Below are 144179 nucleotides of genomic sequence, written 5' to 3'. Positions count from 1 at the left end.
GTGCTGCTCTGAGCCCTTAGTACAGTCTGTGTCTTTTAAACCAGGTGTGATCTGTTCAAAACAAAGTGCACCATTCCAAAGCCACATACCAGTCATGAGTCCCATTCTGATAAATATCAGTGATCACAATGAGGTCAAATTTCTGTCCTTGTTTTGGGCTATGTAGATCACCTATACTCTGTGTATTTATGTTCAAATATACGTGGGATTAATCACTGGCTCTTTTCTTGGATATTCCCAACTTTGAATCCATGGACTTCTCTACTGCTAGCCTTTTCTCTATGTTGTAGCTATTTTCTATGGTATCTAGCATGATTGATTTGGAAAAAAACCAACTCAGTTATCTCCCTCCCTTTTCCTTTTGGTTTTAAGCCCCTTTGATAAGATATATAAGACTCCAGGCAAAAACATTTGTAGTGCCTTTTAGTCTGGTCAAGAGCCTTATTATTCCTGTAGATTCAGCCTTGCTCCAGAAACTCAAGTTCCATTCTCAAATACCATCATCTTAGCCAGTTGTTTGTTCCTCAGTTCAATCCAATTTATATTGAGTGCCTGCCAAATGCAGGCCTCTGCACTGGGCTAAGCTGTGGGAGACAGGTAGTTCAATGGATAGAGCATTGGACTTGGAATCGGGAAGATTCATCTTCATGAGTTCAAATTACTAGCTGTGTGATCCTGGGCAAGTCACTTAATTCTCTTCATCTGTAAAAGGACCTAGAGAAAGAAATGGCAAACCACTCCAATATATTTCCAAGAAAACCTCAAAATGGGATCATGGGAAGGCAGGGTGTGATGAGGGCCACAAGACCCACATGAACAAAAGCTATGGGGCATGGAGGAAAGAGATATTTCTTGGTTGGGGAGAACACAAAAATGAAAATTAATGTGAAAGCACTTTACCAGATACAAAGGGCTACTTGTTCTTATTTGTCAGATGAAGAAACTGAGGTTCAGACAAGTTAGTGGCTCCCCAAGTTTAACAAGCCATGAGGCAGAGAATCAGCTATAGAAGCTAGGAGTTGGGGGAGGGGTGGTACCTTGGGAGCAGGAGAAGAGCTAGGAGGCAGAGAAGGTAGATTCAGATCATTGGTGCTCCCTTCCTGCACCCAAATTGAGTCAGAGGCTGCTATGCCACTGGGGTTGGGAGCCTGGACTGGGAGGCAGGTCCCTGACAACCCAACATCCAGTGGCTGGAGGAAAACTTTTGTGGATCAAGGCCCCTCTAAGGCCACAGGTGGTTCCCATTCTGAGCATTTTTGGGATCTCTTCCAGGAAGTGTCAGGTCATTACCTCCAGCCTTCCTCAGCTGGAAAGGTCTGGAGATAATAACCCACAATATCCGGGGGTGGGGGTGGGGGTGAATAAGAAGTAGAGAAGGAGGAGGGGGAATTCTTCAAAGTATCAAAGACAAGAAAATTAAAACCCAACCTAAGAAAGAGCTCCTTGGCCATCAGAGTTGTCCAAGAGGGGGCTGCCTCAAGAAATAGTGAGAACCCCATCACTGGAGATGTTATAAAACTGTATAGGGAGGAGATAAAGGGTATTCTTGCACCAAGAGAAAGGTTGAATGAGAGGATATCTCAGGTGTCTTCTAACCTTGAGATTCTATTTTTAAAAATTATTTTATTTATTTATTTTTTTAGTGTTCTACAATCACTGCTATAAAAGTTAGATTTTTTTTTACCCCCCCACATCTACCCCCTACCACCTCCCTGCCTCCCCAAGACAGCATACAATTTTATATAGGATCTACATATATTTTCCCATTGAATACGTTTTCACTGTAGTCATGCTGTGTAGAAGAGCTAAAATAAATGGAAGAAATCATATAACAAATCAAAACATAACACACACACACACACACTAACATGATCTGCTACATTCTGCAAATGAATTCCATAGTTCTTTCTCTGAGTGTGGAAGGCATGTTGCCTTAGAAAACCATTGGGAATTTTCTTTTTTTTTAAGTTCTTGCGTTATTACGAAGTTCCAAGTCTACCAGAAAAACTCTCGCACACTGTGGTTGCTGCTGTGCACAAAGTTCTCCTGGTTCTGCTCCTTTCACTCAGCATCAGATCATATAAGTCCTTCCAGGCCCCCCTGAAGTCTTCTTGTTCATCATTTCTTATGGCACAATAGTACTCCATTACATTCATGTACCATAATTTATTCAGCCATTCCCCAGTTGATGGGCATCCCCTTGATTTCCAGTTTTTGGCAGCTACAAAGAGAGCTGCTATAAATATTTTTGTACATGTGGGACCCTTTCCCATTTTTATGACCTCTTGGGGATACAGTCCTAGAAGCGATATTGCTGGGTCAAAGGGTATGCACATTTTTGTAGCCCTTTGGGTGTAATTCCAAACCGCTCTCCAGAATGGTTGGATGAGCTCACAGCTCCACCAACAGTGAATTAGTGTTCCAACTCTCCCACATCCTCTCCAACATTTATCATTTTCTTGTTCTGTCATGTTTGCCAATCTAATAGGTGTGATGTGGTACCTCAGAGTTGTTTTGATTTGCATCTCTCTAATCAAAAGTGATTTAGAGCATGAGATTCTACATGTAGCACCTGAGGGCACCCCCTAATTCACAGAGTGGGTCCTCTGCCAAGGCTGCTTCAGGTTCAAGGTGGTCCATATTCACCCCAGATCTCATAGATCATGAGCCTCTGTTCATGTGGCTAACTTTTACTAGTCAACCAGAGGACACAATTAGTTCACTGCAAAGACCTTTGATGAAATAACACAATAAGAAAAGTATCAATAAAATATTTTGTCCATAAGCCTGGCACATACTCTTCCATAAATACAACATCACTGGAAAAAGTGGACACACAGAGGGAGAGAACAGAGGGTAATATACAAGGAGCACGTGTGACTAGAACATTGCATGGAGCTGCAATGCATTGCCTTGACACAGCATAGCTACTCATGTCTGTAGGCCATGTCATTGGGCTGTTCCCACTGGCCTTGGTCTCTACTAGTCTCATCATATGTGGCAGTTACTGCTCCACTGGACATGTCATCTCTTCCTGATGCTCCTGTGATGGGTGCTTAGTCTCTGCTGACCATTTCTAGGCCCAGTCCCTGAGACTTCTGGCTTCAGCTAAAGTCTGACTATAGCACTACCTCTTTCTTATGAGAAGAATGGACACTGCCATTTGGTTTAAATCCTTGAGGCTTTTCAGAGTAGCAGCATTCAGCCATGGATCAATAAAAAGTCTTCCCTGGGAGGGAAAAATCTTCCCACTATTTTTCTCCCTCAAAGAAGGACATATCTTTCTCTGAGTCTTAGATAGAAGAAACTTTTTATTTCCATCAGAATATTCTTTGTCCTTCGAGCAGTCTACTCCATCTGAAGCTCTACCTGGCTTTAATTCTATGAAACAGGATGCCCCTGTGCCTCCCATTACTTCTCCCCCCCAACTTCTAGCTCCTTTTGCATATTGTCTTTCCTCATTAGTTTGTAAGTTCCTTGAGGGCAGAAGCAGTCTTTCTTTTCCTTATTTTTTCCTCTGAGTTTAGCACTTTGTTGTTCAGCCATTTCTGACTCTTTGTGACCCCTGGACCAAAGCATGCCAAAGATATGCATGGTTTTGTTTTTGACAAAGATACGGGAGTGATTTGCAATTTCCTTTTTCAATTGATTAGGGCAAACAGTGTCATACAACTGGTGTCTGGAGCTAGTTTTGAACTTAGGTCTTCCTGATTCGAGGCTTAGCACTGAGCTACCTAGCTGGCTTCACCTGGCACATAGTAGGCACTTAACAAGTATTTATTGAATCTGAGAAAATTGAGCATTATCTGATTTAATCTTCACTGTGGGCTAAAGTTTCTGATCACCAATCTTGGGGTATCTCTCTGACACTTCACACTAGCTTCAGATGGGTATTATCTATGCCTCCCAATTTTAATCTTAAATGGTTAAAACTATACCAAGACCTCATACCTATAGAGTCTACCCCCCCCAACAAAATTGCCAAGGGCTTTGGAGTTTAGTGTCTTTTGGTATTAAAATTCCAAAATCCTTTCTGCTCTCCAGTACATATTAACAGACATATAGGGAGATAGAGGAAGTCATGGAGGTGAAACTAAACCTAGGAGCTGGGTCCTTATCTTCTACCTACCTGGGATCATCCCTTCCTTTTTGATGTATCTATGGTCAACAAAAGTCTGAATCCCTTTGATCTTTCAGCTGCCTGACACTCCCTAAAACACTCCCCAACAATCCCTAAAACTAAAATTCAATGAGATAGAGATTCCATTCTTCATATCTAACACTGAGGGACCTTCCCTGTCCTGCACCCAGTCATGCAACATGAGATCCTGGAGAGCCTGGCCTCTGCTGACAGGAGACTCTCTTTTCTCATACTCATGGGCTCATTGAGTGCCCTATCCCAGAAACGTGGGGGTGGTTTTAGTTATGGCAAATTAGATTCTTGCTCGCAAATCTAAAAGGCTCCTCAAAAGGAGGGAGTAAAAATGTACTCAATATACAATACGAAGTGGGCATGGGATATGTAATTTACTCCTACACGCAAAAAGAAATGGTAAACATAAAGAATCACAGCGTATACTTACAGGATTCAGTAACATCACTGCTATTACAACTTTCTGGGAGACTATTTCAGGATAGGAATAGAAATTAGACCTGTGATTTAACTTGTATCAGGAACTCCCTGGTGAGGAAAACCCTTCTACCAATACATACTGGTAGCCTTTTTGCAACTTATGGTCTTGGAGAGCTGTCTAGAGCCCTGAGAGGCTAAGTAATTTACTTAATAGATTGCATAGTCAACACGTTTCAGAGGCAGGACTTGAACTCAGGTCTTCCTGATTCTGAGGCTGGCTCTCTATCCATTACAAAATGCAAAAAAAATATTGTTTTACAAGACAACTTAGTAGCCATTTTATATTTCACCTTGTCTTGGCACCATCCTTACAACTATTGGCAAGATGGCTAGGCTTATCCTGGTACTCTTGTTGGTACCCAACTTCATTTAGAAGCCTTTCCTCCACAAGCCATATCCAATCAGATGAGATACCAAGCCTTAATACTTCTCTAAGTCACTGGCTTGCTTCCACTCCTGGATATGTCCACCATGGAATATTTGTTCACCTAAGATCATGAAAGAAGAAACACACTAGTAGCAAATGCATCCAGAGGCCCAAAGGAAAGCTCACTTAGTTAGGACCTCATTAGGACAGGTGTTTACAACTCTATGGAGGTCATATGGGAGACTTTGCAACTGGAAAGGAAGAAAAGATGGAGCCCTGTTGGCTTGCTTTTGCAAATCCAGAGTCATCTGTTGCACTGACATCCTATGGTTCTAACGTGTTGTGATTCTAAAGGTTCTGTGTACTATAAATCAATCAATGAGAATGTATTAAGAGCCTACTATATGCTAGCATTGTTAGGCACTAGACATACAAAGACTTTACATCAAAATAGCCCATCTTCTAAAGGCATCTTGGTGCCCAGTGCTGAACTTGAGAGTCAGGGAGATTTGAGTTCAAATCCAGCCTCAACAACGATGTGAGGATCCAATGAGATAATACACGTAAATGTGCTGATCAAACCTTTAGGTGCTATGGAATAATAGCTAGCCTTTAGATAGATTTTAAAGTTTGCAAAGCTCTTTGTACATGTTAATTCATTTGATCTTTTTAAAAATATATAATTTATTTATTTTTCGGTTCTTAACATTCACTTCCATAAGAATTTGAATTCAAAATTTTCTCCCCACCCCCTACTTCAGGATAGCATGCACCCCACCCACCCCTTCCTCCAGTCTGTCCACCCTTCTTCCATCCCCCTTCCCCTTTATTTTCCTGTAGGGCAAAATAGATTTCTATACTTCATTGCCTGTATATCTTAATTTCCAGATGCATGCTAAAACAATTTGATATTCATTCTTAAAGCTTTGAGTACCTCCCCACCCACCCTCATTGAGAAAACAAGCAATTCAACATATGTCACACATGTGTAATAATGCAAAGCGCTTTCATAATAGTTATGTTGTAAAAGACTAACCACATTTCCCTCTGTCTTATTCTACCCTTCATTTATTCCATTCTTTCCCTTGACCTGTCCTCCCACAATAGTGTTTGCTTCTGATTATCCCTTTACTCAGTTTGCTGTTCCTTCTATTATCTTCCCCCTCCTATCCCTTTCCCCCTTGCCTTCCTGCAGGGTAAAATAGATTTCCATATCCAATGGAGTGTATGTTATTCCCTCCTTAAGCCAAATCTCATAAGAGTAAGGCTCAATTATTTCCTTTCATCTCCCCTCTCTTCCCCTCCATTGTAAAACCTCTTCCCTTTTTTATGTGAGATGATTTGCTACATTCTACCTCTCTTTTTCTCTTACTCCTAGTACATTCCATTCAACAGTAAATTTTATTTTTTTCAGGTATTCTCCCTTCATATTCAGGTTACCCTGTGCCCTCTGTATATATACATATATATGTATGTACACATATACACATACACATACACCCATGTACATATACATACCTACACATGTATAATATATACATACATACATACTCATACACATCTACATATATATATGTATGTGTATATGTATATATATATATTTTCTCTAACTACCCTAATACTGAAAAAGGTCTTATGAGTTACAAATAACATCTTTCCATGTAGGAATGTAAACAATTCAACTTTAGTGAGTTCCTTAAGGCTTCTCTTTACTGTTTACTTTTTCATGTTTCTCTTGATTCTTGTATTTGAAAGTCAAATTTTCTATTCAGCTCTGGTGTTTTCAATAAGAATTCTTGGAAGTCCTCTATTTCATTGAAATTCCATTTCCTCCCCCCTGGATTATTATACTCAGTTTTGTGGGGTAGGTGATTCTTGGTTTTAATCCTATTTCCTTTGACCTCTGGAATATCATATTCCAAGCCTTTCGATCTGTTAGAGTAGAAGGTGCTAAATCCTGTGTTTACCTGATTGTATTTCCACAATACTTGAATTGTTTCTTTCTGGCTGCTTATAATATTTTCTCCTTTATCTGGGAACTCTGGAATTTGGCTACAATATTCCTAGGAGTTTTCCTTTTGGGACCTCTTTCAGGAGGCTATCAGTGAATTCTTTCCATTTTTATTTTATCTTCTGATTCTAGAATATCAGGGCAGTTTTCCTTGATAATTTCTTGGAAGATGATGTCTAGGCTCTTTTTTGATCATGGTTTTCAGGTAGACCAATAATTTTTAAATTGTCTCTCCTGGATCTATTTTCCAGGTCAGTTTTTTTTCCAATGAGATATTTCACATTGTCTTCTATTTTTTTCATTCTTTTGATTTTATTTTATAATTTCTTGATTTCTCATAGAGTCATTAGCTTCCATTTGCTCCATTCTAATTTTTAAAGAACTATTTTCTTTGGTGAGCTTTTGAATCTCCTTTTCCATTTGACCAGTTCTGCTTTTTAAAACATTCTTCTCCTCATTGGATTTTTGGACCTCTTTTGCCATTTGGGTTATTCTACTTTAAAGGTATTATTTGATTCAGCATTTTTGGGGTCTCTTTTACCAAGCTGTTGACTTACTTTTCATGATTTTCTTGCATTGCTCTCATTTCTCTTTCCAATTTTTCCTCCACCTCTCTTACTTGACTTTCCAAGTCCTTTTTGAGCTCTTCCATGGCCTGAGATTATTGCATATTTTTTGGAGGTTTTGGATGTAAAAGCCTTGACTTTTATGTTTCCTCTGATGGTATGCTTTCTTCTTCCTCATGTGAAAGGATGGAGGAAAATACCTTTTCACCAAGAAAGCAACCTTCTATAGTCTTATTTTTTTCCCTTTTTTGAGTATTTTCCCAGCCAGTTACTTGACTTTTGAGTCCTTTGTCAAGTGGAAGGTATACTCTACAGATCTGTAAATTCTCAGTTCCTCCAAGGTGGCACAATCAAGGGAGAGGAGTTTACTCCTCTCCTGACCTGTGCTCTGGTCTGTGAGCAACCACAAGCACTCTTTTCTGCCCAGGATTTTCAAGTCGATTCCCTCTCCATAACCTCCACCAGTTCTACCACACCAGCACTCCTCCTTACCCCAGGACCACCACTCAGAACAGAGACCCAGATCAGCAGCGGGATTCCTCCAGGGTCTTTAGGCCGAGGGCTCCAAAAGTGGATACTGCTGCAGTAGCTGCCGCTGCCCTGGGGCCAGGCGGGGGCCAGGCAGCGCTCCCCTCTCACCCAGGCAAAGAGCTTTCTTACTGACCTTTGAAGCTGTCTTTGGCGTTTGTGAGTTGAGAAATTTAGGAACTGCAGCTGCTACCTGTGATTTGTAGCCCTGAAGCCTGCTCCTGTCCTGTAGGTCAGCCAAGGCTAGGCTGCGTTTCACTCTGAGCCTGGTGTGATAGACCTTTCCTGTTGGCCTCCCAGGCTGTCTTGGGCTGGAAATCTCTTTCACTCTGTCGTTTTGTGGCTTCTGCTGCTCTAGAATTTGTTTAGAGTCATTTTTTACAGGTATTTTAATGGACTATGAGAGGAGAGCTAGAGCAAGTCCCTCCTTCTACTCTTGGCTCCGCCCCTAATTCATTTGATCTTAACAACAGCCCTGGGGCAAGGAAGGTAGTGCTGTTATTATCTCCATTTTATGGATGAAGAAACTAAGGCAGACAGAAAGTTAAATGATTGGCCTGGGGTTCCACCACCAGAAAGTGTTATTATATATTAGTATGATTATGTATTATTTTATGGATGAAGAAGTTGAGGCAAACAAAAGTTAAGTGCCTTCCCAGGGTCACCCAGCTAGGAAGTGTCTGATGCAGGACTCAAACTCCAAGTTCTGCCCTCTATCCCCTGTGCCACTTAGTGGCCAAATGTGTTTTGTGAAGTCATTGTGAGACATAGGAAGGAAAGAAGCACTTCTAAAGGGGCTACCATGTGCCAGGCACTGTACTAAGCTCTTTTCAAATATCTCATTTGATCCTCACAACCACTCTGGGGAGATAAGCCCTATTTTTATCCCCATTTTATAGATGAGAAAACTGAGGCAGACAAAAAGTTAAGCAACTTTCTCTGGGTTCCATAGTTAGGAAACATCTGAGGCTGGATTTGAATTCAGGTCTTCCTGATTCCAGGTCCAATGCTCCATCTGCAGTGCCACCTATGTGTCTACATAAAAATGCTAGCTATTCTTCTAAAGGAATTCACATTCTCCAGGGGAGACATCCTGTGTATAGAATGGTCGTGCATAGACTGTAGAAACTACAGAAATTCAAGGTATTGGGCGAGGACACTTTCAGTGTGGGTCATCTGTGCAGGCCTCAGGTAGAAGATGACCCTTGAGCTGAGTTTTAAAGAATAAAAGAGGGAGAGGGAAGGAAACAGTGGGTTCCCAGCTTGGGAGATGTCCATTACAAAGGCACATTTCACTTTTGGACATCTCTCTTGCCAGCAAGTTTCCTGACATCAAGCCTAAACCCATCTGTCTCCCATTTCCACAGGGTGCTTCTAACTCTGCCCAGTGAGGCCAAGCAGGACACAGTTGGACCCTCTCTGCAGCACTTTGAGATTTACCAAGAGCTCTTCTCACAACCCTAGATAATTAGCTCAACAAACATTTATAAGATGCTATGATGTGTGAAACACTATGCTCAGAACTGGGGATACAAAGGTATAGACCTTTGACAAGGACAAAAAACTGTCTTTGATGCCAAGAAATTAAAGAGTTAAAGACCTGCCTCTGACATCTTGGTTATATGGCCTTTGGAAAGTCATTTAATCCCTTAGTGCCCTAGGTTCCTCTCTAAGACTATGTCTCTCAGAGAAAGTGGTAACCTGCACAAGTGTTTCTTCACCTGGGAGTTCCCTATATAATAAAATCAGAGTTGTGGTCACTATTGTCCCATGAGACATTCACAGAAAACTAATATCACATTATTGGAGGAAGGGGAAATCAATTAGAACTTAGAGGGTTGTCAAAGTTTTTGCTTACCAAGTATAGTAATATGGTCTAAGACAGAAAGGTAGTTTGAATCCAGATTGTGAAAGGCTTTCAGTTGAGGGGTTTATCCTTGAGACACTGAAAATTTTTGAGCAGAGCAGAGACAGACCTCTGCTTTAGTAAGATTATTTTGGCAGTCACTTGGAGGATAGATTGGAAGGAATAAAGACTAGAAGTGGAACTTCCTAATAGGAGATTGTTGCACTAAGGTGTGGACAAGAGATGATGAGAGACTGACCTAGAGTGGTAGCAATGTGAGTCAGGAGAAGGGCATGGATGAGAGAGATGTGGAAGTAAACTCAACAGGACTTGACAAATGATTAGATGTTGAGAATTAGAGAGAAGGAGGAATCAAGTATGACTCTAAGGCTGCAAACGTGAGGCCCTAGAAGGATGGTGGTGTCCTACACAGAAATAAGGAAGTCTTGGAAAGATTTAGGTTTGGGGAGTTGAGGAGAGATCATAAGTTTTATTTTGGACATATTGAGTGTGAGATGATAATGGGATAGAGCTGTCCAACGATCAATTGGTGATGACAGACTAGCCTTCAGATAAGAGTAGGATATATAGATTTGGGAGTCATCAACATAGAGATGATTCTTGAATCTGCACGAGGTGATGAGATCACCATGGGCATACAGAGAGAGAAAAGAAAAGGACTCAGGCAGATCCTTGGGGGATATGCACACTAAAGGGGTGGCAAGTTATACTGATCTAGCTAAAGAAACTGAGCAGTAGTTTTAATTTGCATTTCTCTAATGAAAAGTGATTTAGAGCAATTCTTCATATGCCTATGGATAGCTTTGATTTCATCTGAAAATTGCCTGTCCATGTCTTTTGATCTTTTATCAACTGGGAAATGGCTTGTATTCTTATAAATTTGACGCAGTTTTCTATATATTTGAGAAATGAGACCTTTATCAGAGACACTTGCTGTAAAGTTTGTTTCCAAGCCTCCTGCTTTCCTTCTATTCTTGGTTGCATTGGTTTTGTTTGTGCATTTTGTAATGGAGAATGAAGAGTAGTTACAGAAGTAGAAAGAGAACCAGAAAACAAAAGATAGCAATTTTAGGCAGGAAAGAGAGGATGGAATACCTTTGACAAGGGGATAGATGGTCAGTGCCCAAAATTGCAGAGAAGTCAAGTGAAATGAGAACTGAGAAAAATCCCTGGATTTAGTGACTAAAAGATGATGGATAATCTTAGAAAGAGTCATTTCAGTCAAGTGGTAGAACTGGAAGTCAGATTGAATGTGGGCATGAAGTAAGAAGGAAGTGAAAACACAAAGCCAGACGACCAAAAAAGAAGCATCTCTAACCAAAGAGTGGCAAGATTGAGTAGTCTACCGGTCTTCCAAATAGCCCTGGAGAATTATGGGCTCTTGCAAAAGCCATGCACTATGATCATATATTGCCCATGGGGGAGTTAATTGGAGTCCCTGGCATCCAAGAGGTCAGAAGTGATGGAAAGTCAAGAGCTTGGACCCCATGAAGAACCTGTCTGACAGATACAGATGGGTAGTTGGTGCCAGAAAATGGTTCATATGTGAAGATTTAGATTCTTTTGGAAAATGAATGAAAAGGATGCTAAAGTAGAAAAAAGTACTAAGATGATATCAGCCTGAGGTGGAAAGGGTAGAGGTTGACTTCAGAGACCACTTCTTTTATGCCCATCATTCCAATTTTGACTGTCTACCAAAGGGATAGAAGCTATCTGTAGAGCTTGACCCCTTAAAGGCTTTGGTCAGTCCCATTTGGCCTGGGCTGTCCATGGGAAAACTGAAAGGTTGGGAATGAGACTGGACCACAACAGAAGCACCTGTATTATCTACTTGACAACCAGACTGGAGTCTGATGCCCCCAGAGAAGGGTAAAGGACAATCCTTGTTTTAGCTAACTGTGCCTGCTGGAACATCACCTCATGGTGTGGTGTTGTGGAAAGAAGGATGGATTTGGTAGTCAGAGCCCCAGGATCTGAGTTCCTACTCTGCCCCCTCACCATGCTGGGTGACCTTGGGTAAGTCACAGCTCCTATGGGCTTCAGTGTTCTCCTTTCTAAAATCAGGGGGTTCCAACTCTAAATCTATGACTTATGCCCAATCTCTGTCTTTGGGGAATTGGGGGCAACTGAGAATGGAGTGTATATTGTGATAATAATAGCTAACATTTATATAACACTTTGAGCAGTGAGATGGCCCCAGTGCTAGGCCTGGAATCACAAAGACCTGAGTTCAAATCCAGTCTCAGACACTGACTAGCTGACTGACACTGGCAAAGTCATTTCACCCTGCTTACCTCAGTTTCCTCATATGTAAATTGAACTGGAGAAGGAAATGGTAAACCACTCTGGTATCTTTGCCAAAAAAAATCCTAGATGAGTTCATAAAGAGTCAGGCCTGACTGAGCAATAAGAACCAAAAATGTACAACGCTTCAAGGTTAGTAAAGTGCTTTACACGTATTATCTCATTTGCATATATCCTCAACATGCGACCTCTACATACAAAGTTTCCTATAGACGGAAGTATGTGGGTAAATGTTGACCAACTAACTCTTCAGGAAAAAATAATGTATTCAGGACACACTTTTAAGCTTACTCTCCATTATTAACGTTTTCTCCACCTGTTTCTTAAGACTAGACATTCAACAGAACAATAAAACAACCCTTGCTTTGCAGCATTTGCCATTTCTGAAGCATTTTTAGCCTCATTGCTCATGCTCAGACAATCGTCCGGAGAGCCAGTCTGGGCTTCTTCTGCCATACCCCTGTCTGTAGGGAATGTGGTATCCTTTGTAGTGACTGAACACTTTTTATCTGTCCTCTCCTTTGTGCCCTTGAGAAAACTGAATAGGGAGAGAATTTTTTCCCTTTAAGGAGGGGTAGAGTAGCCTGCTGAAGCTGACTGTGCTACTGGAATTTGGAGGCGATAAGCAGAGTCAGCTGAGCACGAAGCAAGTGGGGTCATTGTGTCATTCAGCAGGGCAGGGGCCAGTCAGTTAACCTGACCAGGGCAGGGGCACATCCTGCACTGACTGGGCTTCAGAGACGCCTGGCCAGAGAGTCAGGACAGCTGCAACAACAACTCACCTCCCATGGCTGCAGCAGAAGAAGCTGGGAGTACAAATGAGTCTCGCCCCAGAGAACAGCAGTGATGTAGGAAGATGCTCCTATTAGCAAGACCACTGACCTGACTGGGCCTTTGGAAAAAGTCCCCTGGGGGAGGGGAGCACAAGGGAAAACAATTAATTTCTATCACTTCACCTGCGCTATTCCTGCCTCTTAATAAACCTGTTCTTTATTAAATCTTTGTGAACCTTACTGCTTGCAGAGGAGAGCAGAAGCCTTACAGAGACATGAGCCAAATTTTAGTTTTCTCAGGGTCTGGAACAGTGGATTGCGTATTGTTATTGAGGGGCCCTCAAAGGCTGAATCATATGATTGGACTATATGAGCTCAAAGCTGAAATCATGAGCCACGGGTTACAGAGGGAAATTAAAAAGATTGCTTTGCAGTAGAGATGACCCAGGGTTATCTAGCATGAGCTGGAGAACAGAAATCAGTAGGGGAAGGAAGCCATTTGTACAGTTGTGTGACTTTTTCTAGCAGTATTCAACAGCATGTGAGTAATGAATGAATGAATAATTAAAAAAAAACCATTTATTAAGAGCTTACTCTATGCTAAGCTCTATACTAAGTAAGAATGGAGAAGGTGGATGGTGAGAATAAAACCAGGGAAGGAGTTTGGCAAAGAGTGACTGATGATAGGACCAGGGGGAGAGTAAGTGATTCAAGCCTAAATTTGACTTCATCAACTCTAGGTTCTGAGATGGGAGGGAAGGGAGAGCAGAGCAGAAGTAATCACCTGGAAGGACCAGGAGGGATTGAGAGACTGGAGGTCACAGTGATGATTCAGAATAGATGTGAGAGGAGTGAGACCAGAGGAGAAATAGAAAGACAGGATGTGAAAGTCAGAAAGATGAACTGTGAAATTTGAAATCCAACTCTAGACATGAGCTCAACCAAAGCTTTGTTTTTGAGATTTCCCTGGAGTTTTTCTCCGGGATGAGAGCATGAATCAGAGACTGAAAGAAGCCAGGGGTGCCCCCAGGATGAAGCCAGATCTATGTGAGTCTCCAGAGCCTGTTCCTTTATTCCCCCCCTGGGACACCAGGGACATTTGAATTCCTCATATCTTATAATGCACTGATACTCATATCCACATGCTAGAATTTGTTGAATCATTACTTCGATCAATGGGGACCTTTTTTGTTTCCAGTTTTTTGATTACATAAAAGTGTGATTATGAATATTTTTTAGGTATAGAGTCTCTGCTTATGATTTTAAAAAAATTGATACTTGTCTGGTATATAGCCAAGAAGAGGGTCTCCGGATCAAAGAGCTTAGTCATCTTCCTCAGATGATTTGTTGAAGCAGGGAAAGGTAGGCAGAATCTCCATATGGTACATTGTGCCCTGGGTTGAGGGCTCTGAAACCAGTCTAGTGATGGCAAAGGTGGGGAGGAAGGAACTGGGCCAGGGAATCTGGGTGTCAGAGGTAGCTCCCAACTACGTTAGTGTTCTATGGTTATGGAGGACTGAATTGGTGTTTTGTCAGATCTAGTCCATGATGCAGACAACATGGCATAGTGGAAAGTGCATTAGATTTAGAGTCAGGAGACCTCAGCTTAAATGCCAGCCCTGATGCTAAATGACCTTGGGGAAGTCATTTAACTTCTCTGGGGCTGAGTTTCCTTACCCATAGAGCAAGGATAAGAATACTTCCAATTTCCACTTGCTCACTGGGTTATTGGGAAGAAAGTGCTTTGTAAACCTGAATGTATCCCAGAAATAAGAGTTAGGCTATTACTAAGTAGTAGTATGGGAGGAAGTGTGTTACAATGTGAAGAATTCTAGATTTGAATTCTACCTTCATGACCTTCCCCTATGACTTTTGGAAAGTCACTTGAATTTTCTGGACCTCAGTTTTCTCATATATAAAACAAGAGGGCTGGACTAGATGACCATTGAGGCTCTTTCCAATTCTAAACCCATGATTCTAATATCAGCCCCATTTTACAGATGAGTCCTAAAATCATTTTGTTAGTGAATGTAGGATCCAAGATTTGTAGCTAGGTCTTCTGACTGAATCCAGAACTCATCTAGGAAAGGTGGATGGTGGGAAGCTCAACCATCACTGGGAATGCCCTCCCTCCTTGTTGCCCAGACTGCTTAGCTGCCGACAAGGACTGGATAAGACAGTAGTCAACAACTCCATCCTTCCAATTTGATGGAGGACTACCAGCCCTTGCCATGGGCCCTGCCACTACCTTCTCATTTCCTTCAGGCCTCACTGTATGCCCTAGCTCTGTACCCTGAAGTCCCTCAGTACTTTCATCTGACTTGCTTATGTAACCTAAGTACCTGTGGGACTAGCCATCCACCCACTGCTGAAACTTTAGGACTTTCAGTTCTCTCAAACATCTCTTACAGTTTAACTGTCTTGTACGGGTTGTCTCCCTAAATTAGAATGTGAGTTGTCTGTGAGTAGAAATTGTCTCATTTTTCCAATTTATACTCCCCAGCACTTGGCACATAGTAAGCCCTTAATAAATGCCTTTTCTCTCATTTGTTTATTATTCCACTGTACTCTTGAGTTGTTGTAATTACTATTAACTACTAATTGTATTAGATTTAAAGTAAAAAAAAAGTGACTTTTAAGCTGAGCTCTGTCATTTAATAGCAGTGTGTATAGATAAGTAACTTCCTCTCCTGAGGTCTCAGTTTCCCCACCTGTAACCATTTCTTCTGGAGGCTAAATGGCAGTCTAGGCCTTGTGTTCCAAAGACCTCTGAAAGCAAAAGTCAGGCCACGAAGCTCAGGCCTGTGATGAGTAACAGGCACTTACGCGTGTCTGGCTGCCCCAAGGGGCTCATTTCCTGAGCTCAATAAACCGAGTCCGGCGAAAGAAAAATAGCCAATCATGCAGCTGGGGTGTCCGGGAAAGAACCTTGCTGATGTGACCCAACATCTCCTCTCTGGGGCTAAGAGAGACATGGAACTGGGCAGGCGGTGATGGGAAGGGAGTCTCTCATCCCTGCCTCAGAGCAGAGCACAAAGACTGGCCTATGCTTCCCACCCGACCAGCCTGGAAATGGGGCAGAACCCCAGCCCCCGGTCATACCACAAAAGGCCCACTTGGGGATCCTCTTGGCGAGAGTATGTGCGTGTGAGGGGGGAGGTTTTTCGCACCAATGGAGCAAGGAGGCCCTTCCTCAGAGGCTCTCCACAAAGCTCTAAGTGTTTCCAGGCAGTGAGGCCTGAAGTAAGTCTGAAGGAAGGGAACATGGACCTTAGATACCCTTTGGATCTCCCTGTAACGATCCAGAGGGCTCCCTGGCTTCCATGACACCACCCAAGAACCTGGAACTACTTTCTGGGTCCCTGATGATCAATTACAGGTGTACAGAACAGATAAGGAATCCAGCTTGGTCCAAGTTCAGGAATAACTGTGATGAAATGGGAAGTCCTCTGGTCCATAGAAGATCTGGACTCTAGTGCCAGCTCAGTCATCTACTAACTGGTTGATGAGAGGGCAACTTGATTCTTCTCTCTGGGTCTCAATTTTCCTCATCTGAAAACTAGAGATATTACCTATTTCTTCTGTCAGCAAGTTCAGCTGATTTAGAGCCAGTAGGGACCTTAGCTATCCAGTGAATTATAATGCCTTCTTATATTATGGAGGAAGAACCTGATATCCAGAGAAGGGAGATGACTTTCCTAAAGTCACACTGGTAAGTAAATTAGTAGATCCAGAATTTAAACTCTGTTCCAGACTCAGAGGTTTTTTTTACCCCTACCACATCTCATAGGGTTATTGGGAAAATGTTTTTAAACTGTAAGGCATTACAGAAATGTGACTTTCTGAGTACTTCCTTCAAAATAGTGAGGGATACGGGAAAGTATCAGAGGCAGTTTTTGCCCCTGCTAAATTGTTCATCATTGTATCCCCCAAACTACCTTTGCCATTTGACTCACAATTGAGATTCTACCATTACGGTTTTATTCCTTCTGGAGTACTGCATAGTCTACAAGGAATGGAACGGGCATTAAGATGGGAAGAAGGAAACCTTTATTTTAGGCCTGATTCTGCTGCTAACTCGCTGCTGTGTCTTTGGGCAAATCACTCTCCCCTCTCTGGGCCTTCATCTTCTCCTTTGTAAAATAAAGAGGTCAGACTCAATCATCTTTATGGCTTCTTCTAGTGCTAACGTTCTCTGTTCATGCACAGGGCTGACCACCTCACTCCTCTACTCAAACAATCATAATGGTTCCACACTGCGTATGGGATAACTTACAGGCTACTCGGCCCAGCATCCGAGGTCCTTCTTAGTTCAGTTCCAGACTTTCTTTATAGTCTTACCCTTCCAGTAAAAGGAACTCCTTATCATTCTCAGATCTCATCTTGCCCTCTTGCCTCTCTCCATCCATTCATACAAGCCTCCATCCTAGAGCAGGAATGGACTCCTTTCTCAAGGCTGCTTCTTGGAATCTTTCTCTTCTATGAAGTCTTCTCTGCCTTCTTTCCCCCTCTCCCAGAGCTGAGAGTCTTCTCTCTCTCCTCCAAATGGCTTGAATCCCTCCTCCCCTGTCCCCATTGCACCCTCTCTTGCATCATACTGATCTGTCTACATGTATTCCCCATTAATCAATCAGTCAGTCAACAAGCCATTTATTAAGTGCCTGCTATGTGCCAGACACTGTGCTAAATGCTAGGAATACAAAGGAAAGGGTTAAAACAGTTCCTACCCTCAAAGAGCTCACTTTCTGATTGGAGAGATGACAGGTTAATAACTGAATACATACAACATAGATGAAGGGTAACATGAAAAGGGAAGGTAGTAGCAACTGGGGGGGGGGGGGGGCCCAGAAGAGCCTCCTGCAGAAGATAAGGTTTGACCTAAGTTCCAAAGGAAGCCAGGGAAATTCCTTGAGAGCAAGAACTCTGTTATTTTTCATCTTTGCACCCTACGCCACCCCCCCCGATGCCTAGCACAGGGCTCTGCATATAGTAGGTAAATATATATTTATAGAACTGAATTAATAAAGGAGGTAACAATCCTGGTCATCATATTCTCAACACATCTGGTTTCCAAGGGGCATTGTGTGAGTGATCTTGAAATGGTGTACTTCCATAACCCCATAAGATGATTTAGGGCATGTATTTTATCCCAGTTTTATAGAGGAAAAAACTAAAGCCCAGAAAGGCTACTTGAATTGCCTGAGGCCATGGAGCCAATACTTGCTGGATCTGATGTTAGAAACCTAGGTTTTCCAACTCACAATAAACTTTCTAGTCTTAAGAAATTGACTTTCCCTTTTGGGAAATGGAATTTCATCATCTGCAGAAGTCTATGCTTCTGAGATTCTAGGATTCTAAAATTCCATGATTCTAGAATGCAGGATTCTAAGATTTTATTATTCTAAGACTGTGGGTTTCTAAGTTGGTAGTACTTTAGGATTATAAGGTTCTGCTCTTCTGGTGTTTACATTGCTAAAAATCATAGGATTGTGAAATTCAGTAATTCTAAAAATGTAGGATTATAGAATTCCAAGATTCTGTGATTTTAACATTGTAGGATTCTCAGCTGGCACTACTGTAGGAGTCTAAGATTTTGTGATTCTGAGATTTAGGTTTCTAAAATCACAGGATTGTGTTTCTATAATTCTAAGAATGTGGGATTATAGAATTCTATGTCTTTAGGCTTTTCTTTTCTTTTCTTTTTTTCAGACTTCAGGTTTCTAAGTTTATAGGAATGTACGTTTAAAGATTTTAAGCTACTGAAATTCTAAGACTGGGCAGTGGACTGGAACAGTAGATAGAGGCCTGGTCCTGGAGTCAGGAGGACTTGAGTTCAATTCTGGCCTCAGACACTTACCAGCTGTGTGACTGTAGACAAGTCACTTAACCCTATTTGCCTCACTTTCTCAACTATAAAATGAGATGGACAAGGACATGACAAACCACTCCAGTATCTTTGCCAAGAAAACCCCAAATGGGGTCACAAAGAGTTGGAAACCACTGAAATGACTGAACAACAACGTCAAATTCTAGGACTGATATATTTCTAAGTTAGAAGCTCTATAGTATTCTAAGATTCTGTAATTCTGAGATTTAGGTTTCTAAGATAAAACTGTGAGATTCCCTAATTCTAAGAATGTTGGATTCCAGAACTCTAAGATTCTGTAATTCTAAGACAGTAAGTTTCTAAATTTGTAGGATTCTAGGATTCTAAGTTACTATAATTCTAAGACTATATGTTTCTATACTGGTAGGACTGTAGGATTCTAAGATCATAGGATTGTAAGATGATGAAATTCTAAGACCGCAGGTTTCTGTGTTTGTAGGACTACTGGATTCTAAGATACTGTAATTCTAAGATATTATAGTACAGAATGGAGAACTGTATGATTGTATGTATCATTCCAAGGTCCTAGAATTGCATGTTATGTGTTGTAAGCCTCTTAGAGTTGTGGGTTCTTTGCTTGTTTGGGTAAATCAGGCTCTTTCTGGTTTGAGGGCCCAGAGTCCCCTGGAGCCATTAGAGTCTAATTGTTCTCAGTAACTGATGGTGCTAGAGGAAGACCTGCCCAGGGTTGGCTGCTGGAAACTCCAGGCCTGGCGGGATCTGAGATCTGCTAATTGGACGTGTCTTTCTGACAGACTAAATATTTGCAGATTCCCTTTCGCTGGCATTGGAGGCTGGGCCCTGGAATCTGTAGTGCTGACATCCCTCTGGCGCTGACTCCCTTGCAGTCCCCAGGGAGAAAGCTGGATCGAGGTGGAAGATTATTTGGGATTGATTACCATCAAGCCTGCTGGCTGTGGGCCCAGTAGGCCTTGAGCCATAGAGTCAATACATCCTAATCAAATCAGGCTCCACCTCCCAACAGAGAGGGGCTGTGAAGGCTAGTCCCCACTACTTTGGGGCATTTGGGGACATTTCTTCATGATATTTTAGAATGAAAGATAATTTGCCCAAGAACCAAAGAATGTCCAAGTTGGAAGGGGTCTTACACGCTGAACAGAAAGTATCAGAGCTGGAGAGTATCTTGGAACAGAGCACACAGATTGTTAGATCTGGAAAGAACTATAGAAAATATAATTGAAACACAGAATATAGAATATAAAAAATACAATTGAAATGGAGAATATAGAATGTCAGGGATGAATGTGACCTTGGAACACAGAATGTAGAATGTCAGAGGCAGAAGATGCATCAAAACACAAAATATAGAATATTAGAGTTAGAAAGGATCGCAGAACTCAGAAGAAATATGTGAGCTCTTAGGATATAGAACATAGAATGTTAGAGTTCAGAATCCGATCATAGAAACCTAGCCAGACTGTCCTTGCTGCCCACCCATCTTCCATGTCTATAAGTCTCCACTTTCTGTCCCTTATGTCTAGAACGCATCCCCTCCTCACCTACTTCCTCACCTCAAAGGATCTTTGTTTCCTTCCAGACTCAGCTTTTTCCAGGAGGACTAGCACCTCTTATGTGAGGGCTGCTCATCCATCTTTGGTATCCACCTTTCACCCTGCTCTCACCTGTGACTCCAAGGAGCTATAGCATGTAGAGTGGCCAGGTTGAGGGTAAGAGATGGATCTCAAACTCATCTGTGAGTCAGGGAACTGTTTATCCCAAGCATGTGAAGACTTCCCCCAGTAGAATGGACAGATGAGAATAATTTGTTCCAGCAGCCATGAAGGTGGCTGAAGCAGGTGCTCTGGAGCCCTTAGGGCTTAGTCAGACATCAAAGATGCCAAGTCCATCCACTGCATCCTGAGTCATCACCAGTCGTCCCAACTTTTGTCCTGCTGCTGGACTTTGATGACTCTGGAAAAAAGAGAGAAGCTGATGACTCTGTGCAACGCTGCCTCACTGAAATCCAATTCATGTGCAAGTCAAGACATCACCCTGTAATGTGCTGGATCCTTTTTGAAAAGGAAGGACAGACCTTCTACATGAAACTTTTCCTGACCCCTCCCCCCATTGTTAGTGTCCTCTCTCCTCAAAATACCTTGTATTTATTTTGCATTTACTCTGTATATAGTTAGATATGGACATATTGATCCCCCTCCCTACCTCCCTGTAGGATGTAAGATCTATGAAAGCATGTATACCTTGCACCTAGGGCCACATCTGAGGCATAGTAGATATTTAATAAATTCTTGTCCATTCACGTCACCACTTTGTTAACTCCAATGCTGAACATAGGACCTTATGAAGAAGTACATCAGGCACTAGGGGAGATTCAAAGCTCATATAAGACCTAGTTCCTGCCCAAAATTTATAGTAGGGAGATCTGATACCATATAGATGATTATAACATAACTATAATGTTACGTGATCAGTGCATTTGTGAACTAATACATAGGATGTTGTTTGAGGACTAGGAGGGAATCAATGAAGTCTTCCCATAGGAGGTAACATTTGAGCTGGACTTTATGAAAACACATCCAACATGAAGATGGGGACATTCAGAGTATAGGAGACAGCTGGGGAAAATGTGAGGACATTGGAAGGAACTGGGCATAGACAGAGAGCAGAGAGCCATCCAGTCTGGCTGGAGAGTAGTGTGTTTAGAGGGGAGCATATGAGATAAGGCTGGAAAAATAGGGTGACACCTGATTGTGGGGAGCCTTGAATGCCAAGCAGAAGAGTCTAAACTTTACATGAGAAACAATAGGGAGCTGTTGAAGAGTTTTCAATGAAGAAATGATATTAGGCAGATATGAAGGTGGGAAAGTGATGGATCTGTATGGGGATTCTTGTTCAGTTTGAGGGCAGGAGGGCTTCAACACTCCAATGGATCAGTTATCTCATTGGTCTGTGCATCTCCTCTAGGCTATTGCTCATCAATGCCTGCTTCTCTGTGTAATTCTTGACCACATCTTCCCTTAAAGGGGCCACTTGATGGAGCAAAGTCCTTTCTTGTGTTCTTTTCACATTGTGGATGGTCCAATGGCTCAATGGTTTTTTGTCCCCTACTTTGTGGCTCTGGGGCATCTACTTACTGTAAAGAGAACATAGAGAAAGTCCCTTGCCTGTGGGGTGGAATGCTATGATCTCAGAAGAAATGGAGTAGATAATCACCCAAAGGGCAATGGAGAGGCCCATAGGGAGAGATGGGTGGGGGAGCAGGTTGTAACTCTCTACAAACAAGGAATTGTGATGTAAGGTAAAGGATATCAGTGCACAGGAATGAAGAAGGCATTCCTGGGACAGAAGCACGAATTCCCTGGGACAGTCATCCTCTCAAGTCCCACATCCCAGGCACCTTCTCGTTACCCACCCTGCCACCACAAGCTGCCTCTCCCACTTCCTTCCTCTTGCTCTGTGAACTTTAATCAAATTAAGGCAACAATCACTTCTGCAAATGGCTTATCAGTCATTCCCCGGTGGTTCTACTGCCCCTCCCTAGGACTTCCCTGATCAAAATGCCTCCTAGCCATCACTCCCTTCTACACATTTTTCTCTATTACAGTCTTTTTTTCTGTTATAGGCAGTTAGATGGCTCATTGGGATAGTGTCAGACTTGGAGTCTTCTTAAGTTCATCTTCCTGAGCTCAGATCTGACCTTGGACACTAACTAGCTGTGTGACCCTGGGCAAGTCACTTAACCCTGCTTGCCTCAGTTTCCTTGTCTGTAACATGAACTGGAGAAGGAAATGGCAAATCACTTCAGTATCCATGCCAAGAAAACCCCAGATGGGGTCAGAAAGAATCAGAAATGACTGAACAAAAAACAGCTGCCTGGTGTAAACCCCTTGAGTGCAGGAACTGTCTTGCTTTGTCTGTTTCCTCAGCAGAGCTGGGCACACTTAAGAAATGTTCCTTGATCATTTATTCAATCCCCAGAAAGAAATGAAATTTCATTGCCATCTTGGACTCTACTCCTGGGACACTGAGGTGAGCTTTTGCCTTCTCTTGCCAAAAATTTGGTTTCTGCACCATGATCTGGTCATCTCCGCATCACATTGCCACTATTGCCTTCATTGGAATCTTGAACTCTGACCTTTTGACTTTGACTTATCTTACCCAGAACTAGTCCTCTCCACCACTTCCTGGCCGTTTCCACACAGTACTGACACTCTTTTTGCAGCCTCTATGGGTCCTCTTCGCCCATTGGAATGTAAGATCACTGAGAGCGGGGATTGCCTTGTTTGCTTGTATTTGTAACCCCAGTGCTTAGCACAGTGAGTGTGCGCTCTCTGTCTCTCTCTCTCTCTCTCTCTCTCTTTCTCCTCCTCCCTCCCTCTCCCCACCCCCTGTATTTTCTGTCTGTCTCAATCTATCTATTTATGTCTGTCTATCTATCTATCTATCTATCTATCTATCTATCTATCTATCTATCTATCTATCTATCTATCTATCTACCTAACTATCCATCCATCCATCCTTTTGTCTCAATCTTTGTTATCTATCTACCTATTTTCTGTCTAGATCTATGTTTCCTTCTTTCTATCTGTGGTTTTCTGTCTCTATCTTTGTATCTGTCTCTCTATTTTCTGTCTGTATCTATGTTTCTGTTTTCTGTCTACCTTTATCTTTGTGTCTCTCTGTCTACATCTATGTTTCTTTCTGTCTTTCTGTTTCTATCTATTTTTTGTCTGTCTGTATCTATGTTTCTGTTTTCTGTCTATCTGTCTATCCATCTAATCACATTAAAACTGACAAGCAAGGGAAAAGAAATTAAAGAGCGAGAAGAAAGGAAGAAGAAAGAAGAGAGTTGGAGGCTTGAAAACCAACTTTGCTGACTTGACATTTGAACTGTAAGCCAGACCAGACCTCTTGAATGGCTCCTAAACTTAGTATCTTAGGATCAGAGCATTGCCCACCTAGAGTCTTGGAGCTCTGGCATTTTGAGATCATCATAACAGAGAGGTAAGATCACAACAGCCCTGTGCAAGGGTAAGAACAAGTATTATTGTGCCCATTTTATGGATGAGGAAACTGAGGCCAAGAAAAGGGTACATTACTTGCTCAAGATTCATTTAGCGAGTAAGTGTGGGAGCTGGCAGATGAGCCCAGATGTTCATGGCCCAAGTTCAGGGCTCTTTTCTATTTGCCACATTGCATCCTGAGTTCCTTTTTAGACCTTGAGATTCAGAATCATAGAACCTCAGGGCTACACGAGACTACACAAGAAAAAATCACTTACATCTCTATGTTTTATGCTCAATAGTGCTTTACAGCTCTGATGTTTTATAGTTTGGCATTCTGTAACAAGACCTGCCCCCCTCACTCAGATGGTCTGCGTTCCCTCCAAACCCTGACATTTTGGGGTTCCAAGGCCTCTTCTAGCTCTGACCTTCTATATTCTAAGGTTCTAGAGCTCCATTAAATCAAAGTGCTTTGCAAACCTTAAATTGCCCTATAAATAACAAACATTGTTATTATTATATGTTCTAGGGTTCCTCTGCAGGTAGGTGACTGCAAGTAAATAGAGCTCTGGGGTTGGAGTCAGGAAGATCTGAGTTGAAATCTAACTTCAGACATATATTAGCTTTGTAACCCTGGGCAAGTTGCTTAATGGCTATCTGCCTCAGTTTCCTCATCTGTAAAGTGGGAACAAGATCATCTACTTCCCAGGGTTGTTGTCAGAATCGAATGAGTTAACATAGGTAAAAAGCTTTGCAAACCTTAAAGCGCTACGTACATGTCAGCTATGATTACTACTTAGAAGACCAGCCCTGCGGTTCAGGGGAATCAGCAACCGAAGGAGACATGGCCCCGCTCTCGTGGGGCCTTCATTTCTTCTGGGAGAAGAAGATATTTGTCCAAAGCAGTTAGGGACCATCGCAATGTCTTGAATAAAACAGATGAGTCTTGGGCGTTTGACGATTTTTATTTGATTTGACTTCAAGATGCAGCAAGCATTGTGTGGTATGGAACCTAAGAGAAAGGTAAAATCACGCGAGCCAGAGTACCTGGGACAGCTTCCTGGGATGGGGGGACATGAGCTAGGTCCTGAAGGATGTGGGAGATTTCAGTAAGAGGAGGAGGAGGAGGAGGATAGATTAAGCTATGTGGCACTTCAAGGCCTACAAGGTCACAGGTATACATGTACAAAAAACATATACATACGTGTGTATCTATATACATATGTGTGTGTATATTTTTGTGGTTGTTTAAGTCCTATCTGACTCCGTGACCCTGTTTGGGGTTTTCTTGGCCAACTGGAGGGGTCTGTCATTTCCTTCTCCCCCTCATTTTACAAATGAGGAAACTGAGGCAGGCAGGGCTAAGTGACTTACCCAGGGTCACACAGTTAGTAAATGTTTGAGGCTGGATTTGAACTTAGGTCTTCCTGACTCCAGGCCCAGAACTCTATCCACTGCACCACCTAACTGCATATGTGTGTGTGTGTGTGTCCATGTGTGTGTAATATATATTACATATGTGTGTATACATATATATGGCACATGTATATGTGGGCATGTGTACATATATCTATTTGTATATCTCATATATATATTGTATATTCTATATGGATATATAACTATATATGAATATATACATATATATATAAAATTTGATATACTTCATTTGATCCTCACAATGACTCTGAGAGATCAGAGCCATTATTATGCCCATTTTACAGATGAGAAAGCTGAGGCTCAGAAAAGTTAGGTGACTTGCCCAAGGTCACCTATATGATAGATATCTGAGGCAAGGTTTGAACTACAATCTCTTGACTCCAAGGCCAGCACTCCATCTGAAATCAGAGATGTGGCCCTGTCCTTATTGGTTTATTTATTACATAACCTTCTTGGGCTTGGGGTGGGGGGAAGCTTTGTTTCCCCAGATGGAATGACAGAGTTGGGGGTATTCCAGCAATCTAATAGGGACGGGCGCAGGGAGAGGTGCCTATAACATCATCACACACACACACACACACACACACACACACACACACATACACACACACAGAAAGGTAGATGGACAGATTGACTCCTGGACAGAAAGACAGGCAGCAGGCAGACAGAAGGAGACAGACCAGGGTTGGGGGAGATGGAGGGGAAAATGTTTGGGGATTTTGCAGATGTGGAAACCGAGTGGGAGGGGAGGGCTGATGTTTGGGCTGATGGATGGGGTGGGAGAAGATGTGCTGGGTGAATGGTTGCAGGCTGTGGGGTGAGAGAATGTCCGGTGGGAAGCCTGAGACAGTGGGAAAGATTCTGACACTCCCTCCTTTATGTATCCCTGGCCCCCCACGGCCTACCCCGCAGCCTTGGTAGGTGGGGCCAGAGTAGGACAGGCAGACCATGTGTGAGCATCAGTGGGGGGTGGGAACGGAAGAAAGCAGGGTTGGGGAGGTGGGGTGGTTTTCCTGCTGCTGCTGCTTCTCCATCAGCCTCCTTTCTCTCTCTTCACAGCCGTTTCCAATTCTCCTCTTCAGGTTCACAGACTCTCCCAGATCTGCTCCAGAGTCAGATCAGCCCACATTCAGGCCTCCCCAACCCCCCAAAACCTGGTGGTTCCACCCCATTTAATTCAGTTCATCAAGTGAGTCATGTGCCTACTGTGTGCAAGGTCACATGCTGGGGATGCCAAGGTGAGAAAGGACCCAATCCCTTGCTCACAACAAGCTTACAAACTAATGAAGGTTGAGATATTCACATATAACTATAGCACAGTGTTTAATGGCATCAGAGCATGGGAGGGACCCAAGAGAGAGGGATGTGGGAGATTTGAAGGGAGAAGGAGCACTTTTAGAGGAGGGGAGCTGGGCATCCTTTGTGAGGGGCCTGGATGGGGCACATCACCGAGGGAAAGATGTTAAGAGACAGACGGAGATGGAACGTATCCCGGGTATGGAAATGCATAAGGGGCAGAACTGGGGAATAGTTAGTAGGGGCCCCCCTAACCCGGCTCTAGCCCATCTTTTCAGCCTCATCTCATGCTTCTCCCCAAGCTGGACCCAATTCTTATCTTGTCCTCTCTTGGATTAGGCTGCTTCCTTGCCCCCAGTTACCACCCAAAGAAGTCTCTCCCTTGCTTTCAGGCCCAGCTCAGGTACCACAGAGGTCCTTCCAAGCTATTCCTCTCTCCTAACTTGCCCTGTTCCTCTGTCCATCCACAGCTTGTCCATCAAAGTCCTCCACACCTGGAACACATTCCCTCCACATCTCAGCATCTCCCCCTTCGTTTAAGGCCCACGTTAAGTGCTACCTCCTCCAAAAAGCCTTCCTTAATCCCTGCTCCCACATCCCCAGCTAAAAGTGATCCCCCTCTCCTTGGATCTCCCTCTTTCAGTTGAGGATACCTACATCTTTCCAACCACCCAGATTCATAACTTCATTTTTTTTTTTTGGCTTAGTCATTTTTCAATCATGTCTGACTCTTCACAACTCCATTTGGAATTTTCTTAGCAAAAACACTGGTTTGCCATTTCCTTCTCCAGGTCATTTCATAGATGAGGAAACTTGAGGCAAGCAAGGTGAAGTGACTTGCCCAGAGCCACACAGTTAGTAAGTATCTGAGGCTGGATTTGAACTCAGGTCTTTCTGATTCCAGGCCCAAACCTCTATCCACTGTACTACCCAGCTGCCATCACGGTCATCCTGAAATCCTTCCTCTCCCTCGCTCCATATGTCCAATCAGCTGCTGAGTCCTGCCCATTCTCCCTCCACAGTGTCTCCTGCCTCTGACCCCCACTGTCCACTCACAGGACCACTACCCTCATTCAGGCCTTGCCACCTCTCACTTGATCTCCTCCTGGATCTCAGGGATCTCCTCACTGTTCTCCCCATCCCTCTCCTCTCCCATCTGTTCTCCACACACTTGCCAAGACTGTCTTCCTAAGCCCCAGATCTGACCATGACTCTCTCCGTCTAACAAATCTTCAGTGGGAGGAGAGAGAAGGAGGGAATACAAGCATTTACGTCTCACCTCCAAGGTTCAGGCACTGTGCTAAGTGCTTTTTACAATGATCTCCCTGGTCCTCACCTCAGCCCTGGGAGGTGGGCGCTATTATATCCTCTCCATTTTACAGTGGAGGAAAACTGAGGCAAAAAGAGATGATGGGGCTTGGTCAAAGGTATACAGCAAGAAAGTTGGATTTGAAGCCAGGTCTTCTTTACACCAAGCCCAGTGCTCTCTCCCCTGTACCCCTTCACTGCCTCTGGTGGTTCTTCTTGGGATCCAATGGCCTCAAGGATCAAATATAAATTTCATTTCCTCTGGCATTTCAAGTTCATCCCAATTAAGCCTACCTTTCCAGCAGTCTTCTGGCACATTACTTTCTTTCACCCATTCTATGGTGCAGTCTAACCACCCAGCTAAAGCAACTTACTTCCATGACATTTAATCTCTCATCTCCTTGCCTTTGCACAGGCAGTGCCCCCTGCCATGCTTAGAAAGCCATTCCTATGCCTCTTAGACTCTCTTCTTCCCTTCACATCTCAGTCTGCCTCCTATCTAAGTCCCATTTGATCCCCACCTCCCCATCCCCCAGGCCTCACCTGCTGAAATGATTTCATATTCCCTTCACATACATCTCTTTACTTATCTGCATATGTGTTATTTTCCACCTAATAAATTGCAAAGTCTCTAAGGGCACGGTCTGTGTAGCATCTTTGCAAACCTAGTGCTGAGCACATGGCAGGCTTTGATATAGTTTCTGAACCGGAGTGGCTCACATCATGCTCAAAGCTGGAAAGGTGAGTTAGAGCTGGATTGAACTGGACTTTCAAAGTCAACCAACAGGTCTGGATTTGCTCCTTTAGTCAATGAGAGCCCGTGAAGGAGTCTTGGACAGGTGTGTGGGTGTGGGGCAGGGATGTTATCCAGACTGGGAATGATGGAGAGGTTCCATAGAAAAAACCCCTCCCCCCCACCCCCCCAAGGGCTGTGTTCCATGTGTTCGTAGCAGGTGGGGGAGGGTCTCCTCTCTTTCTCAGACCCCAGGCTTTTGACTAGGTCCAATATAGTACTTCAGGATCTCCAGCTGGAATGAGATTCAGAGGGTATCTAGCCCAACCTAGCTGTCTCGGACAAGTATCCTCAATGCAACCTCCTTTCATGGGGTCAGTGAATTTGTTCAAAGACCTCCCACCCCCAAACATAGGGTTCTAGACTGTCAGGGATGGAAGGGAACTTAGAACTTTTACTGATGAGGAAACCGAGGACCACAGAGTGGAAAGGACTTGCCCAAAGTCACCAGCACTGGCCTGAAACTTCAGGCCTCCAAAAAGAAGGCTTGGACCCCCAGAGGTGGATAATTACTTCCAGATCTATCACTATGGTATTGTCCTGGATCTTATCACAGCCACCTCCCAGGCTCAGGCCCCAGCTAAACTCACTTCATCACCTGGAGTTGGGGGTGGGGCTAGCAGGGACAAGAGTGGGGTAGGCCCATGGGAGGCCTGAGTCAGGCACATCTGGATGGATATGGTTTTGGCCCATAGAACTGAGGACTGACCAAAGCTATGGTAGAGAACAAAACAGTTATGATTCAACCTGGACTGTGTGTCCCACTCGGACTAGCTTCTGAGGGCAGGGCTCCTCCCTGAAAGTGGGGGCCCCCATGTCTCTCCCTTCTGGGCTCTAGAACTAAATGTCTGGTATGTTTGGTATAACCTTTGCTCTGCACAGGGAGCCTTAGGATTTGCAAAAGCAGACAAATTGGGACAGACTCTTAGAAAATGGCCTCCACCTGCTGTGCAGAGAAGCCAGGACCATCGGTGGTTGGAGCGGTCGGGCCATGTGGAGGGTAGAGCAGGCCTAGCCCTCTCAGTCAGAACCAACAGCTGTGGGAAGGGTTTCACTATGACTGGGCCAGGGACAGTTTACAGGTCTCCTGGTAAGCCTTCAGGGACTGAAGGTCTGATGTGTAGGCTGGGACTGTGCTTGGTAATTGTCAGTGCAAAAAAAGAATTTCCTTTTTCTTCTTAGTTAATGGGGTTTTTAAGAGGAGCACATCTATTGAGTTCTGGAAGGCTTGATGGGGTCACCTTGATGGGGTTTTTTTTTGCACACACCCACTGTGTGACCTTGGACAGTTCTATTCCCTGCTCAGGTTCTAAGCTTCCTTCTCTTTAAATGAGGGAGTTAGTTGTACTAGAATACAGGACTGAACATTTTTTATGTCCTGGACCCCTTTGGCAGCATAGGGAAACCATAGATCCCTTCTTGGGATTATATTTTAGATGCATATAATAGAATGTACAGGATTACAAAGGAAATTATATTTATTTGCTATATTTAAATATTATATTCATATACGATATCACATATATATTTAAATATATGCAATTGCATGTAAATATAGTTTACTAAAATATTTTTTTACAAAACAAAGTTCACTAATGCCAGGTTAAATATCCCTGCGCTAGCTCTTACCAAGGCATTTTTCATCTTTAAGATTCGATGTTCTAAGGCCATAACCAACTATAGTATTCTGTGTTCTAAGGCCCTTTCCAGCTCTGACATTCTGTGTTCTTAGGCCCCCTCCCAAATCTGACATTCTGTGTTCTAAGGGTCCTCTCAGTCCTGACATTCTGGGTTCTAAGGACCCTCTCAGCCCTGACATTCTGTATTCTAAGGGCCCTCTCAGTCCTGATTCTGTGTTCTTAGGCCCCCTCCCAAATCTGACATTCTAAGGTTCCCTTCAGTTCTGTCATTTTACATTCTAACTGTTCTGTGAAGCTCTGCCATTTTGGTATTCCTTGTCTGAGTGAACATGGAATGCTGACGTCATTGATTTTCTTTTGTTTGGAGTAAAGCAATATCCATCGTGGGCATTGGGGGCAGGGTGTATGAGGGGACAGAAGATCTGAGCAGTGGGAGGAGGCCACTTGGAATTTATTCTGGCTCTGCATCCTTAGCTGTGACCTGGGGTGGGGCTGTTGGAGGCTGTGAATCAAGGTCCTGGAGCCCCCTGAGGTCTCATTCTGAGGGGGGAGGAGAAGGAATGTGGGCAAGGGAAAAGAAGCAAAGACCTAGGCTTCAGGAATGAATGAGATGGGGGAGGGAGGGAGGGGAGGTGTGGAGGGGGCTGCTGAGAATATCCCCTGTCCTGTTGAGGGGGTCCTCACCAAATAAACAACCCATCAGATCACACACCATAAAATCATTGATTCTAGGAGCTGGAAAGGACTTCAGAGAGCATCTATCTGGCCTAATCCCCAAGCAGTGGAATGCCCTCTCCATAGTATCCCTCTCTGACAGTGAGTCATTTAGCGTTTGATTGAATATCTCCAGTGACATGCATCTCATTCCCTCTGTAGGCATCCTGTTCCATTGCAGGAAAGCTCTGAGTGTTAAATAGTTCTTCATTGTCACTGAACCTAAGTGACTCCCTTGGATTCCTTTTCCATCCCACCTCTCACCCCATTGGTTCTAACTCTAGGACCAGCCAGACTAAATTAAATCACTTTTTAAACGCAGATCCTTAAAGAAAGCTATCCTTCTCCAGCTAAATATGCCATTTCCTTCAACTGTGGTATAGTATCTAATCCCCTCTCCACCCTGCTCACCCCTCCTCGGGACATATGTCACCCTCTTAGTGTCCTTTCAAAAACTTGACCGCAATACTACATGCCTCTGCGCAGGCACACAAAGCCCCTTGAATCAGCCACCTCACCAAATGCTAATGGTGCTGGGGAAGGAACTTGGGCCTGGGAACCAGAAGGCCCAAACTTAATCCTCCAATACTCTCCCCTCTTCTCCCTGCTATGGTACCAAAAATATGCTTTCACACTCGGATAATTGGAGCCTCAAAGAAATATCTAGGATCATGATAATGGCAGCTAGATAGCCAAGTAGATAGAGTATGGGATCTGGAATCAGAAGACCGGAAGTTAAATCTGGCCTCAGATGCTTCCTAGATGGGTGACCTTGAGCAACTCTCTTAAACTCTTCCTGCCTCAATTGCCTCATTTGTAAAATGGGCTAATAACAGCACCTACCTCCCAGGGTTATTGTGTGGATCAAATGAGATAAGAATTGTGAAATGCTTAGCACAGCCCTTGATAAACATAAGCTGTGATAATGATGATGACAATGATACCAAATGGAAGGAACAGTGGTCTTGGAGTCAGGAAGACCTGAGTTCAAATCCCATTTTAGACACTCACTAGCTGTATAACCCTAGACAAGACTTAGCCTCTGTTTGCCTCAGTTTCCTTATCTATAAAATAGGGTTAATAACAGCACCTACCTCGTAGAGCTGTTGTGAGGATCAAATGAGATAATTATAAAGTTCTTGGCAAACCTCAAAGCACTGTGATTTTAATTATAATATATAATTATAACTGTGATTTAATTATAATCCACCTCTCTGTAGCTCTTTAAAGTACATAAATAGAGCTCTATGTGAATAGTAATGTGGGTAGGGTGTGGGGGGAGGAGCAGGGCTAAGATCATCCCATTTTACAGATGGGAACACTCAGAGGAGGGCAAGAGCATTGCCCAAGGTCTCACAGCTCCTTAAGGACCTCGCTGGCTGACAGGCTTGGTTTAACCCTTGCTCAGGGACACAGGTAGTAAGCGGCCTCAAGATGTCAGCTGCAGATGTCCAGGAAACTGCTGGGAGTCCCCAAACAGCAGGGAAACCAAAGCCAAGTCTTGTTTTAAATCCATTTCTCTTTCCTGATGCCATCTCTGCCTTCGAGCACGAGGGAGACGAGAGTTTCTCCTCCCTGTGCTCTCCTTTTCCAATAGCATCTAAATCACTGGAGGATGATAACTCAGTGAGGCTAATGGCCATAAAATGGATTTATTAGGTCTGGGTTATCTGCCCCAAGGAGAAGAGAACATGGCCCTGGGCCCCTGCCGTGGTGCCGCTGCTGACAGGCTGTGGCAGAGCTCAAATATGGCATTACACTGAGCAGGCCTGGCCTGGTCAGAAGTCAGGGACGAGCACTTACTTTATTCTGTCAGGGCAGAGCCTAATGGGTGACGAGGCTTGGGCCGCCATTGCTCAAGCTTGCGAGCTGCGATCACAGAGTGTGAGAATCACAAAACCTGAGAATCATAGAACGCTAGAGAACCACAGGATTTTAGAACAACAGACTCATCAGATCATAGAAACAGAATCTGATTTAGCATGGAGAACATTGGAACTGGAAGGAACCTTAGAATGTAGACTGGTAGAATAGACTATCAGGGCTGGAAGGAACCTTAGAACATAGACTGCTAGAATAGACTATGAGGGCTGGAAGGAACCTTAGAACATAGACTGCTAGAATAGACTATGAGGGCTGGAAGGAACCTTAGAACATAGACTATTAGTGCAGACTATGAGGGCTGGAAGGAACCTTAGAACATAGACAGCTAGAATAGACTATGAGGGCTGGAAGGAACCTTAGAATATAGGCTGTTAGAATAGACTTTCAGGGCTGGAAGGAACCTTAGAACATGAAATGTTCAAGCAGGCAGGAGCCTTAGAACAAAGAATGTTAGGACATGAGCTTTTAGAGCTTCAGGGAGAAGACAGAAGGTTAGAACTGAAGGAGCCTTAGAAGGTAAGATGTTAGAATATAGAGTGTCATAGAACCTAAGATGTTGGAATTCATTGGGATCTTAGAAGACTAAAAGTCTGAGTTGGAAAGGACCTTAGAGCATATAATATTAGAATTGGGAGGGAACCATAACATATAGAATGTCAGAGCTGGAAAGGTCCTTAGAACACAGGAAGGAAACAAACATTTATTAAGCACCTACTACATACCAGGCACTGTGCTAAACACATTATAGACACTATCTCATTTAATCCTCACAACAACCCTGGGTGATAGGTGCTATGATGATCCCCATTTTACAGATGAGGCAACTGAGGCAGACGGAAATGGTTAAATGACTTGCCCAGGGGTTGCACAGCTAGTATCAGAAGCTAGATTTGATACGAGGTCTTCCTGACTCCAGGCCCAGCCCTCTGTCCACTTCACCCATCCAGCTGTCACAGAATGCCAGAAGTCAGAAGTCCTTAGAGATTATTAGCTTAGCCCCACTCATTTGACAGACGGAGAAAAGGCGGTCCAGAGTGGGAAAGGGTCACACAGTGAGTCAACGACAGAGCTGCAGGTCGGGCTCCTCCAAGAAAGTGCTTTAGACATCAGAGCTGCAGAAATGGGATCGCCTGCTTGCTTCCCTTCTAACACTCTTTCTGCAGACCCACTCCCTGTCGGTGTCCTCTCAGCTGCAACGTCTGGGTCATGGCAGGCCTGGGCTTTGTAACATGACAGCTTGTCCCTGGGAGAATTGGGGAATAACAAACCTAGGTCTGATTCTTCTTCCTCTTCTCCCCCTCTATTTATTCTTCCGGGTGTTGCTCAGTTTTTCCCTCGGGTCTTATCTGTCAGATCCCAGCCTTTCCCACCAAACTAATCTCTGGGTCCCTTTCTTTTCTCCCTGACTACAGATGCTTGGGGACTGTGTCTGAATGGGTCATATTTGTAGTTTGTGCAAGAAAAAAATGGCCGCTTCCAAAGCAAATATACACATATATTTATTTTTTTCAGGAATAAAATATTTAAATTCATTCCTTGGCCACCTTTAAAAAATATATACACACACATATTTATTATTTTTAGGAATAAAATATTTAAATGCATTCCTTAGAACAGCAAGGTGCAGTGGTAAGAGTATAAACTGAGAGTGGTAAGGAACTGGGAGTGCAGGACTTGTGTTTGAATTCTACCTCTGACGCTTAGCTGTGGACCCTCAAAAAAGGTTTTTTCTTAACTTTTTAAAGTTACAGTTTCCTCATCTATACCATGAGGAGTAACACTTTCATTGATTCCCTCACAGAGTTGTTATTGGGATCCATTGAGATGATGCATGTAACCAAACACAAACAGGCTTCGTAACTGTGCTGCGCATGTAGGAGTCATGCATACGCAGGGTGTCCCAAAAGCGTTAGTGCGCTTTTAATCTTTTAAAGCTTGGAGCTAGCTTAATGACTTTAACCAGAAAACTTTAAAAAAGCAAAAAGTTTAAAGTAGCTCTGAGACTTTTTGGGACACCTTATTCATATTCGTGCATACACACACATATGTGTGCGTGTGTATATACATGTGTGTATTTAAGTATGCATAAGTATATATGAATATATATTACATATGGATATATGTGGATATACATGGAGATATATTATATATGGAGATATATATGTATGTATGTATATATATATGTATATACATATATATATATAGTTAGGGGATGCACTACTTACTTAGATCCGCGTAGTGAGAACCTAGAAGAGATGAGCAGTTTGGCACAATGAAAAGAGCACAGGATTTGGGTCAGAAGCTGTAGTGTGCTGGAGGCAACTCCTCCAAGCACATGAAAGATGATTGTTAAATGTTCAACATGAACATTTACCCTTTGGAAACTGGCAAAGGCTTCAAACCAGGACTTGGTTTATCATTCTTGCTGATCATCTGTCTAGACTTAAGAAGATGGTGAACAAAAGACCTTCAACTTAAAAGTGTGTTGTGTGTAAATTCCCCCTCCCACTCACCATCAGAGAGCTGGTTGTTAAACCTTTCCCAGCACTCCCTCAGAGAAGATATGGTAGTCCTTATTAGCTGTTCTGAGCAGCAATCATAGTCTATGTTCAAAGTTTTCTTCCACCTCTGAAATTCAGATTCTAGCATTCTCTAAATCTGGGAAAGTCTATCTTTCTAAAAGCATGGCATGAAAGATGAAATATGAGACTAGTTCCCTGCCACCCCCCAGCTTTGTAGGAATGGGAGGTCCACAAGTGCTGCACATTGCATATGCTGCCAGATTTTCTCAATGATTTGATCAGTTCTGATGAATTTTCCCCTCTTCTTTTCTTTATTTTGTCTTAACAAAATGTGATTTGTTATATGAGACGACTTTCTGGGAGGTGAAGTGGGAAGGATATGGGGAAATTGTGATGTTAAAAAAAAGCCATCAATAAAAACTTATTTTAAAAAGAATTGTTTTAGCATTCTGTAACTGTATAGGATATTATGACTCTCAAAATCTATAATTCTGAGACTCTGGGATTCCAACTTCAGAGCTTTACCAAGGCCAGCTCATAGCCCATTATTCCCACATTAAGCTCTCCTTGACTGAATAAAGCAAATGCTCAGCCCTGGATTGTCACAAGAGGGGCTGGAATAACCGACCTCTAGTGTCCCCTCCATTCTAACATACTGCTATTCTGTTTTAAGGACTATCTTTTCAGTTCTAAATCCTGTAAAATTTATGAAAATATCTCTACCCCCTTGCCCTTTCTCTCTCACTCTCCCTTCCTCTCTCTCTACTCCCTCCTCTCTTCTCTCTTTCTTTTTCCTTCCATCCCTCTCTCTTTTTCCTTCTCTCCTGCCTTCCTTCTTGTCTCTTCTCTTTCTCCCTTTTCCTCTCCCCCTCCCCCTTTCCTCCTTTCTCTCACTCTCTTGAGCTGAATGGAAAGAAGAGCAGGGTGGCCCCTTGGCTGTGGATGCTACATTTGTTTTGGCTGATGTTCAGGGTCCTGTCAAAAAGACCCTAGGGAAGACCAGAAACCCTTTGGATTGAAGGAACAAGTTTAGCCATAAAAGGGAGAGCTAGCTGGAGGGCTTATATGGATCAAGTGAAGTTTTCTTGAGGATGGGGGAGAAATGGGCACATTAGTAGGTAGGAGGGAAGCAGCCAGCAAACATAGAGTGATTGAATATTAGGGATTGGCGGTCTCAGTAAGAATGATGAATAGGGTTTGGCGTTGAAAGGTAGAAGGAAAAGAGGAATGATAACAGATTGTGACCAGATAAGGGAATTTAAGAATTCATTTATACAAAAGTGGGACATTTATGGGTGATAGAAAGATCAGGAGTATAGTTCTGTGTGTAGCTATGTTACAGAACTGGGAAAGTGAAGGAATATCAGTGTGTTTGTTGAGGTTTCCTTACATGGGGATAGAATTTGGGAAGAAGAGAAAGACTGTGAGCCAGCTACTAAATTCACTGAGGAAGGAAGGGCAGCATTCTGGAGATCAGTGGATAACAGCTAGCAGAATTTTGATTGGATAGTAGATATGGATTGAGTGAATTTCAAAGGAGGAAAGGTTACTAAGTGAAGGGGGTAGAGGGAAAGACTGGAGGTGACCTTGAGGAGCAAAGAATATCCCAACTCCCCCTTCTCAACTGGTGAGTTAGGGATGGGGAATGAGTGAAAGTGTGATCAGTACTAGAAAGGGATGCCAAGATGGTTGTATACCATCAGGATGGAGGTCCCAATGAGGACAAGAAAACAACAAGAAAAAGAGGATAAAATTTAAAATGAAAACAAGTTTATTTAGGGAGCTTCCAGAGACCAAAGTTCAATGGAAAGGGTAGATTTAGATGGAGACATTGCGGGGTTGGGTTGAGGGAAATGGAAATAAGGGAACAGGTAGAGGGAGGATGAAGAAAAGGATTTGTATAGTGATAGCAAGGTTTCAGGATCACAGGGATGAGGAGAATATGACCAGATAGGAATTTGTTAATTATTGAAGAATGCATTCAGGAGGGTTATTCACATTGCTAGGGGTTTGGCCTTGGGTGATATCCTCTTGGTGTTTGGCAGTTCAGGGGAGAGAGCCACTTGGGGAAACCGAGGACAGTATTTCTGTCCTATCCCTACAGAACATTCTATCTTATCCGTGGCAGACCAAACCAGGAGATAGGCAAACGAAGCAGAAAGGAATAGGGTCTCTTTGCCCCTGCAGGTAGAAAAGGTCCCCTGCAAATAGGAGACCTGGCACATGATGAAAGGGCATCTGTCTGATTCCCTGCCAATGGGAAGAAGCCATGCCAGGAGACTGGTGAGGATGGAAGGGTATCTCCTTGGTCCCATATTACTTTCAAGGACACTACTCTCCTCTTACTTATCCTTCCCAACTGCCAACTGAGTTGGTTTGGGACAGGTAGAGTTGGAGGGTATGGTAGGCAGGACAACCAGGTAGAGACATGCAACAGACAGTTAGAGATGCCGGACGCGTGGGCAGAGGTCAGCAGCAAAGTTCTGGATCTGGAAATCGCTATCAAGGGGGTAAAGGGAGATGTGGGGATGGATGAAGCCATGAAAGGAGAGAGTACCGAGAAAGCAGATAGAACTTTGAGCAAATGCTTACTGCTGAGAGCCCGAGAGAGGAGCCCAAAATGGAGACCGAGGAAGTGGTGGAAAAGAATGACTGGGGATGCATTCCACAGCTCCTACCCAGGAGGCCACCTTCTTTGTTAGGGCTGGTTCAGGAATGACAATCATGATAGAGGTGTTTATACATTCTGAGCAAGCCCTCACCAGAAAGCTCGTGGGGGCTCAATATTGAGATGAACATAAAAAAAAAATTTAAACATATAAAGACTTTAAAATTTATAGAACTCTTTATATGTAAATTATTTCATTTGAATCTCACGACAACCCTGTCAGGTGGGCATTACTCATATTTTTGGCTCCATTTTACTAAGAAGGTGCAGAGAATTGATTGGCATACCTATAGTCACACACTGAGTGTCAAAGACAGGATTTAAATACAGCTTTCCCTGACTCCCCATCTAGCACTATGTACTATGCCATATGGCCGACATGTTACCTGCCCACTGTAGGCTTGTTCCAGCCTTGGATCAGAGAAATTAGAACTGAAAGGAACCTTGGACCCCTTCTGGTCCACCCCCTCCTCATCCCATTGTACAGACAGGAAAACTGAGGCCCAGAAGAGGGAAGGGATTTGCCCAAGATAATAGAGATAGGAAGTAGCAGAGCCCAGATTCTCAGACTGCTAATTGGATGCTCTTCCATTATCCCAAAGCTGGATAGGACTGCGTCCAAGCTACTTATTAAAAGCTCACCCATCTTTCAAGGCCCACCTCCAGTAGCTAGTTTAATTGGAATGCAGGGTATGTGAAGGGGAGTAGTATGAGATAAGGACAGGAAGGTTGGAGCCAGACTGGGAACTGCCAAGGCTGCTGAAGGGAGTGCAGGGGTTTTCACAGGGATGCCCCAGCCCCATGCACTTCCTTGGCCCTATTGTGAACCCTCTCTCTCTGGAGGAGAGGAGCCCCAGTCTTAGCCACAGCCTCTCTGGAGCTGAGATTGGAGAAGTCCTCACCCCTTGACCCTCATGGTTGCCATTGGAGCAGGCGGCACTTTCTCTGTTCTCTCTCATCACATGCCAACTGCCTTTTTTTTTTTTTTTGTAGTCTGGATCTGTGATTGATGTGAGAACCTTGTGGGCAGGGACAGTGTTTTTACCTTCCTTCGTAACCCCACTACTTAGCACAGCTTAATAATGCCCATTGCCTGACTGTGTGATTTCTGTTCCTGTGTAGACAACTCCCAGTGAGGAAAATCCATCTGCCAGTGTAGGTGAGCATCAGTGTCCAGTTTATAGTCTCAGACAGTTCCCCAGGGCACTGAAAAGGTCACTCAGCCAGTATGATGAAAGGCAAGACTTGAACCCAGGTCACTTTGCCCCTGACACCAAAAAGAAAGTCTTTAACCCCAAAGTTCTTGGAATTGTCAAGTCATTTGATGTCCGGAATAGATAGAGTTTTATTGGTGGAAATGATACTGAAGAAATGCATTACCATCCACTTTGCCATGATACTCTTAGGTGCAGCAGATCTTTCCATCTAACTTGCAGATGAAGTTTCTTACATTTGTTGCCTCTGAAATGAAAATGTGAGCTCTCTGAGGTCAGAGGCTGTCTTATTTTTTTATTTGTATCCCTAGGGCTTAGTACTATGCTTTACACATAGTGTGCACTTAAGAAATGCTTCATACATACATCAAGATCCTTTGCAATGCCCACCATTGCCAAGTATGATTAGGGCCGTGGCTGCAGAAGAGGGAGGAGGCACCATCATAATGCTCACCAACTCTACTGACCCAGCCTCAGTCATAAGCCTGGCCTCTCCCTGGGATTGTGATAATGTGAGCTATTGGAAGGAAGTGGCCAACTGATGCCTGGGACCAGAGGTCTCTTTCTTCACACAGCCTTGCTGACCCTCATTCCCATCTATACTGCAATCTCTTGCATTATGATCAACTGGTACTGCTCCCATCTTATGGAAACCAAAATCCCACTTCCTGATCCCCTAATTCCTGTGATTCAGAGTCACCTTCTGCCTCTCCTCACTTCTCCTTCTTGTACTCTGAACCTATCCAGTTCAGCCCTCACCTCCCCCAGGAGGCAGTGAGGTACCACAATTAGAGGACATGAGTTAAAATCCTGCTTTTGAGACTTTCTGGTTGTGTGTTTTTGGTCAAATCATTTCCTTCTTTGGGCCTCATTTTCTTCATCTGTAAAATGAGGGGACTGGACTACATGACTGCCAAGTCCCTTCAACTCTAGATTTATGATCCCATAATCCCAGCTTCAGGCATCTTCTGTCCATCTCATCTACTACAGAGGATGTCTTAGCTGAAAGCCCCCTTCCCCTCTTGTCATGCTCTTTAGGGCTGGCTAACACACCAGGTGAACTGGAGGAGTTATCACACTCATTGCTGCCACTTCCAAACCCTCTGTTGGCCGCCACCAATGGCCTCTCCTCCTTTGAGGTTCATCCTATCCATTTATATCACTGGGTAGATCCTAACTGCTGTCTTCTACCCCTCTTTCTCCTGGTGTTCAGTACTTGGTTCATTCTCCTTCTCCATCTTAACCCCTGACTTTTGATTAGTGAATGCCCCCTTGAACACTCTGGCCTCCCAGTTCGTTGATGTCCTCAGTTCTCATAGCCTCTGTCTCCACTCTACCTGAGCCACCCACAGTATATTTAAATACCACAGACCTCAATATCGTACAAAACTGTTCTATCTCCAAAACTCAAGACTGAAATTTCCGTCTGATCAGAATGTTCTCTCCTTCCATCTATCCCTCTGTCTCTCCCCTAAACCTATTTTTGACCTCACCTCAAAAGAGTCCCTTAAACCTGTTTACCTCGGTTTCCTCATCTGTAAAAAATGAGTTGGAGAAGGAGATAGCAAACCACTCCCACATCTCTGCCAAGAAAACCCCCAATAGGGTCAGGGAGAGTCAGATATGACTGAAACAACTGAACGACAAGGTCCAGCCTCTACCCTTCCCTCTTCTCCCAGTCCGTTACCCTTGCTCACATCTTAATTTCTTCCCTTCAGTTTTGACTCTGTGGTTGAAAAATTATGCATTATCTTTCATCCTTGATCCCTTTCTCTCTTATTCCACCTTATTCTGCCTCCATTCATACTCTTGTCAATCTTCAACCCTTCCCTTCACTCATACAGTCACCATCCTAGCTTGGGCCCTCATCATGTCTCACCTGGATTGTTACAGCAATGTCTTAATTAGACTTCCAATGTCTAGTTTCCTCCTCTTCAATCCATCCTCTATACAGTTGCCAAAATCATATTTCTAAAGCACAGGTCTAAGTCATTATACAAGAAACTTAAATGGTTCCCTATTACCTTTAGGATAAAATAACAACTTTGATTGGCATTTAAAATTCTTTGCAGTCTGACTCTAGCCTGTCTTTCCAGGATTATTGAATCTTAATATTCTTTTACACACTTTATGTTTCACCCAAACTACTCTATTTTTTGCTCTCTAAACTCCATGTTCCATAACCTGCCTTTATAACTTTGTATGAGTGGCTTCTGTACCTGGAAGATTCCTTCTCACCTCTGCCTCTTTTAATCCCTACCTTCCACTGTGGCTCAGCTCAAGTGCCATTGCTTACAATAAATCCCTCCTGGTTCCCTCCCCAAATGATGGAGTTAATTGGGTACATTTTGTATCTCCCAGCCAATTGTAAGTTCTTTAATGGCAGAGACTGACTTTCAGTTTGTTTTTGTGTCTCCAGGACCAAGGATAGTGTCTTGCACATGGCTAGTGATAAATCCTTGTTGACAGATTGAACTGGAGACCTGGGCTAACCCTCCAACATCTGCTTTATTTCCTCCTACTTTCCAACTTCTGGACACTACTATAGTCAGTCAGCAAGCATTAATCAGGAAGTGCTGGGAGAATGTTCCACAACTGAGCCATCTGGGTCCACTACAAATTCATGCTATCCAGCCTCACTGGGGACTTCAAGAATTCACAATTCTCAGCATCTTCCTTCATTGACTCTATCGTATTTCTTTCAACTGCTCTTTCAAATCTTCACCTCCAGCCCCCCCAAGTACTGTTGACCACTCCCTCTGTCAAGGTGTTCTCACCTTCCTTGGTTTCTTTGATATTTTTCTCTTTCCTAGTTGTTCTTCTGACCTATCTGACCACTCCTTCTCTGTCTTCTCTGCTGGTTCATCATCTGCTCCTTGACCCCTAAGAATGGGGTTACTTAGAGTGCTGAGAAAGAAGAATGAGTGGGTGGAGAAGTAGTGGTGACCAGGAGTATCTATCTTTCTAGGAATTCAGGGTAAGTTTAAGACAGTGTTTATTCTCACCCCCCCACCCCTCAGCCCATACGGGCAGACCTAAGCATATTTGTAAGACCAAAGTGAAGGAACAGAGAGGAGATTGAAGATCTGTAAGAGATAGCCAATTTATTTTCACAGGAAGGGAATGAATCTTCAGCTGCCATACTTAGTAGCTTCGAGAGTCCAAGCAATTTTCTTGACCTTTATGATCCTCAGTTTCCTCAATTGTAAAATGAGAATAAAAATTCCTTGTGCTATTTACCTCCCAGTTATAAGGGAAACATTTTATGAATCCTAAACCTTTATGAGAGGATGCATAAAAGGGGAAAGGATAGAAAGGAGAGCCAGAAAGAGCCAAAGTGTCATCTTTGATACATATTGTGTGACAGAGAACAAATCATTTAGCCCCTCAATGCCTCAGGCTGAAGCATTCTAAGATTATTGGTTGCAGAAAAGGTTTGTGGGAGTTTGCCTACACTAATGAAATTACAGGTATAGACCAAAGTGGGAGGCTGCAGCAAGAGCTCTTTATACATGCTGAGCATCATTATGGGACTAAGGAGATGATAACTAGAATGAGGTTATGGAGGAACCAAGAGATGAGCGAGTGGGTGCAGGTTATGGGTTAATGCAATAAAGAAAGAAGGCCATCTTTTCTTCTGAGATTGAAGAGCAAAAGAGGAATTCTATCCCTTTGGTGTAGAGAACAGTACTCTGCATACAATAAACACCTAATCAACAGAGAGAGAGAGATAAAGCTAGAGATGGATAGATAGATGACATATATGTAGATATAGATAGATGAATAGGTGGATAGATGGATGGATATAGATAGATGGATGACTAGGTAAATGGATAGACAGCTGGATGCATAAGGCTAGGAATGGACAGATAGATGATATAGATATAGATAAATGAATGGTATGCATAGATGGATGGATAGATGGATGCTGATTAAATTGAATTGACATAACATGAGGTTTTGGGGGCAGGGAAAGTACTCTTATTGCCCCCATCACCTCCCCAGGAGGGAAGTGTCTCATCCACAGTCCTGGTGGTCACTCGGATTTGGAATAGGAAGACCTGAGTTCAAATCCCATCTCTGATGCTTTCAAGCTGTATGACCTTGGGCAAGTCAAGTTCTTTCAACCTCAGTTTCCTCATATGTAAAAGGGGAAATATCACCTGTGGTACTTACCTCTGAGAGTGGTGGTGAAGAGTCAATGAAATAATATTGTGAAGAACATGCTAAAACAAGTTGTGTCAGTTGTCATCTTAATTTCCATAATATAGTCATGATGCAGTAAAAAGAGCCTGGAATTTGGAGTCAAAACTTGGTTCAAGATCCAATGGTGAAACTACATATCTGTGTGACCTTGGGAAAGTCAATTCTCTTCCCTGACTCAGTTTCCTCATGTGTAAAATATGGGATCACAGAAAACTAGATGAAGAGCTGTAAGTCCAAACTCCTTTGACAGCTGAGAAGACAGAGGTCCAGAGAAGTGACTCACCCAGAGCCATGTAGCTAGCAAGTGCTGAAGCAGTATTTGAACCCACCTTCCTGACATCAGGTCTATCCACTTTTATCCACTGCAGTCACCTTTCTGCCTTAAGGGTTTAGTCTAGAATCTAGACTCCAGATGGCCTCTAAGGTCTCCCGTTCCATGCAAAGCTAGCAGGAATCGGAAGAATAACTTGGCTTTGCTAGTTGTGACTTGTCACAGCTTGCCTTTCTCTAAGCCTCAGTTTCCTCTTCTATTAAATGGGAATAATCTCTCCCTAAAAAATGGGAATAAGTGGGAAAAAATACCTTGTGCTATCTAGAATTATGAAGAAACTATTTCGTAAATTTTAAACTCTCCAGGAGAGGCTGCATGGGGTAACAGAGAGGCAGCCTGAAAGTCAGAAAGACCTGGGATTAAAGTTTAATCCCTGAAGGTTGTGGAGGCTCTAATTAGGTTATGGAAAGTACTTTTCAGTATGCCATATAAAAAACACCAGATTTTTGGCCAGTGGTCCAAATCTCGCTCTATTCGTTATTAGCTGTGTGACTTTGGTCAGATTGCTTTTCTCCAGGTCTCAATTTCTTCTTCTGCCCAATAAGTTTGACTCAGAGATGTGCTGAAACCAGCTCTCACTGGCTTGTGGGAGACAGAAACCAGCAACAGCTATAAATAAGGGCTTGATTTATTGTTTCACTGATCATTAGGACTGAAGAGAGTGATGGAGAAAAAGCTAATAATGCAGATTCAATTTAAAAGCATGTGTGCATACATGCCTCCTCCCCTCCCTCCCCTCATGGTCTGGTTGTTAAACATTTACTAGCACACCTGTATATTGCTCTATAGATGCTGCTTAGGCTCAGCAGGAGTGTAGCAGAAGGCTCAGGGAAGGAGTTCCTCACCAGATTGGAGGATAATTAATAATTAATAATGATAACTGGCATTTGTATAACACTTTTAAAGTCTGCAAAGTGCTTTATATATCTCATCTCAGTTGAGCTTTATAACACTCATGGATTAGAGGATCTCTAATGTCCCTTCTGACTCTAAATCCCAGTCACTTCATAAGAATATTCAGGCTAGAAGGACTTATAGAGAGGTCCTGGTTCAATTTTCTTTTTTATAGAGGGGGAAACTGAGGCCCAGAAGGGACAGTGACTTCTATAAGGTCACACAGGGAGTCAGTGGCAGGGCCTGCCTTCCCAGCCTCCTGGGATTCCATGAGCTCTGTGGGAAGAAAGATGGGTATATGTCTTTGAGAAAAGAGGGCTGGATCAGCCAAATCGAGCTTTCCAGACATTGGTTCAGAAAAGCAGAAGGAGATCTGGACTTGGGTACAAGTCTCAGCTTTACAACTTCCTATTGATATACCTAGGGCAAGTCCCAGAATCCCACTGGAGAGGACAGTAATAATAGTTCATATTTGTTCTCTCTTCCTGTGATTCAAGGAGCATAAATATTATATTAGTTCTGTTTTACAGATAAGGAAACCAAGGCTCTGAAATTTTAGGTTCGAGGTAGATTATAGGGAGAATTCTTGTTCAGGGAAGCACTGGAAGTGATGACCCTGGAGGTTCCTTTCAACCTGGAGATTCTACGATTTGCCCATGGACACACAACTGCTAAAGTGTTTGGAGCAGGATCTGAACCTATGGCAGCTAGGTGTGGTGGATAGAGCGCTGGCCGTACAATCAGGAAGTCTCATCTTCCTGAGTGCATATCTGACGTCAGACACTAGCTGTGGGACCCTGAGCAAAATGTTTAACCTCCAACTGCTTCAGTTTCCTCTCCCAGTTCTACTTCCTAGACCCAGCGCCAAGACTCCAATCCAGACTTTTTGCCCAACAGTCTATCCCAGTGTCAGGATGTCAGCCTTTGAGGCTACCAGAGAGTCCCCCCAAAAACCTCTCAGAGGTCTGATGTATTACCTTGAGGGCCCTGGAAAGAGGCAAGAAACAGGAGTATGATGGGGACTGGAAGGCTTAAGAATACCACCACAGCATTTATTTCATAAGGCTGCTTAAAATATATAGATCATATATTCCTATATTTATATATTTATATGTAAAGAGGAATAGAGGGAAAACAATCCACAACATGAGCTATACTTTTATAAATATTCCTGTATGTTCCACATGCCAAAGGAGGGGAAAAACGTGTATTCCCCAAGAGTGGGTCCATTTGCTCAGTGGCCTGGTCAAAATTGACTTTCTTGGCTCTGGATGGAGTCTCCCTTTTGGGTAGAAGAAAGGGATTCTGGTATCAGGGAGCAACTCCCGTGTCCTGCCTTCCTCTACTCGCTCCATGCACACAGCTGAGTCCTTTACACCAGCCGTGGAGGGGGAGGAAGGTTCTTGTTCGGATAACCTTAGGCTTCATCTTCTACAAACACAGCTGTGAGAAAAGGACGGGCCTCCCTGTGGAAGGCTGGATTTCTGTATGTCTCTACATTGCCATGCCCTTGTTTTTGTCCATGACCAGACCCTGGATGTCCTTGCCTCCTTCCCTTCCTCTCTCCTTCCCAAGGATGGTGCAAGAGGGAAGACACACCAATTGTAGGCTTATTTAGAGTCTCTGCTTTCTCCTCCTCCTCTCCCTGCTTCCCCTATTAGCACACTTTGCTGCCACCAATGACATAGAAATTCCACCAACCCCTTACCCTAGGAGGTGACTGCATGACCAGAGTGGACCCGAGGGTTTTTGAGACTCTATTTCCTCCCCATCCCTGCTTCCTACCATGTAGGCAAATGCCCCTTAGAAGGCTCTGAGGACTGGTGCCCAGCCCAATGCTCCTCTCCAGTCACAGGCGTCTTCCTCGACACAAAAGGAAAAAGAAAAGATGGAAGGCACCACTGATGACAATTTACAAAAAAGGTGTTTGGCTTGCCTTCCCCTGCCGTCCTGGTCTGCCTCCTTTGCATATTATCCCTTCCTACCCCACCTGTCACAGCCTTTGCTTTATTTCTTGGAAGTCTGGAATCTTGGCAGGATGTATGCAGGACGAGGGGATGAGGAATGTAGGAAGGCCAGGGCTTGGCTCCGTGGGACCTCTCCCCGCCAGGAGAACACCAAGGCCAAGGCTAAGGCCAAGCCCCGGGCCTGGGCAGGCAGGTGGGCAGCCGCCAGCTTCATTTGCAGACGTACCGCTCCACGGTCCTCTCACATTTCTTGCAGGTTACGTAGCAGCACCAGTGGTATTTACAGTGACATCTTTCCACCACTTTGTCCATGTAAGGGTTATAGCCTCGGCCGCAGCACATGAGGTCACAGCTGTCACTGCCGTTGGACGTCTTGTTGCACTGTCTGAGGAGAGGAGGGGGAAGAGAGAGAAGCAGAGGGGGTCAGGAGAGGACCTGGCTAATTCACAAGCCTTTGGGAATCTTTGGTCTGAGAGGGAGACACGATGCCTGCCCTCCAGGATGCCCAGTCTGAAGCAGAGACCCCCTCTCTCCATGGCCTCCCCCATGACAGTCCACCCTAAGAACCAGCTAAAATCTCACCTTCTACAGGAAGCCTTCCCCTAACCCTCTGAATTCCAGCATCTTCCCACTGTGGATTATTTTCTATTTGTCCTGTATATGACTTCTTTGTATAGAATTGTTTACGTGTTGTGACCTCCCTCCCCCTTAGATTATGAGCTCCTCAAGGGTAGGGACTGTCTTTCATCTTTTCTTTTTATCCCTAGTCTTTAGCACAATGCCTGGCATGCAGTTAGCACTAAATTAATGTTAATCATTGGACTCCCTCAAATTGCCTATTTATTTACTCTATATGTTGTATATACTTATATGTATATGTGATGTCTCTCCTTGTATAATGGAAGCTCTTTAAGGACAAAAACTTTCATTTTTGTCGTTGGATCCCCAGAGCCAGGCACACAGTAGGCACTTAACAAATAGTTATCAACAGATTGATTTAAGAGAAGTGGTCTGTGACCTCAGTCCCGATTAGGGGTAGGGGACAGGACAAAGCCCCTCTTCTCAGGGACACTGTAGTCTAGAGGAAGAGACAGCCAAGGAGTTGTCCAAGGTCACCAGAAAAGTTATATCATTTACTCTCTGTGCAATCTTACACAGTTGATCTTGGATGTTCTGGTAGGAAAAGGACTGAGAGGAAGAAGGATGACACCTCCCCCAGCTCAGTAGACTAAACATTTGGGCAGCAGCCGGGTCCAGTAGGGAGAGCAGATTTTGGCATGTGGCCACAATTTTTCCTACACTTGCCAACATTCATGCCCCCAGGGAGAGAAATGACAGAAAGGGGAGTGGGTGGTGGTGGGCTTTTGTCGTAGTGCATTGGAAATCTAATAGGACAGTTTGCAGGGATACAAGTTCCAATGGGGACTCTGTCTAACTCAGGGTGTGACTATAGGTAAGTCATGGTACCTCACTGGGCTTCATCGTTGTGAAATGGGAAGGACAATACCTGTCCCGGTTACCCTCCCCAGTTTGCTGAAAGTATCAAGAAATGTCAGTTCTGGAAAGGACTCTGGAGCATAGAATGTCAGAGCTAAGAGAGGACTCTGGAGCATGTAATACTGGAACACAGAATGTCAGATCTGGAAGAGACCTAAGAACATGGAGCATCAGAACTAGAAAGGATTCTAAGAGCACACAACACCAGAACACAGAACATTAGAGCTGTAAGGACCCTTGAGAACACAGAATACCTGAGCTGGAAGGGAATTTCAGAGCCTAGCCATGGAAGGGACATAAGAACATAGAATGTCAGAGTTGAGAAGGATTCTAGAGCATGCAATACTGAAACACAGAATGTTAGAACTGGGAGGACCTTTGAGAACAAAATACCTGATCTGGAAAAGAACTTCAGAGTCTAAAATGTCAGATCTGTAAGAGACCTACAAACATGGAATATCAGAACTGGAAAATATTCTGAGAGCATGTGACACCAGAACACAGAATGTTAGAGCTGCGAGGACCCTTGAGAACAGAAAGAATACCTGAGCTGCAAGGGAACTTCAGAGCCTAGAATTTGAACAGTGAATTGTGCCTTAGAATGTCAGAGTTAGAAAGGATGTGGCATTAATACATAGAATGTTACAGGTAGAAGGAACTTTGGAATGAATTGTGTCTGTCCTGGAAGGAACCTTAGGAGCCTAGGACATTGGAGACAGAAGGAACCTTACAACACAGAATGTCACAGCTTAGAACTCTGAATGTCACATAGAAAGTTTGAGTTGACCAGGAGGATCTCAGGACGCAAAACAATGGAAAATAGAAGGTATCCTAGAAATGACTTGGTTCAGCCTTTGCAATTCTCATCACCAACCAGGCTTTCCTCTTCCTCTCACATCCTTCCCACCCTCCCCCATCCATACTCCCATAACCCAGGCCAAGCCTAGCACCCCACAGATAGGCGGGAAGGCAGGGCCTCAAAGACGAGCCCTAGTCCAAGGACAAAGAGAGATGGAAAAGAGCCAGATTCAAAGAGGGCAGCTGCACTGAAGCCCAGTTTATGAGAAGAGGAGGAGGAGTGTGGGGTGGGAACATGGGGTGAAGAGACACCTTTTCTGTCCTAGGTTCTAAGGTCCCATGCAGATCTGATGATCTAAGATTTCCATGATTGTTTTTCCAATCAGCCATCCACCATCCCCCACCTATGTATGGTATTTTACAGTTTCCTCAGTGATTCCCCATGAATTATCTCATAAATCCTGATGCCTGGTCTACACGGCCAAGAACCGTCCTGCTGCACCCATTACACAAAGTCAGGGCAACGCAGAATTCACCAACAGACGGTGTCTAAGACTGGATATGGGAAAATCCATTTTCTCTGTTTGTCAGGGCTGATGGAGGGCAATTATCTAAGATGAGGTAGCCATAGTGAGTGGAAAGACCCTTGGGTTGAGGGCCAGAAGGGACCTTCAGGGTCACTTTTCCAGTCCCCTCATTTTGCAGGAAAGACCACCACACCAAGATCCAGAAAGAGGAAGTGATTTGCTGTAAGGTCACACAGGTAATAAATAGCTGAACCTGTGCTTTCTGACTTCAAGTCAGACACCCTTCCCTATTGCCTCAGTGTTCTGACATTGAATTGTGAACCAGTCCTTTTCCTCTCAGTATCTCAGTTTCTCCACTTGTAAACGGAGGGGTTTGGACTCAAAAGTCTTTTAAGGCATTTCCCACCCTCATATTGTCTGATTCTGTCCATATTCCCAGCACCTGATTGAGGGGGGAGGGATATGGCAGGGGAGGGCCCAGAAACCTGATCTCTCTCCTTCATTGACCCCTTACCTCGAGCCTGGTAATGGGATCCAGGAGAGCCTTTATTTCCCCAGGGGACCCTAACCCATTTCCCTTCTGGCTTCTCCTCTATCCAGACACACTCCTCCTCTTCTCATTTCCCTCTCTGCCTGTGCAGCACCAGGGGTTGCCTGAAACCAGCATTTCCTGGACTGACATTCTTTCAGTCTCCTGGCGGCCCGTCCCTCTCTCCTATCTGATCCTTGCAATCTGGTGTCCATATGGGAATACTGGCCATCCCAGAGGCCTGCTACCCTTTGGGGAGGCTGCAGAGGCTACAGTCACAGAATGTCAGAGAGTCCTTAGAGCCTAGAATGTCAGAGCTGAGAGGTCCTTAGAATGTCGGAACTAAGAAGGTCCTTAGAACACAGAATATCAGAGATGGGAGGGCTCTTTAGAACACAGAATGTCAGATCTAGGAGGGTCCTTACAATCAAAATGTCAGAGCTGGGAGGGGTCTTAGAACATAGAATATCAGATTTGGGAGGGGCCTTAGAACACAGAATATCAGAGATGGGAGGGCTCTTTAGAACACAGAATGTCAGAGATGGGAGGGGTCTTAGAATACAGAATGTCAGCTCTGGGAGAGCCCTTAGAACACAGGATGTCAGAGGTAGAAAGGACTCTAGAATATGAAATGTCAGAGCTGAGATGGGGATCAGAACACAGAATGTCAGAATATATACTGTCAGAGCTGGTTGGGACATTAAGACATGGAATGGGATAGAGGAACCCAAGCAAATCTCGTCCAATCTTCATTTCACAGACAAGGAAACTGAGGCTCAGAGTGGGGTGAGTGAAGTACTCAGAATTCACATCATGGCAGAGCTGGGACTAAGGCACCCCCTGGGTAAGGTGTTTCTCCCTGCGTCATGCCACATTTGGAGTTTCACAGATGGAAGCCTTTTCCCTTTTCTTGACCGAACCTCTGACAGGCTCCCACCGAAAGACTTCTGGCAACAAAGACTTGGTACCTCAGATGGCTCATTCTTACGCATAGCTACTCTCACAATCTCAAACAATCCAGGACACCAATCTAGGAGACTGAATGGACCAGGGTTAGGGCTGGGGGACTCACTTGTTTGTCAGATGGCAGCCCTGAGACATCAGTCAAGCCTCTTCCTCTCTCGGGGCCTTAGTTTCCTTCTCTGTAAAACAGGGATTGAACTATGTGATCTCTAATGCTCCCTCCAGCTCTAACATTATGTTTTATTGTTCCTTTCTAATGAGAGCCAGTGGGGTGTCGCAGCCATGCGGCTGACTTTGGAGCCAAGAAGACCTTTCTTAGAGTCCTGTCTCTGACAAACTAGTTAGGTGACTCCAGAAAAGCCACATCACTCACTAGTCAGTGCCCCAAGCAACTCCTTAAGACTATAAGTTGGAGAAGAGGTGCTGACCAGCATTGGAGACCCAGGTTGGTACATTGAATAGAGCGCCAGGCCTGAGTCAGGAAGACTCATCTTCCTGAGTTTAAATGTGGCCTCAGACACTTACTAGCCATGTAACCCTGGGCAAGTCCCTTAACCCTGTTTGCCTCAGTGTCCTCATCTGTAAAGTGAGCTGGAGAAGGAAATGGCAAACCACTCTAGGATCTTTGCCAAGAAAAACCCAAATGGGGTCACAAAGAGTCAGTCAAGACCGAACAACAACTAACGAAATCACAGACCCTGTCCCTAATGTTTTTTCTCCCATCTGACATTCTGGGATTCCATGAAACATGGCTTCTTCAGATACAGACTGAGGAGAAGAGGAATGTTCCAGAACTGGAGGGCAGTATTTTGGATATGTACCCCTGAGAGCTGCACTTAATTCCTTTCATGGGACTTCATTTAAAGAGAAAACGTGTTCTACGGTTAATAAAAAAAAAGAACATCTTGGGCTGGGAGTCGGAACACCTGGGTTCTTGCCCTGGTTCTGCCTCTGACTGATTCTGTGACCTTGGGAAGTCCTTTCCCTTCGTTTGGCCTTGGTTTCTTCTGATAGTGGACCAGATGTTCTCCAAGATTTCCTCCAGCTCCCAAAGCCTGTGTTCAATGAGTCTGCAGGAAGTTATTTTGGGTCTTAACTAAAAATTACCAATCATACTTTAGCCTGTGGGGAGTGAACATACAAACTTCAGTCCCCGGATGTTGGTACAGACTATAAATATGTACAGGTTCAAGAAGAGTTTAGATAAATTAATGGATGACAGATTTCTGACAGCTCATTAAGGGAAGCTAGGAATGTTTGGAGTCTGGAAGGACTACCCAGGCCTCCCCCATCTGCCTCTTGGCATCCCCAGGGGTTGGGGCATCTCTAAGTCCTGAGGGCCCCTGATGATGGGGATCAGGCTGGAAAACTGGTGGTTTGGGAGCGAGAGAGAAGACTGGGAAACTTTTAAATTCTAAAGTGGTTTCTTGGTCATGCTTAGACTCAACACCCTTAGTGCCAAATGTAAAATTCAGCATTTAGATTCAAAAAATCAATTGGCTAAGAACAGGATGGGGGAAGGGGCTAGGCAGAAATTCCTGTGAAAAAGATCAGGCTGTATGAGCCTGGTGATAGACTTTGTAACTGTCCAGCTAAATGTGGAGAGGCTAAGCACTAGAGGTAGGCCACAGGGGAATGAATTTTTCAGCCACAGAAACTCAGGAAGACAGTCTGCTAAGGTATAGCATAGGCAGTTGGATGGTTCAGTGGCTTTAGGGAGACCTGAGTTCCAATTCTGCCTCCAGCTGTATGACCCTGGACAAGTCACTTAAGCTGCCTGACTCAGTTTCCTTATCTTCAAAAGAAGGATAACAATAGTGCCTACATACCAGTGCTATTGTTGTGAGGAGAAAGAAGGTGAGGCGATATTTGTGAAGTGTTTTGCAAACCTTAAAGTGATATATAAATACAAATGATTATTACTGAGATCTCTGTAAGTGGAGAAGTCCCCAGTGGATCTAATTATGGATTCTTGCAGCAGTGAAATATATAATTCACTTCTTCCAGGAGGATAGAGTTGTGTGACACAGAGGGAATACAGCTTTAGAGACTGCTGAACATAGTCTCTTCATTCTGAAAACAGGAAAAATGGGACGCCCCCTCAAGAAGGTAAAAGATTTGTCCACGTCCTCCCAGGGGGTTCAACAACAGAACCCCAGAATGTCAGATCTGGAAGAGCAGATAGCATAGTACAGAGCTGAAAGCCTGCTGGACTTGCACTCAGAGGACTTTTGTGGCTTACTCCCTGTATGAGCCTGGAAAAGTCATTTAACTTCTCTGAGACTCAGTTTCCCCACTTGCAAAATAAAGGGGACTATATGATTCATAAGATCCCATCTAAGTCTAAATCTCTGATCCCTTGCCTGTCACTTGACAGAGAAATTGAAGCCCAAAGAATTGGAGACTTGTTTAAGATCTCAGGCGGTAAAAAGTGAAGCCCAGGTCTGCTGCCTCTTTCTCACCAAATAACCCTTCTCTGTGCCTCAAGCTTTCCACCTGTAAAATGGGGGCAATCAGACTAGATGGTCTCTATATCGGCACTTCTAGCTCGGATAATATATTGCTAAGGTCTCCTGCAGCTCTGACTTTGTGTGTATTTTAAAAATCACTTTCTATTTCTCCTGTTGCTCGCGAAATCCTGGCCTCTATACCCAGAGGAAATCAGACTATCCAGCCTTGCAAGAATCTATGAAAGAGAAATGGGGAGGGAGGGCACCCTAACTTTCCTCCCGCTTGACTGAGGTCAGTGGGAGTGCTCGGACTCTTCACCCAGAGTCCACAGAATGGCAGAAGTGGAAGGGGCCTTAAAGACCACCTAGTCAGACCCTCATTTTATGGAGGGGGAAGCAGGATTAGGAAGGACAATAGACCAGGTGTCCAAACTTCCAGCCCAGGATTCTTTCTACCATGGAGCCATAGGGACAATGCATTCCCTTGGGGCCTTTCAGTAGTTTCACAGAGCACTGACTTAATACTGTGAGTAGATAGTACATGAATTATTTTCCCATATTTCATAAATGGGGAAATGGAGGCTCAGGTGAAGAACTAATCTACCCAAGTTCATCCAGCTGGTAAAAGTCATAGGTGGGATCTGAACCCAAGCCTCTTCACTCTAAGGCTGGAACTGTTCCCACCATACTGCCTCTCATGAGACAGCAAAGGGAATTATGTGGCATTTGGCTAGGCCTGTCACTGCATAGAAACCTCCCCCCTCCAACCCCTTGGGAACAGTTCCCTCAGAAAGAGAAACAAAGCCAAGAATGGTGACGGGAAAAGCCAAGAGACGTGAGAAAATGCAGTGAGTGGGATCCAAGCCACAGGAGTGCACTGGGCCAGCTCTCTGGGAGGCAGATGTTTCAGCAGACTCCCAAGGATTCAGATGTATTCTGGTGAGAGGGTGGTGGTGAGAAAAGGGGGCCCAGACAGGGTCCTAGGAAATGATGGGTCCTCTAAGACCTGGCCCAAAGATGACAAGGAGCTGACCCCTTCACCATCCCTACCATTACACTCCTAGCTTCTGGAGGACCTTGAACCTGGTGCTTGGAGAAACCACAAGGTATGTGTGTGTTCATCCTTCATCAGAGAAATGATGACATGACTTGCACTGGACTTTGTTTTGAGTGAGGGAGGGCTGTGCAGGTCACCAGCCTCACTTCTCCAGAGCCATCTGAATCCAGTGAGCAGATATTCATCAGGATGACTGGAGATGACCCAGGATGAGGCAATTAGGTTTAAGTGACTTGCCCAAGGTCACAGAGCTAGTGAGTGTCAGGTGTCTGAGGTGAGATTTGAATTCAGGTCCTCCTGACTCCTGCACTAGCGATCTATCCACTGCACCACCTAGCTGCCCCAACCACATGGTATAAGAAGTAATGGGAGATACCAGAAAAATCCCCTGGACCAGGGAGTCAGGACATGAGGGTCCTCCCACTGCCACTGATGCATTGTGTGATCCTGGGGCAGTAAGTACCTTCTCTCCTAGGCCTCAGTTTCCTCAGCTATAAATGAGGGTATATTGGACTAAATGGTGTCTCTATTCTGTGTTCTGAGGGCACTTTCAGCTCCCCCATTCTGATTTCTAAGGCTCCTTCCAGCACTAACAGTCTATATTTTAAAGAAAATGAATAGCTTTGGTATTGTGGAAACAGCCCTGGTTTTGGAGTCAGAGGAGACAGATGCAAATTCTGACTGCCATTTATAAGCTGTGCCCTTAGGTAAGTCATGTAACTTCCGTTTCTCTACTTTCACATGTGTAAAATGGGGGTAATAATGACCTGTTGTGAGGATCGAACCAAGCAGCATGGGATAGAGGCCTCTAAGAGTTTATCCTACTCCTCTAGGCCCCCATCTCCTAATCTATAAAATGAAATTAGATAAAGTGATAATTAAAGCTCTAAGATTTTGTATTTTGAAATCTTTTCAAATTTTGATATTTTATGTTTGAGCCATAATAATCTGTGCTCTCAGGATCTTCTTAGCTCTGACAACCCACATTCTAAGGTTCCTTCCAATTCTGATGATCTTCATTCAATGTCTTAGGGTCTCCTTCAGCTCTGAAATGTTATTATTTATTGTAAATATTATTACTATCACAAATCTCTTTCTCCTCCTCCTCCTCCTCCTTTTCCTCCTCCTCCTCCTCCTTCTTCTTCCTCTTATTTCAATATCAGAAGTACCTACCTATTCTCCCATATTCTGTTCTATGTTCTGAGGTCTCTTTGGGTGTGACCTCTTATCTACGACATTCCAACGCTCTTTCGGCCTCTAGTGATCCATACAAACCAGGTTTATCTAGGGTCTCACCTATTTAATTTGTAACCTTAGCATTTACCATCTGTTCAGACTTCCAGTACTTCTAGAGGTGACAGTAGCCAGGACAATCCAAATACAGCAGAAACATCGAACCATTCTTTTTGATTTGGGAAACTATTGGGAATTTCTTATCTGAATCACCTTTCACGACCGGGAGCGAAGGGGCACAGCAGGTAGAGTGCTATATGCTGTGGGATGATCTGAGTGCACATTCTGCCTCAAGCACGCTTGCTAGCTGTATACAATAATAAGAGCTAATATTTGTGTAACATCCTAAGGGTTGCCAAGTCCTTGAAGTGTAATATTTCTTTTGATCCTCACAATAACTTTCCGAGGTAAGTTTATTGAAAGTATTATTAACATTCCTATTTTATAAATGAGGAAAATAGAGGTCAGAAAAGTTAAAATACCTGCTTGTGGTCCCACAGCTAGTAGGTTTCTGAGAAGGAATTTGAACTCGGGTCTCATCCCCCACCCCTTTTCTTCCTTCCTTCCCTCCTTTCTTTCTTATTTACTTCCTTCCTCCCTCCCTTCCTTCCTTCCTCCCTCCCTTCCTTCCTTCCTTCCTTCCTTCCTTCCTTCCTTCCTTCCTTTCTTCTTTCCTTCCTTCCTTCCTTCCTTCCCTCCTTCCTTCCTTCCCTCCTTCCTTCCTTCCCTCCTTCCTTCCTTCCTTCTTTCCTTCCTTCCTTCCTTCCTTCTTCCCTTCCTCCCTCCCTTCTTTCCTTCCTTCCTTTTTTCTTCCTTTTTTTTTAGTCTGTATCTGAGATCTCTTTCCACCTGTCAGGTTCTGAGACTCAACAAGAGGACTACATTAGCTCCAAAGTCCTTGCAGCTCTAACGTTCTGGGACAACATTGGACAACACTATTACATGTGGATGGGTAGGTAGCTGGCCCCACCACCTCCACAACTAGAGATGCTCACAGTTTACCTCCCAAGTACAGCTGGAGTGGGTTTGCCTCTCAGAACAATCTGTGTATCTCTACTGTCCTCTCCAGAGCAATCCCCATCTATCCCCCATACACCTCCAAACTGCCTTCAAATCTTCCTGTCCTGCCCCCTTCCAATCGCACCCAATTAGAGACTTGCAGACCTTTTTTTTTTGGTCCCTAGCACTTAGTATAGTGTCTGGTATAGAGTAAGTGCTTAATGAATGTTTACTGTTTGCCTGACTGATATAGTCAGAGCTTCAAGAATGAATGAATGAATTTAAGATACATAGTACAAATATTACTGCTTTTTTCGTAAATGAAGAAACTAAGATACAAAGAAAGAGGGGATGGGCCGCAGGGTTGCATAGGCAGGAAGGGTCCAAGCCGGGATCTGACATAACACATCTGGAAGAGTAACCAAAAGTCATTGGGTCCAACCTGTCCCTGAACAGGTGTTCCTCCCCTCATTGTTCCCTCTGACAAGTAGTTATTCTGGTTCCAGTGAAGACCCTGTAGCAAAGCAAAGTTCCCTTCCTCTTTAGGAGGCTCCTTCGACTCTCTGACAGTTCTTTCCATTACGCTAGGCTGAAGACCCTACTGTGCACAGAGCATGGCACTAGGCACTGAGGGGAAATATCGTTTCGATAAGACAGATCATTTGCCCCTAGAGAGCTCACAAGTTAGCAGTGGGTCAAGACCCTCCAAGACAAAGAACTATACTCTACAGGAACTCCTAATCCCCAATGCCTGCCTTACCTGTCCTGTGTCCCGTGTGAGCCCACCTTCTCATTCTTCATGCAGAAGTCGGGGGAGCTCTGCAGGTAGATCAGCTCTGTGTCCTGTACGGGCCGAATGTCCAGGTCCTTGGGCACCAGGTGTTTTCGGTTGCCCATGGGTCGATGCACCACCTTGGTGGCTGACAGGTATTTGGTCTTGAGGTCCTGGGCCACATCTCGTAGCTCCTGTAGCCCCTTCCAGCAAGTCTTGATAGAGCAAGAGCCAGAGACCCCATGACACTTACACTTCATCTCTAGGGATGCTCTCAGGGCCTGTGGGAGGTAAGGAGGAAGAAGCCGTGACTTAGATAGGGAGATGGTGGCAGAGCATCCCCTTACAGGGTCAGTCTGCCTCTCCTCCGTCAAATGAGGTCATGTTGGTGAAGCACTTAGCACAGTGCCTGGCACACAGCAGGTGTTTAATAACGCTTGTTTCCTTCCTCCTCCTTCCTCCCCCACACTCATCAAAGAAAAGCATTACTATGGTCATCATGTGTACTTTCACTCCTAGCTGGTGTTTCTTTTTCCCTCCCCTCCCATACCCCAATAATATCAACAACTCCCATTTCTATACTGCCTTAGGTTTACAGAAAGGCCTGGGTTCAAGTCCTGTCCCTGACACACACTGACTGAATGGCCCTGGGCAAATCATTTAGGCCCTCAGTGTAACTTTCCAAGACTATTTGTAGCAGAGCAGGTAACAAATTGCATTAGTAGAAGAATTTCCTCACTCAGGAGTTCCCTCTATTAATGAAATCCCAAGTCCAGTCTCTAGACCCCACCCCTTTAACTTTTATAACACTCTTTTCTCACAGCAAACTTGCTTTGGGAGGAGAAAAGGATTATCATGTCCATTTTAATGAATGGGGAAACTGAGGCCTGGGGAGAGGCGTGATCTGCCCAAGGCTACACAGCGGTCAGCAGAAAGCTCTCTGCTTTACATCACCCTGACTCTCGATGTTGGAAAAACAGCCCAGCTCCAACTCGGATCCACCTCTCAGCCCATAAAGGTGAACTTGCCTCAGCCCCTTCCAGGCATGCAGAGCTGCTCCAGGAGAGAAGGGAGAATGAATCAGACTCACAGGCCCGGAGGGACCGTCTAGCCCGACGACCTCAAATTACTGAGGAAATTGAGGCCAGGAGAAGGGAAATGTTTTTTCCCCAGGTCACAGAATTTATTAGTGCAAGAATTAGGTCTAAAAATAAAGTTTTCTGATTTCTGGTGCTCTTTCTATGACATGATGATAACGTACACAAATGCATTTAGAACAAGGTTTTCTTTGAAAAATTCCAAATTTTGACTATTTATTTTACAAAAATTATAAATTGAAATGATAAATCATAAATTTTGATTATAAATGTAATTAATAAAATAAAAAGTTATAAATAAAAATGATAAACTTTGGTTATAAATTTTATTAAAAATTATCTATTTTAATTATCAATTTAAAAAAATTTTAATTGTGAGGTATTGGGAAAGGCGTCAGATTAGGTGTTCTAAAGACCCCACTTCAGCTCTGCCACCCACTCTCTGAGCCGAATCCAACTTTACTATTTACTAGTGGTATGACTTCATCACCTCTGCTCTCTGAGCCTCAGTTTCTTTTTCTGTATTAATAATAATACAGCTTTAGGGTTTGCAAAGGTTTCGGCACATATTATATCATTTAACTCTCTTAACAACCTGGGGAGGTAAATGGTGTTATTATCCTCATTTTAGAGATGTGGAAATTGAGATGCAAAGGGGTCAGGTGACTTGCCCTGGGTGTCATTCAAGACACTTAAGTCAGCATCTGAAACCAGATGAAACTCCAACTCTAACTTTCTAACCACTGCACCCCCTGGCTGAATATAAAATAAGGGTGTTAAACTGATGATCTCAAGGTTTCTCCCAGCTCTGACATTCTGTGTCCTAAGGTCTTGCCCTAGTTCTGTGACCTTCTATGTTCTAAGGTCCCTTTCAGCTTTGACATTCTTCATTTTAAGGGCTCTTTGAGCTTTGATGATAATCTGTGTTTTAAGATCCCTTCCAGTTTTAACATTCTGTGTTCTAATGTCTCTCAAAGCTCTAACATTCTCTGTTCTAAAGACCCTCCCAGTTCTGACATTTTGTGTTCTAAGGTCCCTCTCAGCTCTGACATTCTCTGTTCTAAGGTTCCTCCCAGTTCTGACATTTTGTGTTCTAAGGTCCCTCCCAGCTCTGACATTCTCTGTTCTAAGGTCCCTCCCAGCTCTGACATTCTCTGTTCTAAGGTCCCTCCCAGCTCTGACATTCTCTGTTCTAAGGTACCTCCCAGCTCTTATGTTTTATGCCCCAGGACTCCACTTGGCTCTGATGATAGTCTATGTTCTAAGGTACTTTCTAACTTGGACATTTTCACATTCTATGGATTTTACAATTAAAAGAAAGGGAAAAGTTCTTCTGAAGTCAATGTGATTCTCCCACCTTCATGAAGTACAACTCCCAACCCTCAGAGGAGCAAATGGGAAAAGCACAACTGCTCTGGCACCTCCTTCAGACCAAGACATGATGGCACATACCTAGGGTGATCTTTAAGCCTGATGGTGTCAGACTCAAGTAGAAATGGGGGCGGGGGGCACTGAGCTGTATTTAAGGATCCCTGAGGATAGTATGTTGCCTTAGAAAACCACATCCTGTGATTCATTATCTATGTTCTACTGTACTTTCATTTATTTGGTTAAATACTTCCCAATTGCATTTTTATCTGTTTCAGCATTCCAGAGTGTTGTGGGGGCCACGCCTTTGGGTCTCACACTCTCAGATTCATGTTGGACACCTCTGCTCCACCTCACCAGGGAGTGGAAAACATGGTTTCACAGAACCCCAAAGTCCGATGGGAGTTCAGAGCTAATCTATTCAGGGGATCTAGAGCTGAGTTTGGCTCTGGAACTAGAACCTCAGAATATCTAATTCAACTTCCTTATTTCAAAGTAAGGAGAGTAAGGCCCAGGGCAGTGGAAGAGGGCCACACAGCAGATCTAGGATTCATACCTTCTAATTTCAAATCCAATGAGCATTGTACTATTAGGTCTCATGTCTATGGCCCTTTAAGGTTTGCAGAACATTTTTTTTACAGCAGCCCTGTCAAGAAGGCAGGGCAAGCATTATTAGTCCAATTTTACAGGTGAGGTAATTGACTGGAGAAGTTAAGCTTATTCTCGCTCACTCCACAAGCATTCATTAAATGCTAAAAAAGCACTGGGGGTGGGGCTGGAGGTAAGGGAGGGCGTGTGTGTGTACAGAGGTAATGATGAATCTTTCCTTGCCCTCAAGAAGCTGACACGCCATTGGAACCACCCAAATTGTCCATCAACGGCCATTATTGCAGATGCCTGGGTCCCGCTGCATGGGTAAGTTTCCCAGAGCCTCCAAATCAGAACATTTGGGAGGTCCAAACACTCTTCCTTTATCTGGCTAAAGAGTCAGGGACCCTGGGGGTGGTTGCTGGGGAGGGGAAGGGACTGAGCTCAGGCTTTTGCTGCTTTCTCTTCCTTCAGTCTCTTTGGGCGCAAGGGACCAAGGTCCTGGTGAGGGAAACCCACAGCTCTGGCCTCAGGGAGAATCAAACTTTAAGGATTACAAGGTACTAACTCTCATCCCAGGGCTGGCTCCCTGGACCCCATTCAGGACCCCATTTTACAGATGAGGACATTGAGACCACAACATAACTTGGATGGGGAAAAAAGAAGTTACATCTTTACTTTTTCTCACCTCTAGCAGAATTTTAGCATTCTTTACATTTAATAAAATGATTCTAAAAGGGGTCCATTGATGTGACCAGACTACCAAAGGGATCCATGAAACAAAAAAAGGTCAAGACACCTTGCTGTAGTCTGTCCTATCCCTCTTACTGAGGAAGAAGCCAAAGAATGGAAGTGACTTCCTTGCAGTCACCAAGCTGGTCAGCGGTATAGTCTGGCCTAGAACTCAGGTTTCCTAAGGTCAGTGCTCTCCCAACGCCACAATGTCCAACATCGATATTCCAGTGAATGTTTCCTCACTGGCTTTCTGAGGTCACCATGGCTTAATCACAGGCATGCCTAGACTATCTCCTCAGTTTAGGAAGTCCCCAGAGTGGCAGACAAAAAGGCCAGCTCTCAGGTACCTGAGTTCACTGCAGACAACAACAAGGGACTGAACCATGCCTTTATGGACCAGGTGAAACCCAGCCTCATTTGAGGTGCTCAGAGAATCATAAAATGTTACAGGTTGAAGGAAGCTTAGTACAGAACCCAGAATGTCAGAGATGGGAAGGAGCTTAGAACATAGAATGTCAGAGATAAAAAGAGACTTTAGAACATAGAATATCAGCTGGAAATTACTTAGAACATAAAATATTCGCACTGAGAGAGGCCTTAAAACATAGAATATAAAAGCCTGAAGGCATCTTAGAACACAGAATGTCAGAGCTGGGAGGGACCTTAGAACACAGAATGTCAGAACTGGGAGGACCCTTAGAACACAGAATATTAGTCCTGGGAGGGATGTTAGAACAAGGACTATCAGAGTTGGAAAGGAGGTTAGATCGTAAAATGTTGGAACCAGAAGGCACCTGAATACACAAAATGTCAAGACTGGGAGGAACCTGAGAACGTGTAACGTTAAATGTGGAAAGGGCTTTAGAACAAAAACTTTTTTTTGTTCAGTCATATCTGCCTCTTCATGACGTCAACTGGGATTTTCTTGGCAAAGATACAAGAGTGAATCCAGCTCATGCTATACATGAGGAAACTGAAGCAAGCAGAGGTTAAGTGACTTGCCCAGCACCATACAACTAGAAGTATCTGAGGTCACATTGGAACTCATCTTCCTGACTCCAGGCCTGGCTCTCTATCCACTGCCCCACCTAGCTGGCCACACAAAGAACACAGAATATCAACCCTTGCAGAACCCTTAGAACATAGCATGTTGAGATTGTAAAGTCTTAAAATCATCAGATCATATATTTAGAGGAAGGGACCTCAGAGGTCAAATACTCTGTCCCTTGGGGCCTCTTATTTGACAGGTGGAGAAACTGAGGTCCAGGTAGTTAAAGTATTTTACCAGAGGTCAAACAAGTGGTGAGTGGCAGGGCTGAGATTTGAACACACTTTCTGAGTTCAGATCCAGGACACAGAATATTGGAGATGGAAGGGACCACAGCTAATGTAGCAGTGGTTCCCACCCTGTGGACCACAGACCCCTGGGGGTCCTTGGAGGTGCTGCAAGGCAGCCAGCACTGTCTATTCGCAGCTGATAGATTCTGATAGTGTTACCAGAATGTGGGCAGAATGTCTGTGAAGCTTATTGGCACTTAAAAGGGGTCCTCACACTGAAGAAGGTTGAGAAACACTGACCTACAATCAGGAATATTAGTTGGAAGCACCTGAGAGGTAAATCTAATCCCAACTGCCTCATGTTTCAGGAGATGAGACTGTGGCCCTAGAATAGGACTACACTGACCTTGGCCCAGATCCAGCAAGGCAGAGACAGGCCTTCAACTCTAGTCTCCTGACCAGCACATGGCTCTCGCCTCCTCCTCTCTCCCTGGGCCTCCCTCACCCAGTCCCTGCCCCAGAGGCTGACTGCTGGCCCATTGTCTGGAACCAGTCCCTAGCAGCAGATGAGCAGCAGCAGTACCCAAGCATGACACCCGCCCTGGGGGGGAGAGGGAAGGAGGGGGGAGGTGATGGGCAGGGGGGAGGGGCTGGTTACCTGTCTCCCTACTTCGCTGTTGTGAAGGTGCATCAGCTTATTGGCCTGGGATCCTGTTTTTTTCACCTTCATGGGAGCGTCTGAAAATTTGGCCCCCATGAGGAGACCGTAGTTGAGGTTGTCAGCACATCCTCCCCATCGGTACCCGGGCCCAGGTGTCTCACCTGGGACGGGGCCGCAGGAACAGCCAGGAAGGTCCCCAGTGGTACAGGCCCTGGCGATGGTGTGGCTGATGGCAGCAGCAGAGAGGGCATACACGAAGGCAGACTCTCTCGTCCCTGTGAGAGAGAAGGGGGATGAGTGAGGGTTGATGCAGGGGCTGTGTGGGAAGTCCCAAGATAATGGAGTTTTACACCTCCTCCCACCCACCCCAGGGCCTGACTTTGGCATAGCATGGCATGGAGGGAGGAAAAGGCATGAAGACTCAGACACTGATGGGGCCAAAAAAGCTGAGGCACCAAGACCTGAGTTCCAATTCTGTCTCTGCTACTTATACCCATGCATGACCCAGGGCAAGGCTGAAAAACCTGGAGATGTTCAGCCTGGAATAGAGCAGACCCTATAGGGGATATGGGATGGTTATATTCAAGTATTCCAGATATTGGTATAAGGAAGAGGCAGGACTCCAGGATGCCAGGGAAGGCTCACTACCTTCCAAGGTTAATTCGATTCAATACAATATTTTTTGAGCCTACGATGGTGGGAGAGGCAGCAGGGCTTAGTAGATCAAGAGGCTGCCTTGGTGTCAGGAAGCCTCGCTTCAAATCCTGCCTCTCACAATTACTGTCTGCCCTTCCCTCCGTTACAGGCTCTGTTCATGACTGATCTGGACCTTCTCTACCGTGCCACAGAAACCTCCCCACCTTGGACGTTCACTCTGCCCCTGCAGCCCCTTCCTCTGATTGGCTGGTTTCTGCCAGAATCTCCATTTAGAGAAAAACACTCAGTCCTTCTGTGTCATCCTAGCTCTCCAGGATCCACTCATGACTCTCCAGAGCAGGGATGGGGAACCCGTTCTAGACTTTCTCTACCATCCCCCAATACAAGTCACTCCCACCTCCTACTTTTTCAGCTCCTTTTATGTGTCTTCTCCAATTAGAATGTGACTTCCTTGAGGGGAGGGACTATCTTTCTTTCTGCCTAGATTTATATTCCCAAGTTTTAGCATGGTTTCTGGCCCATTAAACCGCTCCTTGACTTGACTTGACTTGACTCTGTGACCCCAGAGAAGTCAATTAACTAACCTAGGTAACCTACAAAGACTTAAGTTTCAGAACAGTCGCTGGTCAGCATTGGTGGAGAGGGGTAGGAGTGTTCTCAATGGGAACTTCCTACAACAATGGAACCATAGGCCTGGACTCCACCCCGTCCCCTACAGATGGGTAAGACTTCAGTCTCTGCTCTCACAAAGCTTATGATTTCTACTGACGCGACACAACTCAGACAGAGAAGAGTCTAATGCAGGGCAGGGGCAAAACAAGGGGAAAGAGAAATCAGACCTAGAAATATGTGAAATACAGGAAAATGACCTAGAAACGTAGGGAAAAGGAAAGAGCTCTAACTCTGGATTGTGGGGGATGATAGGGAGGCAGAGGTCCAGGGTTGGGGGAGGGGGAGAATCAGGGAGAGCTTCGTGGAGGAGGTGCCACCTCAGCTGAGCCTGGATGGAAAGTAAAGATTCAGAAAGGAGGAGATGAGGGAGTATATTCTAGACTTGCGTAAATGCTTGGGAGATTGGAATACTGAGTTCCAAGAACACCCAGCAGTAATCCAATTTGGCTGGAACATGGATGAGAATAATGTGAAATGAGGTTGGAAAAGTGGATTGAAGTCAATCTGTGAAAGGCTAAAAGTGCCAAGCTAGAAAGTTTGTATTTTGTTCAAAAGGAAAAGGGAACCACTGAAGTAGTTTGAATGTTGTTATTCAGAACCCATTTGGGGTTTTCTTGGCCAAGATACTGGAGTGGTTTGCCATTTCCTTTTCTAGTTCATTTTACAGATGAGGAAACTGAGGCAAAGAGGGTTAAGTGACTCGCCCAGTATCACACAGCTGGTAAGCGTCTGAGGCTGGATTTGAATTTGGGTCTTTGTGACTCCAGGCAGGGTGCTCTATCCACTTTGTCACCTAGCTGCTCCAGTTTGAGTAGGGAAGTAATACAATTAAACCTGTGTCTTGGAAAGATTACCTTCCTTGTTGTGAAGATGGATTATAAGGGAAGACACTGGGGATACATGGAACAGATGCCTATTAAAAAGCTGTTACATGAAGTATAATTTTTTTCACTTCTTTTTCTTGCTTTTTTATAACATAGTTAATATGGAAATATGTTTCACATGATTTCACATGTATAATTGATATCGCATTGCTTTCCTTCTTAGTGGGCAGGGGAGGGACTGGAGGGAGAGGATTTGGAACTCAAAAAAATTTTTTTAAGAATGTTAAAAACAAATAATTATATATAGATATATGAATGCATACATACATACATACATACACATGCATACATATATATGTATATACACACATATGCACATAAATATATTTAAAGGTTATTATAATAGTCCTAGCCAGTGATGGGAGGACTGAACTCACATTGACTGTGTGTGTAAAAAGAAGACAGTGTCAAGAGACATCTTGGAGGTATAATCACCAGGATTTAACAGGACAGGCTATGGAGATGGAGGATTCTCCCCTATCTAGAGATCAGAACCAAGGGAAGAGTCAAAGATGATTCTGAGGTTACAATCTAAGTGCCTGGGAGGATACCTGGGCCTCAGTTTCTTTATCTGTAAAATGGAGGATTGGCCCAAATGCTCTCTAAGATCTCTTCCGACTCTACTACTCTGGTCCAGTGATCCTCTGATGCCTTCCTTCCACAGAGGAAGTAGAAAGTTTTCAGGAGTTAAGGATTTGGGGAGAAAGAATGATTTCTGTTCTAGACACGTTGAATTTCAGATGTCTGTGGGACATCCAGGTGGAGAGGCTGAGCAGACAACTGGAGATGCAGAACTGGAGTTTAGGGGAGGGGTTAGAACTGGCCAGCCTGATCTGGTAGTCATCTGCATAGGGCTGATAATGGAAGTCATGAAAGCCGATGAGATCACCAAAGGTGAAAGAGAGTGAAAAGAGAAGAGGCTGCCGGATGGACAATTGAAACCCACACTTAGGGGGCAGGAAAGATGATCATCCAGCAAAGGACATGAACAAGAAGGGAACAGTCAGACCAGTAGGAAAAGAAGTCAAGATCACAGGAATCAAAGGCAGAAATGTTCTCTAGTTCCTTCTAGGTCCTCCCTGTGAAACATCTCTGGAATCTGCCTATCCTTTCTATTCCTATGGACACTATTCATCACCCCTACCTGGGATGTTGGGATATGGTAATAGCCTCCACTCCTTTCTTTCTACAATCCATCCATCCATCATAGCATTACCTGGTTTTCTTAAGCGTAGAAATGCTCGTGTCACACTCCTCTGCTCAAAAATCTGCAATGGCTCCCTCTTACCTACTCAGTAATGCTTAAACTCTCTTTTCTTTCCTATTTAAAGCCTTCTACAACTCTCCTACCTCATTTCATTTTATTCTCCCCTAATTAAGCCTCTGCTCTATCCAAGAAAGGGGGTGGTCAACAGTGTCAAAAGCTGTTGAAAGTTCAAAGAGGTGCGCTGTGTTAGCTGTTGAGAGGTCGTTGGCAACCTGGGCGAGACAAGTTTCAGTCAAGTGCAAGGGTCAGAAGCCAGATTATAAAGGACTGAGTGAAAAGCAAGGGGGATGATGAGAATGTGGAGATGTTGAATACAGATGATTCTTTCTAGGAGTTTTATCAATGAAAGGAAAGAGAGATATGGGATGAGACGGGGAGTGAACGGCACCAGAGGGTTAAGTAAAGACTTTTTTTTAAGGATAGCAAAGACTTAAAGATATTTAAAAGTAATGGAGAAAGAGCTCATAGATAGAGAGACAGACAGAGAGAGTAGGAGGGAAAAGGTAGATAAGGAGGGAGAGATACAGAGACAGATACAGAAAGAAAAGGAGGGAGGGAAGAGACAAGGGAGGGAAGGAGAGAAAGGGAAAGAGAGAGACAGATGGAGACAGAGAGGGAGCGAGGAAGGGAGGAAGTGATTATGAGATAGCAAGAGAAAATAGGAGTGAACCAGCTGACGAGTATTTATGAAGCATCTCCTGAGCACCAAGCTCTATGCCAAGTGCTGGTGATACAAAGACAACACAAAATAATATTCTCTGCCTTCGGGAAACTTATAATCTAACGAGTCTTATAAAGTACAAATTTGGGGAGAAAGTTAACAAGCTCAAAGTGGGCCATAGGATCATAGATTTAGAGTGGGAAGAGACATCAGTATCTACCTCCCTCCTTATAGAGATGAAGAAACTGAGACCCAGAGAGGATAAGGGACTTGCCCAGGACCACACAGCTAATCAGTATCTAAGGCCAGACTTTAACTCCCAGGGATGAGTCTCCCTGACTCCAGACCTGGCGCCCTATTCACTGTACCACCTAGCTGCCCAACTCTGCCTCTTCACAATAGATTTGAGGTGCCCGTAGGAGCCCTGCAAATGAGGTATTCTATAGGTAGTTGGAGAAGAAGATCTAATAATAACGACAACTTTATATTTTAATATACCTATATAATTTATATATTTATGATAAATATATAATCAAATATATTTGTATATTTAATATAAATATTGAGAAGAATATCTTTATGTAAATATATAATTTATATATTTATTATGAACATAATCAAATAAATATATTTGGATGTTCAATACAAATATAATTACTCTAAAGAATAAAAATCACTTCGTTTTAGTATAAATACATAATTTATGATTACTACATAATCATTCAATAGTTTTGTATATTTAAGATAAACATAATTTATGATTACTATATAACCAAATAAATATATTTGGATAGTTAATATAAATATGATTATAAAGAATGATAATAGGTTCGCATTATTATTTAAAGAGCACAGTTTTCAAAGCATTCTATGTATATCATCTTATTTGATCTGTAAGTTGGAGGAGGGGTCAGGACTAGGGATTTAGGTTTGGGGATCACCTGCGTAAAGGCAGTAGCAGAAGCCATGAGAGTGGCTGTGAGAAAGATGGAGAAAATGAATAATAAGCCACTGGGGACTTAAGGGAATGGGAAGAAGAAGAGGAGCCAGTGAAGGTGAGTGAAGGAGTCGGAAGGGTAGAAGGAGAAATGATAAGTTTGGTGTCTCTGAAGGAGGGAGGGGCTGATGGTGTCCAAAGCTCAAGAGAGGTCAAGGAGGAAGAAAACTAAGAAAAGGTGAATTGGAACCTTGGAGGCAGCAGCTTCAAGGGAACAGTAGGGAGGGAAGCTAGACTGGAAGAGAAGGGAGCATGGGGGTGGGGAGTGGGGTAGGAAATAGGAAAATAGGTGTTAAAGGTGAAAACTTATTCAAGAAGCGAATAGTGGGTGGCAGGTCTAGGTCTTCTGATTCCAAAACCTAGTGATCTTCCCATTCCACCAGCTGATGGGTCATTGTTAATGATTTCTCCTACATGAAGCCTTCCCAGATTGACCTTTCATGATTCTGGCTACATCTTGAATTCCATGATCCCTTGAGCCTTTACTAAGCAGTGTGGTACCCTGGAGAGAGCAATGGAGTTGGAGTCAAGAGAATCTGGGTTTACAGCTGGCTCTTCTACTTACTACTGTCATGACCTCGAATCTTGGATATCCACTAAGACTCTTGCCAGCTCCAAATATATGATCTGAAGCCATTGATGTTACCTTTTTTTATATAACTTGTTCTTTGTCATATGTCAATGTTTTGTCTCCTACAGTGACTACCCTTGGGCAAATCACTTGCATTCTCCCTTTTCATCATCTGTAAAATAGAAGGATTCTCCTAGAGCAGGAGTTCTTCATCATTTTTGCATCCTGGACCCCTTTGGCAGCTTGGTGAAGCCTATGCAACCCTTCTCAGAATCATGCTTTTAAATGCATAAAGCAAAATACATAGGATAACAAGAGAAGCAAATTACATTGAAATAAAGATCTCTTTTTTTTTCCCCATCCAAGCTCTTGAACCCTCTGAAATCTATCCACAGACCTTTTTTGGGGGGGGGGGGGGGTAGGGGGGTGTCTGTGGATTCAAGGTTAAGAATCCCTGTACTAGAGTCTCCCTCAGATCTCCTCCTGTTTTGACATTCAGGATTCTATGACTGCCTCTAGGATACACAGAGACCTTGGACAAGATTCTATTGATTCTAGATTATTAGATCCTTAAGGAATGCTTCCCCCCACCCCCTCACCTCAAATTGGAGGCTCATTTTAGGATCACAGGATCGTAGACTGAGTGCTATAAGGGGCTTTAGAAGACAAGAGGCTGTCTTCAGCATCAGAGCCACCCTCCTCCTTTCTTTCCCCCAAGCCTTCCTGATTCCAGACACTCCCTTCCTACCTCTTTCCAAGTCCAGCAGGTAGTTGGGGGCACGCTCAATGGAGGAGCAGTTCCACCGCATGTCAGAGAAGGCCTTCCGGCAGGTTTTCATAGCCTCTCTGGCGGCCTGCACGATGGTTTGCATCAGCTCCAAATTGCTTCGGCATAGCTGGACCTGGGAGGATACCAGTCCTTCCAGCTGTTTGCAGTGCTGAGTCTGGTTCAGGGCCAGTACCGAGGGTGTCTTGGACAGGGCACTAGGCATCCCAGAAGGAAAATTAAAAGAGAAACAAGAAAAGAACAGAGGAATAAGGCCAATGAGGGTCAGAAAGTCCTCCCAACGTGGCTTCTCTCCACCTAGACCCAGACTCCAAGTCTCTGCAGGGGAGGCAGATGAAGTCATCTGCCTGAAAAGAAGCAGCCTAGCGTGGGAGTCCTGGTTCTGGTCTTGGCTGGGCCTCTACCTTAAAATCACAGACTGTTAAGATCTGGAAGTGTCCTTAGAATATAGACTGTTAGGGCTCTGTTACCACCTTATTATATGGCCTTCCTCCCTCTGGGCCTCAGTGTCTCTTTCCATAAAGTGTCACATTGCGTGATCCTGAAAGTGTCCTCCAGCCCAGACATTCTATGCTCTAACCTCTTCTTGACTTTTGAAGTTCTACATTCTAAGGATTCTTCCAGTTCTGGCATTCTATGTTCTATATTCCAAAGTTCCTTCTAGCTTTTACAGATTGTATTTAATACTTTAAGGCCTCTTCTAGCTCTGACACCATGTTCTGTGTTCTAAGGTCCCTTTCAGCATTGACATTGTTGTTATGCTCTAACATTTTATATTCTAAATTATCTTGCAATTTTAATTTTCTAAGTTCTTATATTCCTTATCTCTAGGATTTTAAGATCCTGTTTATTCAACTTCAAAATTTCAGTGGGAACCAATGCCCAGAAAGGGTCTGGAAAAGCCTAGTGGTTTCTATGAGACTCTTACCAGAGCCTCACAGAACTATAGAAAGTTGAGACAGCAAGCATCCTCAGAAAACATCTAGTCCCACTCTTCCATTTTAAGGATAAAGTACATGAGGCCCAGAGAAAGATAGTGACTTCCCTATAGTCACACAGTAAGTTAACTGCACTCCCTGACCATCCAATCATCTTTCAGTTAAGATGCCTCTGAGATTTGCCTCTAGAGGAGAAAGACAGGGTTATCTTGTGGCCCAAATAGGAGGTCAGAGGTCTGTGAGGCTTGTCACTTCCTACAGTACTGCCTTCCTTGAATTCTTTTCTAAGAGGGACAATCTGGAGGGCCTGGAATCAGGAAACCTGAGTTCAAATCTGGCCTTAGACACTTCCCAGCTCTGTGGCCCTGGCCAAGTCACTTAGCCTCTGTTTGCCTTAGTTTCTTCCTCTGTAAAATGGGAACAATAATAGTACCTACTTCCCAGGGCGGTTGTGAAGATCAAATGAGATAATAATTGTACAGCACAGTGCCTGGCCCACAGTAAACACTATAAAAATGTTAGCTATTATTACAGTTATCATTAATAATCATTTATCGGACGCTTAACTTGTGCCCTAGTCCTGACCATAACTGGCCACCGTCATTCCCAGTTTATCAATGAAATGATCCTTCAGAGATCCACATTATGGTGGAAGAGCATTGGACTAAGTCCCCAGCTTCTTAGCTATGCGACCTCAGGCAAGTTCTTTAATATCTCTGAAGTTCAGTTTCCTTCCCTGGAAAATGGGGAGAATGATCAAGCAAGCACCTAGTATGCATCAGGCACTGGTAGCTGCCGGGCAGAAGTGAAGCAGTCCCTGCCCCCAAGGGCGTTATGTTCTATTGGGGATGTAGGATGATGAGGGTATTCCTCAATGAAAGTTCTCCTCTGATCTCTCACTGAAGAATGGGAACAATCGCAGCCCTGAAAGATAGTGCCAGGAGAGCATAGGCTCTGACAGTTCTCCCCAAGCCAGGGAGGCTTTAGCACAGGCCTGGCAATGGAGGGTGTATTTGTCTCTCAAGAACCAGCCTAGTCGAGTAAAGAGAAACTCCCCACCAAAAGCTTAGCAGCTACCAGGGGAATACAGGGGGGTAGGAGGCACAGTGGCTCATCAAATGGTCCACTGACGGGTGAGATCTAGGGGGTTGGTCTCTGAGATCCCTCCCAGTTCTGGAGCTGTGTTCCTTTGGTCCAATGGATATTTCTGGAAAGGGAGGACTGGTATGAGTGACAAATCACAGATTCTCAAGAACAGACTTTAGAATCCTGAGAGTCCTCTGGTTTACACCCTTCATCTAGCGGAAGAGGAAAGTAAAGTCAAGGGAGATGAAGTCACTTGGTCAAGGTCACACAAGGAACACATAGATCACTGGAACCTGGCTCTTCTGATCCTAAACTTAGTGCTGCACCCCCTCCATGATGGTGACCTCTGTCACAGGGCTATTGATACTCAAATTCAATAATGATTCAAAGTGATTTATGACCCAATGGGGGAAATGGAAGTGTTTGAGGCTTAGCTCTGGGGAACAGGCAGAGAACTGGGATTCAGCAGACCAAGGTGCCAGTCCTGGTTCAGTGACTGAAGACAAGTCATTTTCTTTGAGCCTTAGTTTCTTCATTCGTCAAACTTGTTCTAAGTACCCCTCAGGGCTGGAAGAAAAGCACTTCATAACCTTCAGAGCACTATAGAAACATGCTGGGGTCTAGAGTCAGGAAGGCCCTGGAAAAGTCAATGTCCTTCAGTCTCCATTTCCTTATCTGTAAAATGGGTGTGGGAAGAATAGCGCCTACCTCCCAGGGTTGTTGCAAGGATCAAACGAGAGCATATTTGTGAAGAATGTTGCAAACTTTAAAGTACACCATCAATGTTAGTTATTGCCGTTATAAGTCTTGGGTTCTTCCTGAGGCATTTGTGAAGCTCAGTGTAGCTGGGAAACCCCTAGCCTTGGAGAACCTGAGCTTGATTTCCATTCAGCCTCTTTGGTGCACTCTGTGACCTTGAGCAAGTCATGGTCCACCTCTGATCTTCTATTAAAGTGGAGAGTGCACTGACTGGTCTCCACATCCTTTGTTCTAAGTTCCCTCTTAGCACTAACATTCTATGTTCTTAAGTCCTGATATTCTATGTTCTATGGCGTCATCCAGTTCTAACATTCTATGTTCCAGGATCCCTTCCAGTTCTGACATTCCATGTTCTAAAATCCTTTCCATTTCTGACATTCTGTGTTCTAAGGCTCCTCCCAGCTCTGACATTCTGTGTTCTAAGGGCCCTCCCAGCTCTGACATTCTATGTTCTAAGGCTCCTTCTATCTCTGACATTATGTATTCTAAAGACTTTTCAAGCTCTGCTGTTCTCTGTTCTAGCATTATACATTCTCAAGGCCTTTCCAGCTCTTCAATTCTGGGCTAACTAGCTAAAATTTGTATTTTAAAAAAAGTCTAGGAAATGGGAAAAAATAATCCTCAAGACTGAAAGAAAAGAGGTGCATGACAGGTGATGGTTGGGATGAATATTTTAAGGCTTTTGCCTATAGCAGCTTCACCTCTCTGTCCCTGCCCTTCTCCCAAACTCCTTCCATATCAAATCCCTAATCCAACCCTGGACTCATGAGAACCTGAATTGTCTGAGTTAGGGGCTGGAAAGACAATCTAGCCCAGAGGTGGGGAACCTGCCGCCTCATTTGGATTCAGTCAAAAGGGCATACTTGAGGAACTAGAGGACCAGACCACCCCTGGCCTAGCCTGTCCTTCCAGGTAATGGTGCTGGAGGAGGGCAGCAGAGGGTCTAAGTTCCTGAATATTGTCCCACATCTGAAGGCTATATTTTTGGAAGGATATTAGCAATCCAGGAAACATTCAGGGAAGGAGTGAGAGGTGGGGTGGGTCAGGAAGGGGGAAAGGACTGGAAACCCTGCCATAACAGCATCAGTTAAAGAACTGGGGAATTTTAGAATCACAGAATCTCAGAGTTGGCAAGGATTTTGGAGGTCACCTATTCAGGCCTACCCTTGATTCAGAATTCCTTCAACAACTTCTGACTAGTGGTTCTCCAAACTCCTTTGAAGATCTCCATTGAGGGAGAACTCACTACCACCTAAAGCAACCCATTCCACTTCGGGAGAGTTATAAATGCACTTAAATTATATTAAAAATCTGCCTTCTGCTCATTGCTCCTAGTTCTGCTGTCTGGAGTCAAGTAGAATGTCAACTCCCTGTGACGTTCCTTCAATTTCCTAAAGACAATATTCATGTCATTCCTGGCTCTCTCCTCCAGGTTAAACCTTTCCAACCCCTTCAATGGATCCCCATATGGTCTGGCTTATGGAGCCCTCATCACTCCGGGTTCTTTCCTAGTGCATACACTGTCAATGTCTTTCTAAGTGGCGCCCAGAACTAACCACAACATGCCAGATGGGACCTGACCAGGGCAAACAGAACTACGTCATCCTGGTCTGAAGAGGAACAGATTTAGGAGAGAGGATTGTCATGGTCACTGTTCCCACATATTTAAAGCTGTCAGTGGGGCAGAAGGACACAGTCCATCCTCTGCTCAGCTGTCAAACTCATCTTGTCACCCTCTATTCAGTCACCTCTAGTGGCTTCCTATTGCCTCCAGGATCTGTAAAAACAGAAGCACAAATATCCTTTGGCTTTCAAAGGTTTCCATCACCTGGCCCCTTTCTACCCTTCCAGCCTTGTTACACCTTACTCACTCACATAATCCTTAATCCGGGGACATTGGCCTCATTGCTGTTCCTGGAACTCTCTACTTTTGGCCTCTGGCCTTTTTCCCTGCTCTCCTCTTTCCCTGGAATACTTTGAACCCCTTCTGGCTTGCCTGACTTCCTTCAAATCTCAAAGTCCCAACTTCTACAATGAGCCTTTCTCAGTTGTCCTTCATCTTGCCTTCTCTCTGAGGTTACTCCCAATTTAATCAGCCTATGTCTTGTTTGTATAGGTGTTTGCATGTTGTCTGCTCCCATTAGACTGGGAGTTCCCTCAAAACAGAGATCATTTTTTTTAACTTTCTTTGAATCCTCAGCACTTAGTATAGTGCTAGGTACAGAGCTGACCACCTTGTCAACTTGTGTAGGCACAATGGGGAGAAATCAAACCCCGGTACCTTGGGCAAAGGTCTTCTACAACTATTCCAAGATGGCTTGAGAATGGAAGGGAGTAGAAGAGTTTTAGGGAGTACTAAAGCCTGGGTGAAGCCATTTAGAAGTCTCTTTGGTTGGACAAGAGGGGAGCGGGGTGTCCCCGTGGCTCAGGCCCCCTTGGGAGCCAGAATTAAAGAAGCTCAGAACTGGTCGTGACTTGAGAAACCACCTAGTTTTACCCCTACTTGAAGTGGTGGAAGCCCCAGGAACATCTCGAAAAGTCACCCAGCCTCCATTTGAATGCTTCCCCATTCTACTTCATCTCCAGGGAAGGGGAAGCTGGGAACAGGAAGGAGAGCTCACAGGCCCCCATAGCTCTGTTCCACAAATCTACTAACAAGGAAACGGGGTCACTTATAAGGTCACCCTGTTCCCTCTGCTTTGCTGCCTATCACAGGCAAAAATGGCCTCTTCTCCTGTGACCACTGGGGCAGTTCAGGGAATACAGACTCCATTGCTGACTTTCCCACCTAGCCCAAGGGACTAGGCTCTGATAATGATGGAAATCCCTAAGCTTAAGAGTACTCATAATGAGAGCAGACTTGAGGGGGGAACAAGAATGCCTTTATTCCAATATTTCAGAGATTTCATGGGATAGGGCTCCATAGAACTATAGATTTAGAGCTATAAGGGAATTTATAGATACGAAAGCTAAGACCCACAGAAATCATATTCTGGAGAGCCAGGCGGGAGCCCCTGATGCTAATGCCAGTATTCTTCATTCTGTTTGGCCAAAGGTAAGAACAAGATAAGACCCTCTCTGGGACTTTGATTCACATAGTTCCTAAGAGTTCTAAAACTCCCCAGTTCTTTTACCTGATCCTGTTATGGCAGGGTTTCCAGTCCTTTTCCCTCTCTGTATAGGAATGGACTGACCCAGAAGACCATGAGTCCCCCAGCATGGTATGGTGGAAAGAGTGTTGGATTTGGAACCAGAAGAATCAGGTTCAAATCCTGATTCTGCCACTGAGTCATTTAATTTCGTGGCTTCTCCAGGACTCAGTTTCTTCCTCTGTAACACAAGGAAGTTGAACTAAATGACTTGTAAATTCCCTTCTAGAAATAAACCTATGAAACTATGACCTTACAAGACACACCCATATTCCACAGTGGAAGTCTTCTCTGTTAAAAAATTCAAATGGGGGGGGAGGAGCCAAGATGGTGGAGTAGAAAGACATACATATGCTAGCTCCAAACCCACAGCCCATAAATTACCTGTAAAGAAGAACTCCCAACAAATTCTGGAGCAGCAGAAGCCACAGAACAACAGAGTAGAGGAGATTACTGTTCCAGAGAGCCCTGAAAAACTGACCCGAAAGGTCCCTCGTGCCCCAGACCCAGAGCAGAGCCCAGCCCTGCCTTGGCCGTGCAGCACCAAGAGGAGCAGATCCCAGCAGGCTTCACAGCTGCGCAGGTCCCTCCACCCACAGGTGCCGAAGGTCGGTGAGAGGGTCTCTTTGGTTGGACAAGAGGGGAGCGGGGTGTCCCCGTGGCTCAGGCCCCCTTGGGAGGTAGCAATGGGGGCAGCGGTGGCAGCGGACGGGGCTCCCAAAGCAGGCAGGAGCTCGGATCCATTGTTAAAGGTCTCTGCATAAACCCCCTGAGGGAACTGAGCCCTGTGAGGCTGCCCTACCCCCACCTGAGCACCAGAATTTAATCTCACATTGAATAGCAGCCCTGCTCCACCTAAGCCCTGAGGCTGGGAAGAAGCATTTGAATCTCAGACCCCAAGCACTGGCTGGGAGGATCTGGAGGCAAGGTAGGGGTGGAGAGGACACTCAGAATCAAGTCACTGGCTGGGAAAATGCCCAGAAAAGGGAAAAAAAAATAAGACTATAGAAGGTTACTTTCTTGGTGAACAGATAATTCCTCCCTTCCTTTCTGATGAGGAAGAACAATGCCTACCATCAGAGAAAGACACAGAAGTCAAGGCTTCTGTATCCCAAACATCCAAAAGTAATATTCCATGGGCTCAGGCCATGGAAGAGCTCAAAAAGGATTTTGAAAATCAAGTTAGAGAGGTGGAGGCAAAACTGGGAAGAGAAATGAGAGAGATGCAAGAAAAGCATGAAAAGCAGGTCAACACCTTGCTAAAGGAGACTCAAAAAAATGCTGAAGAAAATAACACCTTGAAAAATAGGCTAACTCAATTGGCAAAAGAGGGTCAAAAAGCCAATGAGGAGAAGAATGCTTTCAAAAGCAGAATTAGCCAAATGGAAAAGGAAATTCAAAAGCTCACTGAAGAAAATAGTTCTTTCAAAATTAGAATGGAACAGATGAAGGCTAATGACTTTATGAGAAACCAAGAAATCACAAAACAAAACCAAAAGAATGAAAAAATAGAAGAGAATGTGAAATATCTCACTGGAGAAACAACTGACCTGGAAAATAGGTCCAGGAGAGACAATTTAAAAATTATGGGACTACCTGAAAGCCTTGATCAAAAAAAGAGCCTAGACATCATCTTTCATGAAATTATCAAGGAAAACTACCCTGATCTTCTAGAACCAGAGGGCAAAATAAGTATTCAAGGAATCCACCAATCACCGCCTGAAAGAGATCCAAAAAGAGAAACTCCTAGGAACATTGTGGCCAAATTCCAGAGTTCCTTGGTCAAGGAGAAAATATTGCAAGCAGCTAGAAAGAAACAATTCAAGTATTGTGGAAATACAATCAGGATAACACAAGATCTAGCAGCTTCTACATTAAGGGATCGAAGGGCATGGAATAGGATATTCCAGAAGTCAAAGGAACTAGGACTAAAACCAAGAATCACCTACCCAGCAAAACTGAGTATAATACTTCAGGGGAAAAATTGGTCTTTCAATGAAATAGAGGACTTTCAAGTATTCTTGATGAAAAGAGCAGAGCTGAAAAGAAAATTTGACTTTCAAACACAAGAATGAAGAGAAGCATGAAAAAGTAAACAGCAAAGAGAAGTCATAAGGGACTTACTAAAGTTGAACTGTTTACATTCCTACATGGAAAGACAATATTTGTAACTCTTGAAACTTTTCAGTATCTGGGTAGTGGGTGGGATTACACACACACACACACACACACACACACACACAGAACACAGAGTGAATTGAAGAGGATGGGATCATATCTTAAAAAAATGAAATCCATCAGTGAGAGAGAAATATATTGGGAGGAGAAAGGGAGAAATGGAATGGGGCAAATTATCTCTCATAAAAGAAGCAGGTAAAAGACTTTTTAGTGGAGGGAAAAAGAGGGGAGGTGAGAGAAAAACATGAAGAGTACTCTCATCACATTCCACTAAAGGAAGGAATAAAATGCACAGTCATTTTGGTATGAAAACCTATCTTACAATACAGGAAAGTGGGGGATAAGGGGTTAAGCAGGGTGGGGGGGATGATGGAAGGGAGGGCAATGGGAGGAAGGAGCAATTTGAAGTCAACACTTGGGAAGGGACAGGATCCAAAGAGAGAATAGAAGCAATAGGGGGCAGGATAGGATGGAGGGAAACATAGTTAGTCTTACAGAACACAACTATTATGGAAGTCATTTGCAAAACTACACAGATATGGCCTATATTGAATTGCTTCCCTTCCCAATGGGGATGGGTGGGGAGGGAGGGATGAAGAGAAGTTGGAACTCAAAGTTTTAGGAACAACTGTTGAGTATTGTTCTTGCATACAACTAGGAAATAAGAAATACAGACAATGGGGTATAGAAAGTTACCTGGACCTACAGGACAAAAGAGAAGATGGGGACAAAGGAAGGGAGGGATGATAGAAGAGAGGGCAGATTGGTGATAGGCGCAATTAGAATGCTTGGTGTTCTGGGGTGGGGGGAGGGGACAAATGGGGAGAAAATTTGGAACCCAAAATTTTGTGAAAATGATTGTTAAAAGTTAAATTAATTAATTAATTAAAAGAGGGGGGGAAAAAAGAAAAATTCAAATTGAGCTTAACCCAAGAATCATAGACTTTCAGAAACAGAAGTGACCTCTGAGGGTGTATGGTGCAATCAGGACCAGGAGGATGAGCCCTGCCTATTTGAAGATCTCTAATCACAAAGATCAAGCAATCATTGACTTGGAGCTGGGAGGGACCAATGGGGGTTTGTGTCTCTTGAACTTGCAGTAAGACTGGCCACAGAAGAAAAGGCCATGTTAGTCAGCAACACAGCAAGGGAGAAAATAAGGAAGGGATGTAGGCCTGCGAGGTGACTTCATGAGAGCCTTCCCTTTAAAACTACTTTAGAGCTGGGGAGTGGAGCTGTGGGTACCACTGAGCTTTCTTTTCCATTCTCAGACTCTCCTCCCCCGGAGATAAACCAAAATGTTTTCAATTAGGGATTTGAATGAGTGAGTCAAGCTGAGAAAGGCTGTCCAGACCAGTAAATTTCTGCCTCCTGCCTGTAATCCCTGATTGACTCCCTGGAGTGGGACTTAGTTAGAAACGGTCATTACCGTTAATTACTGAATTACCGCACCCCCTCTCTTTGGATGCAGCTAGCCTCCTTTTGGTGTATTTATTTATGTGTGTCTAGGATTGATTTCTCTACCCTGTGCTGAAGGGTTCTGGCTTCATCCATGAAATGGAGCTGCCCCATCCTTCCTCACATTGATTGTTGGCAGCCTGTGTCTTGGACAGCTCTGATTCCTTGCCTGAGGCTCCTGGCTATCCCCATCTCTTCTGCCTTCAGCCATGCCACTTAGGCTACAGAAGACCTTAGAACCTAGAGTGTCAGAGGTAGAAGAGACCCTAGAATGTAGAATATCAGAGCTAAATGGAATATTAGAACATAGAATGTGAGAATGTCAAAGTAGATGGGACCTTAGAGTGTAGAACATCAGAGACAGAAGGGATCTTGGCACATAGAATGTCAGGTTAGATGGGACCATAGAATATAGAGTGTCAGAGAAAGAAGGGATCTTAGAACATCAAATGTTAGAGCTGGAAGAGACTTGAGAAACTAGAATGTCAAAACTAGAAGGCATCTAAGCACAAAGAATGTTAGAACTAGAAAGCATCTAAGAACCCACTATCACACTTGAGAGCGACATTAGAACACAGCATGCTTGAATTAAAAAAGAACTCAGAAACCATGTCTTCCAACCCCTCCATTTATAGATGGGGAAACTGAGGTCCATAGAGAGGAATTGATTTAAATTCTTAGATTAATACAGCTGGAAAGGCTCTTAGAAATCATCTAGCATTGCACCCTCATTTTACAGAGAGGGAAACAGAGGGGAAGGCCACATGGCTGGGAAGCAAGAGATTCCATTTTAGCCCTCTTTCTGCCATATTGCTTCTTCAGTTCTTAACTCTTCTTCTTGCCCTCCCCACCTGGGGCTGTGATATGACAGAGAGGGACCTGAACATGGAGGTAGAAGACCCACAATAGGGTAAATTCCCTGTTAAACCAGTGGCCCTGACCTCTCCATTCTGAATCTTAGCTTCTGTATCTTCAAAAAGAACAACTAGTCTATTGGCATTGGATAGGGAGCTGGACCCCTCCCCTGATGCGTGCCCCTCTTCCCCCACTGGAAAACATGCACTCATGGCCTGGAGTACTCTGCAATGTACATCCTCCTATTTCTGTCACCCTTTAAGGTTTATAGAGCAGTTTCCCCACAATACCTCCTCCAGGAAGGTAATATGATGGGTCTTATCCCCATTTCACAGAATAGAAAACTGAGGTAGATGAAAGCTGCCTAGAGGCAGTCTTAGAAACATGGATTGGAGCTGAAAGGAACCTTAGACTTGCCCAACACACAACACCCAAACTATTTCCAATTGCCCTGTCCACTCCAGCGTAAACGATATCAGCTATCCAACAATTAAATGGGCTGCCTTGTGTTGTAGTGAGTTCTGTGTCACTTCAGGTCTTCAGGTGGAAACTAAAAGCCCCCAATCCTCAGGAAGCCTTTCTCAATCCCTCTTAATTCTCATGCCTCCCCTTCCTTGATTATTTTCATTTATCCTGTCTATAACTTATTTGTACATAGCTGTTGGCAGGTTGTCTCCATCATTAGGTTGTGAACTCCTCAAAGGCAGGGATTGTCTTTTGCCTTTCTTTTCATCCCCAGTGCCTAGCACAGTGCCCAGCACATAGTAGGTACTTCATAAATGCTTCTTAGTTAAGCATTTAATAAGACTGACTCTCCAAAGTTGGCTGACAACCTGTCAGGGAATGTTGTAGAAGAGATTCGTGCTCAAGGTTCCCTCCAACTCTGAGATTCTGGGAGGCTCTGGGAGGCTCTGAGAGGCTTGGAGTTAGTGGGAAGAAGGAAGTAAACACTGGTCTCAGGGCACCCCAAGACTGTGGTAAGCACCACACTGGGGACTAGGGAAAATGGATATGGTTCTGGGGACCTTGTATCTTCAGCCAGAACTGAAAGATTAGTAAAGGTTGAAGTAAGAAGGAAACTCTAGGCCAAGGGCAGGATTCCCTGAATCTGTGCCCAGAAGGATCATGGGATTTGGAGTTGGAAGAGACCAGAAGGATTATCTAGTCCAAAGCCCTGATTTTACAGATGGGGAAATCTGAGGCCAAGAGAGGTTAACTTATTGGACCAAGGTGTCCTAAGTAGGAAATTGTAGTGCAGAGTCAGAGGCAGTTCATAACAGTAGAGAAGAGCATAAGATTTAAAGTCAGGGGATTTAGGGTCAAATCCCAGCTCTTCCACTTACTACTACTGACCTTGGGCAAATTAAATAACTTCTCTGGGCCTCAGTTTTCTCATCAATAATAATAATAGTATTTGCCTTAAAGTTTGCAGAGTATATTGCATGTTGTCTCATATGATCTTCACAAGCAAGGGGAGGTAGGTGGTATTGTTATCCTTATTTTACAGATGGGGAAACCAAGGCTCAGAGAGTGAAGTGACTTGCCTAGAGTCACACAGCTAGGGAGTGTCTAAGGCAGGACCTCAAATCCTTAGACTCGATGATTCCTAAGGTCTCTTCTAGCTCTAAACTGCTGAAATAACTATGAATTCAGGCTTCCTGATTCCATCTCTAGGGATCTTTTTGGACTGGAATTCCCCAGGAAGCTGGGATCTTCCTTAAGGCCATGACCCAAGGCAAATCTTGGTCCTGGAGGAGAGACTTGAGTTCGAGTTTGGCTGTAAACCTTTACTGCTGGCTGACCCTGAGGAAGTCTCTCCCTCTGTATGACCCCCATATTCCTCCTTGGTAAAACAAGGACACTAATATTTACAGTGTTCACTTCACAAGGCTGGTGTGAGGATGTGCTTTGTAAACTATGAGGCATTGCAGAAAAGGGGAAAAAGCAGGGAGGGAATAAGAATTTGCATAGCACCTACTATGTGAGAAGCAACGACAAGTGTTTTACAAATATTATCTCATTCGTACCCTCAACAATCCTGTGAAGTAGATAGGTGCTGTTACCCTCCCCATTTTACAGTTGAGGAAACTGAGGCAAACAGAGAAAGCCTGAACTGTCATTATTAACATTAGAAAGAATTTTCTTAAAATCAGAGCTATCCCAAGATAAAAGAGGCTGAGCTTCAGGACGTACTAAGTTCCCTGTTCCTGGTGGTATTGAACCATAGGCTGGTTCTGACTGACAGAGAGACAGTAGAAGGGTGTCTGGCTTTGAGTGGGGTGGGAGGAGTGGATAACCTTGGTGTAAAGAGTCTGGGCCTGCCTCTCATAGTCTGTGACCTCAAAGTCACCATCAAATGGGAGGGCTGGACTGGATGGATTCTGGTCTATGATCCCATCATCCTGTGTACAGACATCTGAGGTTCCTTCAATTCCTGAGATTCCAGGCTTCTGGTAGAATGGAAAGAGGGGACTTAAAGGTACAGATAAATCAATGATCCTAGGACTTGATCATAGTCAAGGGTCAGCTAGTAAGGGTAGATATAGCATTCTGTGCTTTATGACATGATGCCACACTGTAGGATTGCAACTTGAGGACTCTCTAGTCTAGTCCTCTCATTTTACAAAGGAAGAAGCCAAGACCCAGAGACAGGAGGGGGACTTGTCTAAGGTCATGTATAGAAATCCAGATGCTTTAGCTGTACAATCACTGCATTTTCCACCATGTGGAATTCCACCTTGAATAAAATGGGCCTGGCCTGGGTCTTCCCTATTCTAAAAGGATCCTAAGTACAGATTGGTCTTGCCCCACTTACCTGATTCACATTCATTTATTACTATTCATTCTGTGACTAAGAATGTGATATCATATTAGCACTTTACCAAATTCTTTGTTCACCCCCCAAAAAAAATCTTTGCGATGCAACTAATACAATTACTCTTTAGCTCTAGTCTAGAAACAGATCTGAAATCCAGAGAGCTAAAATAATTCTCTGGCATTCACATAGCTGGCAAGTTCTAAAACCAGGACTAGAAAGAGGTTTTCCTAAAGTACAGGTCTGATTACATCAGCCCCCCTCCTGAATAAACTCTATGGGCTCCCCTATCATCTTCAGGTTTAAGTACAAAGTCCTCTGACCACTTTAAGTCCTTCAGAACCTAGCCCTCTCCTACCTTTGTGGTCTTCCTCCATCTCACTCCCCTTGAGATCCAGGGGATACTGACTTCTCTGCTGTTCCAAAAACCCAACTCCCAACTTAAGCCATCCCCTGTGCTTGTAATTCTCCACCTCTTCATCTCTCCCTCTTGGCCTCCCCAGTTTCTTTCAAGTCCCAGCTGAAATCCCATCTTCCAGAGCAAGCCTTTTGCAATATCTCTTAATTCTAGTGCCTTCCCTCTGTTAATTATTTCCCATCTCTCCTGTCTATAGCTTGTCTGTACATAATTGTTGCCATGTGGTGTCCCCCATGAGATTATGAGTTCCTTGTGGGCAGAGACTGCCTTTTACCTTTCTTTGTATCTTCAGCACTTAGCACAATACCTGGCACACAGTAGGTGCTTAATAATATTTACTGACTGACTGCCTAGAGCCCCAGGTCTTCTGGCTCTAAAGCCAGGGCTCTCTGCCCTTCACCTCACTGCCTCCAGATAAGACAATGACCTTGGCTGTGCACCTGCAGAGCAACATACATTAGTACCTCCCAGTTTGTAAACTCACTTTCCCTTCATTATCGAAGTCCCTTAATATGTGCAGAGCACAGAACAATAATAATAGCTAAAATGTATATAGTGTTTACTCTGTTCTAGGCACTGTGCTAAGTTTTTTGTAATTATTATCTCATTTGATCCTTACAACTATATATAACCTATTAGTAATTAAAAAATAAACAATTGTATAATATATAAAAGAAATATATTATTATAATAATCATTTGTAATTATAATAATATGTAATAATTATAATTCTAATTTTACAGATGAGGAAACTGAGGCAAAGAGAGATTAAGTGACTTGGCCAAGATCATGCAGTTAGTATCTCAGGCCCTATTTGAAACTAGGTCTTCCTGACCTGTCTCTCTCACCATCCAAAGCATATGGTCACCTACATAAATTAATCAATCAACAAGTATTGATTAAGCACTTGCTATATGCCGGGCACCGGGAGAGGAGTTGGGGATATAAGTACAAAGTACATGGTCTGACCTATTGGTAATGAGTATACGTCACCAAGATGTTGTCATTTTCATAGAAGTTAACAATGCAGTTTGCCATTTTTATCTCATCAGAGTCTGACAACAATGCAATGACACAGGGAGAGCAGAAATTTTTAATCTCCCCATTTTAAAGAAGAGGAAATTGAGGCTCCGGAATGACGGTGGGGACCACCCGCCATTGGCATTCAGAGGCAGGGGAAAGCTTGGGGTTGATTTTTTTCTGGCTTCTGATCCACTGGAGTGAGAAGCTGTCTGAGAGATCACAAGCTTGGATCCCATCCATTCAAGCCTACTTCTGGTCAAAAAAGACTTCAGCCTTTGCTTCTGGCTGGCCTCCAGTTTGAGGGCTCAGTCCCTGCACAACTAGAATCTTGGAGCTATGAAGGAGTTTAGGGGGTATTTAGTCTAACCTTCCACCCAGTTCAGAATTCCTCTAGGATCTCCCTGCCATGGGACCGCTTGGCATCTTAGATGTCAGGCTTGGACCACACCATCCAACCCTCCCAATCTCCAGCCCTCATGAGGAAACTCACTTCTTCCCAAGGCAGATAATGCTATTACTGAATGCCTTTTGTTATTGGGAAGTGTTTCTCAAAAGGTTTCAGAAAAAACCTGGGGAGATTTGTATGGGATGAAGCAGAATAAAGGGAGCCACAACAGGGGAAAGACATCGTAAAGACAACTTTGAAAGAATTAAGAAGGGAAAGAAATAAGCATACATATCCATATATGCACACACACACATACAATAGATAATGTACATACGTAGATACATTACCTATCTACAGTGCTTTTGCAAAGCCCTTCGTATATCATTGGATCCTCACAACGACAACAATCAATTTGACCCTCACAAAGCTTCTATTATGTCCATTTTACAGATAGGGAAACTGAGGCTGAGAGGGGTTCAGGGACTTGTGTCATACAGCTAGTAAGTGTCTCAGGTTGTCATGATTCCAAGTTCAGTGCAGTAACCTACAGCATCTATTTCTGTTCCAAGTTCTACCATCTCTTCCCTTCGAGAGTCTCCCTGTCTCTTCATATGGAGTCAGAGGCCAGATTTCACAGAGTCTCCCTTTGAGACATCTCTTCTCTTTCTTTACACAGTCACACCCCTAGCTTCTCTCCCCTTGGATTCTCACCTGGACCAAATGGTCCCCTCCTGCTAACCCTCTCTTCTGTCTATATCATCATCTCTCCATTGGCAATGATATGCCCCAAACTCAGGTCTGGATGTTGCCTCTCTCCTCCTCAAAAATCTCCAACGTCTCTAACAATAAAAATAACAGCTAATATTGATGAGGCGCGTTAAGGTTTGTAAAAGGTTTTATATACCTTATCTCATTTGATCTTCAGAATAATCCTGTGAGATAAACGCTCCAAGTTTTTTATTCCCATTTTACAGATGAGGAAAATTGAAGGTCAGGCAGGTCAAGGGACTTTTCAAGGAGATAGCTGATAATGTCAGTTAGGCAGCTTCTAATTCAACCCTCTCATTTTACAGAGGGGGAAACTGAGGCCCAGAGAGCAGAAGGGTCACGTGGCTATAAGGATTAGAACTGGGCACTCTTTCCACTGCACCTTGTTGCTTTTTAAAGTTACCAGCCTTAAGCCTAGGTCACTGAAGACTGGGGAGCCTCTGCTACTCCCCCAGAGAGGCAGGAAATCCAGACAAAGGAGATCAGCTCTGTTTGGGAATAATAGTGATCACAGGAAGAAAAGTCAATGTTTTTACAATGCTTTGCATTTTACAAAGCACTTCCATAAAGCCTGAAGGGTGGGAAGTGCACTCGATCCTCACAATACAGATGAGGGGACTGATGCTCAGGAAGGACCGCTGTCTTACTTATGCTCACACAGCTAGCTAGGATCTGAGATGGGATTAGGCTCTCACGTCCTGGGAACTATCCATTATACCATGTTTGTTTCCTTTTCAAATGCTGTTTTTTCCTTCGTTCAGGAGTCAACCTGTCCCAGGCACCGACCTCCCCCTTCCTCAAGAGCACGGTGGGATATTCCAATGAATTTATGAGGGCTTCTCCAGGCTACTTACAAATTAATCTGCCCGTTCACCAGGCCTGGTCCCATGCATCATACTTTCCCTCTGGTGGTGTTCAGGGCCTGCTGTCAGTACTCGGAACTTCAGCAGAGAGCCCAGCCCCGGGAATGTTTTGCAGAAGGTAAAATGAGCATGGGGGGAACTCAAACTTGGCCTGCAATCTGTTTATTCAGAGGCTCAGTCTGAACAGCCAGAAAAAAAAAAACCTGCTCTCAACACCAGCTCCCTTTAGACTATAAAGTGGTGGAATGTTGGACCTGAGGGGGACCTCAGAGATCAACTGGGTTAACCCTCATTTGACAGAAGAGGAAACAGAGGTATAATGACTGGACCCAGGTCAAAGAGCAGGTCAGGGGCAGGCCCCAGACTAAAACTCAGGGACTCTGCCTCCCCTGCTTAGGGCTCTCTCCACCCTTGCCTCTGAAAGCAGGGTGATGTGCTGGTGAGGAAACAGGATGAAGTTAGGTAAAGGAAAAACCAGCAGGGGCCTGACAGGTTGGAAATCATGCCCTATGAAGGCCTACTGAGGGCTGCTGCTGGAACGATGGATGGGGGGCATCATGGAGGGGGCAGGCAGGGATCCAGGTGGGACATTGGTATTAAACGGGATGCTGAGTTCACCCTGGAGCAGGATTAGGGGAGGATGCAATGTGATGTTCCTGAACCCTTCCATCCATTTTCAGCGCTGCCTTAGGCCAGGACTGGTCTTAGCTTCTGAAGAGGTACAATTCAGTGGAACCTAGAAAGACCCTACCACCTCCAAAACTCCTTGCCTGCTCCCTGAAATTTCTATCATAGGGAAAGAGTCTTTCATGGAATCATGGTATATCAGAGGTAGAGATGATCTATAAAGTAAGAGCCAGGAGGGCCCTTAGAACATTGACTGTCAGAAATGGAAGGAACCTTAGGACATAGAATTCAGAGGAGGAAGGCACCTTAAAACCTAAGACTTCAGACTGGAGTCAGGAAAACTTGCAAAGGTTAGATGTGGGAGATGGCATGTTGTGTACAAAGAATATGAAGAACATGGGCCAATTTGATTGGCCCATAGAATTTGGAAAAGGACAGTCCTTCCAAGTCTTATCAAATGGGTAACTTGGTAGATAGAGCACTGGACGTAGAGTGGGGAAGACCTGAGTTCAAATCTGGTCTCAGGAACTTTCTAGCTGTGTGACCCTGGGCAAGTCACTTAATCTCTGTTTACCTCAGTTTCCTCATCTGTAAATGGGGATGCTAACAGCATCTACCTCCCAGGGCTGTTATAGTCAACGTAAAGCATTTAGCACATAGTTAGCTACCATCATTTTAGAGGTAGTGTGGTGAAGTGACTAGAGCGCTGGATTTATATCTTAAAAGACTTGGGTTTGGATCCTTCCTTATGTACTTCAGTCTTCAACTAGACATCTTGAACTGGGTGTTCTCTAGACATCTTAAACTCAGCATGGCTAAAAACTGGACTTATTATCTTCCCCCCAAAAAAGTGTTTTCTTCCTAACTCCCCTATTACTGTAGAGGGTAACATCGTCTTTCCAGTCATCAGGGTTCCCACCTTTCTTATGCATCATTCTCCATTTGTGACTCTTTTTCCTCCTTCTCCCCCTCATCCCCACCCCTCACCCACCCCACATCCAATCTGGTACCCAGTCTTGTTGTTTTTACCTTCATAACATCTCTCAAACACACCCCCTTCTCTTCTCTGACACAGCCCCCAGCTTGGTGCACACCATCATCACCTCAAGCTTGGACCATTTTGATGGCCTGCAGGTGAGTCTATCGATGCTAGTCTCTCCCCACTCTGATCTACCCTCCATTCAAATATCAGAGTGATTCTTCTAAAGCACAGGTCTGTCCACATCATCTTCCTGTTCAAACAACCCCCAGCTCAACATCGCTTCTAGAACCAAATATAAAATCCTCAAAGCACCTCAGAGCTTCCTGCTTCCAGCCATCTCACACTTCCATTGCCTTCCTTGATGTTCCTCATCTCCCAACTCTGAGAGTTTTCACTGACTCTTCTCCATGCCTGGAACGCCCTCCTTCCACATCTCTGCCTTTAAGTTCTAGCTAAAATCCCACTTTCTACAGGAATCCTTTTCTGAGCCCCTTTAATGCCAGTTCAAATCTGGCCTCGGATAATTCCTAGCTGTGTGACCTTAGGCAAGGCACTTAACTTCTGTTTGTCTCATTTTCTCCATCTGTAAAATGAGGAACATGAGCAGTGACAGGATCAATATGAGGATCAAATGAGACACTGACTTGAAGTGCCTGGCATACAGTAGGCACTATATAAAAGTTAGTTATTATTGTTATGTGCCCCCCTATGTTTCATTTGTACACAGTTGTTTACATGTCTCCTGTAGTAGACTAAGAGCAGGGACTGTTGTGAGCCTTTTCTTTCTGTACCCCAAGTGCATCGCATAGTGCCTAGCAGATAGGAAGCCCTTCATACATTTTTATTGGCTGATTTCTTATTAGTTGTCTTAACATGAGTAAATCATCTAACCTGCCTTAGTTTCCTTACCTGTGAAATGTGAATACTATTCATGCCCCCTGCCTTGGGGATTTGTTGTCCAACAAGATTGAAATAATAGAGGCAGAGCTCTTAGCAAAACTTACAAGTGATATAGAGATAAGGATCTTATTTTAATTTTTTTAAATTCCTTTGTCAGAAGAAAAAATCAAAGCAATTTATAGTCATATGTAAAAATTCTCTAAATCCCTATCGATCAGAGAAATGCAAATCAAAATAACTCTGAGGTACTACCTCACACTGATCAGATTGGGCTAAGATGACAGAAAAGGAAAATGACAAATGTTGGAGAAGATGTGGGAAAACTAGAACATTAATGTACTGTTGGTAGAATTATGGACTGATGCAACCATTCTGAAGGACAATTTGGAAGTATGCCCAAAGGGCTACCACATTGTCCATACCTTTTGACCTAGTAATACCATTACCCCAAAGAAGTCAAAGAAAAAGGGAAAGCACCTATATGTGTAAAAATATTTATAGCAGTTTTTCATGGTGGCAAAGAACTGGAAATTGAGAGGATGCCCATCAAGTGGGGAATGGCTGAGCAAGCTGTGGCATATGATGAGTACAATTGTGCTATAAGAAATGATGAGCAGGATAATTTCCGAAACACCAGGGGGAAACTAACATGAACCGATGCAAAGTGAAGTGAGCCGAACCAGGAGAACAATAGTGTTGTAACAGCAGTATCGTAGGGATGATCACCTGTGAATGACTTAGCTATTCTCAGCAATATGACGATGCAAGACAATTCCTAAGGACTCATGAAGAAAAATGCTATCCACCTCCCAAAAGAGAACTGATGGAATTTGAATGCAGATGAAAGCAGATTTTTTTTAACTTTATTTTTCTTATTTTGGGGATAGGTTTTTTTTTTTTGGTCTGTGTTTTCTTTCACAACATAGCTAATATGGAAATATGTCTAATATGACTGCCCATGTATAATCTATATCAAATGTCTTGCCTTCTCAAGGAAAGGGGGAGGAAAAGGAGAGGGGAAGAGAATTTGGAGCTTAAATTTTTTAAAAAAGGAATGTTTAAATGATTTTTACATGTAATTTAAAAAAAATAAAATACAAACAAATTTTTAAAACAATTTCTTTTGTTAGGGAAAAACTCAGCCCTGTCCTTTGCCCAGAGAGCCCAGTTAATGACCAAAGGTCTGAAATCTCAGCTCCTGAGACAAATAATGAGCTTCCTCAGATCTGGGAAGAGGAACTCAACTTTTCTTGGATATCAGTATTGGAATGTTTCGGGTAGAGGCGAGGAAAAGGAAAGAGAACACAGCCTGTGAGTTTGAGGGTTAAGACAAACATTGTTCCTGTCTGAGTCTAACATGGTGGTGGAAGCTGAAAAGGACCCTGACGGAAGACATGGTCTGGTCCAAGCTTTGCTCATCCTTTCCTAGTGAGTTGGGACAACTCATTGGACATCTCTGGTCTTGATTTTCTTTATAAGGCAGGAAATGGTCTCAAAATTGTATTTGTGTGTGTGCGTATGTGCGTGTGCGTGCGTGTGTGTGTGTGTGTGTGTGTGTGTGTGTGTATGTATGTTTGGGGAGAGGAACTTTTGTGGGGAATGGGGTAAGGGCTCAGCAGGGATAGTTTCATAGGTGAAATTATTGCAGGTTAAGTGACTTGCCCAGGATTACTACAGCTCAATTATAAGGTACTACCCTAGAGAACACAGGGTCTTTTTTGTGAGTGTGTCAAGGACCCCTTCTACAGTGTGGTAAGGACCATGGATCCCTTCTCAGAATCCTATTTTTAAAAGCTGAAAGCAGAATATATAATATTACCCAAGAAACCAATTTTATTAAAATAAAGTTATCAAAATATTAAAGGGAAATGACTTGTGAATGGTCCCATATCCAATTAAGCACAGAGCTGAGACAAGAACACTGCTTTCCTGACTCCTGGCTAGATAAGGAAAGGCTGGCCTGGGACTCTGAGGAGAAAGCTAGGAAGGCTCAGGTTCCTCATTTCCAGGATATTCTAGGTACTCCAGTCATTCGTCCTGGGGCTGGGATGCCCCATGAAAACCTCTACCCTTTCCCAAGCTCCCAGCTAGGTCTGAGGGGTTGGGGGTGGAAGGATGGAGTGGGGTGGATCATCTCTGCTTCCTCCCCTAGGAACCCCAAACTTACAGACGCAAAGGAAATAGAGGTGGGAAGGTGGGAAGTTATCAGTCTGTCTGGGGATAGGGTAGAATATTTTTAAGGTTTGAAATTTTCTCAAAACAACTACAGTTCCCACACCATAAAAACAGGACACATCAGATATCCCATCAGGGACACCTGCATGCCCTAAATCAGAGACATATAGATACAGTCAAACATGGGTACCCAATGACACCCAAGCACACTGAGACCTAAAGACACAAACATATCATTCCCACACAGAATCCCAAGACTCCTCAGGGCAATAAGTCAGACAACTCCACTGTCTCACCGCCTCCCCAGTGACTTTCACCTGTCCTGGCTCCACAAGGAACAGAACACATAGGTGTCTCAAAGCCCCTAGTCAGATCATTACTAGCCAGTTGAGTCTTGCTTCTAGGCAGAGGGCAAACCTTTCGAAACCAAGGTGGAGCTGCAAGAACAGTGCCCTCTGAACCCATCTGCTCCAATCCCTTCATTAAACAGATAAAGAAACTGAGGGTCAGGGAAGGGAATGGACTTATCATATTAGTGACAGAGCTAGGACGTGGATCTAAGTCTTCTGAGGCTGGACCTAGAGTAAGAAAGACCTGAGTTCAAATCTAGCCTCAGACAACGTACTAGGTAGCTCTATGACAGGGGTAGGGAACCCTCAACCTTCAGACCACATGTGGCCTTCTAGGTCCTTAAGTGCGGCCTTTTGACCAAATCCAAATTTTGCAGAAAAATCAAAAGGCCTCACTTAAGAACATAGAAGCCCACATGTGACCTGAAGGCTGCAGGTTCCCCATCCCTGCTCTGTGACCTCCATTAGCCTCAGTTCCTTTATCTGTAAAATGGGGATAATAATAGCATCTGCCTAGGTGGTAAAATAGCTACAGGGCCGGGTTTACAAAGTGCTTTTTCTAAATATTAGGTGGTTCAGTGGATAGAGCTCTGGACCTAGAGTCAAGAAGCCTTGAATTCAAATCCAGCCTCAGACATATATTAGCTGGGTAACCGTGGGTATTGAACTCTGTCTGCTTCAGCTTCCTCAACTGTAAAGTCGATTTCATAATAGTAGCTACCTCCAAGGCTTGTTATGAAATGAAATAATATTTTTAAAGCACTTGGCACATGGTGGAGACTTAATAAATACTTGTTCCCTTTATTGTGATAATAAAATGAGATATTTGGAAAGTTGTTGTTCAGTCATGTCCAACTCTTCCTGACCTTGTTGGACTATACTGTCTGTGGGGTTTTCTTGCAAAGATACTGGAGTGGTTTGCCATTTTCTTCTCCAGTAGATTAAGGTAAACAGAGATTAAGGGACTTGACCAGGGTCACACAGCTAGTAAGTGTCTGAGGCCAGATTTGAACTCAGGTCTTCCTGACTCTAGGTCCAGAGTTCTATCTACTGAACCACCTAATATTTAGAAAAAAGCACTTTGTAAACCTTCAAGCTCTGTATAAATGCTAAATGCTAGCGATTATTTCAGCTTCCAGGAATGCTATACCATGCTCTGGCAACAATAATGACAATTATTCTAAAGGCCAAACTGAATTTTCTTGACACGGGGACCCTGACTACAGACTTCTCTATTACTATGTCTCCCAGCTTGCCCCAGCATGGGTCCTGTACAGAACAGTACTTCATAAAATATCCATTTATATTATTTATCAGACCTATGATTTCATCAGTGTAGAGACTTCCCGGGAGGAAGGTCCCTTTACCAATATAGATTACCACCTCCTTGGAAATTTCAAGTCTTAGAGAGTTATCTGGAGTGTAGACAGGTTAAACGACTTGGAAGGTCGCATACCACTAAGGGCTCAGAGGCAGGTCTTGAACCCTAGGCTTCCTAACTCTGAGATCAACTTTTTGTCTGTTAGGCCTTCCCAGGTCCCCCCAGATTATGGCCTTTGGTGCTTCTAAGCTAAAGCAGCTAGGTGGTACAGTAGATAGAGTAAAGGACTGGGAGATAGGAAACCCTAAATTCAAATTCAACTAGCTGTATGACTTTAGGCAAGTCACTCCACTTCTGCCTCAATTTCCTCATCTGTAAATGGGGACAAAAACAGCACCTATCTCCTAGGATTGCAGTGAAAATTAAATGAGATAAGGTAATCTTAAAATGTTATATAAATGCTAGTTAGTATTATTATAAAAGTCAGTCTGGACTCCCAGGTTTCCTCTAATAAATATTTATAGAATGAAAATAATAACAGGTTTCCTTTCCATAACATTTTATGATTTACAAAGTTCTTTCCTTATGGTGAGTTAATGAGTATTTTTTTTCAGAATTCCAGACCTATGATTTCACTGGGAACTGACAGGTGTGGAAAATCCTTCCCCAGATGCAGACCAACCGCACATCTGTAATTACAATCTTAGAGCTGCTTGAAGGGCACTGGGAGGTTAAACAATTTGACCAGGGTCAGCGAGCGAGGACCCTTCAGAGACAGTTCTTGAACCCAGATCTGTCTGACTCCAGAGCTGGCCTTCTATCCAATACACCAACATTCTGTTTCTTTACTAGAAGAATCATTACCTCAAATTTACAAAGAAAGGTGAGTTTCAGAAAAGTGGCTTTGGCAATGTGATCAAGTTAGTTAAATGCAGTATTCAAACCCAGTTCCCACCTCTAAGCTGAGTATGCTTACCGCTGCCTGGCATCCCCTATAGGCGCTAATAAAGTTCTTGCCCTCATGTTCTACAGGACATTCGAATGTAATCCATGGCTACTAACAAAAGTCCCTAACTTCCTCTTACCTGGGTTGTTTAAAAGGTGACACTATAAGAGCTGGCTTTATTCACCCATTATCTGAGCTGGGGGAAGGAAGAAAATCTTAGAGGTACCAGGGGAATCTCCCATACACGCAGCTCTGTTCCCTAGTGTGTGACATACAATTAACAGGACACAAAGCTTTTCCTTCTTTAGGAGCTGGAAGGGACTGTAGGAATCCTCAAGGTTGACCCCCTTCATTTTAAACAGGAGATCCAGACAAGAGAATTGACTGGACTAAGGTCACAAAGTAATTCATTAGATGAGTTGGGATTTGAATCCGGATCTTTTGATTTCAAAATTCAGGGTTTTTCACACTATGCTCAAGTGCGGCAGAACTAAGAATCTTGACGCCTAATCCAATTTTTTCCCCATTACACCATGGGCCACAGATGGCCTAAGATAAACAATTAGGAGTTATTGTCATTCTTCATGATAAGTGCTCACATGGACGTAGTATTTTCCAGTTTACAAAGGAAATGAATGCTTTTGGTAATCATTAACAAGTCAATGTTGACTGAGAGGATTCTAGCAAATGGCCCCAGGGGTCTAGACTTGGCCATGTGTTATTTTGCATTTTTGTCAATGATTTGGATAAAGATATAGATGACATGCTTATCACATGGGTAGATAACTCGAAGCTGGAAGGGAGAGCTAACACAGATGGCAGGGTCAGAATCCAAAAAATATCTTGGCAGGCTAGAATATGAGACTGAATTTAATAATGTGAAACTTAATTGGGATAAATGCAGCTTTATACTTGGTTAAAAAATATGATGCTCCAAGTAGAATAGGGGAGAGGCATGGCTAAACAACAGCATGAAAAAAATCTGAAGGTTTGACTGGACCACAAGCTCAATCAGTCAATAATAGGATATAGCAGTTAAAAAAAAGCTGCATTAAAGAACATAGTGCCCAGCACTAGGGCTCTGCTATACTCTGCCTTGCTCAAACCACATCTACATTATTGTTGTTCACTCCTGGGTGGAGTGGAAGAAGGATACTAATAATTTGGAGAATGATCTAATGAAGGAATTTAGGATGGTGATGGGTCTTCAGTTAATTCCACATGAGGTCTGTAGACAGCCTATGAGAGTGACATGTTGGCTACTGAAAGTACTTGAAATGGGTTGCTATATGGAAGAAGAATTAGCATTATTAGTTTTAATCTTAAGAAGCAAAGCTAAGGAGATCTCCAAAAGAACAAACTTAGGCTTAATGTCCAGAAAAACTTCCTTACAATCAGAGGTATGCAAATTGGAATGGACTGCCTTTGGAAACAATAATTCACACCCTCCCACTGCAGGAGACCAAGTAAAAGCTGAAAGGCTGCCAGCCTTGGTACATCATAGAAGGGGTTCTTGAACAGGTGTGTGTTATCCTAGAGATGGATTCTCAGGTTCCTTGCAATTTAAAGATTCTCTGTGAGTTTTAAAATGTTGATGTTCCATAATGTTCATTAGTATGATTCCCATTTGACAAAGAAGGAAACCAAGGCTCATCCTTCTATAAAATCACAGAGCAAATGAATGTGACAGTGCCAGAACTACAGCCAGGTGCTTTGACACACGGTTGGTTAACTGATTGTTGGCAAGTGCTCCTGGGAGAGGTAACAGTGATTTTAAGCTTATCCACATGAACAAATTGATGATTGATATCAGATGACTGGAAAGGCAAAAAAGACAAATTCCTTCAACTGTTTACTTTTGGCTCAGCCCCCGCCAAGACAGATGAGTTTTGATTCAAGGGGAGTTCTTCCAGGTCCTGTGTGAGTCTCTTACTATTGTTGCAGAGAAGATGGAGAGCTATGGATTAAAGACAGATTCAGAACTGGCTGCATAGCCAAACCCTAGAGCTGTTAATGGTTTCATGTCAATCCATCGGTAAACATTTATTAAGTGCTTACTATGTGTCAGGTACTGTGCTAAGCGATGTGGATACAAAAAGGGGCAAAAGCCAATTTCTGCCCTCAGTGAGTCAACACACCAGAAGGTCTCCAGGGGGAGTACCTCAGGGTTCTCTTCTTGGTCCTGTGCTATTTAACACTGTAATCGGTGACTTGGAGAATTGGAGACTTTCAAATTGGAGAGTTGGATTTATGGCATAGATGGCATGTTCAATGAATTTACAAATGACAGGAAGTTGGGAGGGATAGCTACCATACTGTGTGACAGAGTAAAGATCCAAAAAGATCTTGGCATGGTAGGGTATCAGTCTGAATCTAATTGGATAAAATTCAGTAGGGATAAATGTAAAGTCTTGCCCTTGGGCAAGTTCCATAAAAGCATAATAGGAGAGGCATAGTTAGATGGCAATGATCCTGGAAAAGATCTGAAGTTCTTAGTGGACTGAAGGCTCAATACATGTAGGCAGTTTTATGCAGTAGTCAAAAGAACAGGTGTGACTGTTAAAAGGCAGAGTTTCCAGAACTTGGGAGGCAATAGTTCCACTGTACTCTGCCATAGTCAGGTCACATCTGGAATTTTCCATTCGTGTCTTGGTGCCCTATTTTAAGAGGGGCTTGGAAAATACCCAGTACAACCAGGCAGCACGGCAAAGGCTCCTAAGCCCATCTATGTCTTATGGAGATGGTGGGAGGAACCAGGGGTAGTAGGTCTTGAGAAGACTCAAGGAGGGTCAGGCTAGTGTTATGTGGGTGTTATGAGGAAGATGAACCTGGTTTGTTCTGTTAGGGTTCCTAAGGACAGAGAGAGCCAAGGACCCTGGGTGGAAGTCACAGAAAGGCAGATTTAGACTCTAGCCGCTGGAGTCGTCCAAAGGCAGAATGGGCTGCTCTGGGAGATGGCAGGTTCCTCTCCTTGGGCATTTTCAATACCCATTTGTTGGGGATTTTAGAGTGGGGAGTTCTATGATGTATAAGCGGAGCAAGACAACAACTGGGGTCCCTTCCAGTTGTCAAATTCTATGAAACTTTCAGGTGCTATGTATATATGAATTATTATTGCTAAAGGGGAGAAAAGGAGGCTCAGAGTGTATGGGGAGTGCTGGACTTGGACCCTGGGCAAGTTACTTAATTTCTCTGTGCCTCAGTTTCCTCATTTAAAAATTGAGATAATAGTAACACCTACCTTCCAGGGTTGTGAGTACCAATGAGATAACATATGTAAAATGCTTTGCAAACATAGGTTTATACGTTTGGCAACCTGTGTAAAGTGCTGTCAAAATACTAGCTATCCTTATTGTCCAAGGGCCCATAGCAAGTCAGTAGCAGATGCAGGAGAGAACCCGGGTCTCCTGCTTCACAGCCCAGCCTGCTACAGGCTCCTAGTCTAAGTCACAGCCCTACAGGCTGCATTGAGTATTTGGTTGGATGGATGGATCGGAGCCGGGCAGCCGGCCTGGTGGGAAGAGCCAGGAAGGGAGCGCCAGGAAGCACGGGCTCTGCTCCCAGGTTTCCAGCAGGTGTGAGCTCAGGGTAAAATGGCCACATCTGGTTGTGGTTCACCCAGCACGTGTCCCTTTCATCTTCGTTCCTTTGATCGGCTTGTTTATCTGCCAGGCCCAACTGGGCGTCCTTACATCCAAGGCCATCTCATTTTGGGGAGAACTCACCAAAGGAGAGGCTTTTATCACCATTCCCTAATGGTTTGATGCTTCACAGTACAGGTAAGGGTTGGGATAGATAAAAATGAGAGCAGTTCTCATTCCTTTGGTGTCTTTCATTTACAAAGTGCTTTCTTTAGACAACCTAGAAATGTAGGCAGTACCACAACTATTCTCCCCATTTCACAGATGGGGAAACTGAAGTCTAAAGAAGATCTCGAAGATATTAAAGAAGAAAGGCAGAATTCAAATCCAGCTCTTCCGATGCCAAAATCAAGGCTGAATTTGTCCTGGTACAAACTGTTGGTCTTCCTTATATCTCCTTGAGACCCCAAAGAACTGTCCTGTTCCCCTTGACCAGGCTAACTCCCAAACCCATTTCAACCCAGAATTCAGTGACAAAGAAAACATATCCAGAAAGACCCAGCTGTCCTCTGAAACTCCAGAGATTTAAGGGAAAATCCCAAGCATCTTAGTTCCTTTTAGAACTAATAGCTTCTCTATTAATTTATTTAGAATTCAATAATCACTTAGATTCTACCTACTCTACCACTTCCAAGTTGCATAACCCTTCACTCTTCCTAATGTCAAATGGGTGATAATGATACCGTGCCTGAAGCTCACAAGGGGATGATGGGAGAAGGTTTTTGCAAATTCAGAAGTACTGGGAAAGACAGAACTGTTTTCTCTTTCTCCCATTTCTAAGTCTGTGATTATATGGTTCTATGATAAAAATAGGAATAATTGCTAATATTTATACAGCACCTACTGTGGGCCAGGAACTGTGCTAAGTGCTTTAGAAATATTATCTCATTTGATCCTCATAAGAACCCTTGGAGGGAGGGACTATTATCATCCCCATTTTACAGATGAGGAAACTGAGGCAAACAGAAATTAAGTGACTTACTCAGGTTCACATAGCTAGTAAGTATCTGAGGTTGGATTTGAATTCAAGTCTTCATTACTTCAACCAGACTTGGTGCTCTATCCATTGTGCCACCTCTGACTTAAGTTTACACAGTGTTCTCCTCATTAATGTCATCCTTCATTTTTAAAGAGGACCGATGGCATCACAGAGTAACATCTTGACTCCCATGCGGATTGGATTTAAGCGAGGCAGAGTTGCACAGTCGGCCTCATTCTCTCTTCCTTAGTTATGGATGTCAAGTTGCAGGACAAAAATCAGGATGACTGGTGATGGCTTGAGATGCAGTGGGCGACCTTGGCATCTCTGATGTCTGACCAAGTTCTAAGTTCTCCATAGTGCCTGCTCCAGCCACTTTCATGACCGTTGGAACAAAGTGTTCTCATCTGCCCATTCCACCACGGAAAATATTCCCAAGCTTGGGATAAGCTTCCCCCAACTCACCAACATGTTTGAGGTCTGTTGGGTTATCCTCAAACTGCTGAGATGATTCTACCAGGGTGTGGATGCTGCACATCCTGTAGCTCCTTGGAGCTGCAGGTAAGAGTTGGGTGACAGGTGGATACCAAAGGTGGATGAGCAGCCTTGAAAAGGGCTGAGCAAGCCCTCACACTAGAGATGCTGATCCTCCCTGAGCACCTCATACATAGTGCAGGTATAATTGGCCACATTTTCCTGATGAGAAAACTGAAGCTCTGAGAGATTGAGACCCACTCAAGGGCACATCAACACATGAGCAAGTATCTGGGTCAGCCCCCAGACTTAGTTCCTCTGACTTCAAGTTCAAGGCTATTTACATTGACTACTGCAAACTGCTTTACCTCCAGCCCTGGACACCAGGAAAATGCTAGTAGCATTGACTTAGCTTCTAAGTCAAGTTACTCTGATGTCTAAGGTGTGAGTGGCCTTGAATAAATAACTTCATCTTATGTATAATACAAAGATGCTTTTGTACTAGCTTCCTGACAGAGATGCTGTGGGAATCAACTGAAATGATGGGAATGAACTGTGTGTATCAAGATAGATGTGAACTATGACTAAATCACTTACCCTAGAATATCAGAGGTAGAAGGGCCCTTGGAGCACAGAATGTCAGAGCAGGGAGGAACCTTAGAACAAGGAATGTCAGAGTTGGAATGGGTCTTAGAACAGAAAATATCAGAGCCGGGAGGGCCCTTGGAACATAGGCTATCAACACTGGGAGGGACCTTATAACATGAAATGTCAGAGCCAGAAAGGACCTTAGAATATAGAAAGTTAGAGCTAGTAGAGGCATTACAGATAATCCAGAGTGGGCCAAGGACCCCTTTGATCATCTGGTGAGGCCTAGAGATTCCTTTTTTGGAATACTATATTTAAAAAATTCATAATTTAAGAAAGTGCTAAGTTTCAGTTAGAGGTTAGTGAAAATAAAGGTATAGTGGTTTTTTATTCTTTTCCTGCAAGTTCACATTCTTCCTGTAATATATCCATGGACCCCTGGGGCATGCAGGGAGCCTAGGTTAGGAATTCTTGATTTGGTGCAACTTTCTCATTTTTCAGAGGGGGAAACTGAGGCTTAGGTGAAGTGATCATATTGATTGACTTCTCAACGTGTGGAGGAAGGGCTAGAAGGAGGGAGAGAATTTGGAGCTGAAATTTATTTAAAATGAGTGTTAAAATATATTTGAGAGAGAGAGAGAGACAGAGATAGAGAATGAGAGACAGAGATAGAGAACGAGAGAGAGAGAGAGAGAGAGAGAGAGAGAGAGAGAGAGAGAGAGAGAGAGAGAGAGAGAGAGAGAGAGATATGAAATGATCCTAGGTCAAACAATGCCTGAAGAGCAGGATTGTGGGACTATGGAATCTATGTTTTCTAACTTCAAGGTCACAGCAGTTGGAGCCAATACTTTCCTTAGTAAGAGATCATCCGGTGCCCTAAATAACAAACAAAAACCAAAATAAGCCCCTCCCTGCTGTTGGTTGATGTTAATAACTCCCTTTCCAGGAGACAAAGCCTTAGACTCCTTAGTGAGACAGGAGTCAGTCTGCTGAAGTCCAGCAGTTCTTAGAATCATGGGCATCAGGACCCCTTTACATTGTTGATAATTATTGAGGAATCTCCTTCCAAAGAGCTTTTGTTTATTTGGGTTATAGTTACAAATATTTACCACATTAGAAATAAATCTATCTTGGTATTAGTATGAAAACCATGCTGACCTCACGGAGCCCCTGAAAGGGTGCTGGGGATCCCTGGGGGCTCACACCTCGCTTTGAAAAGAGCTGGTACAGTAAAATCATTCCTGGATTTGAAGTCAGAAGACTGACATTAACTCTGATGTTTACAGGGTGTTTGTGCTTGGGTGATTTTATACTGAGCATTTCTTCATCTATGATATGGAGATAATGACACCTACATAGATAGCCTACCTACCTTTCAGGGTTGTTCTGAGAACCCCAGAGTCCTGGATGGGCAAAGACCCTCATAGCACATCTAATCTGACTGGCACATCCCCGGGAATTCTCCTTACAACATCTCCAATAAATGATCATCCAACCTCCCTGTATGAATGCTCAGAGACATTGCTAGCTCACTGCTGCCCAAGTCAGACCATTCCCCTTTGGGACCATTCTCATTGTTAGGAATGCTTTCTTATTGTTGAATTACAGAGAGGTGTGATGGCATCAGAGCCAGGAAGATATGTTCTGCCATTGTCATATACTGGGTATGTGTGACCCTGGGCAAGCCACTTAGCTTCTCCCACTCCCACCTGATCTACAACTTTCTATAAAGAAAATGTACTACCTGGCATTGGCAGAGGGAGTTCCCTATATCAATGAAACCACAATTTGGTCCTTATTTCTATGGAGCCTCTCGGTAACTTCCCTTCATTCTGGGCCCAAGCAGAATAAATCAAACACTCTTCCATACGATGGCCCCTCAGATGCTTGAAAGGACTGAATGTACTATCACAATGCTAAGATCCTTTCAATAAAGATAATTATGGTGACGGCAATAATCCCATCACTAGTGTCTTCTTTCTTCTATGTCTTTCAAGCACTGAGGTGAGCTGCCAATGGAAAACCAACCCTGCCAAGTCCTCTCCATTCTAGCCAGACCTCCAGGCTGAGAGATGAACTGTGTGCCTCTGCTCAAAGGACCAGCCAAGCCAAGTACTCAGGGTGAGGCTGGCCAGTAGGGATAAGGTGTTTTGACCATAAACCAGAAAAATTCAAAATGTTTCCCCAGTCCCTTCAGTGTAGCCATGTTCCACTTCCATGGGGAACTTGCCCAATAGAACTCTTGGGGTTCAAAGAAGGGAGACAAAGGCTACAAAGACCCACACAATGGGACAGGATGATGCCCCATTGGAGGAACTGAGCTATGCCCATACAAATATTCTCCCTTCCAACAAAACCAGAAGGAACCACATGGAAGGTGAGTTCATGGGCAGTCCCACAGAAGGTTGGAAGAAAAAAGCTGACATGGTGGAGAAAGTACTAGATTTGTCACGCAAGTTCCAGTTCCTTTACTTAAGAAGCCTGAGTGATATCAGGCAAGTCACTATCCCTCTCTGGGCCATAGAATCTCTTAGTCAAATGAGGATAGACAGCTAAAGCAGAGGTTCTTAACCCTTTGTGTGCCATGGACCCCCATCTTAGCAGTCTGGTAAAGCCTATGGACCCTTTCTCATAATAATTCTTAAATCATTAAAAACAAAATTTTAATTTAATAAACTTAAATTTCACTTAATAAATGTTAATAATTTAGATTTATTCATAATAATTTGAAATATTTAAAAACAATTTTAAATATGGAAAATTTATAGGACACAAAGGAAATATATTGAGATTTGGTTATCAAAAAATATATTTTTCAAAAGTGCCCCTGGTAAAGCAACCTTGATCTAAATGATGGCTGAAAGCCCTTTCAATTGTAAATTCTATGGTCATATGAGGGACTCCACTATGTTCTGTGGATTCTCTATGTAGGATTTATGGGAAGACGTGGAGAAGAATCCCACAGGATAAGATGTGAAAGAGTTGGAAATCTCACCAGTCAGGGAGTGCCCACATGGAGGAGATCACAGAGCCATCAAAAAATAATAAGCCAAGCCGCTCTGACCAAATAAAGGGAGGCAAAGGGGGGTTCTGAGAAGGAAAGGAGTGAGGGTGCAGGAGATGATTGAGGGGATGCTATTATGCTTTTGGATCTATCCTAAAGGTCATGTATCTAGATGTTTCCCACATTAGCAGACCCTCCTCCTTCCCTTCTTTTTCCTCCCCTCCATGATCCTCCAGGAGTAAGGAATTGCCTAGGATCTCCCAATACAAGCTCTGCCAGGGATTCTCTGTGCAACCTTCAACAAATCCCTTCCCCTCTCCGGGCCTCAATATTCTTCTCTGCAATGTGAGGAAACTTGACAAGATGATTTGAAGGCCTCTTCTCTGGCCAACATCCTCTGATTTAGATCTCAGCAATAGATGAATGCCACACCCTTGGCCAATGATAATAATTTAACTTTTTTTCATAATGCATTAGAGTCACAAAGATGATAAAGAGAAAAAAAAAACCTACCTCCTGTGTGCAAGGCAGACAGACCACAAAGACCATTTTTCCACTTTGCAAAAAAAAATCTGAGAGTGTAAGGATGGTTTTTAATAAAGCATCAATTAACCAATAATTCTCTTCCAGTTAGGAGGAGATTATGAACTTGCCGTTTTGTATGCCAAAAATGCAATCAGTAAGACACATGCCCCTTTACAACTATCTAGGGGCAGCCATGAGACTAATCCACATTTCCTTATCTCTGCAATGAATGGAGTGTACTAAGTCTCAAAGGTCCCTCCTAGAAGGTCCCTCCTGATGTTTTATGTTGCATGTTCCAACATTGTCTGTTCTAGGGCCTTTCTAGCTCTGACGTTCCAGGTCCTAAGTTCCCTTGTAGCTCTGACAACTCTATGTTCTAAAGTAAGGTCCCTTGAAGTTCTTCCAGTTCTGATGTTTCTGGCCTGTGGCTCACTCTTATCTTTCTCCCAAAGGCAGTGGTTTACCTGTAAGTGATCCCAGAGAGAACCTCTCTTTCTTCTACCCACCTTAACTCTTGGAAGCCTCTAAAGCAGCAGTGATTTCAAAAGAGATCCCCAGTTCCAACTTAAGACAGTAACAAAACTAATTTTCCATATGGCTACCGTGCATTACAGATTACAAAGCACTTCCCTATCTACTAATTCAGAGCATCCTCATAATATTCCCATGAGGAAGATAGAGGAAAAGTTATTAACATCAATTTACAAAAGAAGAAACTGAGGGTCAGAGGTAAAGCAGCTTCCTGGAGGTTACAAAAATGAGTGTGTGTCTGGGCTCAAATTTGATCTGTGATTCCCTGTCCTGGGCCTCTCCAAGTAACGCAATGGACTGCCTCTGTCCAAGGTCACGGGTGGACCTGGGACTTAGAATCTTGATCTCCTTAGCTGCTGATGAACCAAGAGGAGATGACTGCAAGTAATCAGCACTTAAATTTATAAAGCATTTTGTGGTTTATACTTTCCCAGCTATTATTTCATTTGATCCTAGAAAGAGACCTCAAAGGAAAGCAGGGAAACACTATATTGTCCTCATTTTATAGAAGCTAAGGCTCAGTGAGGGGAAGAAATTTTCCTAAGGTCACACAGCAATCAGTGGTAGATTCAGGATCCAAACTGAAGTTGGAGAAGCACAATAGAATGTCAGACCTGGAAAGACCTTTAGAATGTAGAATATGGAATGTCACAGATGGAGGAACCTTAGATATCATATAATGGAGCCCCCTTTTACAGATATAGAAAACTGAGGCCTAAGGACAGGATTGCCCAAGGTCACGGTAACTAGCTAGTAGAAAAGCTAGGACTAGTACCTGGTGTCGGCTGATTCTGTCTTCAGTACTATTTCCACCATACATAGATTCATAATTCCTTAAGCTCCCGCCCCCACCCCCCTAATAAATTTTTCAAAAATTAAACAAATAAAAGCCTGAAATTTGCGGCAGGGTAAAATGGATCGTGATGAAGATTGCCCAGTCACAACTATATGTAAAGCACGTCCTCCTTAGCTCCGTACTAAATCTCTCCTCCTGAGCCGACCCCCAAGCACCGCTGTTTGTCCAAGCCCGGCAGGCCATTGGAAGTTGAAGAAATACTCACAGCCATTTAATCGCGTAGCCAAGCCCGGTCTGCAAAATCAGAGACAGGAAAACCGTCCAAAGAAACTGCACCTTCGCCTTCATCTTCCACGGCCCCCAGCACTCCCGGGGTCAAACACTCCTCCCCGGAGGGAGAGAGAGAGGTTTTCCCCAAATGTCCTCCTCTCGGGCTCGTATACCTCCCTCTCAGGCTGCTCTTCTTTGGTCCGCAAGAAAACCTAAGAGCCAGTCAGAGATCGGAGCTGTGGTTAAAAACGGGGCTTGGGGCTAGGGGGGTGTGTTATTCAAATTGCAAAGGAGGGGCCTGCGAATTGGGAACCGGGATGGCTCGACGGGGTGTGCGTCTCTTCTCTCCCCCTCAACCCCCCCACTTCTGATAGAACCTTTATAGCCAACAAAGACAGTGCACGTATGGGTTGAATTATGTCTTGCATTATACGACTGATTGCGTGTTTCTATTTAACTCTCCATATGGTGAGCCTTCCTCACCGGTCCAGTTTTTTACAACGTTCTATGTACCAATGTGTGTGTGTCTATGTTTTAAGTGTGTGTATATGTGGGAGGGAGGAAGGAAAGGAGAAAAGGAGTGGGGGAGACAGAGAGAGAGAGAGAGAGAGAGAGAGAGAGAGAGAGAGAGAGAGAGAGAGAGAGAGAGAGAGAGAGAGAGAGAGAGAGAGACAGAGACAGAGAGACAGAGACAGAGAGAGACAGAGAGAGAAAGAGAGAGAAGAAGAAGAAGAAGAAGAAGAAGAAGAAGAAGAAGAAGAGGAGGAGGAGGAGGAGGAGGAGGAGGAAGGAAGAAAGAGAAAGAAGAGAGGGAAAGAGACAGAGAGAGGGGGAGAGAAAGACAGAAAGCAGAAGAAAAAAAGAAAGGAGGGTGAGAGAAATAAAAAAGCAAGAGAAGCTGAGGTGTTGTGGGAAAACTACTATATTAGAAATCCAGAAACCTAGGTTCGAATTTTAGTTCTAACATTACCTTGCTGTGTGCTCTTAAGGAAGACATTGTCCTCTGGGTCTCAGTTTCCTCTTCCATAAAATGAGGATCTGATCTCTAAAGTCCCTTTTAGAGCTGAAATTCTATGACTATGATTCTATGGGAGACTGAGAGGGAGGAAGCCTACTGACTCACTCTAGCCTCCATTCCATCACTTACTAGGCACACGATGACATGAACATGAGATCATAGGATTTAGAGCTGGAAAGGATCTTAGAACAGTTTGTTAGAGCTCAAAGAAATATAGAACATGGGATGTTAGAGCTGAAAAGGACCTGAGAGATTATCTAGCTCAATCCCCACATTTTTTTAATGAGAAAATTCAGACTGAGGGAAAGTACTTTTTCAAGTTCACACAACTAGTTCTAAGACTCAGGCTCCCTAGATATCAAATGGAGACAATAATCCCCAATCCTACCTACCCTACGGGGATGCTGCTATGAACCACTGGGTAGAGGAAGGGGCCGTTGCTTAAAGGGACATCTATCCACGTGTCAGGGGGAGAAAGGAACCAAGGCATGCAGACTGACATTCACACATCTCCTTCTCTCTCCTGGGAATTACATGAAATAACAAAGAAACAAATCTCAAACTCACCCAGCTCAAGCAGAATCTTCAGCTAATCTCTTCCTCCCCCCATTCCAATTTTCAAGGAGAAATGAAACGCGCATCCATCTGTGGACTAATGGCGGTGCCCTTGCTCCGCTGATACAGGCTCCCTCTATGCTTTCCTTCACACCTCATTAACTCTGCCTGGCAGTCTCGTCCAAATTTACCCACACCTGGGATGAAACTGCAACTCGAGGTCAATTTACACCCAAGAGCCTTTTGTCCTGGGGGTCAGGGTGGGGCAGGTCTGGAGGACGTTGACTTAAAAGACTTTTGTGTGTCTGGGGAGGGGGCGCATTTGTGGTTTTTGTTTTAAAGAATCTGAGGAGTGGGCTGTTTTTTGTCTCTGTGTCCCCAACAACCAGGATTGTGCCAAACACATAGTAGGCACTTAATAAATGCTTGTTAATTGACTGAGTTCCAGTTTATTCCACCCCCATCTGAACTTCCTCCATATTGAATTATTAGAATGAGAGATTCCAACAGTCAGTTAGAAAAGATACCATCTAAAACCTCCTCATTGTATCCAGTTGGAAAGGAAGGTTCAGAAACGACCAAAGTCAAACAGCTAGCTAATTATGCAGCAGATCTGAGATGTGGGCATAGGGGTTCTGGCTGTTTTGACTAGAGATTTAATGTCCTCTCCTCCACACCACCCTCAATCACCCAATCCAAGCTGAATTACCATGGATGTTCTCCCTGATCGAAAACAATATTGCCCAGGATGGCCAGGTTCTGGGGAAGGGACCAGAAATCCCATTTCTGGGATCTACAAAGAATTCTGGAGCTGGAAGAGATCCTAGTTTTTTTTTTGTTTGTGTTTCTTTTTACGGAAAAAGAGAATGAAGGAGAACAGTGTCTTTCTCCCAGGATACCCAGCAAGGCAGGGGCAAAGTGGAATACTAGAATGCAGGTCTCCTGACTCCCGAGCCCAAATTCCTTTCTATTGCCCCACATCCGCCTCCAACTAAATAGTGTCTGTCCCTACAAGATAAGTCTCTGTCTAGGAAGTGTCCGCTAGAATTCTCCCTGTCTTAGTCCTATTCAGATTACAGAATTTTAGAAATGGAGGAATCCCTCAGTCTAAAGCCTTGGACAAATTGAGAATGCTGAAGTTTAGAGAAGAAAAGTAACGTGCCCAAAATCACACCATTAAATCAGAGAAAGAGCTAGGATTGGAACCCAGGGTTTCTGACTCCAAATTCAATGCTCTTTCCGAGACGCCACACTAACTTCTGCCCTCTTTTACCTCCAGGTCCAAGTTAAGGGAAGGGAAGGGATCCCCATTACAGCACAATCGCATCCATTTATAATCGGGCGCTTTTTACTTTTCCAAGCACTTTACACGTGTCGCTTCCCTGGGTCTCACAAAGGCCCTGTGAGTTCTGCAGGGCCGGGATTATTGCTCCCATTTTGCAAAGGAAGGAACTTCAGCTCGGAGAGGGCAAGGAAGAGCTTCGCCACAGTCACAGACAGTAATTTGCAGAGACAGGATTCGAACCAAAGGTACTGGACATGTCCAGCGTTCTTGTAGCCATCTAGTCAGCTCCCTCTCCCCTCTCTGTGGCAAGGAGGTGTTCCCCTCGCCCTCTCGGAGCGTGCCCCAGGCCGCGGGTTATTTCTGTCTCTTTTATCAGCGGCCAAGACCCTTCAGCTAGCTCTGCACTTGAAAGGTTTGGCTTTTGCTTGCGGGGGATAAAGGGGAGGGGCTGCTGGCAAAGCTATTTCCGAGCTTCTCTTATCTGCCTTCTCCCAACGAATTAGCCTTTCTCCTGGAACACATAACGAACTCCGTCACCTACTTTCTCCCTGCTGGGACTGAGATGGGGGGGAAGGAGGGGAGGGGACTGTCAGCTTTAACCCCATGCCTCTGCGGGGGAAAGGAGGGCACTGACTCTTTTGCCTACCCCACCATTCCTCGCTCCTCTCCTCTCTTCTCCTCCTCCGTAGCCAGTTCTCGCCCCTCTCCCAGGCGCCTGCCCCTATCTCTTCCTCCGTCTCCCACGCTTACTCTTTTCCCCTGCGCAGAGCCTTTGCTGCCAGGGAAGAAGAGCAAACCATGAGTGGGTGCACTTTGGTAGTCACTGAGAGGCTGCGTGGCATTCTGGAAAGTGCCCTGGGCTGCTGACCCCAGGTAGGGTCGCCTCCCTGCCACTGACTCGCTGAGTGACCTTGGACAAGTTCCATCCCAATTTCCCCTTCTGTCAAATGCTGGGCTTTCACAGGGCGATTTTTGAAGGCCCTCCCGGCTCCGAGGGTCTGTGTCTGGGTTCTGGCAGAAGAGGGGAAAGGGGAGGAGACGGGAGGAGGTGAGGTGCAGTTTGAGAACAAGGAAGGGGAGAGGAGGCCGAAGAAAGGACAGGAGGACGACTGGGGCACCTGGGACCCCTTTCCCCTACTCCCTCCCAAAGCGGTCTGGAAAAGCCGCTGTCCCCACATCCAGCTCCGACCCGTGACTCCTGCACTACCACAACTTTGAAGCAGGGCGCTTTGCGCACAGTCGGGCTCGCTAAGCCCAGGGAGCCGCCTCTCAGAAGACCGGCCTCCGGCTCCCACCACTCATAGCTAAGCACCACGTACAAACGTAGAAACTTTTGCCTTAGTCTACCGCGGCTCGGAAAACTGTCGCTCACCTAGAAAAGCATCCTGGCGAGATTTGGAGAGTTTTGGGTTTTTCACCTCTTTTTAATTAAGGATCATTCTGGGTCAAGGGTTAAAAGGCAGCGGGATCTCGTTGCTCTGAAGAGACACCTGAGTCTTCGTGGGGGGTGGGGAAATGGAGAGGGCTCTGGGCAACTCCTTTCCCAGACTCGCTCATTCCAGGGACACTTTTAGGGAGGAGAGACCTAACGTCGCAGCCTGGCTAGGGCTGCGCCAGTGGCCAAGTTAAACCAGAGGCGCCTTCGATGGCTCCAGATGCACTGCCCAGAGCGCCGCCTCCCAGGTGGAACCCGGAGAGAGACTAGCGCGGGAGGTGGCGTGAGAATGGGCTGAAAGCCTCCTGCTCTGGGCTGCAGGAAAGCCCAGGTTGGAGTCCGCGTTCCACAATCAACTTTCTGCCCGCGACCTTGGGCTGTTCACTTTCCCTCTCTATGTGTCTGTTTCTTCATCTGTAACATCAGGTACCCTAAAACTTGGACTCAAAGCTAAGAAGGCACCAGTCCCCCTTCGCTTCACGGATGAGGAAACTGGGACCCAGGGAGTTAAAGTAACGTGTCCAAGGTCACAGAGATAGTAAGTAGCAGAGCCTGGATTTGAACCTGGCTTCTGTTGACTGCATTTCCGAATTCTACATCACCACCCTGAGAGGAACTAGATTATCTATATCTACAATCCTTTTCTGTTATAATATTTGGTGTGCTAAGGTTCGTTCCAACTTTTTCTCAGTTCTAAGGTCCTTCCAGGTCTGACATTTTGGGATCTTAAGTCTCTTACAGGTCTTAAATTCTATGAGCTAAAGTCCCAGCCAGCTCTAATACTCTCAGTTCTAAGGCCCTCTCCTGCAAGCTCTGAATTTCTCTGGTTCTAGGTCCCTTCTCGCTCTGACATTCTACGTTCTAAGGGTCCTTCTAGCTCTCGCTTTCATTCTGAGGTTCTTCGCCCTTCTAATCTATGTTCTAAGTTGCCACTTTTCGAATTCTATGACCTCACTGGATCTCCTTTCGTTTTCAGGCTGCGGGCTCTTCCTCCAGGCTAAGAGATCAGATCTGTAAACAAATGCTCCCCAACCCCCTTCTCCTTTTTAGTCTTTGCTCTTCATTTCTTCCAGACCCTTATTTTGAAGAGTCTTAGCAATGGGTTGGTATCATCCCTAAGAGGGGCTGGCTCTCTCTTTCCCCTAGCTCGAGTTGGGGAGCTTCTCAAAGGCGATGGGGGGCGGGGTTGTTAGAGATAGCATAATTTGCCACTGGGACAAATCTGCCCACCTCTCGCTGCGCGCTGGTAGTTTTCGGGCGAGTACCGCACCCCCACCCCCGGGATCGCTCTGGCGTGAGCTCATCCCTCCGGCCCGGAGGCCGATTGTACTGGGAGGGGCCCAGGGTGGAGGGGGGGGGGGGGGTGTTGAGCTGGAGTTGCTTGATTCCCCCCCGCCTCGCTCCCGTAGCCCCCTCCACATTCTGGGTCTCCCCTTTCTAGTGACTTCGACAGCCGTTACCGCCCCAGCGGCTGGGGAAAGTGGGGTCTAGAGCCACACAGTTGGGGAAGGGGGCTGAGGAGGACAAAACAGCAAGCGTAATCCTGCTCTCGGCTTCAAACACCGGCCAGGCAGACTTTAGATCTGCACCTTATTAGGCTCAGGGTTAAGGGAGCTGGCTGCACCCTCGACCCCAGAGCTCGTGCAACTTCCAAATCGCCCCCATACTCCTGCTTACCTTTCTCCCCAGGCTCAGCCAGCGGCTGTGCTGCCCCACGACAGTAAGGCTGCTGTCCCCCGCCTCTGCCGCAGCGCCGCTCCAAGGGCAGAGGCAAAAGGTCTCTCTCCCCGCCCGCGCCTCGTGGCTATGGTGTAGACATCTCCAGGGCACGGGAGGGAACCGGCAGCTGGAGGCTCTGGAGCAGGTAGCGGGAACTACCGCTCTGTCCAACCAGAGAAACCAAGGGCGAGCTAGCAGGAGGAGAAGGGGGTGGGAGTAGGGGTGCGGGTCACCACAGCTGCGCCTCCTCCCAGACAGGGCTCTTCGCCACTCTCCCCACACTGCGCGCCCACTCGTCACCTCACTGGCCCTTCGCCGACTCTGATTCCTAAGAGCGCCTACGAACCTGCTTATAAGAAGCCCTGGCAGCTTTGATCGGCCGGGTGATGTCAGAACAGATTAACATAACAAAGCGGGCCCCGGGCTTCTCGGCCCGGACAGGACTCAAGCCTGTTTGATCCCTAAGGGAAGCCCCAAGGGAGAAAGGTGTGTGTGGGGGGGGAGAGGGGGAGGGAGTAAGGGGAGAAACTGTTGTGTATAGGGAGGAGAGGAACGGCAGTAATTTCAGAAATCTCATAATAAAATTCGTAGAGCGCTTTAACTTTTCATAAAAATCAGAAAATTTAAAGCTGGGAGGGATCTTCTGGATGATATAATCCAAATCCTTCAGGGTGAGAAGGGGGCTCTGAGGGGAGAAGGAAGAAAATGACTTACCCAAGGTCACCCTGGAGTTTTCCTCAAAACAATCCGCTGAGGTAGGTAGCCTAATTATTATCATCTTATTTTACAGAAGAGTAAACTGATGAACAGTAGTTTGGCCAGGACTATGCTTCTAGTAACTGTCAAAACCAGGATCTGAATCCACAGTTTCCCGTCTCTAAATTTGGCAGTAAAGTCAATCAATAAGCATTCATTAAGCGCTTATTATGTGTCCCTCTCGGTCCTAAGTTCTAAGAATACAATTCAAGGCAAACTAAAACAAAACAAAAAAAATGGTCCCAAACTTTAAGAAGCTCATATTCTAATGGAGAGAGATAGCATGTATTTAATGATGTATATACAAGAAAAATACCGAGTGTAAGAATGGTAACCTCAGTAGGAAGTAAGAGTAGGAGGGAGGGCTGCGGGAGGACATCGGGAAAGCCCCACCCACTCATCCCAAAAAAGTGGGATTTGAACTGAGCCTTAAAGGAAACTAAGTAAAGTGAGGAGGTGGGGGAGTGAAGATGGTGAGCGTTCCAGGTAAGGGTCGCTGACACTGCAAAGGCACGGAGGCGGGAGTTGGAGCATTGTGCGTTAGCAACAGCAGGCTGTCCAGTATAGGTGGATCGCAGACTATAAGGCAGCGAGTAGAATATAAGACTGAGAAGTCCAGCGCAATTTCCCCGGTGGGTAGTGTCTACAGTCCACCGCCAGGAGACCTGCGTTCAAATCTATCTCTCTGACATGTTTAAAAGCTGTGGGTTTGGATCACAGAAACTGGTTTGCTTCTGTGACTTTTGCAACCTGTGTGACCTCGGGTAAATCATTAAACCTCTAGGCTTCAATCTCCTCATCTGTAAAATGAAGAGACTGGACCACTCAATCTACGAAACTAGGAAACATCAAGGACATGAAATGGTCCACGAACATGAACATGCATTCCGTTGATCCTGCCTCCCACTGTCTCTGGCGCGGGAAAGGACTTGGAGCCGTAGGTTCTGTTTGCTCAGAACGAAATCCCAACGAAATTTTAAAACACAATCCGACAGCTCTCCTCTGTGGTCTCAGGTCTCTGCGCCAATGGCTCCCCCTATGCGTCAGTCCTGGATAAATTCAGACGCGGAGGCGAAAGTCTGGGATCTGACAGTTTGGGTGTTTCTCTAGACTTCCCCGTGCCCCGCATCCCTTCTTGGTCCCTGGATGGGCTGGGAAAAGAACCGAAAGAATCCTTCTCTCCACCTACTTCCTCGGCGCAGAAAACTGGGCCAGTGTCAGCTGGCCTCAGGCTAGGACGCTGGCTTACTGTAGCTGTCTTTATCTCTACTAATGGCTTACATTTCGCTAGGGCTTCGTGGTGTAGTGTAGGTGCAGGTGCAGGAGGGGTGGTGGTGGTAACTGATGTTTATATCATGCTTTAAGGTTAATAAATTGTTTAATAAAGTGCTTCATGTTAGCTCATTTGATTCTCACCACACTCCTGTGCTATTATTCTTCTCATTTTGCGGATAAGGAAACTTAAGTGTTTGACTAGCCATACATTAAATAAATGTCTGAGGTCAGATCGGAATTCGAGTTTTCCTGACTTCAGCTCCGGGGCTCTTCTGGGCTCTTTCTAGAGGCTCTCTTCCGTCACAAGCGTCCCGAGATGCAAGTCCTGAAAGTATTACTTGCTTAATTTTACTGAGAAGAAAACAGACCCATCATCACAAGCTTAGAAAGTGGCTAGCTTAATTGAATCCATTTCTCTGTCCCTTGCACTGTGGAAGCAAGAGAAAGGGGCTGTTGCCCAGAGAGAGAGAGAGAGAGACAGAGAGAAACACGTATACACACACATAGAAAGAGAGAGAGAGAGAGAGAGAGAGAGAGAGAGAGAGAGAGAGAGAGAGAGAGAGAGAGAGAGAGAAATATCTTTATTTTCAAGGAGGCATCAATGAGACAATCTCTAATGTTCTAATGTGATTTTTCATGGAATCACAAAGTCTTAGAAACTTAGAATAAAAAGAATTCCATTCCAGCGACACACATTTATTAAGCACTTACTACATGCAAGGAAAACCTAAGGTTCTGGGAATACAAAGACAAAAGGGAAAGTAGTTCTTATCCTCAAGGACTTTACATAGATGCTAAGCTTTTTTCTAATAGTTCACATTTCAATAGAGCTTCGTGGTGTAGGTGTAGTAGGAGTGTAGGAATAGTAGTGTTCTAATGGTGGTGTAGTAGTAATAGTGTATTAGCAGTAGTAGTAGTAGTATAGTAGTAGCAGTGTAGCAGTAGCAGTGTAGTAACAGTAGTAGCAGTACCAGTAATGTATTAGTAGCAGGGTATTAGCAGTAGTAGTAGAAGTGTAATAGTAGTAATGTAGTAGTAGCAGTAGTAGTAATGCAGTAGAAGAGTAGTAGTAGCAGCAACAGCAGCAGCAGTAAGAATCTGAGAATCTTTGCGGAGGTTGTGTCCTGGGTCTCTTATTATTTGGAGGGTCCTGACCTTGTGATTTGATTGGTATGAAGAGCCTTGGGTGTGCAGCAGTTATCTGCGGGCACTGAGAGCTTTTCCAGGGTGCACTTGGGACCTCCTCTACCCTGCCCCCACTTTTCATCTTGAAGCCTTGTTTCAGCTCTGGAATTTGACCACTGGAAGTACCCTCCATCTCTGTGGCCAGGATCCCCATTTAAGGAGGGTGTCCAGGTTAAGCCTTTTCTATTTTCTCTTCAACTTTCACTCAGGACTTCCTCTAACATGCTTTCAAATTGGATACCTTTGTCCCACATCCCCTTTTTAGCTTACTTTGATGTGTTATCTTCCCCTTGTTAGGATGTACACTCCTTGGGGACAGGGACTATCTATATAATATTTGCATTCCCAGCATTTAGCACAGTGCCTAGAGCATGGTGCTTCATAAATGGTAGTTGACAGACTGGATTAAGTGACTTCTTCAGGATCATCCAGTCAGTATGAGTTATAGGCAGGATTTGACCCCCCACCCCAAACCCCCAGAGCCTGCTGTCTATTCTTTGCTACATTGCCTCTTAGAATTTCTGAATAGATTGTGTGTAATCTATCAACTGAGATAATGCACGTAAAACATTGGGTAAACTTTAAAGTAAGATATTATTATCATCTTCTGGTGTCTCCTCTACTTCTCTCCCTCTCTCCCTCTCCCTCTCCCTCTCCCTCTCCCTCTCCCTCTCCCTCTCCCTCTCCCTCTCCCTCTCCCTCTCCCTCTCCCTCTCTCTCTCTCTCTCTCTCTCTCTCTCTCTCTCTCTCTCTCTCTCTCTCTCTCTCTCCTCCCTTCCTCCCTCCCTCCCTCTCTCTCTTTCGGTCTCACTCCCTCCTCTCTTTCTTCTCTCCCTCCTCTCTCTCTGTCCTCTCCCTCCTCTCTGTCTCTCTGAGGATCAGATAGAAATGATCCTAGGACACGTTGCTACCCCAATTTCATCCTTTGATATGTAATGTTTTTCAGGTTATTGCTTCATGCTGATAATATTCCTTTTTGTAATTGAATAAAAACATTATTGTTATTGTCATTATTTTCACAGAACCATAGGCTCTCAAAGCTGTAATTTCAATTTCAGTGCCAGTTTAGACATTTCCTATAGAAGTTTCCCAATGAGCTTTCTAAACTGCTTTGCATACCCACTGGTACATAAGCACTTAATAAATGGTTGTTTCTTTCCTCCCCTATCCCCATCCTCCACATGAATTTCCAGGCACTATGATATTAAGCATGTACTATGTGCCAGGCACTGTTCTAAGTCCTTTATAAATATCTCAGTTAATCCTCAGAACAACCCTGGGAGCTGAGGTGCTATTATCCCCATTTTACAGATGAGGAAACTGAGGCAGACAGAAGTTAAGTGACTTGCTCAGGGTCACACAGCTAGTAAGTGAGTGAATCAGAATTTGAAATCAAATTTTCCTGACTCTAGGCCCAGGGTTCTAACCACTGTACCACCTGTGTTGCTACATGCACAAGGAGAATCAGTTAACTTAAGAAGTTTCATTTCTCAAAAACTAAAAAAAAAAGATTGTTGACATTATTAGCATGATTGTTATAGTATCTAAAAGGACCTACTCAGAGCTTCTGTAAGAAAAATTTGGCAGCATTTTGGGATAATATTTCCTAAAATAATCAGTGATATTTACATATAATGCTTTACATAGATTATCTTGAGTCTCACAATACCGCTGTTGAAGGGATGTCCTGGTACATGTTTAGCAACTGGCTCTGGGTTCTAACGGCACACTTAAATTTAATCTGCATTATTCAAATTTTCTCCATCTTTTTCTTAAATCTAGACTCAACTCAACAATAAATCAAACCTTGATTTGTAGTCTGAGGTGCTGATTGTGGCTTTCTTGACCTGTCACTCTTGCCTGTAAAATTAGTGCTCTAAATATAATTGACAGATTAAGTGCCTTACTCGTTCTATTAAGATGGGACTTGAATTCAGATCTTTGCTCCAAATCTAATGTGCTATTCGCTGTAACAGATTATCGTTCCCCAAATATTCACCTCTGTCAAGTGGAGTTGTTGGACAGAAGTCTCCAAGGACTCTCCCAGGTCTGATAGGCTATGGTTCTGTTACTCCTAATGAATTCATTTGGGGTGTTCTCCCTTATCTTCTCTCCCAGTGCCTGTCTCTCTCTCCTCTCTCCCCTGCTTCTCTCCCTCCTCCTCTCTCTTCCTGATGTGTGTCTCTGTTTCTCCTTCCCCTTCCCCAACTCTTTCTGTATTTGTCTGTATCTCTATCCCCTTATTTTCCATCCCTTGTCCCTTGTGTTTATATAGCAACCAAACCATATGAAGTGAGTTTGGGGCTTCACTGATAGACACTTTTTTGGCCTGAAACACATTGGGATCTCAGCCATAGGCAGGAAGTATGGACTAATGGCCTCAGAAATAGTCATGGGGTCCATACCAGTGTAAGTATTAGGGGTGGAGTAGAGACCATCTGGTCCAGGGGTCCCCAGGCAGAGCGAAGTCTGCAAATACCCCAATGAGACTGGGGCCCAGGATTAGGCTGACTGTGGAGCAAAAAGCTGAAGAATTAATTTCATTTTATGGGTGTTCTATAAGCAGGCCTTTCTTTCTCCCTTTTCTCTCTCTCTCTCTCCCTTTTCTCTCTTTTCCCCTTTATCCTCTCTTTTCTCTCTCCCTATTTCCCTTCTTCCTCTTCTTTCTTCTCTCTCTCTCCCTTTATCCCTCCTTTGTCTTTCTCCCTCCTCCAACGCTCTCTTTCCTTCAGCCCTTGTTGTATCCCTTTGCTCTCTGCCCTTTTTCATAGCATCACTCACTTCTATGTTTCTTTCTTTTCCCACACTCTGTGTGTGTATCTCTTTCTGCTTCTATATGTCTGCCTCTCACCTCCAGGCTGTCTCCCACTTTACTCCTTTTCTGAGACCCTCCCTTCTCTGGCTTCCTTGGCTCCCTTTCTGATTATCTAAAATACATTCTCTTTAGCAGCTCTAGTCAGTACTCCCTCTCCTTTGTGATTGGCAGATCAGAATTTTTCTGAGCTTTATGTTCTTCTCAATTTCTGTCTAGGGTCTGAAACAACTTTCCCAAAGAGGAAGACTAGAAGCTGTATGAATGTGTGTGAAGGTGCAGCTGGGAATCTTTTGCTTTTATTATATTTATTGCTCAAGAATTTTGTATATGTGTGTGTGTGTGTGTGTGTGTGTGTGTGTGTGTGACAAAGAGAGAGAGAGAGAGAGAGAGAGAGAGAGAGAGAAGGGGAGGGGAGCGGAGGGGAGGGGAGGGGAAGGAAGGGGAGAGAGAGGGAAAGAATAAGGGCACATAGGGTGAGAGATAGAGACAGAGACTTCACTTTCTTCCCTATCTACACCCTCTCCCCCAGAGTTGGAAGGGACCTTAAACTTCTGACTAATCCAACCCCTCCCCCTTCATTTAAAAAGATTAGGAAACCTTGGCAGTACAACTATCTCCCATTTGTACAGAGCTTTCTTTACTGGATTATTCAGGACCATTGAACTTCAAGTCTTAAAGCTAGAAGGGGCTTCGGAGAGTCACAGAATATCTAACCCCTCTTTTAAAGAGTAGAAAACTAAGGCCCAGGAGAGAGGAAGTGATTTGCCCAATGTTAGACAGCTAGAAAGTTATACTGTGCTTGAACTCAGGCCTTGTGAGCCTGGGGAGCCGTTCCCACTCCCTGGTGGTCCTGCTCAGCCAACATTTTCTGGTTTTCCATTTGCTTTGGCGCTTATTGGCAGCTACACCTTAGTGTAATGTTCAAAAGCAGCTAGGTGGCATTGGGTCTGGAGCCAAGAAGACCCAAGTTCAAATCCAGCCCCAGGCACTGACTAGTCTTGTGACCCTGGGCAAGTCACTTCATCTCTGCCTGCATCCATTTCTGCATCTGTAAAGTGGGGATAATAATGGCATGTGCTCCCCAAGGCTGTTGTGAACATCGAATAAGAGAATATTTGCAAAGAACTTGGCACATAGTAGTCTCTACATAAATGCTAGCTATTATTATGTCTACATATATAGATGCTTATTGCCTTGAATAGTTTCTAGGAAGCAAATTTCATGATGGTAGGGTCATTAATCCAAATTTTATGATTCTCTACATATTGCATCTTCCCCAGGATCTAGCCTAGTGTTGTGTACATTTTGTTGTTATTCAGTCATTTTTTCAGTTGTCTCCAAATCTTCATGCCTCCATTTGGGGTTTTCCTGCCAAAGATACTGGAGTGGTTTGCCATTTTCTTCTCCAGCCCATTTAACAGATGAGGAAACTGAGGTAAACATTATTCAATGAGTTGCCCAGGGTCGCACAATGGGTAAGTGTCTGAGACTGGATTTGCATCTAGCAAGCCTTTAATCAGGGTTTGCTGAATGATGTGTAATTGGTAGAGGACAGGAGACTGGAAAGAGAGTAGAACTGGGTTCAAGCTAGACCTGCCATTGATTCACAGTGTGACCCTACAAGTTGTTTAATCTCTTTAAGCCTCAGTTTACTCAGGTATAAAGTGAGGTAACTGGGCTAGATCAACAGTTTTTAAAGATGTTGGTCTCTAGGTCCGTTTGAAGACCCTTCCCCCACAAGAATTTTTGTTTATGTGAATTACAGCTATCAAAATATACTGTATAAGAAATTAAAACATTTTAATATGATTGTGAAAATAGATTTGACCTCAGGTTCTTCTGAAAGGGTTCTAGGGACCCTCTAGACCACACACTTTGAGAACCATGGATCACAATTGCTAATATCTGGTATTCGTATAGTATTTTAAGGTTTTCAATCTCATTGGATCATCACAACAGCTCAGGGAGGTAGGTGCTATTATCCCACTTTACAGATAAGGAAACTGAGGCTGAGAGGTTAAGTGACTTGCCCAGAGTCATACAGTAAATTTCTGCTAAATTTCAATGGGAAGTAGCTGAGTGAAAATAGATGCAATTTTTTCCCTTATTCTGAAACCAAGGATCCTGTGTCAGGTTAAAACCCCCTGAATTAGACGATGACAGAGCTCCCTTCCAACGCTAACATTCTGTGGCATAAGGCCATATGGCAGTCAAGATCTTTTTGCACTCCCTACCTCACAGGGTTGTTCTGAAGAAAAGTCTCCCCAAACATTAAATGTATTAGAGAGATGGGAAAGTATATTATCCTCGTGCAGAGTATGCAGGGAGCATGAGTTCATCAAGACTGGGCAGACAGACTTCCAAGGATCATTGGTTACTACTGTCTGTGTGTCTTAGGACAAATCAGTTTCCCAAATCCAGTCCTCAATTTTCTTAACTACATGAGGAGATTGGGCTAGATGGTCCTCCCAGGACCATCTGTGTTCTAAGGCCCCTCCCAGCTCTGACATTCTGTGTTCTAAGGCCCCTCCCAGGTTTGATATTCCTTGTTTTAAGGTCCTTCCCAGCTCTGACATTCTATGTCCTAAGGCCCTCCCCAGCTCTGATATCTCCCTGTTCTGAAGTCTTTCCCAGCTCTAACATTCTATGTTCTAAAATCCCTCCCAGCTCTAACAGTCTGGGTTCTAAGGTCCCTCCCACCTCTGAGATTCCGTGTTCTAAGGTCTCTCCCAGCTCTAACATTGTATGTTCTAAAAACCTTCCCAGCTCTGATATTTTGTGTTCTAAGTTCCCTCCCAGCTCTGATATTCCGTATTCTAAGGTCCACTCCAGTTTTGAAATTCAAGGTTCAAAGGCCCAGTCTAGCCCTATGAGTGGGGTGGGGGTGGGGGGAAGCTCCTCCCAACCCACTTGGGAGATTAATATATTTTCCTTCTCCTCAATTACCGGTGCCGGTGATTTGGGTTTATCTGATTGCCCAGACGTGCTGCCTGTTTCCTGTCCCCAGTATTCCCACCACCTGATTTCCATTCACTCCCATTAAACCTTCCTACCCACCCTCCCCTCCCCAAGCCCCAGGCTAACACACCCTTCCCAGGCAGGGAGGGACCGATGGCCCCAGTGGGTACCCTGGGTTCTGTTTCCCACCTAGCTCTCAGAGACCTCACCTTCTCCTCTAAGGCCTGAAAGCAGTCAGGAGGCAGGTTTAGACTTGGTACAATATTCTCTAACATTCAGAGTTGCCTGAAAATGAAATGAGTCATCTCTGGAGGTCAAGAGGTTGCCCCTCACTGGAATTCTTGTAGCAAAAACTGGACCAGACCTTGTTTGAAGTTGTTGTCTCTGAATCTTGTTCAGATACTGGTTGGCTTAGATGGCATTTGGGCCTATCCAGCTCTGTGACCAGAGTGGCGCAAAAGCTGTTGCTGATTATAGCTGTTTAGAAGGAAGGGAGAGAGACAAGAGGCAAATGGAGGAAAGAGGGAGCAAGAAAGAGGGGGAGGAAAGGAGGTCTAGAGAAGAAGAGGAAGAAGAGAGGGGACAAAAAGAGAGAAAGACATGAAGGGAGAAAGGAGGGATGGAACAAGTGAGAGGGAGAGGAAAGGAGGGAAAAGAAAGGAGAGAAGAGAGGGAAGCAGTAAGAGAGAGGGAGGAAAGCAGAGAGTGAGGGGAAGGTAAGAGGGAGGGAGTGAGAAAAAGGAGAAAGAAGGGAAGGGAGAGACAAAAGGCAAGAGTGGGAGAAAGGAGGAAAAGATGTAGAGAGAAGATGAAGAAAAGGAGGGGAGGGAGGAAATAAAAGGGAAAACAAGCTGTCTGTGTGACCCTGGAAAAGTCATTTCTATTTCTCTGGACCTCAGTTTCCTTATCTGTAAAATGAAGGATTTGGACAAAGTCAGTATTTCCCCAACTGTTCTCCCATAATAAGGGTTCCATGAGCAAATAATGACAGTGATACTCCAATGTTAAATATTACATTATGTATTATTTAAAAAAAAACCTGTGGGCAATCTTTTTTACGTGAAATAACCTTAATTTGTTATATTTTATACCCCAAATTTCCCAACCCTCCTCCCTCTTTATCTCTGGGGTGTTTCCTGGACCAGCAAGTCTAGGATCTGTCAATAATACTAGTTCTGTTTGGCCCCCAGAGGACAGACCTGGAGACCATGGGGGGAAGTTGAAAGGAGTGAGATTTCAGCTTGATGTAAGGAAAAACTTTCAAAGAGGCCGTCTAAAAGTATAATGGGCTCACTTGGGAGGCACCGAGTTCCCTCTCACTGGAGGTCTTAAAACAAAGCATAAATGACCACTTGTTGGGGAGGGTGTTGCAGGGGTCCCTGTTCAGGTATAGTTTGGTTGGTTTAGATGCCCTGTGAAATCCCTTCCAACTTTCAAAGTCTGGAATTTCAAATTCAAAAGGTATCTAGTAGCCAAAGTGGTTTGATAAACATAGCCAATTCTAATGGAAAAAAGCACAGGATGGATAGTCAGGAAGCCTAAATTCAAATGCTGTCTCTGACACTCACCAACTATGGAGCACAGGCAAGTGACTTACCCACTACAAGTTTCAATGTTCTGTTTAAGATACTTGGTACCATTTTCCTCACAGTTATGTTGTGAGTAAGGTATTTTGTAAGATTCTAGTACAATAGAAAAATGAATTGCTATTACTTTTTCTGGCTCAAATGTTCAATGCTTGAACATTCCATGTTAGAAGGTCCTTAGCTTTGACATTCTAAGGTCACTTAAGATCATAGATGCAGAACAGGTGGGAACCATAGAAGTCACCCAGCCCAACCTCTTTCATTTTATAGATGAGAAAACAGAGGCCCAGAGAGAGGCAGGATCTGAACCCAAGACCCCTAACTCTGAAGTCAGGGCTCTTTCCACTATACTGCACTTCTAATAACATCCCATGCTCTTAAGATCCCTTCTGGCTCTAACTGTCTATGTTCTAAGTCCTTTCCAGATCTAAAGTCCTTCTACAGCTTCTATGAGTCCTTTATTCTGCTCTGCTGTATAATCTGTTGTTTTGTATTATTATTATTAACATGAGATGCACAAATTTAGAGTCATCTCCACTCTGTGCCTAACATGTGGTAGAGCCTTCTGAACCTATAGTGGTCAGATCAACCATAGTCAGGCACACTGTGACTTGACCCCAACATGGTGATGCCATTTTTGTACTCTTTGAGCATGAAGGACAAGAACCATCACTCAAGTGTTATTAAATTTTTCAGCTGTGATCATCAGAAAGGACTAGTCTTATTCATATCCGGTTCCTGCCCCCTCTCTAAAATGCCCAGCACAAAGGTTTCAATGGTAGTTGCCTTTTAATACTGTTACTTGGGGAATGGATCTATCTGAACAAATGAGAATCAAGAAATGTTTTCAAAGAAAGGCAGCTTTATTATTTTATAATACAACCTTTTCATTTTTTAAATTCATTTTAAAAATTTTGAGCTCCAAATTCTCACTCTTCCTCCAGTCTCTCCCCCACCCACTGAGAAGACAAGCAATATACCCATTATGCTTGTGAAGTCATACAAAATATATTTCCATATTCACCATGTTGCCCCTCCCCCAACAAGAAAAATAAAGAAAATAAAATATATGTATACTCAATCTTCACTAGAGTTCCTCTCTCTGGAGGTGGATAACCTTTTTCATCATGAGCACTTTGGAATTGTTGTGGATATTTGCATTAATGAAAGTAGCTAAATCTTTCATGGTTGATTGCTGCTATTGTATACAATGTTCTCCTGGTTCTGCTCACTTCACTTTGCATCAGTTCATGTAAATCTTCTCAGTTTTTTTCTGAAACCATCCTATTCATCATTTCTACAGCACAGTAGCATTCCATCACATTATAGCTTGTTTAGTCATTCCTCAGCTGATAGACATCCACTCCATTTTAAATTCTTTGTCACCACCAAAACAACTGTTATAATTATTTTTGTACATATAGGCCTTTTCCCTTTTTCTTTGACCTCTTTGGGAAAGCATCATTACTTTTAAATAAATCCAATGACAAAAACTCCTAGCTAACATATCCAGGCAACCAGAGATCCTTTGAGACCTGCTTGAAGAATCCTTCAAGATAATTACAATGATCATATCAATTGCTCCCCTAAGTAGGTTAAACATGTACAATAATAATACAATAATTGCTAAATTTATTTAGCACTCTAAGGTTTGTAAAGCACTTTACATGTATTCTCTCTCCCTGGATTGCACCATGTATTTGTTTATCCTGGGTTTCCTCAGAAAGAGCAGTGGTTAACTTTGGCTGTCTGAATCATAGTGAGTAGTTTATATTAAATTGTATGATTAGACTGAAGTGAAGAATAGTCTCCTGACAGAATGCAAGTAAGTTCCTTAAAGGGGAGGGGGCACTGTTTTCACTTTTATCTTTTTACTCCTAGTACTCCACAGTCCACTGTGCCTGGTACGTTATACAAATGCTTGTTGATTGATTCATTGATCGGTGTAGATGAGAAGTCTGGGTTCTGGTCCCAGTTTACTCAGCAATTTATTGGGTAACCACAGGAAGAAAGTGTTGTTGTGTTTTTTTTCACAACCTCAATTTCTTTGTCGGTAAAATGGTGGGTTTAGTGTGGACTCCCAATTCTACTCTTTTCTGCTTTATATTCTGAGCTCCCTTCCAACTCAGGTTAGAATATGAAAGGAGAGTCAATGGAGTATTATTATTTTTTATGTATAATTGACCCTCTACAGTAGTGGGGGAAGCTGAGACAACTAATGGTGGATTCTCACTGAAAAATGATTATAACATGCCTCTACCAGATAAACCAGGATAAAACAGCATCTCTGGATTCCAATGCAGGTGGGAAGGTTTATTCTTAAAAAAGGGAATTGCAGTACAACGGAGAAGCCTTGGCCTGGGTGCCAGAAGTTTTGGTTTTGAATTCCAGATCTACTACTTACCAGGTCTGTGATGGGTGGGCAAGTTTCTGCTGTTCTCTGATTCTCAGTTTCTTCATCTGCAGAAAGGAGGTAATGCTCCATTTCCTACCTCTCCCATGTTGTTGTGTGTAACTCCTGAGATCTCAGATGTGCTAGTTCTTTGTAATCATACAGTGTTATATACATGTGGCTATTGTTATTTTATTATTATTGGAATAATTGTAGCATTTCTACAAGTATGCTGTCAGACTCTCATTGGACTACCTCCTGGTATGGCTCCCAGAGTTGGAGGATCAGTCACTTTCTTACAGGGTCAGGATATAAAGGAGGACTTTGGCCTTTTACGACCCCACTGAGGATGTCTCCTAAGAACATCCCATCCTCAGTCCTATAAACTACTGCCCAGAGTCTATCATATGGAAAATATCATTACCCAGAACCAGAACATCCCAGAGTCAGAAGGGACCTCAAGCAATCATCAAACCAGCCCAGATTTGAACAGAAGTCCCCTCTACTAATGTCCCTGAAAAAATGGTCTCCCCATCATTACTCAGTGAGGGAATCTCCAGAGATAGCCCATTCCACTTTAGGATAGCTCTGGTGGTACAGTGGATAGAGCACCACTGCAGGAGTCAGGAGGACCTGAGTTCAAATCTCACCTCAGACACTTGACACTCACTAGCTGTATGACCTTGGTCAAGTCACTTAGCTCTAATTGCCTCATCCTGGGTCATCTCCAGTCATTCTGATGAATATCTGGTCACTGGATTCAGATGGCTCTGGAGGAGAAGGGAGGCTAGTGACCCTGCACAGCCCTCCCTCACTCAAAACAAAGTTAAGTGTAAGTCATGCCATTATTTCTCTGACGGCATGGTCTTCTTCGGCAACAAAGGATGAACACACACACATATAGAATAAGTCAAGTCAATAAGCATTTATTAAGCACTTAATGTTTGCCAGGCATTGTGCTAAGTGTTGGGGAATATAAAGAAAGGTAATAAACAGTCCCTGCTCTTGACAATGTTCAAACAGCTACATACAAACACAGTGGATAGAGTGAGGGCTTTGGAGTCAGAAAGACCCAAGTTTAAATTCAATATCAGACACTTACTACCTATACGATCTTGGGCAAGTCACTCAACCCTGCTTGCCTCAGTTTCTTCATCTATAAAATGAGCTGGAGAAGGAAATGACAAACCACTCCAGGAGCTTTGTCAAGAAAACTGCAAATGGAGTCACAAAGGGTTGGGCATAACTGAACATATAGAAAGAAGATATATGAAGTATAAATTGGAGATAATTTCAGAGACAGAAGGCACTAAAATTAAGGAGGACTGAGAAAGGCTCCTTGTAAAAGGTAGCACTTTAGCTGAGACTCATAGATGTCAGGAGCCCAAATGTGCTGCCCTATGATTCTTCTTGCCCTCTGCAACACCCCGCCCCCCCCCCCCCCCCCCCCCCCCCCCCCCCCCCCCCCCGCAATGCTCCTAATTCAGCCCTTTGGAATCACACAGTCTATTCCCATTATCCTAATAACAGCATCCTAACAAGTTCTCCTGCCTCATATAGAATCATTGGACTTTGAGTTTTAGGGCCTTGAGATGTCTAATCCAGTTCCCAAGCTAAGGAGGTGTTTAGGGCAGCTAGTTGAGGAACATCTACCCTGAATCTTAGGTCTAGTCTGGATAAATTCATAAAGGCTCATTACCAGGCTAGCTGCAGAACAAGAATTTTTTTTTTTAGCCACAGGAGTTCACTTAAGACCATCCCCCTAAGGTGTAAGTGATCAACCTGGGATCATCAGATTGAAGATGGGGGCCATCCAGTCCAGCCTTCTTCATTTGCAAATGTGGAAGTTGAGACTCAGAGATGTTAAGGAATTGACTAAAGTCATAGGTAGTAGTAGTAGTAGTAGTAGTAGTAGTAGTAGTAGTAGTAGTAGTAGTAGTAGAAGTAGTAGTAGTAGTAGTAGAAGTAGTAGTAGTAGTGTTATAGACAGAAAAGTCCTCTGACTCCAAATACAAGGCTCCTTTCACTGGTCTGACATGACAGCAGATGAAATCACTGGCCTTAAGGTATAGAAGTGTAAAATGAGTGACACCTTCCACTGATTCTTCTGCCTTCCCAGCCTTCAACCAAGACCCAGAGCACTGAGGAATTCAGACAAAGGAGAAAGACAATTAGTTGGGGTGATCAAAAGCCCTAGGATCCTACACTGTTAGTCCTTCTAGTGGAACCCCTCATTTATCAGTTGAAGAAACTAAGGCCAAGAGAGGTGAAAAAGCTTTGCCTGGTGATCACACAAGTTGTAGATGATATAGACAGGATTTGACCTTAGATCTCCTGACTACTCATGTTCCATTAAACCACTATTTGCCTTCAGTTAGGTGGTACAGTGAGTAAAGTGCTGCGCCTGGAATCAGGAAGACCTGAGTTTAAATATGACTTCAGACATTTACTAGCTGTGAGACCCTGGACAAGTCATTCAACTTCTGCCTGCCTCAGTTTTCTCATCTGTAAAGTGATGATAATAGCATTTAATCCTTAGCATTAAATGAGATAGCTGTAAAGCATTTAGGATACTGTCTGACACATAGTAGTCCCTTAATAAATGCTTCCTTCCCCCCTCCCTCTCTCCTCTTTCCTTCTTCGCCCTTCTTCCTTCTTTCCTTTCACTTCTTTCTTTCCTTTCTCCATCCCCCCTCCTTCAGTCCCTTTGTCCTCAGCTTCTTCCCTCCCTCCCTTCTTTCTTCTTTCCTTCCTTCTCCTTTTCATCCTTCTTTCCTTCCTTCCCTCTGTCCTTCCCTTCCTTCCTTCCTCCCTTCTTTCTTTTTTCCCTCCCTCCTTCCTTCTTTCTATTTGCATAGCCTCTGCTGCTCTCTCTCTCCACATCCTACCTCCTGAGATGTCCCATACCCTCATTAGCTTCCCTCTTTGGGTAACAGAGGAGAGCCAGAGCAATGAAATGGAATTAGGAAACCTGGCTCTGCCACTAAGTTCCGATGTGATCTGGGCAAGTAGCTTCTCCTCTCAGAGCTTCAGGGCACTTTCCTTTAGATACCCCTGCTTTGGGAGGAATAGCCCATCCTTGGCCATCATCTGAGGCCCTGAATGGTCATGCTAGACCTGAAGGTTCCAGATTGTCAGGCTGGAGTGTGGAGGAGAGAAATGGCCTGAGAAGCAGGGACTCGACTCTGCCTCCAAAGGCAACTCACCATATTTTTCTAGGCCTTGGTATCTTCATCTGTATAATGAAGGGTTCACTAAAGGTTCTTTCTAAGGCCCTTCCCAGCTTTAATAGTCTGTGTTCTAAAGGCCCTCTCAGCTGTGACATTCCACGTTCCAAGGGCTCTCCCAGCTCCCACATTCTGTGTTCTAAGATCCTTCCTAAGTCTGACATTCTATGTTCTAAAGCTCTTATGATCTCTGACATGGTCTAAGGACTCTCTCAGGTCTGACACTGACAGCTCTAAGCACCCTTCCTACTCTGATGATCTTATGAACTGAGAGCCTTGGGTGGTCTGGCTGAGTCTGTGTCAAGGATGGAGGGAGCTGGAGCAACCAGATTGATTGGCAGAAGGGAGGGAGTTAAATAGTTCTGTGAACTGGGGACTTATATAGTCAATATGTGTGTGTGTGTGTGTGTGTGTGTGTGTGTGTGTGTGTGTGTGTGTGTGTGTGTGTGTGTTGGGGGCTGGGAGCAAGCACAGGCAAGTGTGAGCTCATGGAGCAGACAGAGGTCTGGCCAGGGCTGGCCCTGGAAGATGGGGCCTGTTTGGATATCGATAGCACAATCGCTCCCGTCATCACCACAACTGACGCCAATGAACTTCCCCAACAGACACTCCCCAGATGCTGCAGTCTTAATCCTCTGCACAGTAAACTTCTGTGATTTCCAAGGCACAATCCCAGTCCCCTTCCCTGTGATTAGCTAGCCAGGTTCCTCTCCCATCTTCTGGGCCTGATTCCTGTTTTTAACAGCACCTCAATCCGCTGTTTTCCATCAAGGAACTAACAGCCTTCAATGCGGCCTGACGGACATTAGAGCCCAGGACTAGAAGAATGAATTGAAACGACAGCAAGAAAGGTTCAAGATAGCCAGTCGAGAAGCAGTTATTAAAAGCACCCACTATGTGCTGGGAATATAAAGAAAGGCCCCAAACTGTCCCTGCCCTCAAGTAGTTCACTATCAGATGGGAGATACAGCCTGTGAACAATTATGTACAAACAATTTATATACAGGATAAAAAAGGAAATAACCAACAAAGGCAAGGCACCGGAATTCAAAGGGATGGGAAAAGCTTCTTGTAGAAGGCAGGACTTTAGCAGACACATGAAGGAAGCCAGAGAAGCTGCAAGGTGGAGATGAAAGAGGACATCCAGGGCATGGGGAACATCTGGAGAGAAAATATTTTGTTCCAGGAACAGTCAGGAGGCTGGTGTCGATGGCTGGCAGAGTATGTGGAAGGGGCAAGGTGTAAGAAGACTAGGAGCGAGTGGGAGTGGGGTGAACAGGTTTGGGAAGGCTTTGAATACCAAACAAAATTTTATATTTGATCTTGGAGGTAATGGGGGGTGGGTAAACATGGTCAGAAATGAGCTTTAGGAAGATTGCTTTGGCAACTGATCTGACTGTAAAGGAGGCAGAAGAACACTTTATATACACAATCTCATCTGAGGGTCAAAATAACCTTCTGACGTGGATCACCACAAGTTCAAGAATTATTACTCTCCCTTTATAGGTGAAGAAACAGGTTCATAGAGTCCCCAAGAGCATCAAGGAATCTCCAGTTTGAAAAGGGACTTCAGAGATCATATTTACTCCCACCCATACCTTCATTTTTACAGAGGAATCCCTCTGTAATGTTTCCCCCCATACACAAAGGACCATCTTGTGTCCACTCAAGGACCTCTTCAGAAGGGGGACCTACCCTGGAACAGTTCCATAGAACACTCAGCACAAGGAATCCAAGGACTGCTGCTTGAGCCGCCTAGGCAAGAATCATTTCTCGTATTTGAAATTCAGTTTCCTCCTCTATGAAATGGAGTTCATTTAAGTGAGCCTTAAAGCTTCTTTTTTAACTCATATAAGAGGGATGGTACAGCAGATAGAAGCTCAGCTTAGGCTCAAACCTCACCTCTGGTATTCATTACTTGTGTGACCCAGGACAAGTCATTTAGTTGCTCTAAGCCTTGGTTTCCCCATATGTAAAATGAGAATCATAGTACATATGGGTAGCTGTAGTACCTATCTCAAAGGGTCATCCCTCTCCAAGATGCACTCCTGACTCTTCTGGACTTTATCTACTACTCCTTAGAAACTACCTGGGAAGCTGGCTTCACCCTGGCACTTTCCACACTGGAAGTCATCCAGGCCTCTTCAGCCCCTCCCTCTGATTGGCTCCTTCCTCCCTGGCCTTCCATGTATACTTCTAACTATATAGCAATGATGACGAGATATTGTCTGAGAGGGAGCATTCATGCCCTCTGTTTGAAGGAGGGCAGTCATGCCTTCATTCCTCTCCAGGCTGCCCTCCTGGCCCTTCCAGACTTTCTCTTAAGTGCCTGTAGTTGACTACCTCCACTCCCTGCCCCCTTCAGCCTCCTTTTATGGGATGTATTTCCTGACAAGGACACTCTTGAGGGCAGAGATTGTATTTCTTTCTGCTTACATTTGGTTTCTCAGTGCTTAGCACTTAATAAATGCTTGTTGACTTGGCTGGACCTAGGATAAAATAATGGGCATAAAATACTCTGCAAATTTTAAAGTGTTATCTGAAAGTCAGTTAGTATTCTTCTTACCTTCCCACTGATGGGAGGGTCCTCCCCCTGACAAATACCCTAAGTCCTGGTCTGAAGGTTGTTGGATGAGGAGGCAAGAGGGGCAGTGAGGGGCAGTAGGGAGTGAATGGATATGTGGGGGGAGTGAAAGTGAGGAGTTGGCCTGACTCTGAGGAAGGATGACTGTGGCTTTGACATGGAGAATGTTTGCAAGGGGGGTAGGTTTGGTGGGGGGAGAGGGGGAACGAAATGATTTTGGAAATGTTAAGTTTGAGACACCTATGAAACATCCAGCTTGAACTGTCTTATAGACAGCTAGTGATGCAGGATTGTGAATCGAGAGAGAGCCTAGGACTAATAAAAGATGATAACTGAATCTACAGGAACTGGTGAGGGCAGAGAGGGAGACACACAGACAGTTGGACAGAGGCAGAGAGATAGACAAACACAGAGACAGAGATACAGAGACAGCAAGAGAGGGAGAGACAGAGACAGATGGAGACACACACAGACACAGACAGAGGCAGAGAGACAGACACAGAGAACGAGAAAGACAGAGAGAGAGAAAGAGAGACGGAGAGGGAGAAAGAGAGACAGATAGAGACAAAGTGACAGAGAGAGAGAGAGAGAGAGAGAGAGAGAGAGAGAGAGAGAGAGAAAATGAATATGAGGTATTTCTAATAACAAAGAAAAAAGAGTGAAACACAATGATTGTGTTTGACAGTGTATACAACATTCTGCACCCTGTAACACTGCCCTTCTCTTTTTTTTCTTTTTTTAATTTTTTTAAAATTTTTTTTATTATTTTATTTATTTATTTATTTATTTTATAATTAAATTTATTTATTTAACTTTTAACATTCATTTTCACAAAATTTTGGGTTACAAATTTTCTCCCCTTTTATCCCCTCCCCCCCAAACACCAAGCATTCTAATTGCCCCTGTGACCAATCTGCTCTCTCTTCTATCATCCCTCCCTGCCCTTGTCTCCGTCTTCTCTTTTGTCCTGTAGGGCCAGATAGCTTTCTATACCCCTTTACCTGTATTTCTTATTTCCTAGTGGCAAGAACATTACAGTTGATCCTAACACTTTGAGTTCCTACTTCTTTACCTCCCTCCCTCTCCACCCCTTCCCTTTGGAAGACAAGCAATTCAATATAGGCCAAATCTGTGTAGTTTTGCAAATGACTTCCATAATAGTTGTGTTGTATAGGACTAACTATATTTCCCTCCATCCTATCCTGTCCCCCATTACTTCTATTCTCTTTTGATCCTATCCCTCCCCATGAGTGTCGACCTCGAATTGCACTCTCCTCCTCATGCCCTCCCTTCTATCATCCCCCCCACCCTGCTTGTCCCCTTATCCCCCACTTTCCTGTATTGTGAGATAGGTTTTCCTACCAAAATGAGTGTGCATTTTATTCTTTCCTTTAGTGGAATGTGATGAGAGTAGACTTCATGTTTTTCTCTCACCTCCCCTCTTTATCCCTCCACTAATGAGTCTTTTGCTTGCCTCTTTTATGAGAGATAATTTGCCCCATTCAATTTCTCCCTTTCTCCTCCCAATATATTTCTCTCTCACTGCTTGATTTCATTTTTTTTTAAGATATGATCCCATCCTCTTCAATTCACTCTGTGCACTCTGTCTCTATGTATGTGTGCGTGTGTGCATGTGTGTGTGTGTAATCCCACCCAGTACCCAGATACTGAAATGTTTCAAGAGTTACAAATATTATCGTTCCATGTAGGAACGTAAACAGTTCAACTTTAGTAAGTCCCTTATGACTTCTCTTTGCTGTTTACTTTTTCATGCTTCTCTTCATTCTTGTGTTTGAAAGTCAAATTTTCTTTTCAGCTCTGGTCTTTTCATCAAGAATGCTTGAAAGTCCTCTATTTCATTGAAAGACCATTTTTTTCCCCTGAAGTATTATACTCAGTTTTGCTGGGTAGGTGATTCTTGGTTTTAGTCCTAGTTCCTTTGACTTCTGGAATATCCTATTCCATGCCCTTCGATCCCTTAATGTAGAAGCTGCTAGATCTTGTGTTATCCTGATTGTATTTCCACAATACTCAAATTGTTTCTTTCTAGCTGCTTGCAATATTTTCTACTTGACCTGGGAACTCTGGAATTTGGCCACAATGTTCCTAGGAGTTTCTCTTTTTGGATCTATTTCAGGTGGTGTTCTGTGGATTCCTTGAATATTTATTTTGCCCTCTGGTTCTAGAATCTCAGGGCAGTTTTCCTTGATAATTTCATGAAAGATGATGTCTAGGCTCTTCTTTTGATCATGGCTTTCAGGTAGTCCCAAAATTTTTAAATTGTCTCTCCTGGATCTATTTTCCAGGTCAGTTGTTTTTCCAATGAGATATTTCACATTATCTTCCATTTTCCATTTTTTTGGTTTTGTATTGTGATATCTTGCTTTCTCACAAAGTCCTTAGCCTCCATCTGTGCCATTCTAATTTTGAAAGAACTATTTTCTTCAGTGAGCTTTTGAATCTCCTTTTCCATTTGGCTAATTCTGCTTTTGAAAGCATTCTTCTCCTCATTGGCTTTTTGAACCTCTTTTGCCAATTGAGTTAGGCCAGTTTTCAAGGTGTTATTTTCTTCAACATTTTTTTGGGTCTCCTTTAGCAGGGAGCTGATCTGCTGTTCATGCTTTGACTTCAAGTCTCTCATTTCTCTTCCCAGCTTTTCCTCTACCTCTCTAACTTGATTTTCAAAATTCTTTTTGAGCTCTTCCATGGCCTGAGCCCATTGGGTGGGCTGGGACACAGAATCCTTGATTTCTGTGTCTTTGCCTGATGGTAAGCATTGTTCTTCCTCATCAGAAAGGAAGGGAGGAAATGCCTGTTCACCAAGAAAGTAACCTTCTATAGTCTTATTTCTTTTCCCTTTTCTGGGCATTTTCCCAGCCAGTGACTTGACCTCTGAATATTCTCCTCACACCCACCTCGCCTCCTGATCCTCCCAGCCAGCGTTTGGGGTCTGAGATTCAAATGCTGCTTCCAGCCTTAGGGCTTTTGGCGGGGGCAGGGCTGCTATTCAGTATGAGATTATGTTCAGGTGCTGAGGTCAGGGCAGGGCCGCCTCTCAGGCTCAGTTCCCTCAGGGGGTTTATGCACAGACCTTCCACAATGGATTCAGGCTCCCGCCCGCTTGGGGAGCCCCTGTCTGCAGCCGCCTCTCAGCTTCTACCTCCCGGGGGGGCCTGAATTATGGGGGCACCCCACTCCCCTCTTGACCCGCCAAAGAGACTCTCTCACCAACCCCCGTCACCTGTGGGTGGAGGGACTTGTGCGGCCGCTGGAGATCCCGCCCCTGAAGCCCGCTCGGATCTTTTCCTCTCGGTTCCGCGGCCGCGGCAGGGCTGCACTCAGCTCCCAGTCCCGGTGCCCAGTCCGCAGCGCAAAGGACCCCCCGTGAGAGGTTTGCAGGTCTCTCCGGAACAGAAATCTCCCTCACTCCAATGTTCCGTGGCCTCTGGGTGCAGAATTCGCCGTGAGTTACTTCCCTGTAGCCATTCTATGGGTTGTGGGTTTGGAGCTATGTGTATGTGCGTCTTTCTACTCCGCCATCTTGGCTCCGCCCTGCCCTTCTCTTTTCTCTTAAAAAGAGGGAGGTGTTTTGACTCATCTCCTGTCCCCAACCAAGAGTGGTTTTTTAGTTTACATTATAATAGACACATAATCATGGATCACATGTATGCTCCGGACCTATATTCTCAGTTCTAGGTTGGATACATCTCCCTCTCAAGGTTCTAGGGGAACCTGAGGGTTAGTGGGCTTCTCTCCCACTGCCATGGACTCAAGCCACCACCATTTGTGTTCTCCATTCCTAGGGGCCAATGACTGGCTCCCAGTTCCATTTAACCATTTGACATTGGGTGGCTTTTATAAAAAGAATGTTTACTTCAAAGATATATCAAGAATAAATATGCAAACATTTCCTCAAGGCATCCGCTCCCCTACACCATCTAAATCTCTAGGGAAATGGTCCTAAAACTTAGCTAAGTTCTTTCATGACATTTGTCCCACCAAGTTCAAGTCTAAGACTTGACATGGCTGTCCTCCACTGGCTAGGGTCCCGCATGCCACTCCCAAAATGGCTCCTTGGGGCATCAATGCTGCACTAGTTACAAAACCTAGCCTGGATCTGACTCCTAGTTTCCTGTGGTTTACTCTACTGACCTTTGAAATCTCCAAGATCTGAAATCCACTCCCTTCACCTAGAATTAAAAAAAAAATAAAACAAACAAAGAAGGCCAAGGATCAAGTGAGTGAAAGAATTCCTATGATTCCCCAGACCCAAATGGAGCAAAGTGATGGTAAAGCTGACTCAGGTTTTTTTTTAAAAATTTATTTTATTTTCATTTTATGGAACAAAACAAGTCTTTCCATAACACAGCATAATAAAAAAGATGATTGTCCATGAAACTGAAAATACCATGTAAAAACCTGCTATTTCCTCCAAATATACAACAAAGTTATGTAAATTTAAATTTCATTTTTGGCCTTTTTTCTCTCCCCTGGCCCTGGAGATGACTACCATTAGACACAAATAGATAGATACAGGTATATAAAATTATTCTACACATACTTCTATTTATCAGTTCTTTCTCTGGATACAGATAGCGTCTTTTTTCATATGTGACTCAGGTCTTTCTGGAAAAGGCTTCCTCCTCACACGTAGCTGGACATCAGGAACCAGTTACACAATGTCCATGGATGTTCTACAACCTCTTTCAAGCCACTTTTCCTATCTGTCATCATAATTCTTCCAGGAACCACCTCCCTAGACTTCTCTACATGGAGAGATCTGCTCATGCACCATATGTTGTTGTTCAATTGTTTCAGCCATGTCTGACTCTTTGTGACCCCATTTGGGATTTTCTTGACAAAGATACTGGAGTGGCTTGCCATTTCCTTCTCCAGTTCATTTTATGGATGAGGAAACTGAGTGACTTGTTCAGGATCACACAACTACTGTGAATCTGAAGCTGGATTTGAACTGAGGTTCTCTTGACTCCAGACCTAGAGCTCTTTATTCACTGTGCCACCTAGCTGCCTCTTTACAAATATAAACTGAAATAGCACTGTCTCTGCTTGCTTTATTCTGCATAAACTTGTGTAAGACCTCTCATGTTTCTCTGAAGTCCTCATCCTTGTTGTTTCTTATTATACAATACTTTTCCATGACATTCTTATGTTACAATTTGGTCATTCCCAGCTCATGGGAATCTGCTTTGATTTTAGGTGTTTTGTTTGTTTGTTTGTTTGTTTTTGGTAACACAAAAGGGGCTCCAGCCCATCGCTTCTTTCCCACTTCGTCAGGCTCTAGATATGCCATGTCACATCAGGGAGGAATATTACAACAAGCATCAGGCACTCAATGAAAGCTTGTTGAATGAACCAATGTTTGGTCTCATTTTATTTGATGAAAGGGGAAAGGGAAGGGGAAAAAGGAAGAGAATAAGCCTTTACATAGTGCCTACTATGTACCAGGTGCTATGCTAAGCCCCCCTTTTTAAAAGTTAAATTATTTTATTTGTTTTCAATATTCTACAATCACTTCTTAGATTTTTTTTATATGTCTTAGATTTTTTTCCCCTCCCTCCCCCTCCTTCCTCCTTATCTTCCCCCTCCCTCCCTGAGGCAGCATACAGTTTTATTTAGGTTCTACACATACATTCCTATTAAATACATTTTCACCTTAGTCATGTTGCATAGAAGAATTAAAATGAATGGGAGAAATCACAAAACAAAATAAAACATAATACAAAAGAAAACGGTCTGCGTCATTCTGTGATCCAGTTCCATAGTTCTTTCTCTGGATGTGGAAGGCATTTTGCCTCAAGAGTCCATTGGGAATATTTTAAGTCCTTGCACTGCAATGAAGTACTAAGTCTACCAGAAAAATTCCTCACACTCTGTGGTTGATGCTGTGTACATGCTCCTTTCACTCAATATCAGTTCATATAAGTCTTTCCAGGCCTCTCTGAAGTCTTCCTGCTCATCATTTCTTATAGCACAATAGTATTCCATTACATTCATATACCACAATTTATTCAGCCATTCCCCAATTGATGGGCATCCCTTTGATTCCCAGTTTTTGGCCGCTAAGCCCTTTTTAACAAATATCTCATTTGATCCTCATAGCTACTTGAGGGGTAGGTGTTATTACATACCCATTTTACAGCTGAGAAACCTGAGGCAGAGGTTGTGACTTGCTCAGTATTACACAGCTATCTTAACCCAAAGGACCTTTTTATGTAATCACTGGCAACAACTCACATTTCTATTAATGCAAAAGGTTTGCTATGGTCTCTTCTCACAAAAATATCCAAGGTGGTGGGATAGCAAAAACATTCGATTTGGAGTCAGGAGGCCTGGTTTCAAGACCTGGATCTGCCATTTGTCTCCTATATGACCTTGGGCAAGTCACTTAACTTTTCTGAGACTCAGTTTCCGCATCTGTGAAATGTCAGGGAGAAGTCAACAAAAAGCCAGTCAGGTCCCAGACTTCAGGGACTTGACATTGGAGTCTGAGACCAGGACCTTCAGGTCTGTTTCCAAACTGCACACTTAGCATTCGGTATGAGGCAGATACTGGGCCAGCCTGAGTCATCCTCTCCCAACTTGTAGGACAACTCCCCTGTTTGTCCAGATCTCCTTCAAGGTTTCTGGTCTGTGGGACCCACCCAGGGCAGAATAACCAGCAGGACAATGTGTGACCCCATTGCTTTGCCTCTGGGGAAGGACCATGAGAGTCACTGGCCAGGAGAGGGAGGGAAGCTGCCAGACTGAGCTGTGAGCCCAGGAATCCTACATCTAAGCAAAAGAAAACTTGTTACTTAAGAGTAGAATGAAGGGAGGGGAAAAAGGGAAGGGAAGAGAAGGGAAGAGAAAAGGGAAGAAGGAAAGAAAGAAAGAAGGAAAGAACAGAGGAGGGAAAGAGGAAGGGAAAATGGAAGGAAGGGAGAGAGGGGAGGAGAGAGTGTTATGGAGAGAGAAAAGAAGGGAAGGAGGAAGAAAGAGGAAAGAAAGGGTAGGGAAGGAATGATGGAGAAAAAGGAGGGAAGAGAAAGCAAAGAAAGAAGGAATGAAACAAATCTTTATTAAGCAGCTACTATATGCTAGGCACTTTACAGATATCTCACTTGATCCTCACAACTCTGGAAGGTAGGTGCTATTATTTATTTATTTAGATATAATTTATTTTCGGTTTTCAATATTCACTTCCATAAGATTTTGAATTCCAAATTTTCTCCCCATCTCTCCCCTACTCTAGTACAGCATGAACCCCAACCACCCCTTCCCCCAGTCTTCCTTCCCTTCTATCACCACCCCCTTCTCCCATCCCTTCCCCTCTATTTTCCTGTAGAGCAAGATAGATTTCTATATCCCATTGCCTGTACATCTTATTTCCCAGTTGCCTGCAAAAACAATTTTTAACATTCATCTTTAAAGCTTTGAGTTCCACATTCTCTCCCTTCCTCCCTTCCCACCCACCCTCAATGAGAAGGCAAGCAATTTCATATAGGTCATACACGTTTAGCCATGCGCAACACTTCCATAACAGTCATGTTGTGAAAGACTAACCACATTTCCCTCTGTCCTGTCCTCCTCTCCATTTATTCCATTCTCTCCCTTGACCTGTTCCCCTACAACAGTGTTTGCTTCTGATTACCCCTTCGCCCAATTTGCCAGTCCCTTCTATTATCTTCCCTCTCCTATCCCCTAGCCCCTGCCTTCCTGTACAGTAAGATAGATTTCCATACCCAATTGAATGTGTATCATTCCTTCCTTAAGCCAAATCCAATGAAAGTAAGGCTTACTTATTCCCTCTCCCCTCCTTCCTCTTCCCCTCCTTTTTGTAAAAGATCTTTTGTGCCTCTTTTATGTGAGATGCTTTACTCCCTTCTACCTCTTCCTTTCTCTTTCTCCAGTACATTCCTCTCAATACAATTTACTTTTTAGGTATCCTCCCTTCATATTCAGCTCCCCCTGTGCCTCTGTCTATGTATTCACACACACACACACACACACACACACACACACACACACACACATATAGGTAGGTGCTATATTATTCCTAATTTACAGTTGAGGAAACTAAGGCAGACAGAGGGTAAATGACTTGCTGTGGGTCACACATCTAATAAGTATCTTTCTGAGTCGAGGCCTAGTATTCTATCCACTGTCTCATCTTGCTACCTCCAAAGGAAGAAAGGGGGGAAAGAAAGAAGGCAGAGGGGAGAGAAAGAAGACAGGAAGGAATTGATGATGGGATGGATGAAAGAAGGGAGAGAAGGAGGGAAGGAGGAAAGATGAGAAGAAAGAAGAAAAGGGAAACAGAAAGGAAGTTAAAAAAGAAAGCCAAGGGGGAAAGGAGAGAAAAAAGTAGGAACAGAGAGGAAGGAAAGACATAAGAGAAAGACAGGAAATAATAGGAAAAAGGAAGGGAGAAGAAAAAGATAGAAAATAGGAGAAAAAGCAATAAGAGAAGAAAGAACAGTCAGTCAGTTTGTCAGGCTGAGGCCCAGGGAATGGTCCAAGGGGAAAGAGCTGAACGAATCCAAGAAGCTGAATTCTGGCTCACATCACAGAAGGCCAGAAGCGTGCTTGGCTGAGAGGAGTGAGGAATGCTTTCACCTCGGGATATTTAAGGGGTGGGAGGGCTGGCGCAGGCAGTAAGCAGGGGACTAGGCCAGGGAGGCAGGTCTTTTATCTTTGGACAGCTGAGGCGCCGCCAGAGTCCCTGGAAACAGCCTGAGTGATTCTTTCGGATCTCTTCAGAAGAGGCATCTAGGATGAACAGAGGTGGTTTTTCCTAGGAATGAGCATCTCATTCACTCCTGCCTGAGTCTGGGCATGTAGATTTAATCTGGGAAGGATCTGGGAAATCATTTAGCCCATCCTCCCTCAATTTATTTTAATTTTAAGAAATAATTTCAGTTTTTAAAAAATTTCATCTTGACAATGACCAGCAAAAAAGAATATTTGCACATACTAAGAACAGAAAAAGGAATGAAACCATGAATCTCTTTTATATACAGCTTTAAAAAAAGCATAGAATAGATTAATGCTTCAGTTTCAAAGCTCTCCCATTTGTTTGTGCATTTTAAAAATGCTTCAATGATGCTTTTTCTTTCTTTTTTTGGGAAAGCATCATCATCCCCAAGAGCTGTCCAGATGGTGAGGTCCTTGTGAGGAGGGACAGTGGCTTTGCCTTTCTTTGTGTCCCCAGATCTTAGTACAGTGCTGGGCATATAGTCGGTGCTTAAATTTTTGGTGAATTTAATCCCTCTTTTCCTCAAGTTAAAAAAAAAAAGCCTCCTCTTGTATCAAACAAACACACAGAGTTAAGGAAAACAAACTGGCAAATGTTACATCTCATTCTGTGCCTCATGTCCATTACCTCTCTGTAAGCAGGCTTAACCCCCCATTTTAGAAAGAAGTGATTTGCTCAAAGCCAAGAATCTGGGAAATGCCTCTAGTGACTCAGTGGATAGAGCTCTAGGCCTAAAGTCAGGAAGATCTGAGTTCAAATCTGGTCTCAGGCACACAATAGCTGTGTAACCCTGAGCGAGTCACTTAACCCTGTTTGCCTTAGTTTCCTCATCTGTAAAATGTGTTAGAGAAGAAAGTGGCAAACCAGTCCACTTTGCCCCCCCAAAAATAAACCCCCAAAGGGATCACAAAAAGTTGGACATTACTGAAAATGACTTCAACAGCAACAAACAAGTTTGATGAAGCTAAATGTTATATATTTGAAGCCAGTTTTTGCAAATTTTTTCTTTCCTAGGATAAATATAAAAACAAACAACAAGAGTCAGGGAATAGATGATGATATTCTCTGAGAACTTCTCTAGTCTTGGGTTCCTGTTGTCTTTGATGGTCTGAGTCATGGGATTAAGCACATAACATGGTCCATCCTCAAAGAAAAAAAAATGGCTCATGGCATCAGAATCGTCTCTCCAGCCAGACACGAATTTCTCAAGGGTAGACATTGTATTTCCTCCTTCTCCTGTTCTCTTATCTCCTTCCAACACCACAGAATCCTTAAGGCTTGCTGACTGAGTGACTGGTTGTCCCCATCATTGTCAATAATAATAGACCCACCTGGATGGGAATGCAGGTTCTGAAAGGGAACTTAGAACAGATTGTTGGAACTGAAAGGGGCCATAGAACACAGAATATAGAATGTCCTATGTCATAGCTCAAAGGGACCTTTACACACGGATCAGAAGACAGCAGGGCTCTAAGGGATCTTAGCATGTACAATGTTAGGGATAGAATATTGGGAATGTCAGAGCTGGAAGGGACCACAGAATACAGACTGGTACATAGCTAGGAGGGGTCTCTGGGTCATCTAATCCAATCCCTTCATTGGAGAGAAAAAGGAAACTCAGGTCCAGAGAAGGGGCATAACCAAGGTCACATAGCAAGTCAAGAGCCATTTAGGACAAGAATCGAGGTCTTTGGACCCCTGATCCATCAGTGCATCAGTTAAATAAAAGAGAGATCTGCCTCTTTCAGTAAGACCCTCTGCAGAGCTTCTGACCCCCTAAAAATAATCATGTCATGCTTATGGGCAGGGTCAGAAAACCCTGTTCACCCAGAAGAGGGACTGGTCTGCCCAGGTTCAGGACTGGGGAGAGGCCAAGAGGGTGGATTTGCTGGGCTGGACACTGGTCTTGAGGAACCAGGGCTGGAGGCAGCCCAACCAGTATGGCTGAGGCCCTCTCCAGTTGGTGATTTAGTGACTCTCATAAGCTCTTTCAGAGCCAAAAGGAAGGAGGAGGCAGGACTATTTTTTGAAATGACCTTAGCTCTGGGCAGTTACATGATGGAAACTGTTGTCCTGACGTCATCTGGTGCAGACACCTCCCAACAGGACACACACTCTGGTCACCATTACCAGCACTTCATATGTAGGGCTGGGCCCATTTAGGACATACTTTTTGCCTGTCTCCCCCTCCCCCAATTTCTCCTCCTCCTCATGCAACACATCTGACATCATTCCCCTCTACCCGCCCCCCAACACACACACCTCAAGCTTGTGCTCAGATAGTCTGGGGATGGGGTGGGGGGAGACAGTGCAGAAGTAACTCCTGTCTTTAAGAGCTCACTGCCTCTCTGAGACTATGGGAAAATGATTTTACAGCCCTGGCGACTCAACTTTGGACAAGCTTCTTCCAAACTCTGTGCCTCAGTGTCCTCCTCTGTCCAATGGGTGTCTTAATCCCTATCTCAATCAGTCAGTAAACATTTATTAAGTACCTTCTATGTGCTAGGCATTGTGCTAAGTGCTGGGGATACAAAAAGAGGCAAAAGAAAGTCTCTCAAGAACCTCAGTCTACGTTATCATGAAGATCAAATTAAATGAGATTGAAAGCACTGCATGAACCACAAACTAATCCAATGGAAGGGCAAGGGCATAGATGGAGTGAGAGGTAAACTCAAAGGCTGATCCCTTCTTATGTTTACAGACGAGGAAACTTATTCAGGATCCTAGATGAAGCATGAATCAGAGGCAAGATGCCAACCCAGGCGCTCTGGTCCTGGAGCCAGGCCTCCTCCCTCTGGATTACACTGCTTGCCACCATCAGGGTGACCATTCTCATCTCTGAGTCCCTGAGGTGGCTGTGGGGAGGGAGGCCCAGGGGGCAGAGTGGGGTGAAAGGGCTCCAAGGAGTATAAGGTGCCAAACAGTCAGGCTCTGATGACCCTGGAACAGTAGAGTCTGAGATCTGGGAGATAACTCAGAAATCTAATCCCCTCGTGTTACAGATGAAGAGACCAAATCCCAGGTGACTTGCCTACAATTACACAGTGAGGTGGTGGCAAGGTTGGGGTTAAAAGCCCAGGGAAGGGGATCTGCTCACTTCCTGCCAAGGCAGCTCAGAATGTTAAAGAGCATTCCCATCCCAGTCTCTGTCCAGCCCAAATCTTCCTCTCTGCACTCCCTGCTCCTGCAACTGTCCCTGGGGGCCAAGCAGAAGCAATCTCATTTCTCTTCCATTCAACAGCCTTGCAAATACTCTAACACAAATACATCTCCAGGTAAGGCATCTCTTCTCAGCTCCACACCCACACAATGTTCAGCCCATCCTCACAGGAAGCATCTTGAGACCCTTCATCCTGGCTGGCCTTCTCTGGACACCCTCTCATTTACCAGTGACCTCCCTAAAGTGTGGGGCCCAGGACTGAGTACAACTCTCAGATATGGGCAGAACGAGGTGGTGCTGTAACATCCTGTACTACCCATAGTACTGGGGAGTTAAGGTACTGTAAGTCTTTTTTGTTGTTGCCATATCATATTATTAACTGATTTTGGGCTTGTGGTCCCCTAGAAATCCCAAATTCTTACCTTTTTTTTTTTTTTTTGATGAACCGATGTCTGGCCATATGTCCCATATTATACTTGTGAAGCAAATTTTTGGAACCCAAACATATTTATCTTTATTGAATGTTATCTGATCAGATTTGGCTGGAGCTCATGCGACCAAAGATCTAGAGATGGAAGAGACATCTGGTCCAACCCCTCGTTGTACTGCTGAAGGAGCGAAAGCCCAGGGAAGTTAAGTTGCTTGACTAAAGTCACCCTGATAGCAAATAAGCATATGAGGTAGGATTTGAACCCAGGTCTTCTGACTTCAGAGCCAGCCTGTTGAGCTTTTTTTCTTTTGGATTCTGACTGTCATCCAGTGTATACTTTCTAGCATTGCGTTATCTTCGAATCTGAGAAATATGCCATCTAATGTCCTCATCCAAATCATTGATAAAAAAAATTAAGTAGCATAAAGACAAGCACAGACTTCTAAGGCACTCCACTGAAGATCTCCATCCAAGCTGACCTCCAACTATCAGTGGCTACTCTTGAGGGATGGTCATTCCCACAGGTCTAAATCCACCTCACCGAACTATGTTCTAGCCCATTTTTCTCCATCTTATCCACAAGAATAACAGGTAAAATAAAATCAATAAAATCTAGATAAACAGCACCTTCAGTATGTCCCTAGGATCCCTGTAAAAAAATAGAAACAAGATTAGTTTGGCAGACTATTGTTTTTAACAGAGCCGTGTTGGTTCTTGGAAATCTCCACTTTCTTTCCTAGATGCTCACAAATTAACCCTTTAGTGAAATGTTCACTAATCTTTGTCAAGAATTAGCATCAACCTCATTGACTTGCTACCTGCAGATTCCTTTTTCTTTCTTATTTTTGAAAATCTCAGTAGTATCAGAGACCTGCAGCTCCCCTCCCATTCCCCATAGTCTTTATAAAGTGGACCATTGATAGCAGCTGAGTGATGATCCCAGCTTTTTCTCCAGCTGGGCTCTGGCTCGCCTGGTGACTTGAGTTCCTGATGGAAGCAAGAGAAGCCCCTACTGTTTCTCTCTTTGGCATTCAGCTCCCTCTTAGCCATTTTTGGTCCTTCTTATTCAGGCCAAGGAACAGTGAGTTTGTAGCTGAATTTATTCCTCCTTTCCGTGTTTCTCTTCCCCTCTTTCCCTTCTGTCCCCTATTTTTCTTTCCACTATAATTGTTCCCTTGGAACCTTTGACTTGATAAAAGCGTATGATATCTATATTGACCTTGACAGGGTAGAAGGCCTGCTTCTGTCTCTTTTGAAATACCAAGTTTGTTTCGGGAGTAAAGGGTCTAAAAGCAGTGGTATGATCATAAATATTTAACAACTGGCTCAGGGCAGGAGCAGGGGGATGAGTGGGAAGGATGTTCATGTGATTAAATTTATTAAATATTAATTTTTAAACTTAAATGTTTTAATTTTTGAAATTATTAAAATTGCATTAAATAACACTTTCTCCATCTTTTTCTTAAGTTTAGACAATCACTAAAATAATAAATCAAGCCCTGATTTGTGATGTTTGATGATTGCTGACATATAAATATTCACACTGAAAATTTAACAACCAGCTTTCTGCAGGCACCCCCTAGCTAAAAGGCATATGACAAGTTCCTCTTTCTCTACCTCTGATGGAAGGAAGGAGAGGAAGCGAGTAGTGAAAAAGAGAAACAGAGGAAAGCAATCTACTAACTTGTCTCCCAAGGACACTGGAAGCAAACCTGAGTGAAAACTGAAATTTAAAAATGGAATTTTGCTCATTGAAAAGTAATTCTAAAGAATTTGTGTTCTCTGCCCCCTAAAATGACTATGGGCTTTGACAGGTGAGTTTTTGCTTTATTTTGCCCAGAACCAGCCCTCCCCCTGACTGCCCAGTCTCTAGCACTGTTACCGAGAGCCATCAATCCCTCAAATCCAGGATTTTAATTTCAGCTTCAGTGTTCTTCCCACTACACTAAGTTAGAAATTTCCTGTTGTTCGGTTGACAAAGTATTGCACTTGGAGCATGGGTATCAGGGTTTGTAATATAGGCTATTTAATTTACTCTTTTGTGTGACCTGAGGCTAACCACTTCCCTTCCCTAAGGCTATGCTCTCATCTGTAAAATGGGAGCAAGAATTGTTGGCAGTACAGATGCTGCGTTTGGCAAGAGGCTCTGCTACTTCCTATCGATGTGACCTTGGGGTTCTGATGTTATAAACACGGCTCTGACTACCTTCTGTGAAGATGCCCAAGCTAACACAGCAGACAGCTAGCTGCAAGATGAAGGATGCCAGAGGGAGCTCAGATTTCAAAAGCCAGCAAGTTGGGTACCCAGTGGTTTTCAATAGGATAGCAAGTGGAGTTGAATAAAAGAGGGGCTACTTCTTTTTTCTTTCAAACTGTGAAAAAGAGAAGGGGAAAGTT

At 44.0% G+C, this 144179-nt stretch overlaps 2 protein-coding genes across 2 annotated transcripts in view; both read right to left on the bottom strand.

Moving 5' to 3' along the window:
• Positions 1-45836: 45836 nt before the first annotated feature.
• WNT11 (Wnt family member 11) lies at positions 45837-110939 on the bottom strand. The gene is made up of 6 exons (XM_072610799.1): positions 110618-110939; positions 104643-104859; positions 69802-70037; positions 63342-63619; positions 57606-57898; positions 45837-47177 (listed from the first exon to the last, which is right to left on the bottom strand). The coding sequence occupies exons 2-6, from the start codon at positions 104723-104725 to the stop codon at positions 47003-47005; spliced, it is 1065 nt and encodes a 354-aa protein (XP_072466900.1). The 5' UTR covers positions 104726-104859; positions 110618-110939; the 3' UTR covers positions 45837-47002.
• A 30901-nt stretch (positions 110940-141840) lies between these two features.
• The window catches only part of LOC140507684 (uncharacterized), a 24497-nt gene continuing 22158 nt past the window's right edge, over positions 141841-144179 (bottom strand). The window contains exon 6 of the mRNA XM_072615666.1: positions 141841-142431. Coding sequence (XP_072471767.1) covers positions 142423-142431 — 9 coding nt within the window. The 3' untranslated portion in view covers positions 141841-142422. The remainder of the gene's footprint in view (positions 142432-144179) is intronic.

The sequence above is a fragment of the Notamacropus eugenii genome, chromosome 5 (genome assembly GCF_028372415.1).
Source record: "Notamacropus eugenii isolate mMacEug1 chromosome 5, mMacEug1.pri_v2, whole genome shotgun sequence".
In the NCBI taxonomy this organism is placed as follows: domain Eukaryota; kingdom Metazoa; phylum Chordata; class Mammalia; order Diprotodontia; family Macropodidae; genus Notamacropus; species Notamacropus eugenii.
The sequence above is the reverse complement of the archived record's forward strand: the minus strand, read 5'-3'. Positions and strand labels throughout refer to the sequence as shown.

Bases quoted from the DNA above. Each gene is read 5' to 3' on its own strand.
- WNT11 (XM_072610799.1), bottom strand. From the start codon at position 104,725: ATGAAGGCGAAGGTGCAGTTTCTTTGGACGGTTTTCCTGTCTCTGATT. The intron at 70,038-104,642 runs GTGAGTATTTCT...TGGGATGCCTAG, and splicing joins GGCTACGCGATTAAATGGCT to TGCCCTGTCCAAGACACCCT. The intron at 47,178-57,605 runs GTAAGGCAGGCA...TCCTCTCCTCAG, and splicing joins TCACACGGGACACAGGACAG to ACAGTGCAACAAGACGTCCA.